The sequence below is a fragment of the Meles meles genome, chromosome 21, assembly GCF_922984935.1.
Source record: "Meles meles chromosome 21, mMelMel3.1 paternal haplotype, whole genome shotgun sequence".
NCBI lineage: Eukaryota > Metazoa > Chordata > Mammalia > Carnivora > Mustelidae > Meles > Meles meles.
Genome location: NC_060086.1, coordinates 40090063 through 40212794, shown reverse-complemented (window position 1 = coordinate 40212794; position 122732 = coordinate 40090063). Strand labels below are relative to the sequence as shown.

The window sequence follows — 122732 nt, the reverse complement described above, 5'->3', positions numbered from 1 at the left end:
CCAGCCTTTCCTTCTCATTCTTGATTCTCCAGGCCCATGGGCTAAGTCTTGGACCTACCAATTGCAGTTATACTCCAGATCTAAAAACACGGAAACATTAAAGGTTTTTCCTTTTTTGTTGTTTGAAATAAGTTTGGAACGAGCTTGTTTGAAACAGGATATTAACTGTAAAGGCGGGCCACGTGGGCACTTAAAAATCATCCAGTGGCCACATTTTAAAAAGTAAAGAAAAGCAAATGAAATTAATTTTTTTTTAAAAGTAGGCTCCACACCCAGCATGGAGCCCAACTCACAACCCTGAGGTCAAGGCCTGAGCTGAAATCGTGAGTCAGATGCCTTATCGAGTGAGTCACCCAGGCACCCAGGCGAAATGAATTTTAATGATCGATCTTACTTGAACCAGTGGATCCAAAACATTTCAACATGGAATCAGTAGAAAATGATTAACTTTGTAACTTTTTAAAAAAAAGATTTTATTTATTTATTGGCCAGAGAAAGAGAGAGAGAGCGCGCGAGAGCAGGCAGGCAGAGTTGGAGCAGAGGCAGAGGGAGAAGCAGGCTCCCCGCCAAGCAAGGAGCCCGATGTGGGACTCAATCACAGGACGCTGGGATCGTGACCTGAGCCCAAGGCAGCCGCTTAACCAACTGAGCCACCCAGGCATCCCACTTTGTAACTTTTTTTTTTTAAAGATTTTATTATTTTATTTATTTGACAGAGAGGGAGATTACAAGTAGGCAGAGAGGCAGGCAGAGAGAGAGGAGGAAGCAGGCTCGGAGCCCGACGTGGGGCTCGATCTCAGGACCCTGAGATCATGACTTGAGCCGAAGGCAGCGGCTTAATCCACTGAGCCACCCAGGCGCCCCCACTTTGTAACTTTTTAAATATCAGTTTTCTCAAATGAAGTCTTTGAAATGTGGCATTTTATACTCGAGGTGCATTTCAACACAGGCTAGGCTCAACAATCACATGTTGCTGCTGTTTGTACTCTGAGGACTTAGAGCCCTTCTTTGGCTTGTTCAGTGTGAACGCTTATGTTTCCCTGCAGAAATTTTTAGAAAACATTTATGCCTTTATTTTAGAGAGAACACAGGTAGGGGTAGGGGCAGAGGGAGAGGAGGAGAGAGAGAGATAATGAGAGAGAGAGAGAGCGAGAGTGAGAAAGAAGCAGACTCCCCAGTGAGTGGAGAGTCCTACCTACGGCTCGGCTCGATTCCACGACCCGGAGATCACAACCTCAGCCCAAACCAAGAGCTGGATGCTCAACCAACTCAGCCTCCCAGGTGCGCCCCCTGCAGAAATTTTTTAATGTTGGTTTACTGGGTCCCGTCCTGAACCTTGCTGGATGGTTACACGCACGTGCGCCATATTGTCTTTCTAAAATCCATAAAGTTCTGAATGCAGAAACATATCTGGCTCCCAGGGCTTCAGTTAACAGATTATAGATCTGTAAAAAAAAAAATAATAAAAATACTGCCACCAAAACTTTCATCTTGACGGTCCTTGTGGGCATGCTGTAGGTCAACCATTTAACTTCGTTCTTGGCCCTCCCTCCCCCACCCCTGCCAGCCTTTTTATACATTTTTTCCCGAACATTTAAGAATGACAGCTTTATTGAGATATAATTCACATACCATAAAATTTGCCCTTTTAAAGCGTACAATTCAGCAGTGTCTTTTAAAGTCGATTCACAAGGTTGCTCAACTACCACGACTATCTGATTCTGAAACATTTTCGTTTCCCCCAAAAGAAACCCGTCCCCATTACCAGTCACTCCCCATTCCCACCTCTGCCTCCTCAACTGCCCAGCCCCCAGAAATCATGAATCTACTTTCAATGTTATGGATTTGCCCATTCTGGACATTTCATAAAATTGGGGGAACTCTTCAGTATGTGACCTTTCGTGCCTGACTGCCTTCCTTCAGCGTGACGTTTTCCAGGTTCATCCATGTTGTAGCGTGAATCAGGACTTGATTCCTTTTTATGGCTGAATAACATCCCACTGTGTGGCTAGATCCCATTATATCCTAGCCATTCAACTGTTGATGGACATAGGAGTTATTTCCACCTTTCTGCTACTGTGAATAATGCTGAAATAAACATCTGCTTACAAGTTTTTGTTTCAAAACCTGTCTTCAGTTTCCTTGGCCATATACCTATGAGGCAGGTGTTGGATCCTGTGGTGAGTCCATGTTTAACTTATTGAGGAACCACCAAAATATTTTCCACAGGGGCTGCATCATCTTACATTCTACCAGTGATGTATGAGGGTTCCTCATGCATACGTTTTTGTGTGGTGAACCCATGACATTTTATCTTATTTTTTTTAAAGATTTTATTCATTTATTTGACAGAGAGACAGAGATCACAAGCAGGCAGAGAGGCAGGCAGAGAGAGAGAGGGGAAGCAGGCTCCCTGCCAAGCCGAGACCCTGATGTGGGGCTCGATCCCGGACCCTGAGATCACGACCTGAGCCGAAGGCAGAGGCTTAACCCACTGAGCCACCCAGGCGCCCCACACCATGACATTTTAATATTGCCGTTATACCATATATTTGTTTGTGTACTGTGTCTATATCTGTGCTTTACATATAGGGGGAGTTAAGTTTTTTTTTTCCTTCCCACAACCATTTTTTTATTCCCTTGGGTGTGCCATTGAGAATGAATGTTCTAGGAGAAGCTCGTCACTATCGTCACGTCACTTCACTTAATCCTTACAACAGCCTCTGAAGTGGGTCCTATTCTTTTTTAAAATATTTTATTTATTTACTTGAGAGAAAACAAGGGAGAGAGAGAGCACAGAGGGAGGGGGAGAGGAAGTACCAGATTCCCTGCTGATCAGGGAGCCCAATGTGGGACTTGGTCCCAGGATCCTTGATCATGACGTGAGCCAAAGGCAGTTGTTTCACCGACTGAGCCACCCAGGCACCCAAGTGGGTCCTATTCTTGTTCCCTTTTGTAACTTAAAATCTGAGGCTCTAGGGGACAAGGTAAGTGATTTCTTGTGACCTACTGTCTCACAGCTAGTACGAGGTGGTGCAGGAATTCCAAGCCTGAGTCCACAACTTAAGAATCAGGTGATCCTGCTGGGGTTCAATCTCCAGTCTCTAAAGGGGAAACAAACCCTCCTGACCTTTGGAAGGACTGAATTTCATATGTGATGTATAACAAATGGACAGGCAGGACAAGCAGAGCTGGCTGAGCTCTGAAACACCTCTGACTAGTGATGCATCTTGTTCCTTTCTCTCTACAGAAGCAATCCTGACTCCTTTGCCAGCCAGGGTTTCATCTTCTGGAGCATGGCATTTACTCCTGGTTTGTCATAACAATGGGACCTGGTCCTTATCCTCTTAGATCATCAGGGCAGAAGGGCTCCATCTCCCCACCCTGAGGTCATGACCTCACCCGAAATCAAGAGTCCACCCTTAAGGGCCTGGACTAAGTCATCCAAGTGCCCCCAAAGGGTAGTTTTGATTTTATATAAATGGAACTGGCCAATATGAATTTTTTTTTTAAAAGATTTTATTTATTTATTTGACAGAGATCACAGGTAGGCGGAGAGGGAGGCAGAGAGAGGAAGGGAAGCAGTCTCCCTGCCGAGCAGAGAGCCCGATGCAGGGCTCGATCCCAGGATCCTGAGATCATGACCTGAGCCAAAGGCAGAGGCTTTAACCCACTGAGCCACCCTGGCGCCCCTGCTTCACTGTATTTGAAATTATCTTTGAATTTTGAGAAAAATCGTTCCTAGATCGTTAGAAGGATCTTTACCATGGCATCACCAATTTTTGGCCAGCGGTGGCTCCTTCGAAGTTCCGTGGGCCTCAGCTTAGGGAGCCACCGCCTCACCTCCTTTCTCTCCGCCCATCTCCGAGAGGCTGTGTCTGAGGCTGCGCACTGCGTCGCTGGCGCGGGGAGGGCGGTCACGTGACTGCTGTCGGCCCGCCAAGATGGCGGCTTCCTGTGTGGCCCTGCTGGCGGTGGCCACGTCTCTGCTGCTACTGCTGCTGGTTTCGTGGAAGCGCTGGCGTCAGGGGCGCGCGAAATGGCACGTGATCATTGTGGTGCTGGGGGACGTGGGCCGCAGTCCTCGCATGCAGTACCACGCGCTGTCGTTTGCCAAGAGCGGCTTCTCCGTGACCCTTCTGGGCTTTTGCAGTGAGTGCCCGGGGGACTGGGAGGGAGGCAGCACTCTCAGAACTGGGGCGGGGACGCCCCTTCCTCCCTCCTCCCTCGGGCAGCTGTCTGAAATTGGATGTCCTCGTAGTAGCCCAGACGGTCAGGTTTCTGCCCAGCCTTTGCTGGATGGGTATCTAGGAACAGCCAGCGTTAATGGAGTGCCTGCCATATGTCAGGACTGTGTTGAGTTAAGTGAACTCATTGCATAGTCTCACATCATCTTCCTAGTGAATGGAAAGACGGATTGGAACCCAGGTGTGTGTGGCTCCAGGGCCAGTGACCATAACCATACTTCCTTGTGGCTACTTTGTCAGGCTGTGTCTCAGAGGACTTGTCTCCTCTTCATTCCACAGCCTCAGTGGAGAGTTCTGCAGGCAGGAGACGTTGCATTTGTGCTGCATGTCCAGCTTTTACTCTCAGTATGCGGAAGCAGGATGACATCTTTAGAGGGTACCTCAGTCGTGTATAGGGAAAAGAGGGAGTAGCACTGGTTGCCTCTGGCCCTGTTTTGAAGGTGTCATCAGAAAGTGGAGTGGAGTGGAACTTCCTAAGGGTCTGCCTGTCGTGGGATAATTCCACCATCCAGGAAGCTATAGATCCTCTGGAGTACCTACTATGTGCCAGGCATTGTGTTAAGTAAATAAAAGTGGGTAAGATTCAGGCCCTCCCTCTGTGGGGAGAGTCTGGACAGGAAGTGACCTCATGCCCTATTCTGCCTATGGAGGAACAAAGAGAAAAGTCTTATTTTCCAAAACATTCTTCACTATTCGGCCTGGGCTGCTGGATCATCTGACTTTATATTGCCCTGTCCACCACATTAAAGGGGACATTTTTTTCAGACTCCAGACCCTACGATGAGCTCTTGCAGAACAACAGAATTCAGATTGTGAGTTTGACAGAACTTCAGAAACTTCCAGGTAGGATGCAGTGAACTCCAAATTCCTCTGTGTCTGTGTCTGTGTTGGGCGGCTGGGGGGATCTACACATTGCCAAGAATTCCTTCGGGAGTAACAACTGTTTTTTGACTTGTAGTTGGGCCCTACATTTTCCAGTATGGAGTCAAAGTTGTATTTCAGTCTGTTCACTTGCTGTGGAAGTTGATATGCAGGGAGCCAGCAGCCTACATCTTTCTCCAGGTAAACATCAGCCTTGTGTCGTCCTATGAGAACCACTGTTAAGCTTCCTTTACTTCCCAGCCTTTTATAATGTGCAAATTATGGAGCCCCTGGTTGGCTTAGTCGTTTGAGCATTTGCCTTCAGCTCAGGCCATGATCTCAGGGTCCTGGGATTGAGCCTCATATGGGGCTCCCTGCTCAGCGGGGAGCCTGCTTCTCCCTGTCCCTTTGCCACTTTCCCTGCTTGTGTGTGCACTTCTTTTTTTTTTTTTTTTTTTAAGATTTTATTTATTTATTTGACAGAGATCACAAGCAGGCAGAGAGGCAGGCATAGAAAAAGGGGGAAGTAGGCTCCCCGCTAAGCAGAGAGCCTGATGTGGGACTCGATCCCAGGACCCTGAGGTCATGACTTGAGTCAAAGGCAGAGGCTCAACCCAGTGAGTCACCCAGGTGCCCTTGTGTGTGCACTTTTTGTCTCTCTCTCTTTCTCTGTCAGATAAATAAAATTATTGGAAAATATGAAATGCAAATTGGTGAGTAAATTGCATATTTGTGCATGTATAGACTTATAAAAACATGAGTAGGAGCTTACCGTGTGTGTCCATTGTATTAATGGTACTCATTCATTCTGTTACTCTGTCATTATAGAGAGAGTCTTAGACTGTGCTTATTACATATCTATATGTCTGTATTAATTCATCCAGTTCCTCACAATTCTAATAAGTAGGGTCTTGTATGACCTATGTTTTAGAGATGAAGAAACTTAGGTCTAGAGAGGTTCTGTAAATAGCCCCGTTATCACACATCTAGGAAATACTGGAGTAAAGATTTGCACCAAGTAGTTGGTCTGGTTCTGGAATTAGGCTCTCAGACTCTTCCATTCACTGCTTTTTAACATACTAAAACACCTTCTTTTAATTAGCTGCGCTGGATTCCAGTATATGATATGCTCTTAACATACTTATTTCATTTTAACAGACATTCAGATACTTCTAGATTTTTTACTTTTACAAATAGCACAGCGGGTGCCTGGGTGGCTCAGTGGGTTAAGCCGCTGCCTTCGGCTCAGGTCATGATCTCAGGGTCCTGGGATCGAGTCCCGCATCGGGCTCTCTGCTCGGCGGGGAGCCTGCTTCCCTCTCTCTCTCTCTCTCTGCCTGCCTCTCTATCTACTTGTGATCTCTCTCTGTCAAATAAATAAATAAAATCTTAAAAAAAAAAAAAAACAAAACAAATAGCACAGCAAAGAGCATGAGTGACCATATGTTTTTTGCAGTTTCTTCGTGGGGTAAATTCGTGTGCTTAATCAGAGTTCATGCTCTTTTTAAACTTTTTTTCCTTTTTCCTTTTTTTTTTTTGGCTTCATGCACAACATGGGGCTTGAACTCGCAACCCTGAGATTAAGAGTCACATGCTCTGGGGTGCCTGGGTGGCTCAGTCAGTTAAGTGTATGACTTTTGCTCAGGTCATGATCTTGGGGTTGTAGGATTGAGCCCCGTGTTGGGCTCCCTGCTCAGTGGGGAGAGCAGAGCCCCTCTCCCTCTGCCCCTCCTTCCCACTTGAACTCTCTCTCTCTCTGTCTCTCAGATAAATAATAAAGTCTTTAAAAAAAAAAAAGAAACGTCACATGCTCTGTTGACATAGCAGTCAGGCACTCCAGAGTTCATGCACTTTTAAAATGTTGTGGTGTGTTACTAGATAGTCCTAGAATAAGGTTGGGCCAGTTTATCCCCCATCCAGTGGGGATGCCTCTTCTCCCATGTCCTCCCCACCCCTATCTATTGTTAGGTGTCTTAGAGGTCACATTCTGCTAGGTGAAAAATGCACCTCTTTGGCCATTTTTTATCTCCTTAATTATTGGTGGCCTTGGACTTTCAGGATGGTCAATTTTATTTCCTTTGGAGTTTTTTTTTTTAAAGATTTTTATTTATTTATTTGACAGAGAGATCACAAGTAGGCAGAGAGACAGGCAGAGAGAGAGGGGGAAGCAGGCTCCCTGCCGAGCAGAGAGCTCAACATGGACCCCGAGATTGTGACCCGAGCCGAAGGCAGAGGCTAAACCCACTGAGCCACCCAGGCGCCCTTCCTTTATGAGTTTTTATACCTTTTTTGGTGAGGAAGAGGGTCTTTCTTCTGCTTATTAATTACCAAGAGCTTTGTAAAGATCATCGACTCTTTGCCATGTGTGTTGCCACTGTTTTCAGTCAGTTTATTGTTGACCGTGGTCTGGGTTTCCTTCTCTTCATTCAAGTATCTCTTTCCCAGAACCCCCCGGGCTTACCTGCCATCGCTGTCTGCTGGTTTGTGGGCTGCCTCTGTGGGAGCAAGCTCGTCATCGACTGGCACAACTATGGCTACTCCATTATGGGTCTGGTGCATGGCCCCAGTCACCGCCTTGTCCTGCTGGCCAAGTGGTGAGTATCTGGGAAGAGGGTACAGACACCTTCCCTGAACCGGGTAGGAAGAAGGGCCAGTGCAGAGACTTGGTAAAGCCGGTCCCTCATGTGCGCTATGGACTAAGGGCAAGGCTGGGGAATTAGGCTGACTTTGGTTACAAGTAATAGAGACGGGCCTAAGCCAAGGCAGACTTTTGTTGGTCCTGAAACTGCAAAGTGCAGAGACATGGCTGACTTCGACTCAAAAAGTGTCATCAGGACCCGCTTATTTCTCCACACTCCCTCCTGGAGGTGTTTCTCGTGTGCTGGGAGCTCGCCTGGCACTCGTCCCCACCCTGACAGGCTCAGTAGAGAAAGGGAACCTTTCTGATTGTCAGCCTCTGACATCCCACTGGGGTGGGGGAACTGCAGTACCCCGATGCCTCAGGCTTAGGGGAAGTGCTCCACTCAGACCTGGGGTCCCAGGTGCCCCCAGATTAGGTCCCCAAATAAAAACTGGGAGTGCTGTTGGGGGATGGGGACACAGGCCACAGTCCGCTGCAACCAGTGAGACAGCGAGAAAGAAGGGCCTGCGGGAGCAGATTGGATGCAGAGCAGGAAGAGTCCTGCTCTGAGCCCGAGTGGGCAGTATCTGACCCTGATGGGTCATTCACCGAGGGTCCTAATAGCTGTGGCAGCAGCAGCAGCAAGTGATCGTGTAGTACTTGCTGCATGCCGGGCTCTTCATCCCATTCAGTCTACGCTGCCCCTGGTGGGGATGTCCTCTGGTCACTCTCCTTTTACAAGCCAGGAAACCAAGGTCTAGCACCACTTTGCTGCTTGCCGCACAGGTAATAAGTGTGAGGACCACAGTTCAGTCCCAAGCTGTCCAGCTCTCTTGCCTTCTCCGCATCCTGAGTGAGGAATGGGCTGTGGTACACCAGTGGCATTCAGCAACCTTGAGTGCTTCCTCTCCTTTCTGGTCCTCTTTCATTTCTGCCGCGGGATCAGGGCTCAGGTCTCCACTGGGGGCTAATCTGCTGCTAACACCTCTCTCAGATTTTTAAAACCATCCCTTAGTCCCTTGGTAACCCCCAAGCCCTGCCCCACAGCCTCTGCAGCAAGAGTACAGTGTGGGTATGATTTAATAATGAAGCCTTTATTACATTTCTTCCTTTGGTGGCAGGAGAGCCTGGATTTTCCCTTCTGTAGAGATAAGGTTTCTTTCTTTCTTTTTTTTTTTTTTTTTAAAGGTTTTATTTATTTGACACAGAGAGAGATAGCAGGAGAGGGAACACAAGCAGGGGGAGTGGGAGAGGGAGAAGCAGGCTTCCTGCTGAGCAGGGAGCCTGATGTGGGGCTCCATCCCAGGGCCCTGGGATCATGACCTGTGCCGAAGGCAGATGCTTAACTACTAAGCCGCCCAGGCGCCCTGAGATAATGTTTCTAACTGTATTTAAGCTGCAAAGCGATATGACTTAAAGGTGTAAAAGAAATAGTACAGGGGTGCCTGGGTGGCTCAGTGGGTTAAGCCTCTGCCTTCGGCTCAGGTCATGATCCCAGGGTCCTGGGATCGAGCCCTGCATCAGGCTTTCTGCTCGGCAGGGAGTCTGCTGCCTCCTCTCTCTCTCACTCTGCCTGCCTCTCTGCCTACTTGTGATCTCTGTCTGTCAAATAAATAAATAAAATCTTAAAAAAAAAAAAAAAAGAAATAGTACAGACGGAACTCAGCGCAGTCTCTGGGGAGGCACCTCACCGGCAACTCGATTTGGGAACCCCCCAGCCCTGCGCTCTTGTGTATAGCACGTATCAAGTCATGTGGGGGGGGGTGGCGGTAGTGGTGGGCCCCAGGCTCCTGGCTGAATGGGGATCCATCTTTTCAGGTACGAGAAGCTCTGCGGGCGCCTGTCCCACCTGAACCTGTGTGTGACCAACTCGATGCGGGAAGATCTGGCGGAGAACTGGGGCATCACGTAGGGGCCTGGGGAGGCGAGGGGTCCCAGGCATGGTTGGTCCCAGCCGCAGCGCCTGCTGTGTCATGCTGGCGAGGCAGCCGCAAACGCCCAGGGGTCTGGGGAGATGATTACTGGTTTTGGGAAGCGGAAGGGGGGAGGAGACCAGACTGCCCATGCAGTTTTGGTCTTAGAACACCTCTCTGAGCTTCCCAAGTAATTCTGAAGCTTCTTAATGTGCTTGTCCAAGACTTGGATCCTCTGAATGCCCTTATTTTTTGGATCCCCCTGAATCTTGTAAGCCTTAGCCCTTTCTCTGGCTCTCTCTAGCCGCCAGTGATCTCATTGCAGAGCTGTGACCGTCTATGACAAGCCAGCATCTTTCTTTAAAGAGACACCCTTGGACCTGCAACACCAGCTGTTTATGAAGCTGGGGGGCACCTACTCTGCATTTAAGGCCCGGTAGGTGTCCCGTCTTCAGTCTTTATCTGTCTTCTCTTGTGCTTCCTGCTGTCCCACCTGTCCCCCACCTCCTCATAGCTGTCCTGTCTCTCCCCTAACCCTGACTCCTTACTGCTGCTGTGGCCTCTGTCGTCTCTGGCTGCAGACCTGGAAGTCCCCGAATCCAGGGGTTGGCAGACTGTGACCATAGGCCTGCCGCCTCTTTTGGTAAATAAAGTTTTATGGCCCTACAGTACACTCACCCAGTAATGCACCGTGCATGGCCGCTTTTGTTCAGCAACAGTAGAGCTGAGTTTTGCAGCAGAGACTGGAGGGCAGTGCTTGACATGGCCGCATCCTGACCGTTGGGAGTCTGCGGGCCTCACTCCTCACTCTGGCAGGAGATCACCGTCCTGGGGCCCGGGGCCTTGCTCTGTGACATCTCATGGGCTCTGTTTCTGTTCCTTCAGCTCCAAACCCCTGGACCCAGCAACAGAGAGGTCGGCCTTCACAGAATGGGACTCTCAGAGTGGGGTGGTGACGCATCTTCGTGGGCGGCCGGCCCTGTTGATCAGCAGCACCAGCTGGACAGGTCTAGGACCCCTTCAGGCACTCGGGGCTTGTATGAGCGCCTGGCCGAGCCTGCGCCCCATGTATATTTGAGGACACTAGGGACCCGATGAGAAGGGGGGTGGTCTTGAGCTGGGATGGGAGGCATCTAGAAATAAGCCAGTGACACTTAGGTCTCTTTTCTTATAGAGGATGAAGACTTCTCCATCTTGCTGGCGGCATTAGAAAGTAGGTGTGTGGCTGTGAGCAGGAGCTTGTCAGGGGCTGTTGAGCCGTGAGGTGCTCACCTGGCCTTGCATGGTGTCTCCTGCAGCATGTTCCTGCCCCCAGGGCCACTGAGTGGGTCAGCCTAAGGACATGGGTGGTGGAGGTGGTGACTCTTGAGTCCCCATTTGGGTCACTGAGTAACCAGGCCCTAGATCTGAAATGCCACCTCTGGGAGAGTGATCTTGTGGTTGGGAGAGCTCCCTCCCCTGCACCGTCCCGTCCCCCAGCCTGCACTCACCTGATTGGATAGTAATCCAGGTTATCATTTTATTTTTTTAAACACAGAGTTTGAACAGCTGATCCTAGATGGAGAGAGCCTTCCTTCTCTGGTCTGTGTGATAACAGGTATTTCCAGGGACCATCCATGTTCCCATATGAAATGGGGTGGTTGCAGGGAGGGTGTGCAGAAGGCATCTGCCTTTATTGGGTGCCTTCCTCACACGAGGCATGTGGTATTGGTTGTCTTGTCAGTCCTGACCACAACTCTCTGATGTAGAGTTTTCTATACTAGCTTGATAGAGGAGGAAACTGAGGCTCAGAGGAGCCTGATGGCAGGATTGTGGCTTCTGGTTGAATCTTGGATAGCATGGCCTCATAGATACTGAGTTTTACTTGTGTGCAGCGGTTTCCAGGCATTTTTTCTTTTTTTTTAAATGAAAGAGTCCACTTTAAAGAGCTCAACATTAAATTACTTCCTGAGTAGGCCAGCGGGGAGAGAGAGAAGCAGAGAGCTATGGTTGGAGCAGAGTCCTGGCGAGCTGCCCCACCTTGTATACTTGTCTCCTCCTGGCCAGAGTTCCCAGGGGCAGCTAGGAGCCCACTGTATACACTGTGCCACCTGGGTCATCAGGGAAGACATAGACCAGTCTGGGTGAGAAGTTGTATCCAGTAGGCACTCTGGTGCCTGGCCAGAGTTTATCCTGGCCACCTTCCCAGCCTGAGGCCCTCTTAATGCAGGTTGCTTGGCGGGAAGGACTGTGGCTTCAGCGGTCAGGGTGCATTCCTCTTGGCGGTCTGGAAGGGGCCAAATGGGGACCTGATCACATCTTCAGAGTGTGGGCCTCACACTCACACCTCTGCAGGGTTCTAAGGCTTGAGGCCATGGGATGGGGCCAGTGCAATGACTGAGATCTTCTTTGCAAGGCAAAGGGCCCCTGAAGGAGTATTACAGCGGCCTCATCAGCCAGAAGTGTTTCCAGCACATCCAGGTCTGTACGCCGTGGCTGGAGGCTGAGGACTATCCCCTGCTTCTAGGTAAGCGCATCTGGCCAGCAGCCTACAGGGAGAGCGCTGGGGTTTGAAAGGGAATATTCTAGGACACGGTGGGGACAGAGTTTTTCTGGAAAGGGTCAGATAGTGAATGTCTCATTTGCTTCTATTGCACAGTCTTTGTTTTGTAATCCTTTAAAAATTAAAAGCCATTCTTAGCTCCAGGGCCATAGACACACAGGCCTCAGGCTGGATTGGGCCCTGCTTAGGGGCTGCGTGGGGCTGGGAGATGCCACCTGCCAGGAACCTGTCAGAGGAGCTCTTGGCTATCCTCCAGGAGATCAGGCTGCTTCCTGATGTGCTGGCTTCTCCCACCTGCGGGGCCCTAGATCTGTTTATCAGGGTTCTGTCTTCTCAACCTCCAAGCCCTCCATTCAGTCCTGCTCTTCCATCTGGGCAGAAGGGCTGGGCCCGGCCTTGGGTTGGTGTTCCCCGTTCCCCAAGTCTGGGAGGGCAGTGGCTTGGGAGATGCAGAAATAATGTGTTAAGCACCACTGACCTCCCCTAGGTCCCTCCATCCTCCTCCCTCTTCCTTTCTCCAGGAGGGGGTGCTGGCCTCGTGCTGACATGTCTCGAAGGCCTCATCTTATAGCAGTGTCGAGTGGAAAGCCTTTAGTTGGCAGGAGTTCCCAGGCAGTATTTAGTGATGCGAACTTGTTTATTTGGCTTTATTTCCACAGTGACAGCTGGTTTTCTGTTGGGTCTGCTATGGTTTTTCCCCCCCTAATATTGTGGTAAAACATACAGTAAAAATTTGCTATTTCAACTGTTTTTCCATTTTTAAGTATACGTACAACTCGTAGCATTATGTACGTACAAAGTGTTGTACATTCGTCACCCCTGTCTATTTCCAAAACATTTTCATCACCCCAAGCAGAAATTCTGAACCCCTTAAACAATAACTGCTACCGGTTCTTTCACAATTCATCGTGGTTAAGTAGACAAAGGGAGTCTGTTCGACTGAAACTACCCGTGATGAGCAGGTCATTTTCAAACAGGGCCGAGTGGCCGGGAATGGCTGTTGGGGAGCACTGGTATGTGTCTGCCCTTCTCCAGGCTGCTTGGCCAACACAGCCAGTTGTATGTGGGGCTGGGGGCATTGTTCCCCTGCTTTCCATTCTGTACCCTGAGGTGACGATCCACAGTCCTTTCAGGATTTGTGTTCTAGCATGGGCCTGCGCTCTGACTGCCCCCCTCGCCCCAACCCTGCAGGCTCGGCAGACCTGGGAGTGTGCCTGCACAAGTCCTCCAGCGGCCTGGACCTGCCCATGAAGGTGGTGGACATGTTCGGGTGCTGTCTGCCCGTGTGCGCCGTGAACTTCCAGTGGTAGGGGCAGAAACCGGATGTTCATGGTGTTAGGTTCTCAGATCAGCTTGGTGGGGGGGGATTGTCAGTGAGGTCAGAATTGCTCAAGGAATTCTCTGGGAAAATCATGCAGCATTGCCACGTGGTCCTTGGGAGGAGGGCCCATGGGCTTTCTGTGGGTGGGCTGTACGCTATTGAAGGAGTGAGCTTCCCCTTAGAGCTGATCTTGAATAAAAAATATGAGTCTTAAATATTCCATTTAGGGAGCCTGTGCTCATGGATGGAGTGGTGGATAGAATTGCCCGCACAGCTGACATGGTTTTATTTCTGTGTCCCTTTTGTCTGGGCTCACAGAGTTGAATTGGAATCAGTTAAATGAGTGTGATTCTGTCTCCACTGTTCCTGGCAAAGATGGGTGTTTGGAGAGGGCGGTGTTAGGAGAGGTTCTAGAAATAGTAGCCGCACCACTGGCTCAGGAGCCAGCCTCGGAATGGGAAATACAGGATGTTCGACCCTGAGCTCTGGACACATTGGGATTAACTCCCTGTTGACCCAGAAAAGTCATCCTTAATGTGCCAAGTCTCCCTCTAGTGCGGTTGCCTTTTACCTTGTTTCTCTGCTGTGCAATTAAGAAAAAAAAAAATGGAGAGCTCATTTGAGCACGTTCTCAGAGAAAAGAGCCTGTAGCAGTAAAGGTCAAAGTATGTGCTCACTGTTCCTCCTTCTTGGAATCAGTTTGGATTTTTAATGTGTATCTGTCCCTCGAGGCCTTTTTTTCCTATTCAGATGCCAAATCTAAGCACAGACTCGACTGACCGTGGGAGGGGTGGGGTGGGAGTCCGGGTGGGCACCGCAGGCACCGTGGGGATTTTCCAGGCAGCTCGCAGGTCTGTGATTCTCTCTGCAGCTTACACGAGCTTGTGAAACATGGGGAAAACGGCCTGGTCTTCGAGGACTCTGAGGAGCTGGCAGCCCAGCTGCAGGTAGCCGCGTCTGCCCCCACGCCAGGCTGAGCTCTGCCCTGATCCTTTGCTCCTGGGTCTGGGTGACAGCTGAGGCAGGGAGCAGTGGTCTCAGAGGCTGGGCCTCCGTGCGCTCCGTGTGGGTGCGGCCCTGACTGCCCTCTGGGTTTGTGGAGCTTGTACCACCCGGTGATGCTGGAGCTGGTGGACCGTGTGCTCTGTCTAGGGAGTGAGCAGCTAGGGAGTTGAGTGAAGGGAGCTTCATGAAGCAGTTTTGCAGGGGTGGGAGTCTTCAAAGGGTGCTCACACTTATTACAAAAGATGGGTTCATCATTCTTGGCAGTTGAGACCAGGGACAGCAAACTTTCTGGAAGGGCCCAGATAGAAAATGTTTTTGCTTTGCCGTAGTCTCAGAAGTCCTCAACTCTGCTGTAACATGAAAGCAGCCCCAGTCTGTGAGTGGGGGCTCACAGGGATGGGGCTGTGTTCCAGTAAAACTACTTGCAGAGACAGGTGGGGGCCGAAGTTGGTCCCTGGGCTTACTTTGCAAACACCTGATGTAGTTTAGCAACATGTAGTTTAGCTGGAAAGAACACAGATACCGAGTTCTAGCAGGTGGGCTGGACAGTGGTGGGTGCTGTGGGTGGACAGAACAGCAGTGGCCAAGGGCTGTCGCAGGGCATGGTGTGTGGGTGGCGTGGATGGAAAACGCTGCAGTCCGGGCCACACTGTCAAGGAGGAGCAGAGTAGGGGACGGAGCATGGCTGGGACCGGAGGGGTCTCCTATGCCCCATGAGGAACGGGCTTGCTGGGTCTGGGATACCGGGGTCAGAGCTGTGTCAAGCTTAGCCAAGGTTGCTGTGGAAGCTGGGCCAGAGCGGGAGCGCTGGGGGCTCCAGGACACTGGTGGTGGTTCTTGAAGTGCAGTGACAGAGGGTTTCGGTAGGATCACTGGTCTGGCAGCCTGTGTTTGGAGGGGGACAGGAGTCTAGGCTGCTGGGCAGGAGGGACAGCTCTAGGGTGGGACCTGGGACCGGTGGGAAGCAGTGATGAGGTTAAGTTCTGGTCGTTATTCTTCTAGATGCTTTTCTCAAAGTTCCCTGATCCTGCTGGCAAACTAAACCAGTTCCGGAAGAACCTCCAGGAGTCAGAGCAGCTTCGTTGGGATGAGAGCTGGAAGCAGACGGTGCTGCCTTTGCTTATGGACCGGTGACCGCTTGAGCCAAAGACTGAGTGCTCCTGAGTGTGGCCCAGTTCCTCTTAGCCCTGGGCAAACGCTTTAGAACAGCGCCTCCCCATGGACAGCAGCTGGAAGGACGGCTGTGGAGTGAAATTTTTTAATGACCTGGAGTTTGTGGACCAGGAAGCTGGTTCAGCCTGGTTTCCTCCCTGGAGGCTCTGAATCTGAGACTCATGACCGAGTGTTTCTTTCTCCCCACTGTATTACTTTCCTGTTATTTGCGTGTGGTATCTTCAACATCTCTTAGACCTGTTTTTGTCTTACGGTGTCTGCCTCTCCCAGCATCTGCCCCATTGTGTCCCTAGTATTTCATTCCTGCTGTAAGGACAGGTACCACGGCCTGCTGCACTGTAACGTGTACAATGGGTTCAAAGCAGCCTGGCTTCGTGAGGGACGTGGGTGCAGGCTTGGGGGTGGGATGGGGAGACGTACTTGATAACATGTTTTTATTTGCATAAATGAAATGCTTATTTCTGAGCAAAAATTTTCATTTTTGATTTATAGAGATTTACTTAAGAACTAGAACTAGTGACAGAAAGAGGCACCCACTTGAATAGTTTATATTTTATTAGAACACAGTTTGCAGTCCTGATTCTGAATTTTAACATTCTTCAAGCATTCAAGTCCAGTGAAAATTTTATCTGCTTTGCCACATGGAAATTCTTTCCAGGATGGTGATTTAATTTTCATGTTAATCTTTAAAAACGTTTGTAAACCTATAGCATTAGTTTCAAAATTTTCATGTCTGAGTGCTCTTCGTAGGGAAACAGCTTCTGGTCGTGATGAGGCACTGCTTCCCATGGGATCCCAGCCCGGCCTGGAAATACAACATGTGTCTCAGGATGGTGGGGTCTGGGAACATGACACCACCTATACAATGTGGGGCTGCAGGACAGGCTGGGGGGTATATACAAACCACAGACTTCTGGGCCCCATCCAGACACCTAGAATCAGCCTTCAGGGATAGGACCAAGAATTGAGTTTTTAAATGTTGCATGGCAGCCACATTTGCCGCCCCTGCCTTCTGGGCCATGCCTTCCCTAGAAGGTCACAGACTGGTCTGGGTTTCCTGACCACTCAGCCTGGTGCCTATTAGCAGAGGCTAGAGATGCGCCAGAAGGGCTCACATCTTTCTCTTAAGCACAGATGTCTGAAGAGCCCTTGGCAAGGATCATTTTGTTATCAGTTTTTTATGAATGAAAATAATTATAAAAATGAAATATTAAAAGTACACAAGTGTCACGGTTCTTGGGTTCATGAGTTCAAGTGCCACACCGGGCCTAGAGCTTATTTGAAAAAAAATAATACGTGTGTGTGTATGTGTGTCTATAATCCTGCCACCAAAGTATAACAACTGTTAATTGGTGTATGTTCTTTCAGATTTTTCCCTGTATACATACGAACATGGAGATGATGATTTTTAAAAATAGAAATGGACTTGGGGGGCGCCTGGGTGGCTCAGTGGGTTAAAGCCTCTGCCTTCAGTTCAGGTCATGATCCCAGGGTCCTGGGATCGAGTCCCGCATCTTGCTCTCTGCTCAGCAGGGAGACTGCTTCCCTTCCTCTCTCTCTGCCTGCCTCTCTGCCTACTTGTGATTTCTGTCTGTCAAATAAATAAAATCTTAAAAAAAAAAAAAGAAATGGACTTGGGCACCTGGGTCGCTCAGTTGGTTGTGTCCCTCTCTTGATTTCAGCTCAGGTCATGCTCTCAGGGTTGTGAGACCAAGCTGCACGTTGAGCTCTCCACTGGGCATGGAGCCTGCTTAAGATTCTCCCTCTCAAAAACAAAAACAAAAAAACAAAAGAAAAAAAAAAGGGTTCTCCTTCCTCTCTCTTAAAAAAAATGGGCTTATATATATATGGTGTTTGGTACTTTGCTTTCTTCACTTAAACTATAGTATAGAGATCTTTCATATAGTATCTGAAGGAGGACTTCATTCTTTTTCAAAGCTACACGGCACTCTGTCCATGGGACGCGGGCACATGTGGGGGGTGTTTTCCTGTAGAGGCAGCTGTTGTGGGGCTGTGCTGGGGAGGGGCGGGTTGGGGCACCCGTGGTATCGCACCGCAGCCAGGCTGTGTGAGGAAAGCCCCGGTTGGGCCTGGCACGTGACAGGGATTGCAGGACAGTGGCTGGTGGTTGTGCGGTGGGAGTGGAGGGCGGGAGTCGGCTGCCTGGCCCCACTCTGGAGCTCAGGCAGTCACTAGCCCCCGTGCGCCCCAGAGTTTCCATGGGTGAGGCTGGAGGATGATGGCATACCGCTGGTGCTGGGGGGCTGACATTCAGGTCCGAGGACAGTGCCTGGCCGCAACAGGGCCAGTTTGGGGTGTAAACGGCAGAGGCCCCCCTCCTCCAGAGTCCTTCCTGCTTTTCTTCCATTTACTGGGTACTTAATACAGTGATGGCAGCAGCTACCATGTTCCCAAGATCCCCGATGCCAGGCCCTGTGTCACCTCCCAGGCAGATGTTGCTACCACACAGATGAAGACAGGGAGGTGAGTGGTGGCCCAGGTTCACCAGGCACGGTTCCAGAGCCTGCACCGCACTGCTGTGTGGCCAGAACTCATCTACCCTGACACCCACTGGCATTCACCATCCTCTCTTCTCCGTTCCACAGACCAGGAAATGGGCCTGAAGACCCTTGAAACCTCTAAACACATAGTAGGACTGCTGGTCTGACCTCTAGGACTGCTGCCTAAACTGCCTCTTCCCCTTTAGAGCAGAGCTCCCCGGCCCTGCTTCCTCTGCTGACCAGGCCTCCTCCACCGAGCGCCCAGGGGTGGGGTAGTGGGTCGATGGCCCGGCCTGTCTGTTTGTTTTCCGGGCCCCATTCTTTTACTCTGCTGTTTCTGCCTCGCTGGAGTCCTGTGTGGGGACCCAGGCGGCTTCTTAGAGACAGCAGCCCCTCCCAGGGCCCAGGGCTCACCCAGCTCGCTCGTGAACAGCTGGCAGGTCTCTGGGTTGCGGATGGTGAAGGCAATGTAGGCCTCAGGAGCCTGCTGGTTCTTCAGGCAAGCAGAGAGCCTCTGTAGGACTCTGACCAGGGAGAGGACAGTTTCTGGGCAATACAGCACATCTGTAATGAAAAACCTCAGGTTACTGAAAGGGGCTCACTCTAGGATTCAGGAGCCAGAAAAGAGGGTGCCTGGCTGTGCTGACATCAGCAGCAGGGCTGGGGCCTGGAAACCAGCAGCTTTATTAGAATCATGACACTGGACCAAAGATGACATCGTTAAAAAGGAAAACCCTTCGGAGAGAAAAAAAGCTGCTGAAAAACCCTGCATGAAATGGAAAATATCCAGGACTCACTGGTGTTCCTTTAAAAAAAAATCAGTTCTTTGTTTATGGTCTATTTAGAAGTTGCTTAATGAAATACCCCCCAAGCAGCTCTCTGTCTCAGACTTCTTGTTTGCAGGGGCCTGCTGTTTTGTTGGCTGCACTGGGGGGCGGGGGTAAACTCACTCCCTGTCGGCACCCTTACTTGGGAAGGTGCTGCTCAGGCTCTGTGTTCTGACCACTGTGGGCCTGGATGTCTCAGGGCTGTAGGGCAGGATCAGAGCCACAGCACCGTCAGCTGGACTGGGGACTGGGTGAATTCAGCGGAGGACAAGGGGGCTGTTGGCCAAACACCCCTTGTGTCAAGGACCCTGTCCTACTCCTGAAGTGGCTGGGCCCTACCTTCCCCCTCTCATCCCCTCAGAGATGAGATGTGGGGCTTGTCTCTGAAAGACATGGGGGCCTGATCTGGGACAGAGACGTGCAGGCAGAGCCCTTGGGGTCAGATATGCAAATATAAGGCAACAGAGCTGTGTAGAGATAGAAGCAAGCGCTTACCAGGGTGGGGCACTCAGAGCTCGTTCCCTGACTCTGAAACCACTGTGGTTTGACCCTAGGTCTGCCCCAGGGCTGGGTGTCTGTGACATGTATAGGAATCAGACATGGTCCTGGGAGAATCACGCTTGTCCCTTGCAGCCCTGAAAAGATAGGGCTGCTCTGGCCATTTCATTCAGATTCTAGGGAGGGACATAAAAATCTCTCTGCTCAGCTGCAGCCTGGCTAATAGGTCAGATGGCTTTGGTGCCCTGGGGCCTGTGCATTCCATCTCAGGCTTTGCTGAGAAAAACTGGGTTCATTTATCTGAAGGAACCATTTTAACAGGAGTACATGTGGCCACTGTGTCAAGTGGGAGGACTGTGGCTTTAGGGCATCCAAGAGCCATGCCCTGTAGTTTGATGTCTCCCTGAAGGCCCACAGTGGCACTTGTACAAGTCTCATCATTTCTCTGCCTGGCAGGGTACACTGTCCCCTTCCCAGAGCTGAGAGCTGGGTAGAGCCGCTCCAGTTGCCGCGGGGCAGGAAGCAGTACCTGCTGCTATGATTACGTCTGGCTGGAAGGCAGCGAGCTCGGGAGCCGTCACAACGTCCCAGTCCAAATGGGCCACCGTCACCCTCGGGCTCTCTGAGTTGTAGGCATTATGTCCTGGGTGCCTTGCAGGGTCAGTGGTATCTGGTTCCAATGAGAGGCCATTGAGAAGGATGTTTCCTCGGAGCTGCTCAAGGACACAGGTGTGACAGTCGCTGAAGATGTACGTGCTGGGACAGCATGTCTTGCAAATGGCGAGGCCCGTGAGGCCAGCTCCACTGCCGAGCTCTAAGACAATCCTGGGTGGGAGAAGGGGGCCTGTGTCTGAGACTGTGTTGAGAAAACTGGCCTTCCTGCCCTGCCCTGCACCCCGAGGTCACCTGTGAGCAAAGGCAGCTGGGTTCTCTATGGCCCATTCTGCAAGGTAGAGTGCGGCGTCCCACGTGACCAGGCCGGTGGTGCCATGGGAAATGATGGCTGTGCTCTCAGAGAGTGTGACTGAGTCTCCGGAAGGCTGGGCCGAGACAGGGAAAGGATTAATCCAGCTATCGGGAGACAAGGAGCTGATTTTAAAAAGAAAAACATCACAAAAGGTGCATGGCTAGATAAGACTGTGGAACATTCTGCCACAGAATACTACACAGCAGTGGAAAGGAACAGGTTATCACTGTACATGCCACCTGCGTGGGTCTCGCGGACGTTAATGTGCACAAAGAAAGCCAGTCTCAGAACGCCACACATTGTGGGATTCCATCCATCTCACCTTCTCAGAATGACAGGACTGTGGAGAGGGAGAACAGATCAGTGGCTGCCAGGGTGGGGTTGGTGGGGACTGGGGACAGGGGAGGCCCAAAGGAGCTCTTTGTGGTGACAGTAGGTCGGTATCTTGATAGTAGTGCTGCCCACACGGACCTGCATGTGTGGTAAATGAGGTACACCTACACATGATGGTGTGTACGTCAGGGTCCCGGGAGTGAAGCCGTATAAGTTAGGGCCCGTGTTTCCAACGGGGGAATCTGGGGAAAGGGCACCTCTCTGTACCGTTTTTGCAATGTCTATGAATCTTTAATTAACAACAACAACAACAAAAAGTCACAACTCTCTGGCATCATGAGCTACATGTGAAAAGTCTTAGTGTGTGGGGCCTTCCTCAATTCAAACCGCCATCTGGGGCTTGGGAATTCTCCAGCCCTTGAACTTTTCTGTCACCTTCAAAGCAAGTGCTTCCTGGAACATGCAGTCCTGAAATGTGTTCTCCAAAGTGGGGCATCTGAGCGTGGCACTTCCGACACACAGTCACCTGGGGCGGTTTCTGGCTATCTCTGAGCTCACAAACTCGTATAGGAGACTCTGGTCTCTGGAGTACCATGAGCAGTTATTTGTTCATTCATCCATCCGTGCATTTTTCCTGAGCATCTGTTATGGTGCTAGGGATTCACATGTGACAAGATGAAGTCATTCCCTGTTCTTAGGGAACTTCCATGCCAATGGGGGTTAAAACCATAATAAACAAAGTAATTTCTCAGGTTTCAGTGCTATGAAGAAGACAAAAAGGACTACATGATAACAGAGATTGGGGGAGGGGTCTATTTCAGATAGATTGGTCAGAAACAGCCTCTTTGAGGATGTGTCATGTGACCTGGGATGTGAGTATAAAGGAGAAGTGAGGCATGTGAGATTCTAGGAGGAGAGCATTCCAGACAGAGGAGGTGCAAAGGCCCTGAGGCAGCATTTCAGCTGGCGAGTTCAAGGAAGGCAAAGAAGCCAGGGGTCTGGAGCAGAGGGAGAGCAGGAGGAACTAGATGAGGAGGAAGGCTGCAGCAGGGCATGCAGGGCTTGGCAGGCCATGTGAGAAACTAGGATTTGAGTCTGAGTATGAAGGGCAGCTGCTGGCAGGCTCTGGGTGGTCGAGTGACATGCTCTGATTTACCCCTTAAATCAAGGGGAACACTCTGAGGGTTCTGGGAGTGTGGTTCTGAGTCTTCCTGAATCCCCACATACAAACAGAGTAGTGAGATATAGACAACATTCAACAAAATTAGGTGAAGCCAAAATATCAACAAGTGGGGGCAAACCACCAACAGACATAAGACACGTGTGTGTGTGTGTGTGAGCAATGGGGCGCACAACAGGCCTGAGGACCGAAGCCCAGTAGCCAAGTGCTCACTGGAAATGCAGGTGCCAGCTGTGAACCACAGCCCACGGAGAAGAGAACTTGCTGCTCTAGTCATCGGGGTATGAGGGACTGGGGGCGAGGCCTAATGGCAACTACAAACACTGAGAAATGTGTGAGAAGAACAGAAAACACTTCAGACACCAAGGTACATGAGAAGAAGACGAGAAAGAAAACAAAACATAAAAACAGATCGGTCCATTAGAGAAATGGAAGGTGAAAGTAATGAAATTTTAAACATCGAAAAGAAATTAAGAAAGAGATCATCAGGGGCTGAATGTGCCCTCCTCACAAACTCCTCACAAACTCCTATGTTAAAGTCCTAATTCCCAGCACTTTGGGACTGGTACCTTATTTGGAGACAGGGTCTTTTCAGAGAGGATTCTCTCTCTGAAGTTAAGATGAGGTCATTAGGTGAGCCCTAACCCAAAAAGACTGGTGTCCCTGTAAGAAGATACTAGCACACAGAAGGCATAGAGGGAAGACGGTGAGAAGATGGCCGTCGGCAGGCTGAGGAGAGAGGCTGGCAGTACATCCTTCCTCATGGCCCACGGCCCTCAGAGGAACCAACCCCGCCAATAACTTGATCTTGGACTTCTGGCCTCCTGAACGGTGAGACGATACATTTCTGTTGCTTAAGATACCCATTTTTAGGTACTTTGTCACGAAAATGAAAGCAAAGAACACATACTAAAATTTTTAATTCCAGAAAACATTCCTAAAAAAAAACAAAAGATAAACACTGAAGGAGTGCACAACGCATCCAAGATCATGGAGCAGAACAACCAACCTCAAGATATAGTCTACTAAAATTCTGGACTTTAAAGGGAAAAGTCCTTTGGCCATTTAAGAGTGAAGGGCATGGGGCATACACAGGAAAGAATATTAGGTTATTACCAGGTTATTACCACAGCAACACTTCATACCAAGGACGATGGAGGAACATATTTAAGAAACTTAAGAAGAGAGAAAAGAGCACATTTTGAGCTTCACTAAGGACACAGTTTGCAATGGGCTGTATTCTTTCTGGGTATGGTAAGAAACCAATTCACTGTGTTGGCAAAGAAAGAATCAAGTCCGTATCCTGCCTCTCCTCTATGGGCTCTATCAGTGGGTGACCAAACAGTGGCTAAAGGGAGACACCTCGTAAAACTTCTCTACCAATGAATGAAAACAAAGTGACCGGGGGCGCCTGGGTGGCTCAGTGGTTTAAGCCGCTGCCTTCGGCTCAGGTCATGATCTCAGGGTCCTGGGATCGAGTCCCATATCCTCGGGCTCTCCGCTCGGCAGGGAGCCTGCTTCCCTCTCACTCTCTCTGCCTGCCTCTCTGCCTACTTGTGATCTCTCTCTGTCAAATAAATAAATAAAATCTTAAAAAAAAAAAAAGAAAAGAAAACAAAGTGACGGAATTAGAAAACCACCCTTTCATATTCTCCAATGAATTAAAGAATAAGCTTTGAGCATTCATAACTGCTATCATAACGGATACGATGTGTGTCTCCTAGAGCCCCATGTTGTGTTCTTGCCAAAGGGGTCAAGCAGATGTAAGTCTGACAGGGCCTCCGAAACCAGCCAATTAGTGGGAAACAGTGGACGAAAGAACCAGCCGAACAGCACCTCGCACAGGTGAGTAAATCCAGCCTGTGGAAAGCAAAACAGACACTGCCAGGGTAGAAACAGCTGGAGGGGGACCTGCCCCTGAAGGGAGACTTCAAACTAGACCGAGCTGATGGGCAAGAGTAAAGACTGGTGTCCAGAGGTGCACGTGAGTGGGAGGAAACCACAGAGTGACTGCTCCAAAGGCGCTGGTGGTCACTTTGCAGCGACGGAGGGCTTGCGGGCTGGCTGCCAAAGTTCTGTCCCTTGACTAGAGTAGTGGTCACCATGGTGGCTGCCTTGCAACAATTCGGTAAGCTGTACATTTATTTTATGTGGTTTCCTACATCTGTGTTTTATTTTATAATAAAAGGCCCAAAACAAAACCCAAGACCCCTCTAACTGTTGTGTGCAGAACGGACTTCTGTGGGCCAAGAAGGTGGAACACCAGTCCAAGGGCTGCGGTATTTGCCAGGCCAGCGAGGATGGTGCCGGTGGGCAGCGGAGAGAGACTGCTCTCCTGTGACACCATCAAGTGTTTACTGAGGACTGAGCACCAGGTCTCTACTATTCAATTATGTAATTCAATAATTCAACTTAACCCCCAGCCACCCCATAAAATAGGTACTATTGTGTACTGAAATGCTTGGTTTGCTGATGGGGAAAACAAGGCTCAGGGTGCTTAACTGACCTCCTCTAAGACCTCAGAGCTGACAGGTCAGGATCTGCACCCACTTGACGCTGATTGGAGTCTGAACTTCGACTCCGTGTGCAGCAGTGGATGTGTGGACCATGCGGGAGGGAGCCCGTCTCCTACCAGCAGATAGCTCCGGTGGGCCTGGGTGGGCTCCTCGGCCGTCAGGACCTCTGCCAGCGCCTCGTACAGCTCGTCCAAAGGCTCCGTGTGGACAGCCTCGTGCTGGGGGTAGGCAGAGCAAGAGCTTCAGGCAAGAGGTTAAGCTGACCCTCATGAATCAAACAAAGGTTCCATGAGTTTGCTTTTTTGTTGTTTTTGTTCTCTGACTGGATTTTTACCAAATTTGGATGGGAGGTTTGGGATGGATTAACTTAACACAAGCCACCTGGCATGTGAAAAGTTCATGGGGTGGGGGAGCTGGACGGAATCTCAGGTATGGAGAGGGTGAGGGTGAGGTGTAGTCTAGGGCAGCAGAGGCGGGACTGCATGAGATACTATGTGACGGGGACAGAGAGCTCTGCCCTTCCATCCTAATGTTGTGGATGGATCAAACAACTGGTGCTTTTTTTTTTTTTTTTAAAGATTTTATTTATTTATTTGACAGAGAGAGATCACAAGTAGGCAGAGAGGCAAGCAGAGAGAGTGAGAGGGAAGCAGGCTCCCTGCTGAGCAGAGAGCCTGATGCGGGACTTGATCCCAGGACCCTGAGATCATGACCTGAGCCGAAGGCAGTGGCCTAAACCACTGAGCCACCCAGGCGCCCCACAACTGGTGCTTTTAAGTGAGCCTGGGCAAAAGCCACAAAGACGGGCACTCTACGTGGTGTGGCTGGCTTCATCAACGGGCAAGCCTCTGTCGTGCACCTCACAGGGGCAGCAGCGGGACGGCCATGCTTCGGGTGGTTCTGGGGAGACCTGCGGGCCACAACTAGATGCGCATGTTGGCAAGAATCAGGTGGAGAGGCAACGGAGAAGCCAGGATTGTTTCATGTGCTAAGCTTGGGTGAGACATGGCCCATGCATTCAGTGGCTGAAGATAGCAGGTCTGATGCTGATCACTAAGGAATCACCTCTCCGAGGTCCAGTCTAACGTGAAACCCAGCAGCTTTGGGCTCATTTTACATCCTGTAGGGGCGCCTGGGTGGCTCAGCTGTTAAGGGTCTGCCTTCGGCTTAGGTCATGATCCCAGAGTCCTGGGATGGCGTCCCACATCGGGCTCCCTCCTTGGTGGGGAGCCTGCTTCTCCCTCTCCTACTCCCCCGCTTATGTTCCCTTTTTCTCTGTGTCTCTCTCTGTCAAATAAATAAAACAAACAAACAAACAAATAAATAAATAAATAATTATAAAATACATCCTGTATCAGTCAGGAAAAGAGCCCACATCAGGTAGTTCATTGGGGAGAAGAGGGTATTGCAAGACCTAAAACACCCAATAGAGGGCAGTGTGGCAACCCAGATCTCGGCAACAGCAGGAATAGGTCAAGAACCTGTGGGCTGGCAGCCTCGGGGAGAAAGGAGTGGGGAGCTGGGACCACAGAGGAAATGAAGCTGCTGCTGGAGACCTCTTGAAGCAGAGGCAGAGATACCCTGGCCTCTCTTCCTCCTGCCCCCCAAAGCCTCTGACAGGTAAACCCAGCTAGGAACAGTTACACAGGGAGCCCCTCTGACATACTGGGATTTGCAGAGCAGGCAAAGGGCATGAGTTCCAACAGGCAGAGCCAGGCAGAGTCCACTTCTGGAGAGTCAGCCAAGTCCCAGGTGCTGTCTGGCTACCAGACAGTGCCCATCACTGACCTTTCTGATGAGCTCCGAGAGAAAGCACCGGGCATACTTCACTGACGGCGGATGCTTCACACACAGAGGATGCTTCACAGTCTGTGACAAAGGACACAACGTGAGTTGCTAGACAGACCCCGTTGTAAGTCTCCCACGAGCTTCAAGTGAATACAGGGCAACCCCCATTACTCAAGCCCTCAGAAAAGATGTGTACAGACACAAGGGTCTGGGTTCAGGTGACCCTCATGAATCTGAAACAGTAAGTCTTCACATACAATTCCCTTTCCAAAAAAATGTCTCCACTACAGTGGTGTAGGCTGACAGAACATTCTGGGCAGAACATGGAGCACATGGACCTAAGCAAACACCCTGCTACAGACCGTTATGTTTGTGTCCCCCCCAGTTCATAGTTTGAAGTCTAAATCCCAATGTGATGGTATTAGAAGGCAGGGCCTTCGGGAGAGATTAAGTCATGAAGGTGAGGCTCCCATGAATGGGATTAATGCCCTTATCAGAGATCCCAGAGAGTTCCCTTGGCCCTTCCACAGTGAGGACTCAGCTGTCTATGAATGAAGAAGTGGGTTCCCCACCAGACACCAAGTCTTCGGGCACCTTGATTTTGGCCTTCCCAGTCTCTAGAACCATGAGAAACAAACTGCTCTTGTTTACAAGTCACCCAGTCAGTGGTGTTCTCTTACAGCAGCTTGAATGGTCTGTGCCACCCCTGCCAGCACAGGCAGCGTGAATTAGTTTTTAGTGGGGACGATTGTGGGACTGTCCGGCTCTGTGGAAAAGGTGAGAGCCCAAACAGCGGGAACAGGCAGACAGGGCACCTGCTCTCCTGGAGCTAACATGGCAGGCTGCGGATGAGTGCTATGATGGCTGGGACAGAGGAAGATGGGGACTCTGCCTGGGGTGTGGTAGAGGGGAAGGGGGCTCTCAGGGAGGACACTTCAGCTGATGTCTAGAGAAGCAAAGAGTGCGAGGAACGAGTTCCAGGCAGAGGGGATAGTTTGTGGAGGCTCTGAGGCAGGCATGACCTGGCATTTTGGGAAGGAGGGCAGAGCAACAGGGGCAGGGAGAGTAAGGCCAGGTCACGTGGAGACACATGATTTTACTCATGGGCAACAAAATACTCACACGACCCTTCAGGGGCTTTCTGGTTGGCTGGTGTTAGGTTTTAGCCTCAGGGTGAAAATCAAGAGTGGGCTGCCCCACAAGGACCTCAGAATCTCTGAGTTGACAGTCCTGAACGACGGGGTTGCTCTCAAGCCTCCCCTAGCCATGGCAACATCTTCCCCACACGGTGGTTGGACAATCTTGGTTCACCCTCCACACAGGAATTCTTAACCCAGGCTTCTTGGATGGGTTTGGTGGTTGGAGGAGTGTCTCTCCCTCCCAGGAATTGTACATAAAATGGTCCTATTTTTTATGGGGGTGAGATTAGAACAGGAGAGTCCATAGCTTTGGGTTTTCAGAAGGGTTCATGATCCTTAAGAGAGTTCATAGCCAGGGGCGCCTGGGTGGCTCAGTTGGTTGAGCGACTGCCTTCGGCTTGGGTCATGATCCGGGAGTCCTGGGATCGAGTCCTGCATTGGGCTCCCTGCTCCATGGGGAGTCTGCTCCCTCTGACCTTCTCTCCTCTCATGCTCTGTCTCACTGTCTCTCTCTCAAATAAATAAATAAAATCTTAAAAAAAATAGAGAGTTCATAGCCAGAACGCAGTGTGATCTCGCCTTGATCCACATGGCTAGGGTCAGGGTGAGGCAAGGCCAGCAGAGCGGCGGTCTTACCTGTACCCTCGCCCAGAGGTACCTCAGAATCCAAACCCTACCTCGGAAAAGCAGAGCATAGCTACATCTAGAAGAGACGTGAGTGGGCAAGACTTGCCTCCTTATGTTTTCCTTAAATGTAAATGCAAAGAAGAAAGTCTGAGCAGCTACCAATGCTAGAAGATCTTCCCAGAGCTGTCATCTTGGTTTTCATTGTGGATGATTTCTAAAACAACTCCCAAATTCCCCCCTCTCATGCAGATTTTCATATATTCTAATGTCTTCATCTAGGAAAACAACAGAGCCAGAGCTGCCTGAGGCGCCGCCGCCGAAATGCAGTGTCTTTCTTTTGAAAGGATACAAGTGCGTCCACTGTGTTTCTGTCACGTCTTCATGGGCAAGTCAGGAGGCTGGTGATTCTGAGTCTTACCTTTTGCAAAATATTCAGCAGCAGCTCAGGACCTGATGAGTCCCTTAATTTCTCTTCTAGGCTCTATTCAGAGAGAGAGTGGAGGGGAAAGAGAGAAATCTCAAGGGCATTTTCACAGGAACATTAAACATGCAATAGGACATGTTAGCAAAGTGCTAAGTGATCTTTCCCCAGGGACCTGGGGCCAGTTGGAAGTGAAAGCCACAGACTGGCTGAAAGCCTGAACTTGAGAAGTCCTGGGTTACACCTGGATGAGTCAAAGAAAAAACATCAGAAGACAGACTCTTTGGGTCTGCATTAGCCCTGGCCGCTTAGGCTCTCTTAGGTCACAGAGCCGCTCCGTGGATGACATGGCCAACCGGGACTTACAGGAGGAGCAATGACATTGATACCTGATGGGCTCACCTTGGACTTGACATCTGAGTTACAATGGCCAGTTTATGCTATCCTCTCTGACAGGGAATTCCAGCCCAGCAGTGCGGTCATGTTCTAGAAGCAGACAGACTGTTCCTGGCTGGTATGTGACATCAGGCAAATCACTTCCTTTCTCCAGAGTGAGTTAGGCTCTAAAAGGCCTATACGCCTGGCCCTTGCCCCTCTCTGACTTTGTCTGCCACCAGCCCTGGCCTCCTTGCCATTCTTCAAGTGCAGCAGCCTGTTCTCACCGGCAGCACCTTCCCACAGCGGGCTGCTTTTACTGTTCAGGTTCTGGCTCAAATGGCACCTCTTGGGAGAGGCCTTCCTGACTCCCCCTACTTTGATGATACATTTCCCTGTCTTATTGACTTTACAGCCACTGTCATCTCCTGGTGTCTTCTTGCTTTTTCATTTACTTGTTTATTCTTTGGCTCTCCCATCCAAGCAGGGCCTCATCTGTAATATGAGGTTCAGCATCTGTAATATGCTGGTTCTTGGTGCCTGGCTCACGGAAGGCATTCAGTAAATATTTGGTGGTGGAATAAAAATATTAGCTAACACCGACCTCACCAAGACCTGGGCATTGACTCAGGTGCTTCAATTTCCTGTAATTCTGACACCAACACCATCATTGTATCTCCCACTTAATAAGAAAACTAAGGTATGGGTGCCTGGGTGGCTCAGTGGGTTAAGCTGCTGCCTTCGGCTCAGGTCATGATCTCAGGGTCCTGGGATCGAGTCCCGCATCGGGCTCTCTGCTCAGCAGGGAGCCTGCTTTCCTCTCTCTCTCTCTCTGCCTGCCTCTCCATCTACTTGTGATCTCTGTCAAATAGATAAATAAAATCTTTAAAAAAAAAACAAAAAACAAAAAAAACCCCCAAAAAACTAAGGTATAGGAGAGATGCAGTCACTTGCCCAAGGTCACACAGCTTGTATGAGGTTTGGGCCGGATTCAAAACAGGCAGGCTGGAACCCAGGCCTGAGCTCCCCACTACTGCACTCTGGTTCTTTACTAATCAAGCAATCTTTCTGGTCAAATGTGAGTGGTAGTAATAGTACCCACTGAATGACTGCTGTGGGCCAGTCTAAGTAAGCATTTATCATGGGCCTGATTCAGAGTAAGCTCTCATTTCCTGTGAATAATTATAGTTGATAATGAATTCGGACCCACAGATGCTGTAATGAAGGTTCATTTTGGGTTAAAAAAATGAACATACTCCTTTCAAATCTGAAAGATCTCTCAGAATGCTAAATGGGTTAGGTCAATGAGACACAAATGACTAACCATCACCCCTTGAGATGGGGCAGACTTGGGGGAGGAATATGTACCCAATCTGAGTCATCCCAGTGAGCTCATCGCACATGAATTATGAAGGAGGCAGTATCATTAGAGCCCCTGCATTGGCAGAAGGAAGCTGTTGCCATGGTCATTTCCATGTGCAAGAAGGGCAGGTCTCCAGAGCAGGGGAGGTGAGACTTCTTCCGTCTCTCTTCTGGCCTGTTTTGAAACACCCCCCACCCCCCTTCCATCACAAGCATAAGAGCCTCAAACTGCCTCTGCGAGGGTTTTGTCCATTGCTGATGGTACAGATGAGAACACGGAGTCCTGGCAAGGGCGGGAGGTGTGGCGTCTGTGACTGGGTCATGGCGCTCATTACAACGGGTCTCCCGGTATCCTGAGGACGGTGACTGTTTAAATGGGCAGCAGCCATGGCTAGAATAACAACTGGCTAAACAAAAAAAAGGAATGAAATTTATCGTGAATCGTCCGACCTAACCCCAGAGTGACACAGGGAGGTGGGAGGAAACCCCGCACTTCCTGAATTCGTGGACTCTGTGCAAAGGCAGTCAAGGGCGGGAAAGGCCAGGGAAGAGGGAGTAGAAGGCAGAGTGCAGGCTGGGCCCCCCAAACTCGCGCAGGTGTGTCTCCTGCTGCCCACCGCCAGCCCGCGCCCCCCGGCGGACCCTGGGGGACAAGAACCGGACGCGCGGCCGGGTCCAGAGAGGGAGCCGAGAACATCACGTGGCGGGGGGAACGGGTCCGGCGCCGGAGCCCGCCCAGACCTCACCCCTCCATGGCCGCCCCTCGCCCTCCTTCCGCGCGCCCCACCGCCCACCTGCCAGGGGAAGGAGCGCAGTGTGCGCGCTGCCAGGAAGCGGCGCTCGAAACTCGGCAGCAGCCGCGCGGCCTCAGCGCTCTCCTCCGGCGCCATGGCGGGGCGGGGCGGGTCCGCGGCGTTGCCCGGGAGACAGGACGGCAGAGGGGCGGGACTGAGGCGTTGCGCGTGGGCCGGGGGCGGGGCCAGTTGCCGCCGGGAGTATGGGCGGTGCGGAGGCGGGGCCAGGGTTGGCTCGGGGCGGGGCCTGAGGCTTGAGGGGAGGAGTCAGGGCTTTGGCGCCAAGAGAGGGCAGGCGGGAGGCGACGGCTCTCAGGTAGCTTCCAGTCAGGGGAAGGGCAAGGTAGCATTCTCGCTGTTGCCGCGCCTTCACGAGGGTCTTTTCGGCTGAGTGGACGACGCGTAGCCCTCTCCCAGTTGCGCTCCTGCGAGCGAAGGAGCCTGACGGCCCACACGTTCCAAGGCTGCCTCCTCAGGCCCGTGGTTGGTGGTCTCAGGCCTTCCCCGCCCCTTCAAGACGAGGCGCGGGTTTGCCGCTCCGGGTGGGTAGGTGGCGCGGCTAATGGGCGAGGGAACGTAGGTTCTCAGACCTGACCCACCAGGGCGCCGCAAGGTGAGTGGAGGGCTGTGAGGTGCGCCCCTCTGCCAGAATCTTAAACCTACCCCTGGAAGCCGTGCGGGGTTTAGTCCTCTCCGCGGTCCGCGTGCTCTCCACAGCGCGGTGCCCTGTTGCGGCGGCGGCGACCTCGAACGGCCCCCGTGGTGGGAGCCATGCGCTGAGGTGCTCTCCAGGGTCGGGAGGGCGCGAGGAGCTTGGCAGGGTCAGCCTGAGGTCACGTCCTCTCCATGACCTCCTCAACACCAGGCAGGACCCCCCCCCCCCCCACTCCTCCGGCCTTGGGGTCTGCCCCTAACCCCATCCAGCAGTCTTGTCTTCACCGGGCACTAATTAAGCACCTACTGTGTACCCAGTGCTGTCAGGGGATGCGACCGTGAGGAAAACCAGGAGTGGTCCCTGGGTTCAGGGGCTCAGGAGCACGCGCGGAAGTAGGCACCGCAGTCAGTACCACACAAATGCGTGTGGACGGGCTTGGCAATACCTGTCGTGCAGGTGAGCTCCCGGAAGTAGGAGGACCTAGAGTAGAAGTTTGACTCTGTAGGGAAGGGAATGTGAAAGGAGCGTAAGAGAGCTGCTGGGGATGGTGGGGATGGGGAAGAAAAAAAAAATTATTTCCGTTAGGCATTATTGTGGCTGGAGTGAAAGGCAGGGTAGACAGCAGCCCACGGGTGCCGCCTGCCGAGTCTGAGCTGTGTTCAAAGTCTAGCACGTTCACTTTAGCGCGTCTCTCACAAAACTCCATTTGGAAGAGTCCAGAGCTAATTTGTTAAATATACTTGCAGGAGGTAGAGGAGGGGGCAGGTTAAATCTTATTACCCCTTTCAGATGAAAAACACTGAGCCCCGCTCAGCTATGAGAACAAGAGAGGAGAATTAATTCTAATTGAATGCATTTATTCTCCTATCTGTTGTTCTAACACCAGCACCCAGTGAGCACAGGATCTGACATAAGAGTGATGTCTTTTATTCCCTTGACACTGTTGATTTTTTTTTTTTTTTTAGAGATTTTATTTATTTATTTGACAGAGAGAGAAAGATTCCAAGTAGGCAGAGAGGCAGGCAGAGAGAGGGGGGTGGGAAGCAGGCTCCCGGCTGAGCAGAGAGCCCGATGCGGTGCTCCACCCCAGAACCCCGAGATCATGACCCGAGCTGAAGACACAGGCTTTAACCCACTGAGCCACCCAGGCACCCAACACTGTTGATTTAAATAAAGAGGGTGGACTGTGATTATTGCTGTCTTTACCCAGAATTAATGGTTTCTGGGACTGATGTTGCAGAAATCCTCTCAGTCACAATATCCTGAGGTAGAATCGCCTGAAATATGACAATGTCTCAACCAGGGCTGAGGTCTTGGTCCTAAGGGAATGATGCTTCAGAACTGGGACAGGTGGATTGGTTCACTTCTGCTCTTTCGATCAGCTCTCTGCCTGTAGTAGACAATGAAAACCAATGGAAAGGGTCAAACTCATAAATACTAGGCTTGTTTTGTTAACACATACAAGTCACTATTAATTGCCTTTCTTCTGAGGAGCAAAAGGGCATGTACAGTCAATGCCATAATAAGTAATACTGTATGATGTTATTCTAAGATATTAATAAATCTAGGCTGGTTCAGCCTTTCCTGATGCCATAGATGGGAGGTAGATTGGGAGAGGATCCCAAGTGAACCATAGCAGTGGCTTGCACACAGAAGAAGCCTTTATTTTGGTGTGTGGGCTCTTGGGAGGGACAAATGTCATAAAGTTACAAATTTCAGATCTGAATCTAGAAGAATCAAGGCACTGAAGTCATTTTCAACATCCCAGGGACCGCATAGGTGTGTGTTCAGGTATAAGTGAAGATTAGGATTGCCGTTTAACACAAAAACTAAAAATTCTAGGGAGTGTTTATATGAAGAGAAGCTTTAGGACACATCCCACGGTCCTGCCAGCATCGAGGGGATATGCAGACGCACATGCTATATTACAGATTTGGCTTCTGGATTTGAGGTTTTTAATTATAAGGATTTGAGGCTTTTAATAACAACAATAACAACAACATCAACAACCACAACCGTCTAATACATTTTAGCTGTATGGAATGGTTGCTTTTTAGAAATTATGCTGTGGGCATGGCAGTTTAATCAGTACCTTGAAGTTTTTCCTTTATCTCTCCTATAGCTAATGGTTTCTGTAGAAAAGGACCAATTGATTTCTTTTTAAAATGTTGCTTCAGGGTGTAGAGACCTTTATAGGTCATGTTTCACCTTATAGGAAATTTTTATAGTTCAAATATAAATTACGTTAAATGTAGGCTTTGTAATGGAGTTAAGGTTAAGTAAAGTTCTGACTTTCCTTAGGTTGTTTATAGTGTTCAGGAGGCTCCCTCTCTATTGACGTAAGAGCTATGTCAAAGCAGAAGAATAGTCAGGGTTGGGTATAATAAGGAATGTAGGCGGCTCAGTCTAATGATGTAATTATTGAGATATAGAAAGAGGTGCATCAGGGCTCTATAATGCTTTGGTTGGGGGCAGAACCAGTGTTACAAGTTGGATTGTGTTCCTCCACTCCCCCAGAAAGTATGTTGGAAGCCCTAATCCTTGGTACTTAGGACCTTATGGTACTAGTGACCTTATTTGGAAATAGAGTCTGCAGATATAATTAAAATGAGGTCATCCTGGCTATAGAGGGCCCTAAATATCATGACTGGTGTCCATATAAGAGAAGAGAACACCATGTAAAGACAGACACAGGGAGAAGATGGCCATGTGGTGATGGAGGCAGAGACTGGAATGATGTATCTCTAAACCAAGGAATACCAAGGATTGCCAGCAACCACCAAAAGCTAGAAGAGGCAAGGAAGGATTCTCCCCTATATGTTTTAGAGGGAGCCTGGCCCTGCTGATACCTTGATTTTGGCCCTTTACCCTCCAAGTCTGTGAGACAATATCTGTTGTTTTAAGGCAGCTAGTTTGGGGTAATTTGTTATGGCAGTTGTGGAAAACTAATACAACTGGTATGTCATTTGGGAGGTCCAGTACAAAGTGAAAATGCAGGGTCCTTGTTAAAAAAATCAAGAATTCTGAAATGGGACAGTAGATTATTAAACCAGGTTGGGGGCTCTTCTGAGCCTTGGACCTTGAGTAATCGCTCAGGTCGCAAATCATAAACCTGGCCTTGGTTGCTGGATTCTCAAAGTGCTGGATCCCCTTTGGCATGCAGGAAGTGGTTGAAGTGGATTATTACAATGTGCCCTGATTAACCACAGGAAACCCAAAGAACACTCACTTCTTTTTCCGACGAATGGCTGTATATGTCACACTAGCAACAAACAGAACTGCAAGAATTCCTGTGACAATCGCGAGACCAAGAACTGCCTTTTGGAGAGCCATTGTCTTCTGTGTCTCCGCTCCTGATAAAATATCAAATGGTTTTTAATTGTCTGATTTTTTTTTTTAAAGATTTTACTTATTTATTTGACAGAGAGAGAGACAGATCACAGGTAGGCAGGGAGGCAGACAGAGAGAGGAGGAAGCAGGATCTCCGAGGAGCAGAGAGCCAGATGTGGGGCTCGATCCCAGGACCCTGGGATCATGACCTGAGCCGAAGGTAGAGGCTTTAACCCACTGAGCCACCCAGGCACCCCTAACTGTCTGATTATTAAGACGCTGTTCTGGCTGCTCTTGGATCCCTGGGTAGTTTTCCATCCAGGCTCTGGTGAATATTAATTATGGAAATGAAATGTACATTTAACCCAAGAAAGTGCTCACTGTAAAGAAACCTTGTAGGGCAAGTCGTTGAAAGCTGATTTACTAAATGACCTATTCACCAAATGACCCATTTTCCTAATGACCACTTTGCCAAGTGACCAATTTGCTAAAAGCCAGTTTCCTGAGAATCAGTTGGTGGGACATTTTGCTTATCAATAGCCGACAATAGCCAAAGACCTTACTGCAGGCTCCTAATGGGCATGAGACAGGGGCCGATCTGAGCCACCAAGGCACCCCTAATTGAGCATAGTTGTTTTAAGTATAATAAATCACGGATGGGTCACCTGGGTGGCTCAGTGGGTTAAAGCCTCTGCCTTCAGCTCGGGTCATGATCCTGGGATCCTGGGATCGAGCCCCGCATCGGGCTCTCTGCTTGGCAGGGAGCCTGCTTCCCTCTCTCTCCGCCTGCCTCTCTGCCTACTTGTGATCTCTGTCTGCCAAGTAAATAAATAAAATCTTTAAAGAAAAAAAAAATCACTGGGCAGCGTCTGAGTTTCTCTCTGCAGAAGAAAAGCTGGTCAATGTTTGCAAACAACTGAATTCTCAGAGATGATTCCATTCTTCCTTTATATCGTTCAGATTTAAGATTTTGAAGTCTTAAGAACTTGCAACCTTATTTACAGGAACCACCTCCTTCCCCGTTTTTTCAGCAGTGAGTGGAATGGTAAGGCTTCATTCCTCTCCTGTGAGCAGCTTTCTTTCAGGCACCAGCAAGGACTGAGTTGCTGAATGAGGGCTACTTTTCTGTATCTAGAAGGGGCATCAGAGTACAGACTGCATGCGATTTCTGAGGACAAGGATTATTGCTTGACGTTTTCTATGCAGAGGCTTCCTTTTGCCCCAAAGGCATTATGTGAAATGCCACCAACATGTGGAGGGAGTCCCTACTTCCTCCTCTATCTGTTTAGAGCTGCAGCTGTCTTGCATTGGGGGCACTGAAGCTTTCAGGGGAACAGGATTATTGGGCTTGATTCTACCACCAACCCCCCCCCCCCCCCACCTTTTGATTCTTTTCTCAGGATCTGTCCTGAGACACACTGTCAATTTTCTGTTGGTTGTTTTTGTATCTCACCTGGCTGCTGGTCATATGAGTCCACAAGCATTTCCTGGGTGATGGCCAAGGAGCCATTGTGGGGTTCAGGGGTAACCCCCAGAAGCTTACACATGAGTGGGTAGATGTGGATGCTGTCAAAAGGCTCAGCTACGTGATTCTTCTTGAAATCTGGCCCAAAAGCTCTGAATATGGTCTTCATGTCCATGTGGACATTATCAAAGCCATGATCTCCCTTGTTGAAATATATTATAAGTTGCTGAAAAGTAATAACAAAAAAGCCATTTTAGATTCCAATCCCCTGAAAGAAAACTGTCCTTATGCCATGCATGTCAGATCCATGAAATCTTTGAAAATTTAAATGACAAGGAAGGACACTGCTCTGCAGTGCCAAAGAAAAGAGGAAGAAATGAAAGATCTTTAAGAAAGAGAATAAAGAAAGCATACCCATTAGACACAGCAAGAAGATAATACTGACAATAATAATAATAATAAGCTCAAACACAGTATCTCCGGTGATGGCCTCATGTGTTTTGCAAGCTCCTCAATCCTGAAGAGAGAAGAGTAACACCTACTTCACTGTGCACACCAAAGCAGGCAGGCGGATGGGGGTCTGAGAAGTGTATTCAGTGAGAGGCACTGAGATTCAAAGAATTTTCTGCCTAACGGTCAGTTCAGAATGTTCCCTATTCCCTCAAACTGGTTGGTTCTGTTGGGGATGTGACTATTGCATTAAATCCCTTCACCTCACTCTCAGCTTGTTATATCACGAACCAGGCTTACAAAGAGGCCAGTGACTATAGAATCTCTTCTTGGCAAGACCTTAGCTTTGGGCACATATTGTCAGTGTTCTGGGCCGTGTGAGAGATTGCAAAATACCAATAAATTGTTGCATTTTATTGTGACCATTTCCACCAATATTAAACATTAACCTTATGAGTTTTCTCATACCTGTTATACTCTGAATTTGTAGCAATATGGTAGTATACAGGTTGCAGACATGATTATAATGTTTAACTCCTGTCCGTATCCTAGGACAAGCATTCTCCAAGCTATACCTGGGATGATCTTCTGTCATGTGATGTTTAAATATCACCTAAACTTTGTTCTGCCATGAATTATTAGTTGGTAGTTTACAAAAACCAGACCACCTCACTTATGTCTCACAATTAGCCTTGATTTTGGTATTTTCTTCTTTAGATTTGCTTATTTTTCATAACAGCTTTGTTGAGATATGATTTGTATACCATATGTACAATTTGAAGATTTTAAAATTTTTCTCAGAGGTGTGGAACTGTCACCACAATCAATTTTGGAACACTCATCACCCCAAAAAGAAACTCTGTACCCTTCAGCAGTCACTCCCCATTTTCTCCTGACATCTCCCCCCTATTCTAGACAACCACCAATTTGTGAACTCTCTCTATTTATTTGCCTATTCTAAACATTTCATTTAAATAGAATCATACAGTATGTAGTCCTTTGTATCTAATTTCTTTCCTTCGTCATAGTATTCTCACAGTTCATTCAAGTTATAACATGTATCAGTACTTTGTTCCTTTTAATGGCAACATAATATTCCATTGTATGGATATACCATATTTCGTTTATCTACTTATCAACTGATGGGCAATTGGGTTGTTTTCACTTCTTGATCATTACGAATGATGCTGCTATGAGCATTTCTGTATCATTTTGTGAACAGGGTTGCTAATTATTTTCATTATTATTTTTGATATGTGCAAAGGGGAACCAGCAGGTGGGTTTTTGGGTGGATCTACTGGTGGTCTGTGAATAATCAAGCACACAGGCTTGGGTTCAAACTTCAGCCTTATACTTTTAATCCCAAATCACTTCTCTCTAGCTTTGGTTTATTCTTCATTAAAATGGGGGAGATAAGAGTATCTTTAGGGGCTTGGAAAACAAAAATGAAATAATTCATGTTAAAATTTTAATACAGCGCTGAACAGCTTTAATACAGCTTCTTGGTCAGGGAGGGATGTTTGTCATTATTACAAGTGGTAACATGGGACAGGGTTGGGTGGGATGTGGGGTTGGGGATGCAGAACACTTAGGAAACAGTGGATTATAACTTATATTTTCATTTTTTTTCAGACCTGTTTCTCTCTAGAGACTGTCTCCAAGACCCAAGATGACTTTATTCATTTTAGAATCAACTCACCCCATTGATGTTATAACCAGAGTCAGCATACATCACGATTGGCAGGACCCGCTGGTGTTTAGCAAAATGGAAGCGTTCTGGGAATTCCTCCTTCTTGTACACATTGAGGTGAGGGTGTGCATTCTTCAGCGCTTGGTAAACGGCTTCCTCTTGCCCTGGTTTGGGCAGGAGCATCCCAAAGCCACCATAGTCCACGATATCAAACTTGACTAAGTCCCTGAACTTGATATAGTTAGTCAAGAGGATCTCAGTGACGTTGGGCTGCTTTTTTACTGTGGTCATGCCGTGGTCTGATGTAATGATGACATTGAGGTTCTTGGTCAAGCTGTGCCTCTCAATGGCTTCCACCAGGTACCCGATGGTTCTGTCGATTTGCTGAATAATCACCCTTCTGTTCTCTGTCTCAGGCCCGAATTTGTGTCCCACGTTATCTGGCTCTCCATAGTACAGAGTCACAAAGTCAAAATCTTCCTTAGTGAACCAGTTCATGACAATGTCGATGTTCTCCCTCCACTCTGTCTCGTTGCTGTCTGGGTGAGTGTAAGACTCTACCAGGGACCGCTGGACAGCCTCTCCTTTGTACTTCGCCCCTCCTCCAGGATAGTGGAATGATGCTGTCTTCCTCCCCTGCAAGGATAAGAAGAAAATTCTATCAGGACTGTTTCTCATATCTTTTTCATAACAAGTAAAGCCTGGCTTGTTGATATCCCTGCCCTAGTCCAGAGACATAGAGAACATGCAAGCCTTGGAATCAGATGGCGTTGGACTTCATTCCTGGCTTTACCAGGATCTCATCAAATCTATAACACCATTGCAAGCCATGCTATTCTTTTATGTGCTACTAGAAAAAAAGTACTGCCAGTTAGATCATGATGCAAGATGCAAGATGCAAGATCATGATGTAAGATGCACTCCAACTTCAGAGATGGCAAAATGAAAAGAAGTTCCTTGGAATGGAGGAAAAATGGTACATTCTGTATTGGTGATGGTGAGTGAGTTCTTTAATCTCTTATACTTCGTGTTTCCACAGGTGAAATGCCAAAAAGTTGATGTTATTTTTGTGAGGATTAAGTCAGCTAACTTTAAGATAAAATGGTAGGGATTGTGTTTTGGCATGTGGTAGGCACTTTTCTTTGCCTCCAGGTATAGCAAACCACCGCACAGCCTTCCCCGATGTGTGTAGTGAACACTTAGTATGTTTGCCAGCCCAGCACCCACTCCCCCTCCAATGGTTCGTAGAATCCTGACTTCCCCTAGAGACTCCGCCCTTGCTTCATGGCTGATTTGGGATGTGTTGTTTCCACATCAGACTCCAGAGGTGGGATTTGGTTTGGCCTGGACAATCAAGAGGACACTACTTCCACTAGCCACAGCAGTCGGTTCAGACTTGGGCCCATGTCCCAGTCAGAGCCAAAGAGATTTGATCTTGGGACTTCTGAGGAGGAGGAGTAAGGGCTAGAGGAAAGCTTTGGACCAGAAATCAGGTTGTTTTGACAACACACATGATTTCAAAGTAATGAAAATATTCTTGCGTGATCCTCCAAGCAGAAAGGTGGCTGTTGACAAAGTTTGGTAAAATCGTTAGGAAAAAAAAGAATTTTATGTTTGCTCACCAATGAATTAACAATGAGATGGGCACATCCCACTAAGTCCTGTTGTTGTAAAGCAGCTCATTGACCAAGACATGGCACATAGTAGGGGCTCAGTGGATTTTGGTTTAATGAATGAATGTCCTACTTATTTGGGGAGCAAGTGCTTTCCTTTGTCTCAGTAAAGCTATTAGCTTGAAGGCTGTACTGTGACACTTCCTCTACCCCCCAATATTTGGATGTTCTGAAAAACACAAAAGTTCATTGATTTTAGTAGAACCAAGGGTGATGGTGTTGTCACTATATTGATTTGGTATGGAGCATAAATGACCAGGAAAATTTTTGGGATAATGCCACCTTGGTTGTGGCTTTTGGTTGACAAATGAGCAGAAAATTATATCCACAAGTAATGACAAAACTTACAATGTACTGTTTGAGAGAGAGAAGCAGGAAAGCAATTTGGAAGTTGTGAGGGATGCTGTTGGTTTTCTACCCAGATCCCCTTGTTGGGCCAGTGCACTCACATTCACTTCAGCTGTTCCATGTTCTGGAAAATTACCTTCGGCTAAGTGGCCAAGTCTTGCTTCACCTGGTAAGGTGTTCCATACTGCTTCTTCACTCCCAGCTGCCTACGGCCAGTGATTGACTGACAGGAGGACCAAAGACCAGCTTCCTTGCCTCAGGATGGGATAGCATGGGGGTGCAATTCATGCTCCAGAGCTCTGTGGGATTAGGTCTCTAACTGCAACCACAGCTCCCTTCTCTTCTTTCAAATCCTGCCCTGTCAGTTTCCTCACTCCCATCTCCTGAGAACTCTCCCTTAATGCCTTATATTCACCAAATCCCTGCCTCAGTCTCTGCTTTTGGGAAGCTTGAAACAAGATAGAAAAAATTTTAAAAGATTTTTATTTAGTTATTAGAGAGAGAGTGTGAGCACAAGGAAGCAGTGGGGCAGAGGAAGAGGGGGAAACCAACTTACCGTTGAGCAGGGAGTCTGATATGGACCTCAATCCCAGGACCCTGGGATCATAATGGAGCTGAAGGCAGACGCTCAACTGATGGAGCCGCTGCACCCCAAGAAAGAAGTTGTTTGTTTTTTCTTTTTTTTTAAACATTTTATTTATTTATTTGACAGAGAAAAACACAGCAGGAGAGAAAACATAAGCAGGGGGAGTGAGGGAAGGAGAAGCAGGCTTCCCGCTGAGCAGGGAGCCTGATGTGGGGCTTGATCCCAGGATCCTGGGATCATGACCTGAGCCAAAGGTAGATGCTTAATGACTGAGCCACCCAGGTACCCCAAGTTTTTTTTTTTTTTTTAAGATTTTATTTATTTATTTGACAGAGAGAGATCACAAGTAGGCAGAGAGGCAGGCAGAGAGAGTGAGAGGGAAGCAGGCTCCCTTCAGAGCAGAGAGCCTGATGTGGGACTCGATCCAAAGACCCTGAGATCATGACCCGAGCCAAAGGCAGCGGCTTAAACCACTGAGCCACCCAGGCGCCCTCCCCCAAGTTTTAATACTAAATACTTTTCAAGGCTCCAGAAGCTCTGCTATCCATTGCTATAGGTGAAACATTGTACTCTCTGGCCTCCAGCATTCATTTTCTATCATTTGATTTAATTTTATTTTCTTTAAAGTACTTTACCCAATCTGAAATTATCTTAATGTGTTTCTTGTTTACTGTCTATTTCCCTCCCTTAGAATGTGAGTTCCATGAGATCAGGGGCCATGTTGATTTTATTGACCACTCTTTTTCTGGGATGTAGAACAGGCCTGGCTCAGAGTAGGTAGTAATTGTTGGTTAAGTGGATTTTGAATGAATACATGAATCACATCTCTTTTTGTGGGTGCAAAACCCATCCTATTCTCACTCCTGATTAACTTATGTAAAGAGTTACAGAAGCTCTTTCTTTTTTGGGTTCTAGCATCTTATTTGTAATCTCTTCAGGCAACACATTTTCATTTTTGATAATAGAATTTTTATGGTTGCTTTAACTTGCAAATCCTCTAATATTTATTTATTACATTTCTGATTGGCATTACTCATAATTCTCAGTTTTTAACGGTGGTACTTTGTTTAACTTAATATAAATTGACTTTGCTCTGAAGTATGGAATTGACTGAAAGGATAAAACTTTCAACATTTTGTAGAACATAGTTTGACTGGCTATTTTATTATCTAGAATAAACTGACATTGGCATTATGAGGGACTTAGGCAGCTCTGCATATCCAGTTGACTTCTTGATGTTTGCGTATTAAATCTCAGATGTTCCTAACTTGAAATTGTTTTCTTGTGCTGTGTTCTTAACACACACCTTCTTTTTCTTTTTCTTTTTTTAAAGATTTTATTTATTTATTTGAGAGACGGAGAGAATGAGAGAGAGAGGGAGCATAAGAAAGGGGAGGGTCAGAGGGAGAAGCAGACTCCCTGCTGAGTAGGAAGCCCTATGTGGGACTGGATCCTGGGACTCCAGGATCCTGAGCTGAAGGGAGTCGCTTAACCAACTGAGCCTCCCAGGCGTCCTCAGCACACACCTTCTTTAAAGATATCTCAAGCTGTAGTCTTAGGAAACTGTGATTTTTTTTTTTTTTTTACTTTGCCCACTAGGGATTTTAAGAGTTAAACTGTTTCATGAAAGAAGCTCCAGAAAGAAATGTATATTTGAGTGTGTGTGTACACGACTCTATTTATTTGGGACCCGGGATAATCAAAAGTGCTATTTTCAACAAATACTTCTGAGAAATAATCTGAGCATTTAATTGGATGCAAAAGAGTGGGTATTTACTATTCTACCCTTTAATTAGCATAATCAGTGTTTCCAGTAGCAATAGCAATTGGAAAATCGCTGGTTTTATTAGGTTCATTATTCTCCCTTAGTGTAGTGTTGCATCAATGTGGCTATTACTCTTAAGTTGCTTTTTAAAACAAGAGTTGGTACTTCCTATAGGCAAAATCCTTTGGTTTTGTACAGAGTCCACCAAACTCCTCAGAACTAATTAGAACAGAAGTTTCAGTTTGGTTTTGCGTTTTGTCTTGTTTCTTCCTTTAGGACAGAGTGAATAGTCACAAGGTACATGTGTTTTAGGAAGACTCCTGAACATTTTATCACGGTTGTGCTTTGGAGGGAAGTATGTACGGTTTAGGGAAAGGAGTTCCTCCTTCTAGGAACTGATTGGGTGGAAAGACATGGACTCTATGTATGTGGAATTCAGAAGTCAAGGTTGATCTGAGTTGTTTTCATTGCTTTTCTGGGCTCTAGAGGAGTCACTGAGCAGAAGGAGCCAGATGGCCAAGATTCTATTTTCTCCCCCTCCCACACCCTTTCACAGGTCAGATCATTATTCTTAGAACATTTATGATGCATAATAAAGACATGGTTTGGGCCAATATTGGAATGAATTATCTTGTTATTAATGCTCTAGGCAGAAGCAGCTGGCACCATCCTGCTCACAGCTCTTCCAAGTTTGGAAGCTATTGTCTATGAGACTTGGCTTACAGTGAAAATCATAGCTGCCCTCCCCACCTTCTCTCCAAATACCCTCCTGGTTGCAGCCTACCATGGTCCTGATACAGACTTCTGGAAGCCATGGGGATATCACTCAGACTATCCCCTGCCATTTCACTCCTTACTACGCTCTATAGCTCCTCCACAGAAAGGAGATAACATGCTCCTAGGTTTTTATGGTTTTCCTGGGTCTTAATGTCATGGCTGCCTGCCTGTCTCTGAGGATTAGGACTTCTGAACTTGGAGAACCACTTTAGCCATTAATTATATTCAGTTATCAGGCATACTCATTTAAAATCTGAGCTTGATTTGAATAGACCCTCTCCGTTCATATCCTGACCATTACTGAAGTCCTGCTGGAATGTGGATATGTTCTTGGACTATGAATAATGGACTCAAAGGTGGCCAGGAATCCCATCTTGTAGGCATCATCCACAGTGCATGTCAGTTCTTATGTATCTTGTTAGACTCTGGCAACATTAATGTCATGGAAGGAAAACATTTTAGTCCTATTAAAGGTGAATGCATCAATCTCCAATCAATGCATTAAATGCATCAATCTCCACAAAGCCCACCTGGAGAAGGATGGATTTTCCCAGTGACGGTTAGAGATTAGGCCACTCCATTATAGTTCTGCCTGGTAATACAGATGGACCCCTGAATGTCATTTAGGGCCAGTTGGTATGCCGTTACTGTGGGGCTGACCTAGGGCCACAGGTTTGCTCTGATTGCAGCAGCTTTCCTGCCAACTCCTCAGCAGCTGGCCAGTGGCCCTGTCCCATGGCAGGAGATGCCAGTGGTAGAATGAGATATACCAGCTTGATTTTCACTTGCCAAACCCATGGCGTGTTGTCTGTCAATCGTCTGGCCCTGCACCAGATCCTGTTTTTGCACAACCACTTATGAATTCAGCAAAGAGGAAGAACACTCTGATTATGAATTGAGCAGAAGGAAACAAAGTCCTGAAAATAAATGGCAACGAGACAAGAACCATGAATAAGAAAAACTACAGGAAAGAATGCTACCAGAAACCTCATGCCAATGAACAAATAATGTAGCAAGAGACTAGAAAGGCCCTGGGTTTTGAACACTAAATTAATGAAGACTGCCCAGACCTCCCTAGGAGCAAGACAAATAGGTGATTCACTATAAAATCCATGGCTAAATGTTTCAGCCAAGGAAGTAATACTATGTTATAGTTAAGAGTTAAGAGTTGCTGAACCCTGAGTGAGTTAAAATCTTAGCTTTGCCACTTGCTAGCTTTGTAACTTTAGAAGTTACAAAAAAGTTTGCTCACCTGTTAAGTGGGCATGATCGTAACACCAGTTAAGAACTGTTGTAAATTAATAAATGTAAATCACTTAAATCAGTACTAGGCACATAGAAGGTGTTATTTTCTTGAGGGGGCAGAATTTATTTGCATGGTTTCTGCCTTAAAGTGAAAAAATGTGACAGAAGTAGAAGGAATCTAGAGCATAACAGTTAAGGGAAAAATGAAGCTCAGATAGGGGTGCCTGGGTGGCTCAGTGGGTTAAAGCCTCTGCCTTCAGCTCGGGTCATGATCCCAGGATCCTGGGTTTGAGCCCCGCATCGGGCTCTCTGCTTGGCAGGGAGCCTGCTCCCTCCTCTCTCTGTCTGCCTCTCTGCCTCTCTGCCTGCTTGTGATCTCTGTCTGTCAAATAAATAAATTAAAAAAAAAAAAATGAAGCTCAGATAGTCGCTGACAACCCCCTTTGATTCATTTAGAGCTATGCTGTCCAGTATGGTAGTCCTTAACCACATGTGGTATTTAGATTTAAATTGAAATTAATAAAAATTAAATGCAATTAAAAATTTGTTTCCTCAGTCTCTCTAGTCACATTTCAAGGGCTCAATAACCACGTGTGGCTAGTGGCTTCCATGTTCGACAGTGCACAGTTGAACATGTCTATTATCAAAGGAAGTTCCATTGGATAGTTCTGGCTTAGAGCTGTAGTGGCCAGCTGAAGTGCTAAAATGATTCAGCCTTCTTTAATGACTATGAATTTTTGAACATTTAGTTTTCAGCATGTTACATGCATTACCTCAGTTAACCTTCCTAATGGGCTTAAGAAGCAGGGACTCTGACAATCTTCATTTTATGGGTGGGGCAACTCAAGTGCAGGAAGGAGGGTTTTGCCCAAGGACACGCAGCTGGAGAAAGGTGGAGCTGGCCAGATCCTGCTCCAGGAGTCCAAGTCCACAGCCTGCCTTCTGAGCCGCAGCCGCACCACCTTGCAGCAGGACACACTCAGTATGCTGGAGCACAGAGATGAAGCTCCAGTGCAAGGGGATCTTTGGAGCAAAGGCTGGTGTCTTGGGGAGAGAGATTCTACTCTGAAGCGATGACTGCAGAAGCTGTTCAAGAAAATACGAAGCCAACAGCAGTTTTGGGGCTGGGACTTAAACATGCAGCTCTGATTTCTGCCTTTTTGAAGCAATAGTAAATGGCCACTGGAATCCTTTAAAGTGAATTTTCTCAGAGCTTTTCATGGTCTAAAGAGTCATTAAATGGTCAGCTTCATTCTTAAGGGCTTTTATGCTTAAGTCTGAGGCAAGTTGTATAAATAGGTATTTATGAAAGGGCTGCTGAGTTCAGACCCTATGGTGAGCCTTGGAGGTACAATCATGATTCAGCCAGACTCTGCCCTCATAGAGCCTCATCTATTGATAATGGTTAAATGTATATTTCATTTAATACTTACATCAAGTCTATTAAATAAGCACATCATCATTATTCCCATTACACATTTAGGGAAATATGTTCAGAGAAGTTAAGTCACTTTCAAGGTGACAGCTTCCAACCCTCATCCCCCATGCTTAGGAATGAGAGGCAATATCCCTGGAAGCCAGCCCAGGGTTTCTGATAATACCTGTCTCTGGGCTGTGATCCAGAGGGGGAGAACACCATTGTCCCACCACTCAGTCTTGTTCTGTGTAGTTTTGAAGGAGTACTTCCATTGTGTCTCTGTATTAAACATCATGTTGTGAATGACTCCGTGATCTTCAATCCAGCGACCTTGGGAATGAAAGAGGGAAGGTACTGATAAGTTCTGTGAATGGATACTGCCGGGGCTATCAAAGTGATCTTAAGACCTCTCTCAATACCCTTCTGGTCAGCCTACTTCTTCGGGGGATTTTTGCTCAGGGTGGCTACCCTGGGGCTTCTGACTTGGTTTTCTGGAGGTGCAAATGTTGGTGGGCCTACAGGAAGGGCTAATTGTATCTCACAACTGCCAGATTGGATCTGTTCCTAGAACAGATCTCACAGTCCTGGAGGAAGCTGGGATTGGCTGTGGAACCTGATATGGGAGGGAAGGCAGGGCAAGGGGAGGCCAGGTTACTTGGGTTGTTCTGTATCTAGAAGGTAAGAGCCTAGAATTTGGATATTTCCTGTGGGATGATTTTCCTTATCTTCTACTTGTGACTATCTGATTCAATATTGAATATCCAGTGGACCTAATTCTTGGCAAACATCCCAGAGTTTTTCCTAGGACTCCCATACTGTTTGAGGAAAACAATGGAATCAGGAAGGATTTCTAGACATAAATGGCTATAGATTTACTTCTCTCTACTTAGGGAAAGCAGATGTTGGAGAATGTGATTAAGCTAGATTATTCTTGAAAGCATAAGAATTGAACCAATATAGAAAAAACCTGTGGTCTTAAATTGTACCAGGGAAAAGAGGAGTGTGTGTTGGGGGACAGTCTAAAGAGTGAACCAAAAGATCAAGGGGACAGCTGAGTACACTTCCTTACCTGCTGGGACAGAATCCTCTGGGTGACCCTGCTGATTATAATAAGATAGTGATGATTTCTCCTATTTCCAAGTTAAATCAATGCAGGACATTCTGTGACTAGAACTTGATGGTCACGGGAACCAAGAAGGGAAAGCTCTCCACTAGCTCAGACTCATTGCCAGGCTGATGGTGGGTAAAGTCTCCCTAGGATGGCCAAGGCTTTCAGGTGGGAAGAAGCATTTTTTTTTTTTTTTATAATAGGTGAAATTCACATAGCATAAAATTCACCATTAACATTTTACTTTATTTTTTAAAAGATTTTATTTATTTATTTGACAGAGAGAGAGATCACAAGTAGGCAGAGAGGCAGGCAGAGAGAGAGAGGAGGAAGCAGGCTCCCTGCGGAGCAGAGAGCCTGATGCAGGGCTCGATTCCAAGACCCCGGGATCATGACCTGAGCTGAAGGCAGAGGCTTTAACCCACTGAGCCACCCAGGCAGCCTCCATTAACATTTTATTTATTTATTTATATTTTTAATTTTTTTTTAGAGATTTTATTTATTTATTTGGCAGACAGAGATTACAAGTAGGCAGAGAGTCAGGCAGAGAGTGAAAGGGGAAAGCAGGCTCCCTGCTGAGCAGAGAGCCCGATATGGGGCTCGATCCCAGGACCCTGGGATCATGACCTGAGCTGAAGGCAGAGGCTTTAACCCACTGAGCCACCCAGGCACCCCTAGATTAACATTTTAAAGTATACAATTCGTAGCATTTAGTATAGTCACAATGTTGTGCAATAATCACCTCTTTCTAGTTCCAGGGCATGTTCATCACCCAAAAGGAGACTGTACCCAAGCAGTCAGTCCCCTGTCTCCTACTAGCCTCTAATCTTCTTTCTGTCTCTATAGTTTTACCTGTTCTGGACATCTCATAGAAATGAAATCTCACAATATGTGACCTTTTGTGTCTGGTTTCTTTTACTTACCTTTATGTTTTCCAGGTTCATCCATGTTGTAGCATATTTCCTTGTTATAGTGTCTGAGCTTTCTCATGGCTGATCCATGCCATATCATAGTGGGTGAAATGGAAGCACAGAGATAATTCACCCAGGGGTAGCTTGCTTTTGCCTTGGTTTTGTTTTGTTTTTTTTTTTGCCTGCGAATCCTGGATTCTGTTCTTTGTGACTCTTCCTGCCTAGTAAAGAGCAAATCACCCTGGAATTTACAAACACCTGGCACTTCACCTATTCTAGTATTTATCCATGGTGTTTTATATCACCAACATTAGAATCAACTGAACTGCTTGTTAAAAAAGCACAAATTCCTGGGGAGCCTGAGTGACTCAGTTGGTTAGGTGTCTGCCTTCGGTTCAGGTCATGATCTCAGAGTCCTAGGATTGAGCCCTAAGTTGAGTGGGGCTCCCTGCTCAGCAGGGAGTCTGCTTCTCCCTCTGCCCTCCCCCTCTGTTCATGCCTGCACTTCCTCTCCCTCTCTCTCTTTCTCTCTCTCAAAAACAAAGCAAAACAAAAAGCAACCAAACAAACCCTCACAAATTCCCTGGTCTCCACTCTAGCCCTTGCTGAATTCACACCTCTTGATTGGGGTCTGGGAGCCTACATTTCATAAGCTCTCCAGGTGGTTCCAGTGCCCCCTGACATACCCCACTGACATGTCAGAACCATTGTTTTAGGAACTGTTAGTCATTCACACATGCATGTGGATTATTTCTAGCAGATTGCCCATTACTCCAAAATCTGGGGGGACAGTAGTTCGCCTGAGGGACCAAAGGGAGGGCAGGCAGCTGTCAAAACCTGGAGTACTCCAGTATCTTGGAGAAGCAAAGCCACTGGGAGGATTTGGAGGAGGGACTGGAGGAAGCAGAGGATGCCATGAACACAGAAACTCCCCCCTCCTGGACCTTAATGATTCTGGCTTCCAGGTTCTGAGATCCAGAGGTCAGTTATAATATCAGTGAAGTAGACTAGCTTGGCAACCAATCACAGAATCCATTTTCCGCTCAAAGAGATGTTACCCAAGGTTTCAAATACCTAACCCAAAATGAGTTCAGGGGGCATGACCCTTCTATTCGGTGGCATGGTTAGTCCCAGTAATTTCACAAAGGAAACTGTCTCCATGGTGTTTGGGTTATTTTCACCCTGACACTTAAAGGCATGTTCTAAATCCAACCAACAGCTGGGGACCACTAATGACCCAGCAGAAATTTCCACTGCCCCTTTGGTTCCTTCTTCCTGTTGCTCTAGGCTGTTTAACCTGGTTAAGGACCAGTTCTGGAATGTGGGTAGAATTAAGACAGAAGAGGGAAAAGCTAAGAAATGAACAGCTTCAGGGAGTGGCGATCAGTTTTACTAAAATTGTATTTTCAACTCTGAAGACAATCAGTTACCAGGCTCGAAAGCTGCATGAAGGCAACACTGTTGACCATGCCTGGGGTTCCAGTAGCTGCAAAGGAACTGGTTTCACTTGGGTCAGATGACATAGTCCTTACTACAGTACAGTGCTGCAGATGGGGGACTGCTCTCAGAGGTGGGACATCTGGGTTTGGTTTTGGCTCTTGTAAGCATTTGCTCTCTCCCTGGGACTTAGTTTTCCCCCTGTAAAATGAGAGAATTAATGATTTCCAAGGGCCTTTCTGGCTTTATACATTCTGAGAGTCTGTCATCCTCATCATTTCAATGTCTGCGATGTGGAAGTTAAAAAGGAAGTAGGATAAGCTCTCCTAGAGAACGTGATTCCTGCTGCTTGCTAATTATGCTTTAATCGGGGTACAATGCCTACTCCCACACTATGCCATTTATGGCAAAGTGTGGGTAAATTCACCCAACTGAGCCTTTCAGGTGTGGGAACCAACCCAGCTAGATTTGACTCCCTTTTCTTGATTCTCAGAGACTGACATTTTTTTATTTCCCAAATACTTGCAGGGTGAATTTAGGAAACCATCAAGTCTAGTGTTGGAACCAAATCCTCTTTCTCAAACGTTTGAGCCAAGTATTATCCTTGATGTCCCAGGACATTTACAGCCTAGGGGAGAGGGGAGAGAGAGTTAAAAAAAAAGAGAGCATGTTCTGGAGTGCCTGCAATGCTAACAGGCACCTTCTCTTAGGATTCCCCTAGATATATATAGGCCTTGCTGAGAGGCAGGTCTAGGCACCATATTTGTACCATGTGGCATCTCCTCCCCACATTCAGCTGGTTGGTGAGAAACCCAGTTCTCTATCTCAAGATTTAAACCAAGAGATGAAGTGACTAGTCATCTGGTGGTGGGCTCTGAGAAGCCTACCATGATGGGCCATGAGCAGAAAGAGAAAGCTGGTTGTGAGCGAGTGAAACAGAGAAAGGAGAGTTCCTAGGGCTGACTGGAAGGACACTGGGCTTCTGAGAGCCAGAAACATAAGGTCTGGTTTCTCTAACTCCATAACTCTAACTCCGTTTGCCATTGTCTCTCATTTGGTTCCCTTGCTTGACTTTGCCTGGTAGAGCCTTACAGGGCAGTCCTTTCCCTTGAGCTAGTGTGAAAAGATTTCTGTGTTTTATGGCTGTTATTTCCTGACATAGCTGGTGATGAGTGCTCCAATGCTGAATAAAGTGCAGTGAGAACACACAGAAAAGAGGGGATCAGGGAAGGCTTCACAGAGGAGGTGACACTGGAGCCTCGTAGAAGGCAACATGGGCTGGAATTGTGTGGGTGCACTTATACAACAGATTGTTTTCGATAAATACACTACAGTACTGTTAGTGTATTTCCTCTTAAGATTTTCTTAGTAACATTTTCTTTCGTCTAGCTTACTTTATTGTAAGAATATAAAATATAGTATATAAAATATGTGTTAATTGTCCATGTTATTGGTAAGGCTTCTGGTCAGTGGTAGGCTATCAGTAGTTAAATTTTGGGGAGTCAAAAGTTATACATGGATTCGACTGTGTTACCACCACTAACCCCCATATTGTTCAAATGTCACCTGTACCTGCCATGATTTTATTTTTAAGATTTTTTTTTAAAGATTTATTTATTTATTTATTTGTCAAAGAGAGAGAGAGCACAGCAGACAGAGTGGCAGGCAGAGGCAGAGGGAGAAGCAGGCTCCCTGCCGAGCAAGGAGCCCGAGGTGGGACTCGATCCCAGGACGCTGGGATCATGACCTGAGCCGAAGGCAGCCACTTAACCAACTGAGCCACCCAGGCGTCCCCCTGCCACGATTTTTAACTATTAAAACTAAGCAGTTCACTGCTTGGGTAGAAGTAGATAGAGGTTGTCTTATAATACCCTGCTCCAGTTGTATCCATTGTCCGTTACACCGCTGAAAGGATTATGTAGCCTGAGATTGCTTAGTGCTTTTTTGTTAATGACCTAAACTTCTCCCGTGATACACACTTGGAAATAAGTGAACAATATTGTTCAGTTATGTTGTTGTGGACAGATGACCAGTTTGGCCATTGTTAGATGTCTTGAGAGATAGTTCCAAGGTTTGAACTAAAATAGGGTTTGGCATCTACCCAGTAAGACTGCTGAAGATCTTTCCTTTTTTGATTCTGATGATGAAAAAAATGGCTGAGAATGGCGCATGACTTGGTTTTTCTCATCATCTCAGTCCTGGATTCTTGGCCAAGAAGCCCTCCTCTAGAACTTGCAAAATTTTCAGTTTTTGCCACTGTTCTGGGCTATTCCTTGGCTTGTGATAGATGAAAATGACTCCTTTTATTCCCTTATCCTAAGGTCATGACTGACCTGACTTAGACGGTAGACCTAGATTAGACCTGTCTAGATGCAAACCTTCATGGGCATTCAGATCATATGAGAAATGGATGCCTGTGCAGCATTGCTGTGGGCAGTCAGGGAGTGTCATTGGAATTGGGCACACATGGCACTCATGCCATTCCATCCTGCTTATACTTTCCACTTAGCATCCATCTCATTTCCTCTTGAATTTCAGATGATTGCCTACAAATATGTTTTTTCCATTAGTTTACAAGCTTCCAAAGAGTAAGGTTATGGCTCATTTATTCTGGTATCTCCCTGGCACAAAGCATAGGAATTTACCCTTACTAGACATTCAACAAATGTTTGTTGAATTTAATTGAACAAACTCCCTATTACCTCTGCCCCAGTTCAGGTATGATCTGAGCAAGTAGGAGACAGAACCTGATTTAGTCTGAAGTCATTTTTGGGAAAAAAGATATTTTAGTGGGATTAAAAGAAACCATGCCATAACTTAATAACTTAATAAGGGCATTCTTCCCCCTCTCTTCCAAACATTTGCTCTGTTCCTAATTTTCAGATGTAACAGTGTATATTTACAGGTAGTCCACTTGGGTAGATATATACTTTAATGCATCTATTTATTTAACAATAATTTGAGGAACTGCTGTGTGTTATTCACTAATTCCTTTAAATTAATCTACCATATAAACTATAAGCATATCTTCATTTTCCTTCTGATTTGTGATTCATTAATTTCACATTCCCAAAACCAAAGAAGAAAATAGCTTGTTAACCAGCTAGTATGAAATCGGTGAGGAAGAACAGTTGCCAAATCAAGTCAACCAACCACCTTAAATCAATCCAATGTTTCATTCTTGAGCTGACAAGCTCATTGAGAACCACAGCCAAGACACTAATGGGAAACAGCCCCCACCGAAGCTCAAAACCACACTTACTCAAGTTTACACACCCAGAGTGCCACCCATTGATAATCCACTGGACCCCTAACAAAAGTACTTGAAATGAGGACAGGTGAGCCAATCAAAATTTAAAACCTTACCAATTCCAGGCATAGAATTGGCTTGTCTCCAACACTAGCACTCATGATGGCAGCCCTTTTTTGGATGGAGAACATTAAACCCTAGCATATGCCCATTTTACTAAACTGCTCTTGCTCATGTGTACGTGCCAATAAAAAATGCTGCTGTTGCTTCTTTTTGACATTGCTTTTTAATTATGGCTATCCATACATCATTTTATCCTTGAACAAGACTGGAGAATGGCCCTAAGGCAGAGGCATGATTCTGTAGGAACTAGGCCAACAGAGAGTGGGCTTTCACACTCTCCACCTCTTCCTTTAATCTGCTGTCAAAAACAGAAACTTTATCTCTTTGAGGAGCTTGAATCCATGGGCGGCACTTAAGTTCCATCCGGGAACTCTTTTAACACACAGTTCTACCCTTGTCCTGCCTTACTGACCATTGTCACAGAAATGGAATCTGTCCCCTGCATTTTTTTCCTCACTTCGTTTTCTCCTCTTACTGCTATAGTGGGCTGAATGATTCCCCCCCCCCCAACAAATTATATGTCCATATTCTTATTCTCAGAACCTGTGAATGTTGCTTTATTTGGAAACTAGGTCTTCATGGATGTAGTTAAGGATCTTGACATGAAGAGATCATCCTGAAAATCATTACATGAAGAGATTATCCATGTTGGCTCTAACCCCCTTTATAAGAGGCAGAAGAGGAGAGGACACAGAGAGAAAAGGAGGAAGCAGCATGACCATGGAGGCAGATACTGGAATGGTGCAGCCACAAATCAGGGAATGCTGGCAGCTACCAGAGGCCGAAGAGGCAAGGGAAGATTCTCCCCTAGAACCTGTGGATGGAGCATGACCTTTGGTCTTCTAGCTTCTAGACTTTCTGTTGTTTTAAGCCACCCAGCTTATTGCACTTTGTTACAGCAGCAATGGGAAACTAAAATACCCATGCTGTCAGTTTCAAGTGTTCCAGCTTCTCTTACTCAAGGCCTTGGGATTTGGAGCAGTCATTTTTTTCTCAGTTGCTGTGGTGTCTGGGCTGACACTTTCTCCTTTGTAATCCATAGTCCTGAAACATCAGCATCTGATTTTTCTACATGTTGGAAATTAGCATCATGATAAGTTAGGAAATAATCCTAGTTTTCCAGCCTTCGTTTTTTTCAATTATTTTCATGACTTCCATTTTTCCCCTCTTGTGGAAATGACTGATGTTGGAAGCACATCTTTTTTGTCTCCATCCGTGAGTTTCTTTGCTTTGTTCATCTGTGTTTTGGGGGGAACTGTTTTGGGACTTATAGGAATTTTTCAGTGGAGAGTTATTTCTGGGGAAGCAAGATGGGAGCTGATTAAGGTTTATAGCATCTTCTAACTAGGTTTCCAACGACATCTACTGGGCTTGTATTGTTACCAGCAGCAGGAATTTAATTTCCTTTACCTACCTCTTTTACCTCTTTCAAACTCTGTGTTTTTTACTGGTTAGAGTCACATGGGTGACCTTTGGCTCTCTGATTATAACATGTGATTTGTATATTATACATCTAGTCCAAGGTTTCTTAACTAGGGAGTGATTTTGCCCCCCAAGGAACATTTGGCTATGTCTGGAGACACTTGGTTGTCACAACCGAGGAAGGGATGCGGTTGGCATCTAGTGAGCAGAGGCCAAGAATGCTGCTAAACACTCTATAAAGCATAGGACATCCCCCATAAGACAAAGAATGATTTGGCCCAAAATGTCAGTGGTGAGACATTGAGAACCCTACCCTAGTCTTAAAGATCATCTAAGTACATTTGGCCATGCTTCCTTTGCTCCTGTCTTAGGTAGAAGGAGAGTCATGGATTCATAATGGGTTTTAACATCTATGAGGAATTTTTACCTCTTACAAATTGATTTTGGGATAGAATATAAGCAACTTATCATTTGTATAAATTGTGCCTTGTGCACCTTCAGGGGATACTACCCACATAGCATTCATGAAAATAACTTCCCTAGAATTGTGCTGTATACAGTCTATAGAGTTACAAAATGATGGCTCTAGTTTTGGGGTTGCCCTGGTGGGGTTCTGGAATTAGGAGAGACTTAATTTCTGCCGGGTAGGGAAATTGATCCTATCACTGAGTACCCTTTCAAGAAGGGAGAAAATGTTGAGCAGAGAGGACCTCACTTTTATTATTCTCAACCACCCTCCAATTACCAGAGTCCCCTTTTCACCTCTGATCTATATCTATTTGACTAGATTTAAGATTGTCAAATTATAATATCACAGCTTACATTTTCCATAGCCTTTTTCTGAATCATGGTGGTGATAGCTTCTTATTGTCAGTAGATTCCTTGGGGGAGAAAAATATATGCTGCTGCCATAAGACTTCCTATCCACCCACCACTTCCTTGGCGGGATTTCCTTAGTTTCAGCAGCATAAGTTATTCTCACTGGTCCTCAATCACTTTGCAATAAAAACTGAGATTGCAGAAATGTTCACTGTCATTACCAGTGATGGAGCAGTAAGTACAGGCTTTTGGAGAGAGAGAAGGAATCTGGTGATTTAAACTAGCAGAATGAGCCGCTAACCCTCAGAGAATGGCTTTTCATTTTGGTGAGATCTGAAGGGAATTGGGACAGTTCAGGGAGAGTGGGGGGGGGCATGCTGGGAGGTGGCTGTTTGCACGTGTGGTTACTGAATCCACAGGGAGCCCATGCCCTATGAGCCGCCCCACAGGTGAAGGTGTGATTTGTTGGGACGGAGTACTGGACTGCTGGACTGCACACCCTCATCCCTGCACACCCTCATTCCATCAGGCTGAGGAACCAGGGATAACACATGGGTGTTGTTCTAAGCCGTTAAGTTTGTGGTAATTGGTTCTGCAACCATAGAACACTAATACTTCATTCTATTTTAAGAAACTTCCAGGAGCTGTGGCCAAGCCCCTGTGTGTGTGTGTGTGTGTGTATGTTGGGGGTGGGGATGATGAAGCCAGGTGGGAAGAAGAAAACATCTTTTCTTATCTTTTAATGACTCATTTCATGGGGGAGCGAAGGAAGTTGATTAATATGCAGGCCTGCCCAGTGCCCACTGTTGGGGAGCTGGAGGGGAAATGTTTCCCCCAGAGCCAGGGCTTGCTTTGCACTTGGGAGCTTTGATCCTAGATAGGTGCCCCACTTCCACCTCTTGCAGGTGGTGCTGCGAGGGCTGATACTTGGAGGAAAAATGCACATTCTTTCAAAGATTGTCCCACATGGAGAATTGATAAGGTAGGACATTTAAGAAATCCTTCCTCCCTGAGTTTTTTGCTGAAGACTTTTGTCCTCTCTGCTTAAAGGAGAGAATGCCAGGGAAGAAAGCATGGACTGTGGGTATTTCTCCTAAGCTCTGTCCCATAGAGGAGCTGGGGCGCAGAAAAAGTTTTTGGGGGGACACAGCTGAGTGAGAACACATTTGCCTGTCGGATTCCCTGAGCTGTCAGAGAAAGGAAACAAAAAGGCAGAAGGATCCAGAAGAAAGGGCTCTTCATCTTTCTCCCCGGCAGAGCCACAGAGAACAGGAAACAAACCCCCAAAAGATCTGTGGGATCTGTTGGATCTGGGAACATCGGGGACCTGAGCCTATGTCATGGGCCAAGCCCTGTTAAGTGGCAAGACCTTGGAAACACTTAAGTGTAGTTGCCCACTGTACCAGCTTACAGTCCCAAATGGGATGCTCAAACAATTGTTGAATGAAGGAATGAGTATGTTGGAAACCCTTTAAAAAAACTCTTCAGGAAGACTTTCTTTACCAGCATCAGGGAAAACTGATGAGGGCCATGTGACCTGGGCTCTGGGGTGGGGGCTGAGATATCCACACACCTGACAGCACCCAGCCATGAGGAGGTCCTGCTGCCCAGATGAAGGCAGCAGATGCTGTAGGAGGCCCAGAGTTCTGACCCTGGGCAGCTAAGTCAGTTGTCTTAGGGAGGCTTGCTCATGGATCCTTGTGCCTGGGACATGGCTTTTCCTGGCCTTGATCCTTGCCTGAGACCACCTGGCCCCTGCCCCTTGATCTCTGTCTAGGAAGCTCAGAGGAGTGGCCACATGGCTTCTCGGACCTGAGTCTGCGTTGGAGCTGTGTGTCGTATTGCAGCTGAGATGTGAAGCAGTGTGGCAGGTTCCTCCTCATCACCTCTCTTTCCTGCTAAACTGCCTGGAGGTGTTCGTAAGAATACCAATTAATTAGTTGTTGAGCTAAGAGAGCCCCCTTTATCATATTTTGTGTCAGGCCTATACCACGGAATCTGATGAGGTCTTTGGGTGCTGGCAGCATGAATTTTATCCATTATTTTTTCTATTATGGATGATTCTTTCCCACACTGGAGTCATACAAAGGTCTGCTTGAGCCCAGCTCATGAAGACAAATGCTGGGGATTTTATTGGGACTGGGGTGGTCTCTTGTTTCATTAACAGTATACTCAAGATATATACTTGTTTTCCTGGAAGCTGTGAAGATGGGCAATATTCAGAGGGGTTTGGAATGATTACATAATTATAATCAAAGACACTGGTGGGTCATAGTCATGCTGGAGGGCAGGGATTGAGAAATTCAGTGTCTGTAACAATCCAGAGGTTGGTAAGAATCTTACTTCTGTCCCAGAAAAGATTTGTATGTCTTAGAACCTCAGTGTAACTGTCCTGACTTCAAATCACGATTATAAGAATTGAAGGATTTGATGATGATGGTACCTGCTTAGCATTTTCATAAGCCAGGTATTAGGTTCCACCATTCAAGGCAGGGGTTTTCAGCTGGAGGCCAGTTTGCCCCCTGAGCAGACATTGGGTGATGTCTGGAGACATTTTTGGTTGTCACATTGGGAAGAGGGGATGCTTACAGGCTAGGGATGAGCTTGGCATTCCACAGTGCACATGATATTCCCCCTACCCCACGAGAGAAACATCTGGTCCCAAATGTCAATAGTGCTGGGGTTGAAAACCTTTTCTAAAGTTGAAGCAGGGTGAATGTTCACCTGCTCAATAAATGGCAAGTCTGCTTATAAATAGAGGGTTCAAAGAACATGTTCTTTCCACAGTGGGCGAATTAAAAAGGTTGTTTGGTGTATAGCATTTTGTTATTTGTAGGTAATACATTTCACATGGTCCAAGATCTAAAAAGTACACAGGGGTTACAGTTCAAAGTCTCCCACCCCCTGCTCTTCCTGGAGGAACCAGTATATCCAGTTTCTTGTTTATTTATCCAGAGGTCCTATACATCTCTAAGTAATTGTATGCACATATGTGTACATTTATATTATATGAACACATAAACACACACATTCTTTGCCTCCTGCTTTTGTCACTTAATCCATTTTGGAGATAGCTTCCTATCAGGGCACAAAGAACTACCTCATTTTCCCTTTTAAAGGTAACAGATTTTGCCATTCCATGGATGTCTGGTATTTTATTTAGCCATTCGCTTATGGGTGGCTAGCTAGCTTGTTTCTATTTTTGCTGTGGTTACGAATGCCAATGCGATGAATAACTTCGTATGTACACCATACATCGTTTTCTACCCAGCAGATATTTATCTGTAGGATAAAGTCCTACAAGTGAAATTGCCAAATAAGAAAATTTGTATGTTCCTGATTGTATTGGTTGTTGCCAAATTACCCTGCATTGCAACTGTACCCATTTCCATTCCCCACTGGCAATGAGTGTAGGAGAAGAGTTATAGTGATTTTATAATTTTTAAAATTTGCTCCTACTGTTTATATCTTCTCATTGAAAACCTTCTGGGAATAAATAAAAGGTGGGCATGCCTTATAATATTTTGTGCCCATCATATTCTCAGTGTTCAGGGACCCAGAATCTGCCCATGGGAGATCTTTTAAGTATTACGAAGTTAATGTCACTGGGAAGTAGCACTCACTTTCTCCAGAAAAGGGCTATTTAGTTCCTGTTTCCTGGCACTAATTGTTCCCAAATGACTTGCCTCTCAAAGAGTTTACATATAGGAAAATCTCTCTCAGCAAATATCCCTCTGAGTGGTTGTTCAGCTTTATTTTTTAAGTTTCTGATTCAAGGGCCCCTTTGAGAGTCTGATGGAAGTGATAAAACCCTCTTCTGAAAAACATACCAGCAGTTTTGTCTCATTTCAGAGGCTTCTGGAGCTGCCGTGGACCCCAAGGGAGTGGTCCTCCGGGTAGGGGTGAGGCTCATGCTGTCAGGCACCATTCCCTACCCCATGAGAAGTAGTATCCATGTGGATCCCAGCACTTAGTTCTGGGTGGCTAGGGATACACTCATTCCAGACCTGGCTTCCCTCTTGCCCACTTCTTGGCCAAGTGACTGATGAGTTATTCAGCCTGAACTTTAGTTTTCTCATCTGTGGAATGGGCGCAACACTTGCTTTGCAGTACTTTTGTACTGGAGATACAGAAGCCGAAGCACCTAGCACATGCCCAGCTTCAGACCCATGTTGGAGGAACAGAAACTATTCCTATTTTTACTTTAGTGAAATCCTTTGCATTTTGGCAACTGGGATTCTGGAAGGACCACAATACTTCCTCTCACAGAGACCTTGAACATGCCCTTCCCTCTGCCTGGAATACTTTTCCTTTCTCTTTGTCTCCTGAGGCCTCTTTCAGTTCTCAGTTCAACTGTTCCTTCTCAGCCTTTTCCTGCCTCCAATTTTAAGTCAGTTTCCCTTTCTGTCTTCTGAAGAAACTCTCCTCTTCCTTCTCAATGCCTCTCCTAGTTGTAATGAGATCTGTTAGTGTATTTTCTTGTCTAATGCCTGTCTCCCCCATTTGCACTACATGCTCCAGGTGATCTGTGGAGACTGGTGAGGGCAGAGGCCCTGAGGCAGTTGGGGGCTGGGTAGAGACATAGGCAAATTACCTTTGTGATCTGGAGAGAACCGAGTGAAGGGAAGAGAGATGAGAACGGCCAAAGGAGAGTGGGTCAGGGGCCAGGTCCTGGGACTTTCTGGGCCACAGAAAGATAATTTTGAATTCTCTTCAAAGATCACATTGATGGGGCACCTGGGTGGCTCAGTTGGTTGTGTCTACCTTTAGCTCAGGTCATGATCCTGGGACCCTAAGATCAAGTCCCATGTCAGGCTCCCTGCTGAGCAGGGAGTCTGCTTCTCCGTTTCTCTCTGCCCTTCCACCCCACGCATGCTTTCCCTCTCTCTCTCAAATAAAGAAATATAATCTTTAAAAACAAAAACAAAGGGATGGCTGGGTGGTTCAGTGGGTTGAAGCCTCTGCCTTCAGCTCAGGTCATGATCCCAGAATCCTGGGATGGAGCCCTGTGACGGGCTCTCTGCTCCACGGGGAGCCTGCTTCCCCCTCCCTCTCTCTGCCTGCCTCTCTGCCTACTTGTGATCTCTGTCTGTCAAATAAATAAATAAATAAAATCTTAAAAAAAAAAAAATAACCCAAAACCAAACAAACAAAAAAATCCCCAGAAAAGGCCCATAGAACACTGGTGTTGCTCCAACGCTTCAATAATAAGCCAGGGAGTCATCTAATCTAATCTAGTTTTCTAAAGTTTATTTTTAAATTATTTTTATAAAGTTCTTTTAATGATTTAGTTTTGGGAAAAAACATTAGCCACCGTGGATGGAGGGTGGGTGAGCCTGGGGAGCAGGGAACGGGGGCTGGAGAGGCTGCAGCTATGGTCCTGATTCTCTCTGCAGGCTGGTGCCTTGTAGCCAGCAGGGTTTTAGAAACCATAATATTCTAAGCTAGTGCTTCTTCAGTTGCATGAATTGCCTCAGTCTCCCAAGGGCTGACTGAGATTGGGCTCTGTTTCAGGGAATGACAGATACTGGGGCTTCCACCAGCATTGGTGGACTGGCTACAGATCGAAACTTACCAGAGATGGTGGTGAAGTGGGATGGGGAGGTCATTGTCACAAAGGGTGGCGTGAGGTACTTGGCCTTCACGCCCTCCCGGGCCAGACGGTCCATGTTGGGGGTGTCCACATCCTGGTCATAGTTCCAGCGGAAGCCATCGAAGGAGATCAGCAGCAGCTTGTTGAAGTTCTTCCTCCCGGGGACAGGGTGGCAGCTGGCCCAGCCCAGCAGGACAGACAGCAGCAGTGTGAGGACCCCAAGCCCTGTCATGCCGCGAGCACCACACATCACGGAGTTCATGGGCATGCTCCCATTTTCTCCTTTTTTTTATCTGTGGTTGAACAAAGTCCAAATTGATAATTGTGCCTGAGCTCTGTTGTGGATTAAAACACATGGAGTGTAACAAGATGTCATGTTTTACGTGATGAAAAGTTCTGGAAATGGATGATGGTGATGGCTGCACAACATTGTGAATGCGTTTAATGCTCCTGAACTGTACACTGTAAAATGGTAAAAATGGTAAATTTTATGTTGTGCATATTTCACCATGGTAATAGAAATCAAACCATGTGAAATACTTTGGACTTTTATGTCAATTGCACTATTGTGAAGAATTGAGGAAAAAGACTGGTGTTTTCCTTTGCTCAGTATATTCTGTATTTGTGGGGAGAACAAATTATTGTTTTCATTATGACTCTGAAAGCAGCCACCATGGATTGAGGACCTGAGAGGGCCAGGAACTATATACACATTATCTATTCCATTTAATTTTTTAAAAAATCTAAGGTAGGGTATTGGTTGGAAATTTTCCATAAGAATTTTATTTTATTTTTTATTTTTTTTGCTTTAAATTATTATTTTTAAAATTTATTTATTTTTTTCAGCGTAACAGTATTCATTGTTTTTGCACAACACCCAGTGCTCCATGCAATACGTGCCCTCCCTATTACCCACCACCTGGTTCCCCCAACCTCCCACCCCCGCCCCTTCAAAACCCTCAGGTTGTTTTTCAGAGTCCATAGTCTCTTATGGTTCGCCTCCCCTTCCATTTTTTTTTTTTTTATAAACATATAATGTATTTTTATCCCCAGGGGTACAGGTCTGTGAGTCGCCAGGTTTACACATTTCACAGCACTCACGATAGCACATACCCTCCCCAATGTCCATAACCCCCTCCCCCTCTCCCAACCCCACCTCCCCCCAGCAACCCCCAGTTCTCCATAAGAATTTTAAAAAGTTACTGTGGTTAGATGCACATAAGATAAGATTACCATTTTAACCCTTCACAATGTTGTGCAATTATTACCTCTGTCTAGTTCAGAACTTTTTCATCCCATCAAAAGGAAGCCCTATAACCATTAACAGTCCTTCCCCATCCCTCCCTTACCTAGTCTCTGGTAACCACTAATATGCTTTTTGTCTGCTTGGATTTACCTCCTCTGGACATTTCATATACATGGAATCATAAAGTATGTAGTCTTTTGTGTTTGGCCTCTTTCACCGAGCATAATGTTTTCAAGGTTTATCCGTATTGCGGTATGCATCAACCTTTCATCCTTTTCATGGCTTGTTAATATCGTACTGTGTGGATATGCCACATTTCCTATATCCATTCACCAGCTGATCAATATATTTTTTCCCATATTTTGCCTGTTGCGAATAGAGCTGCTATGAATATTTGTTTGAATACTCTCTGCTTTCCACTTAATCTTTGCAGCATATCTATGAGGTGAACAGCTCAGAGAGGCTATGGAACCACTTCAAGTTCACAGAGCAGAGGTGAACTAGAACTGTAATTTTTACACTTGGCCACATGGTTGCTGGGAGTGGGAGGGGTGTGTTAAATTCCCCAAAGACACAAATTGCTTTGAATACTCTTAAGCATCTGCCCATTCACCCCACACTTTTTGAGCACATACTACGTCCTAGGTGTAAGAGATAGAGAAAGGTTGCCTTTGGGTGGCTCAGAGTCCAGGGGACAGGCAGACAAGTAAAGTGTTCCATGCAATAGAAGGGCCCTGCTAGAGATGTGCATGAGGAGTGATGTGGGAGCAGAGGGAGAGGGTCCCAACCTGGAGAAGCTGGGTAGGGGAGGGTTTTTGGAGGAGGTGGTGCTAGCCTCGAGTTTTGTAGGCTGGGAGGAATTAACCTTTTGGAAGCACTGTCACTCAGCCACTGATCTGGACATGACAACATCTGCCTCTGGCCTCTTCCTGCAGATACATGGATGACATTTACCTTTGCACTTTTAAGAAAGATCTGTACCTTGTATAAAGATGTCATCAATGGACAGGAGTTGAAGGTCTGCTTAGGTAGTCAGGGGAAGTTTTTGGAAGATTTTTGTCCTGACGTAGGTGTACTGAAGGCTGGATACCAGACCCAGGTGGATAACCTATTTTCCCCTTGCTGAAATTGCCTGGAATTCTGTTTCAGGTTTTTGCTGAGGTTGAATCTTTGGGGTGAAGAAGTGGTATGTCAGGGGAGCTCTATTTTTTATCTGTATACCTTGGCTTCTCCTATTAATTAGCGTATGTTTTGCTATTTGAGTGACTTGCATAGAATTTTGTGATGAGTATGCAGCATTGTGGTTGAGTGTGTTTTGAAGCTTTCCAGGTTGAGCATGTTTTGAAGCTTGGGTTCACATCTTGATTCTGCCACTTACTATCTATGACACCTTGGCGTAAGTCCCTTAACCTCTATGTCTCTGTTTTCTCTGCTGTAAAAAGGAATAATGATGTATTTCCTAAGGTTGTAAAACTTTGATGAGATACTGTACATTGATTGGTAGGAATGTTTACTGTTAATGGGATATCCATGTTCTCCCCCTAATTTCCCAGCCCCTTTGTAATTAGAGCCTATGTGCTGTGAGTGGAAGCCACATGTATCACTTTCAGCCTGCATCTGTCTAGGGATGGTATCTAACCATTTCACTCTGTCATCCCCTGCCACCCCATTAACTGGAAGACTTGTGTTAAGATGATAGGCTTTCCATCATTCTGGGTCTCTGAGTGACCATATGGAGCATAGTCTCTAGCCAATCCATGGTAGAATGGAGTGTTGGAAATCAACCTTTGTTGCTGAGCCATTTGGATATTGGGGTTCGTTTATTACTGTGGCATAACCCAGTCTATCCTGGCTAAAGCAGCAGGTAAAGTATTTATGTTGGTCCCTAGCAGTATAAGTGCTTAACAGTTGTTGGTTGCTTGTAGTGTGATGATAAATTGCCCCTGAAAGTTTTGTTATTTGATTTGATGATGCCAATGATACTATTTTGTGCTTGGACAAATTTGACTTGGTATTCCTTGGCATTCCACCATGTGGGAGGGACCGATAATTGAGGGGCAATAAAATATTGTTATCTGTAGTTTGTATCCTTGCATACCCTTGGTGGCTATGAACAATGTATACTACCCTTCAGAAGGCCAGACCTGGAGCAGATTTGCTGTTGATCCCAGAACTGGGACTGTCCAAGGAGAGAATCTTGAGTCCCTGGTGTGTAGATTCTCCAAGGTGACTAGAATACTTGTACTCAGTGATTTGGCCCTTTGAGAATTATATAAAATTATGTAATTATAATCAGGTAGGCCCTTTTGGGGACAATCTATACATATCTCTATATTTTGGAAACACAGAAAAAAATAGCAGTCATGCAACAGTCTGCCACATCCACTGAAACATTCCTGAAGTGCCATATTTGGTGTAATTAGCAGAATTTGGTAGAGGTGGTTGGCTACAGAAAATTCTCATTATGGTCACTGTGATGCTTATGGTCACAGCATTGTAGTGTGCCTTGGTTTCTTTTTGGTAAGTTTTGGTTTGGAAAGCATAAACCCATCATTTGTTTATTAAATATTTATTGAGCACTTTGGATGGAGTGGAGGATGAAATATGGAGGAGAGAGTAAATCTCTTTTGGCCACTGTGTGTTTAAGCTGTCTAGTACTCAGCTGTGGGACATGAGGCTTGAATGTCTCAGTTCCACAAGCATCTTCCAGCCATGCCATCCTGACTGTCATTTTTTCTTGCAAGTGCAGCCATCTCTGGTTCTTAAAGATTTTATTTATTTATTTGAGAGAGAGAGAGAATGAGAGAGAGAGAGTGTGAGAGGGGAAAGGTCAGAGGAAGAAGCAGGCTCCCCCATGAACAGGAAACCTGATGCGGGACTCGATTCTGAGACTCCAGGATCATGACCTGAGCTGAAGGCAGTCGTTTAAGCAACTGAACCACCCAGGTGCCCCCACCCATCTCTGGTTCTTACCTTCTTTTGTGTGGTTCATATATTAGTCATGGGAACTGTTATAGAATTGCAGTGTGTTGTGTCAAACTTAAAGATACCATTAAACTTTGTTAACTTTCAAGAATGCCATTAAACTTTTTGGGGTGTCTGGGTGGCTCAGTTGGTTAATCATCTGACTCTTGATTTTGGCTAAGGTTGTGGTCTTGCAGTTGTGAGATGGAGCCCCATATTGAGCTCCCTGCTGGGTGTGGAGCTTGCTTAAGATTCTCTTCCTCTTCCTCTGTCCCTTCCTCCTCCCTCTCCTAAAAAAAAAAAAAAAAAAGAAAGAAAAGAAAAGAATACCATTAAACTTTTTAGAGAGATCTGTGTATTTAAGACAGTCACTGGAGTGGAGATGAAGAATTCCAAATAGATTTTGCGAATCATCCCAGAATGAGGTAATAGGTAGAACTCTTGGTTGCTCGTGACAAAAAAACCATTTCTTATTAGTCTGGGTAAAAAGAGGGACCATGTTTTAGACTGGTTTTGCCCTGAAGCACACCCTGAAACAAGGATAGGGTTCAGGTAGTTTATTGGGAGGTAATCCCAGGGAGCATCACTAGGGGGGTGGGGAAGTGATTCAAGGAAGGGAAGGAGGCCAACACGGATGTTTCAGTCTTGAGTGTATGGAGTGCTAAGATGATGAGTACTATGGGCTATGGCATGGCATCTGCTACAGGTTTTTTAGGGCATGATTTCCCATGTCACTGAAATCATTCTGCAGAAAGGCAGGGATGCAGCCGGGTTCCACAAGCAGGGACTCACATAACAGCAGATCTCTCTATTTCTGTGTCTACCTTTGTTTGCATATCACCTTAATTTTCTTTCACTCGGGACTGGTTTTCTCCATAAGGTGAGGAATGTGACCACAAAAGCTCCTGTTTTTCCTCATTCCAGAGTTCCTGTCATCACAAAGAATGACTATATTTTCTGGTTCCAGGTAGGGAAATTAATCCAGGGAAAGAACTCTGATTGTCCTATTTAGATCTCTGGACCAATCAGCTGTGACCAGAGGGCAGGGTCATAGACCCTCATGGAAGTCTTCACCAGAGCCACATGGCTGGAGTAGGAAGAGGTACGGATTCAGTAGAAGGGAGGGGTGGTCGGCTGAGAAAACAACAGATGTCTGTGAGGTAAGAATCTAGAATGCATCCTGTTAAGCCTAGTAATTATTGGGACTTAAAGAAACTTTTAAAATATAAAGTTTCCTTTTAGTTCTTTCAGGTTGATTCAGCAGAAAGGAAAAACCTATATGAACTGAACACTTCCTGTGCACAGGTTGTTGCTATGGATTCAAATCCTTATTGATGGATCCAAAGATCAATGAATTCTCAAGTGATGTAAACTCTCTTAGGGACTGCTTATGATGGGCCGAAGTTAAGTAAGAAGAGAATTGGCATGTAGGAATTCTAATTTCTTTCTTCCATTGCTTAGGTCTGGCTGGCAGTTATGCACCTCAAAGGAGGGTTGCCTAAAAAAGGGTGTGTGTATGTGTATGTGTGGTAGGTAGTTTCCAAAGATGAATGCAACATCCCACAAATGCTCTTTTGCAGTGTGATTGGGAAACATTCCATTAAGAAGTGGAGTCATTTCCTTCCTCTTGAACCTGGGCTGGCCTGTGACTTGGTTTGACCAGTAGAATGTGGCTGAGGTGATTGTATCTAACTTTTGGTTCTAGGCCTTGAAAGTCCCTGTAGCTTCCCTTATTTTTGCTTTCTTGGAAGCCCTAGGCTCTCTTGCTCAAGAGGCTATGTGGAGAGGGCCTCTGGAGGATAAGAGGCCATGTAGAGGAAAACTAAGTTCTGTAACCAATAGCCAGCATCATCTGCCAGGCATGTGTGTGAGGCCATTGTCAACCTTCTAGCGCAGCTGGGCCTCCAGCTGCAGGCAGCCACGACAGTGAGCCCAGGTAAAACCAGCAGAGGAAATGACCAGCCAACTCATAGATTCGTGAGAAATAATAAATTGATGTGGTTTAAAGCTACTTAGTTTTGGGTGCAGTAGGACTAGCCCACGAGGGTGTGAGCATATGGGGTCTGCATTTCCCATCTGCTGAAGATCCATAAGTTCACAGAATTCAGTCCAGAGCTGACTTATTTCCTTAATGTCCTCTTTTTTTTTTTTTAAAGATTTTATTTATTTATTTATTTGACAGAGAGAGAGATCACAAGTAGGCAGAGAGGCAGGCAGAGAGAGAGGAGGAAGCAGGCTCCCTGCGGAGCAGAGAACCCGATGCGGGGCTCGATCCCAGGACCCTGAGATCATGACCTGAGCCGAAGGCAGCGGCTTAATCCACTGAGCCACCCAGGCGCCCCTCCTTAATGTCCTCTTGTTTGAAACTTCTATGAAAAATTTTTAGAGACTTAAATTTTTAGAGCAGTTTTAGATTTACAGCAAAATTGAGAAGAAGGTATAGGGATTTCCCACACATTCCCTGCCCCTCCACATGCACAGCCTCCCCCCACCCATCAACATCCCCACCAGAGTGGGATATTTGTTACAATTGATGAACACATCATAGTCACCCAAAGTTCATAGTTTATATTATAGGTCACTCTTGATGTTGTACATTCTGTGGGTTTAGACATCTTCCATGAAATTTTCACAGATTTGGACCATCTCAGGGAAATCTCAAAGCTCTGAAATTATTTTGCACCTTGCGCCTTATGAATTCCTAAGAAGGCTCTGACATAAAAGAAAAATTTTACAAGCGTATTCTTGTGGCTTCATTTCAGCAAGATTCACATCATGTGTTGAAATAAGTGCTAGTGTTATTCTAGATCACGTTCTTGAAGACTCACGTGGCCTTGGGATTAGCAGGTTTCAGACATCTGTGACATACCGGGAAGTGTTGGTTCAACTGGAGTGGACCCTCGTCTCTGGGGACTTATGTACTATTTCTTTAAGAAAATGCTACTGCCTATAAATCCTATAAATCTCCCTAAATCTCCTACAAATCTCCACAAACACAATCCCAGAAACATTGATGAAATACTACTTTAATTGAAGATTGTACTGAAGAACTGCACTTTTGTAAAGCTCCTTGCTATATGGCCACATCACTTTCTCCTTCCTCCCCAAAACTTCTCCTCTCCACTGTCTCTAGCCACAGCCCTTTCTCCAGCCTCATTCCGCCTTTCAAAACACCTTCAGCTTGCATGCTTCCTTTAACAAAATCTCCATCTAAACCTGCATACCCCTGGGGGGCACTGTCCACTTACCACATATGGACATCCACCAACATCATCTTCACTACTCCAGGCAGGCATTCTGGTGTGAATTCTATGCCTGTTGGAGAATTTTTTCTTATACTCAGTCGATCCCTTATCCTGTACCTTCAGTCTTCTGCCCTTTGTTTGACACCGTGGGCCACACTGAGCAAGTTGAATTCCTGTTTCTTGCAGCAGGTGTTTGAATGTGGCCATATTCCACTTATTCTCTTTTCTCCCTTTATCCCTCCCTCTATCACTCCCTTCATTTTCTAGACCTGGGTTGGCCTACCTTTTTTTTTTTTTTAAGATTTTATTTATTTGACAGACAGAGATCACAAGTAGGCAGAGAGGCAGGCAGAGAGAAGAGGATGCAGGCTCCCCGCTGAGCAGAGAGCCCGATGCGGGGCTTGATCCCAGGTCCCTGGGATCATGACCTGAGCCAAAGGCAGAGGCTTTAACCCACTGAGCCACCCAGGCGCCCCTGGGTTGGCATACTTTTTCTGTAATGAGCCAGAGAATAAGTATTTTAGACCTTGCAGGCCTTACAATCTCTGTCACAACTACTTAACTCTGCCACTAGCATAAAAGACATGAAGAACAGCCAGACAGTACATAAATAAATGGATGTGGCTGAGTTCCAATAAAACTTTATTTATAAAAACACACATCAAGTTGGGTTTGGCCCACGAGCCATAGTTCAGTGACCCCTGCAACCATTCTCTTTAACCTGAACATCTCTAAATCTTTTCACCATTGGTTACTTGGTGTGGCTTTGATTTTCTTCCCTATTGTAGTAACTGTTTCCTGAATGCCTGTTAGTTTGTCCTGTCTCTTAAAATATGGCCCCTAGAACAAGATGCATCATTCTGCAAATGCTATAATGTAATACTCTCTCATGCCTCATTCTGAGCAGGACAAAGAGAACTTGGGAACTCCAACCTCATGAACATATGGTGACCTTCTCAGTGAAGGTTGTAAAACTGTTAATCCACAAGGTGGAAGGAAAGAAACTGGAAGCATGCTCTGTCCAGCTTGAATTTAACATTTGATGCACAGAGATCTCTGACTTTTCTGATAGAGATTTAAAGGGGAGACTTGTCCACAGAAAACACCTTCTATGCCCCGATGAGGATCCAGCAGATAATCTTGTGAGCAGAACTCCCTGGGAACTGAGAGGAGGAGAAGAGGTGGTGTTAGGAGAGTGAAAAGGTCAATAATTAAGGCTATGACCGTCTTGGGAGAGGCGAAAGAAGAAAATTAGACTGCCAGGCATGAATAATGAGAAATCTTTGATGGAATTAGCAGTGCAGAACAGATACTAAAGGCTTCTTTATTCCTCTTCTAGTCAAAAGTTTTTGCTTAGACTGGATAGGAGAAGAAGCGAGTATGTTGAGTATCCCCTTTCACTAAATATGGAAGGAGGATTTTGGAAAATGTCTCGGAAGAAAGAGAGACACATAGGTGTTCCTTGGAGGTACACAGAAGCTGAACCCCCTCTTAGCATAATGGAAGGATTGGGAAGTGGGGGATGTCATTCAATCAGGTCTTCACTTGTCCAGCAATATCACCTTTTAAATGTTGGCTGTTCTCGTAACCTAGTCCTGACACACTTCTCTGCTCTCTCTAGACTTGCTCACTAGGTGAGCCCATCTATCCCCATAGCTCTAGCTGACATTTCTGGGCTGATGACTCCCAAATGTCTATCTCGGGCTCAGACTTCTCTTTTGAACACCAGACTTACACGTCCAGTACTTTTTCTTGTTTTTTACACTTGTCAACAAAATTGACATGTCACATTTAACACATTCAAAGCCACCGAAGCCAAACTCTTGCTTTTCATCCTCTTCCCTCCTTGTCCCCAACCCAAGTCTCTCCTATTCTTTAAGTGACACCACCATCTACCCAGCTGCTTATTCTTTTTTAAAGATTTAAAAAATATTTTATTTATTTATTTGATAGACAGAGATCACAAGTAGGCAGAGATGCAGGTCGGCGGGGGGGGGGGGGGACCAGGCTCCCTGCTGAGCAGAGAGCCTGATGCGGTACTCAATCCCAGGACCCCGAGATCATGACCTGAGCCGAAGTCAGAGGCCCAACCCACTGAGCCACCCAGGCGCCCCTACCCAGCTGTTTAAAGCAGTAAGCTAGGCATTGTCCTCTTTTGCCCTTTACCCCCATCATTAAGTTCTGTGATTCTAAACTTTATCTCAGGTTGTCTATTCTCTCCATCTTTATGGTTCCTATCTTAGCTCAGGACAGCACCATATCTCATCTGGGTTATGGCAGCTCCTAACCGGTCTTCCTGCTCTTGCCACAGCCTTCAGCAATCCATTTCCCACCTGGCAGGAACTAAAGTGATCTTAGGACTCCTGCTTTGGCTTCTCATTGAGTGGAGAGTAAAATTGAGTCCTTGAGTCAATTGAGTCAGTCTGTGGGCTCCTGCCCTCTTCTGTACCTCCTACCTGCCTTCCTCCCCTTTGCTTCCTCTTCTCCCATCACCCCAGCCTCCTTTCAGTCTTTGAACCCAGCAAGCCCCTTCCCATCTTAGGACCTGCTCTTCTCTGGGAATGACTTCCCTCAGCTTCTCCCCAAACTAACCTCTTGTCCTTTATGTCTTAGCTTAAATGTTGTCTCCACAGAGAGGTCTTTTCTGACCCCCTTTATGAAGTGGATTTCCTGTTACTCTCCCACCTCATCTTCTTGCTTCTCCCTTTATGGATTTTCCTATTTTCTCATTTTATATATTTATTATTATTATTATGTCTCCCCACTAGCCCATGAGCTCCTCAAGGGCAGGGCCATGCCTAACTTCTTCATCATTGGATGCCAGCACCCAGCACGGTACCCAAAACATGAGGGCTGCTCAGTAAATAAATCCATTTTGGAAAGTTACGTAAACAGAGAGTTACTTCTTTGAACTACACACAAGAAGCTTGAACACTTTGTGCTTTTCTTAGTCAGACATTTTGTGTGCAATTAGGCATACAATAAATGATGACGGGACAACATCTGTGTCTTGCCTGATGTTCATCACCAATCACTACATTAGTCAGTTGTGTCTCTTTTGACAGTTCTGTTTTCAACCTAATGATTTGTTTCTTTTAACTTATGGCTGTTGGCTTTTTTGGGTCTGTTTGCCTGACAGAGTACAGATTATGTTGGTATTTGCTCTTTTATTTATAATGTCATTAACTTAAAAAATGCTTTTGCTTTCAGTAAAAAGCCCTAGTTAGCGAAGTGTATTAGTAAGGATGGTTTGGGTTATGCTGTTGTAACAACAATCCCTAAATCTCAGCTCTGCAGGGCAGCAAGGTTTATTCTTGGTCACGTACATGTCCAATGTGTGTCTGGGCACTGTGGGGTGGTCTCTCTGTTCTAGTCGCTTAGGGATCTAGGCCGAGGAAAACTCCATCTGTATATGTCTGCTTGACAACCATTGTAGGGGGAAGGGAATGTGTGAATCAGAGTCTCTTAATTCTTCCACCTGGCGGTGGCATAAGTTACTTCTTCTCATGTTTCACTGGACAAAATAGATCACATGGTCATGCCTAACTTCCCTGTGCCTGAAACATGACCCAAATAATTGTGAACAGCCTTGTTGACTACTCCCATCAGTTACACAGAAGACCTCATTTAAGTGTACTTATTTGTGATTCCCCTGAAATTGAAATCCATTAGCTTTCAGAAGATATGTGCATTTCCAAGCTGTTATTTGGTACTGTTTGGTTTCAGAATGTCAGACTTAAGACTTTTGTTAGAGGACTGTGTGGTGTGATGGTTAAATGCAGGCCTCTGATGCTAGTTCGCATACGATCAGGTGCCGTTTCTTCTCTTCTCTTCTCTCTCTCTCTCTTTTTTTTTAAGGTTTTACTTATTTATCAGGTGCTGTTTCTACTGCTTCTTGGCTGTGTGATCCCTAGCAACTTTTTTACCTTTTCATGCTTCTGCTTCCTCATGAATAAAATGGAGGAAATAATTAAAATAATTACGATATTATTATTATATACTTTTTATTTAAAATATCTATATAATCTATCCCTATGGGGATAGCTCGGTATTTCAAACATATGGGTTCAGAAATAGTATTTATTATTATTAATTTTGGTAGGTAGTTACTAAATTTTCTCAAAACCAGGAGTTCAATAACTGAATATTTGGTTGAGATCCATCATTGAAGGAAGTGATTTCTGAAGAGCAAGGCTGGGGGAGGGGGCAAAATTTAATGGGTGTTTTAGATTGTGGACTTCAGTTGTATGCGCCTGGGGCTGAGTTCTAGCTTGTGCACCTTTGCTAAGTTCTATCATTTCTGTTCACTGACTTCACTAAATTCTATCGTTTCTGTGGGCCTCAACCTCATCTGTAGCAAATGGAATTAATAGCATCAAATTTTCAGGCTGTGATAAAGATTATTATGTAAGAGAGAATGGAAACTTCCCTCAGTGATCAAAAGTGGTGGCTTACTTCTATATTAATTTTCTATTGCTTTATAACAAATTATTACTGGCTTAAAACACCACCAGTTTATTATTCCATGTTTTCCATGGGTCCTGAGTCTGGTCAGGGTCTCACAAGGCTGCAACCAAGGTGTCAAATGGGGTTGGAGTCTCATCAGAGGCTTGGGGTCTTCATCCAAGCTTATCCAGTTTGTTGGCTGAATTCAATTTCTTGTGGGTGTTGGGCTGAGACCTCAGCTCCTAGATGCTGCCCCTCTCCACAGACAACTCATAGCATGGTTGTCTGCTTCTTCTTGAAGGCCAAAAAAATGAATCTCTCTGAAACGTCACCTTCTTTAAAGGGCTCACATGATTAGGTTAGGCCCACCCAGAATGATTTTCCTTTTGATTAACTCCAGGTCAACTGATTAAGGACCTTAATCACATTTGAAAACCTCTTTGCCTTTTTTGCCTTTCCCGTGTAACTCAATCATACTCATGTAACTCATGTTACATGTAATCCCATGTCACTCACTGTTCACACTCAAGGATGGGGGGTTATAGAGCACATGGACACCAGGGAATGGGGATCTTGGGACCATCTTAGAGTTCTGCCTACCACACTAAACTTCCTCTATGAAGAACAGGTGTTGGAGGGGGAATTATCACAGAGGAGCACATCCAGAGGTCCAGAGAGCCTGATGTTGGGTTCAGATGGAGGAGGCCAGGAGGAAGTGTATAAAACTTTGTCCATTTTTGCTTCTGTTGAGGCTGTGCCTTCCTAAGCCAAGACCAAGTTTAAGACCAGGTTGTTTAGATTTTTCTTCCTTCCTCCCCACGCACGCCTGTACTCTCCCAGATCTCCTGCTCCCAACCAATCCTTCAGCAATGAGGTAGAATCACCAGGTGCCATGATCCGAGATGTAGGTGAGCAATAGGCGGAGTCAGGACAGAGAAATTCCCACAGGACGTCTTCCCCGTGGCTTTGCAGACTGATGGCAAAGGAAAAAAACCTCAAGTGAAAAAAATAACTAGAGAGAAAACGAATTTTAAGTGGTGATGTTTTTTCAAAATCTGCCAGATGTCAGAGGCTCTTTGAAATAAAACAAATGCTGTCTCAGTTCTGCCAAAGGAGGCCTGCAGGAGCCGATGTGCTGTGCCGAGAACCGAACTGCCAGCCACCTGTGCAGGAAAATAGTCTCTTCTTGCTCATGGGGCCATGGGGCACACTTGATAACAAGCAAAATACAAGTCAAGGTCAGCTAGAAACAAAAAGCCACTAGCCCTGAGGTCTTTAAGTTCCCCTCGGCAAAGCCTTGAGCATGGCAGGATCACTCCCTGGGAGCGAGCTAAAAGGGTCATTCTGAGACCTCGTTCAGAAGGCCTGTGACAGATGCCCACAGTTTCCCTAATGGGACTGCAGGGGAGCAAATGAATACCCAGGGAGGTGTTGAGCTGGCCCGAGAGCCCCTTCACTCCCTCTGCAAATCCAGCTCTGTCTGCACTTTGAAATTGCTCTTAGTACTTGTCAACATCTGCCCTACAAAACGGATGGAAATTGCTTCCTTGTACATCACTGCCAAGCAAGATGGAGAAGGACCCTCCTCTGTCAACAAAAAAGGTGGCATGATAGAGTAAGATGGAGTGTCAGTTTGGATTATGAAGGATTCTTAGAATTGATATAATTCCAGAGGGGGAGGGGGAGCCTCAGCCAGCCTGGGTTTGGAATGACATTGATAAAGCTGCTGGTGCTCAGTGGGATACAGATTAGAAGAAGCCTTTGTCCTCGCCTGATGCTAAATGGGCTGCCTGTAAGATGAACTAAAATTCAGAGTTGAAAAACAATTGCAAAAGACCACATATCATTGAGCGTTGTTGATAAATGTTAATGAGACAAGAGCAAGCACTGAGATTGGGCAGTATTGATTAAGAGAGGAAATAAAATGCGCCGAGTGGTTCTTGACAATCTTAGGCAATGACTGCATTTTGTTTAAAGTATCTCTTGCCATAGCATACATCCTTGTAAATCTGGTATGTGATATATGCTGTTGTCTCCTTCCCTTCTTCCCTACTCTTTCTATTTCATTCATTGTTGCTCATTCATTCATTCAACAAATATTTGAGTCCCTATCACATTTCCACACAGCACCAGGTACTAGAGTTACAAAGGTGGGCAAATAGACAGAGTTGTTTCCCTTGGAGTTTACCTACCGTGGTAAGAGGGATGCTTTAAAAGGCAGTTTCAAGGGGGGCAGTGGCTGGGTGGCTTAGTTGGTTAAGCTCATTTTGGCCCTGGTCATGATTTCAGGGATGGGAGATGGAGCCCTGTGTCGGACTTTATGTTCTGAGAGGAGTCTGCTTGAGGATTCTTTCTCTCCCTGTCCCTCTGCCCTTCCCCTCATTCTCTGTCTCTCTCTAAAATAAATAAATAAATATTTCAAAAATTCTGATTTTTGGGCGCCTGGGTGGCTCAGTTGGTTGGGAGACTGCCTTCTGCTCAGGTCATGATCCTGGAGTCCTGGGATCAAGTCCCACATGAGGCTACCAGCTCCATGGGGAGTCTGCTTTTCCCTCTGACCTCTCCTCACTCTCTCATGCTCTCTCTCTTTCTCAAATAAATAAGTAAAATCTTAAAAAAAAAAATTCTGATGTCTAACTTCTACTGAAAGCTCAGAATACGTGGTGCAGTCAGCCAAAGCTGAGGGCTGGCTATTCTCTACATGGGGACTCAGTTTGCCCTTGTCCCCATCTAGTCCCTTGGGCAACTGATTCAACAACCCCAGTTGTCACGGTAATTCTAGTGTTTATGTAGCTTTCCTCCTTGGGGGGGGGGGTGGTATTGAAGGAGCAGGTATGCCCCTCCCACATTTTCTACCTTTCTGTGTTTGCTTTCCTCCATGGCTGCTGTAACAAGGTACCGCAAACCAGGTGGCTTAAGACCACAGAAATTTATTCTCTCAACAGTTCTGGAGACAGAAGTCCAAAATGAAGTTGTCGGCAGGGCACTGCTCCTTTGGAAGGCACTAGAGAAGCCTCCCTCCTGCCTCTCTCCCAGCTTCTGGTGTCCCCCTCAGCGTATAGCTTCACCTCTCCAGCTGCCTCCATCACACGTGGTCTTCTCCCATGCCTCCTTCATGTCTCTGTGTCTGCATCTTCCTCTTCTTCTTCTTGTGAAGACACAAGTCATTGGATTAGCTCTCCCCCGACCCAATCCAGTATGACCTAATCTTAACCTAATGGCATCTACGAAGATCCCATTTCCAAATAAGGTCACATTCACAGCTGAGGGTGGGGGGGATAGAATGGGGGAGTGGAGGGTGGGGCTGGGGCATATCTTTTTAAGGGGACACCACACGGTTAACTCCACTCACTTCTAGCTCCCCATCTCATCCCTCCCCATTCCAACTGCCTACACCCCACCCTCGGAAATTCCACTCTGTCCCCATGCCATTGCCTGATGCTTTTTTTTTTTTTTTAAGAATTTATTTATTTGACACAGAGAGAGAGCACAAGCAGGGGGAGTGGCAGGTAGAGGGAGAGGATGAAGCAGGCTCCCTGGGAGCCTGACGCAGGGCTTGATCCCAGGACCCTGAGATCATGACGTGAGCTGAAGGCAGAGGCTCAACCCACTGAGCCACCCAGGCACCCCTGCTGGATGCTTTTTTAGCATTCTTCCTCCTGGCCCTGCCCCATTCCTACTCTTCTTTTAATCTCAACCCAAGCCTTACCCCGCCCCCCTGCACCCATAAAAGGCCCTTATTTTTTCCCAAATTATACCCCATTCCTTGAAACTGCCTTTTAAAGATTTATTTTATTTATTTTAGAGAGAGAGAGAGAGAAAGAGAGATGGAGAGTGTTGGGGTGGGGGAGGGCCAGAGGCAGAAGGAGAGAATCTCAAGTAGACCCCATTCTGAGCGCAGAGCCTGATGTGGGGTTAATCTCGTAACACTGAGATCACTCCTTGAGCTGAACCCAAAAGTGGATGCTTAACCAACTATACAACCCAGGTGCCCCTAAAAGGAGATTTAAAAAAAAAATGCAGAAAGTCCTCACTTTTGAATATTGGTGACTAATCAATAAAAATTTAAAAATGCTGTGCAGGCAAACCCAAACAGGCCTGCAGCCCTGATTTGGACAGTGTTCTGACTGTCTGAGGCCTCATGGGAGAAGTTTAAAATATGAGAAATCATCTATGTAGTCACACACAATTTTTTTTTTATGGACAGTATAAAATTGACTAATTTCCCATTAACATTGAAAAAATACACTGAAGAAAGACTCTGAGTGTTGTATAAGGAGACCTAGAAAGACTGTCTCAGAGACAGCTGAGGTTTGTAATTGTCCTTCTCCCAAACTTTCTAAGGTCCATGTCCCTACACATAGAGAGGAGTTGAGGCCCTATTCAGAAGACACTGGGGACTTCAGACTTTAATGTGTATGTACAAGTCACATAGGGATCTTTTTTTCTTTTGTAAAGATTTATTTATTTATTTGAGGGGGGAGGGGCAGAGAGAGACTCTTTTTTTTTTTTTTTTTATCATGAAAAAACTGTATTTAGATTTAGCCAGCTGGACTCAGTTTAGATGATCCCAATTTTGTTGGCAACATCCAAAGCATCATAGTCAGGGGCCAGTCGAACGTATGCCTTCTTCTCTCCATCAGGCCTGATTAAGGTGTTGACCTTGGCTACATCAATGTCATAGAGCTTCTTCACAGCCTGTTTGATCTGGTGCTTGTTGGCCTTGACATCCACAATGAACACAAGTGTGTTGTTGTCTTCTATTTTCTTCACGGCTGACTCAGTAGTCAGGGGGAACTTGATTATGGCATAGTGATCAAGCTTGTTTCTCCTGGGGGCGCTCTTTCGAGGGTATTTGGGCTGCCTTCAGAGACGCAGAGTCTTGGGTCATCGGAACGTAGGTGATGTGTGGATCTTCTTTTTTTTTGTGACTGTGGACGCCTTTCAGCACCGCTTTCTTGGCCTTCAAAGCCTTTGCTTTGGCTTTGGCTTTGGGAGGGACAGGGGCTTCCTTCTTAGCTTTCGGCACCATCTTTGTAAAAGGGATTTCCCCAGAGAGAGACTCTTAAAGCAGACTCTGTCCGCACTGAGCATGGATCCTGACACAGGGGTCGATCCCACAGCCCATGAGATCATGACCTGAGTCAAAACCAAGAGTCTGACGCCTAACCAACTAAGCCACCTAGGTGCCCCTAGGGATCTTAATAAAATGCTGATTCTGATTCAGCAGATCTGGGGAGGGGGGCTGAGGTTGGGCATTTTTGACGAGCTACTGAGTTGGTGCCAATGTCAATGCCGACTGGTTTGAGAACCTCACTTTGAGCAATGACGTTTTCAAGGACCTGGGCTACCACTGTGCACATCAGAAGAGAAGTTCCCTAGCTGTGACACTCACTGCCCTTAGCCTATCTCCCCACTATCTGGGGATGGATGGGGACCTAAGTGGGAGAGGTGGGAACCACAGGTACCTTAACCTTTTGGAAGCAGGGAGTAGGGAACATTGCTCAAGGTGCCAGAAAGAAAGGTTTTGGGGAGGTTCCTCATGCTGCCTTTGGCTCAGCGGATGGAGTCGTAAAAGAGCAAGTCTGAAAGTGAGGAAACAAAGGAATTTGGAGAACCAGCTGCCTTCCCTGGACCAAATTCCAAGTTTGGCCTGTTGGAACCCTGTTGTCTCTGTCTCACCCAGGCTTGGAGCATCTGGCCTCTCTTCCCATGCAAACATTTTTCTTTGTACTCTTGGAAGAATTGGACCCATAAATTGAATCCACCTTCAGGCAGTTTAACTTGCATGGCCAGCACTTACTCAGCAGATAACCACCAGCCTCATTAACCTTGGCTCGTTCTCAAGAGGTTTTGGGGGTAGGGGGTGGGGGTGGGGGTGGTGATGGTCACAGAGCTTATGAATTATTCTTTGATAATTCCTGAAATATGTTGGGGGAGCAGAGTCCTTTATTTTGTTGAGTAAATATAGTTGGTATTCCCAATTTGTTGTATTGTTGATGTATGCATACATGTGTGTTGTGTGAGTGTTGATGTGCATGCACTCATTTAAAAATTTATTTATTTGTTTGTTTGTTTATTTGTTTATATTATGTTAGTCACCCCACAGTACTTCATTGGTTTTGATGTAGTGTTCCATGATTCATTGTTTGCATATTAATACTCAGTGTTCATTGCAATACGTGCCCTCCTTAATACCCATCACTGGGCTAACCCGTTTGAAATGCTGAATCGTGACTTCTTCCTGGAGGTGTCTCTTATCCACCTGGTATTGCCAGGAGATCTGAAAAACCAGTGCCCTGGGTTCTGTGAACAACATGTTTCTCAAAATGTGGTCCTTTGCCCGTCTTTGTGTAATCACCTGAAGAGCTCACTAATACGTAGAATCCTGGGTCCTACCAGGGACCTGCTATTAGACTCCCAGGAATCTACCTTTTCATGAACCTACCCCAGTGACCATGATGCACAAGAATATGGAGAATCACTGCCAAAGATGAGACTTAGAAGGTTCTTTGTGCATGTCAGCTGGGTCTTTCCACTTATCTTTGGGTGGTTGTCTTGCTTTGTGATATATTTTATATTACAAAGTATTTGTGTTTCTCAGGGATTACTGTCTGAGTTTTTAAATGATCACTGCGGCCCAGTGTTGTGACATTCGCTGCTCACTTTCATTTCCTCATATTTTGTCAACAGCCCTGGTTATCCTCTGGGGACTCTTGCCTCCTCTACTTTCCCAAGGTCCTACAGCTGCTGGGTAGTGGAGTCAGGATGCAAGCCCGGGCAGCCTGCCTTCAAAGTCTGCGGTCTTATTCACTGTGGCATGTGTAACAGACACTGCAGGGCCCCTGCCTACTCGTTCAGCACTCACATTCCTTTGTATGCAGAGGTTCTTTCTGCACCCCTGTCCTGCTCGGTCAGCCAGTGCACAGGGTAGAGCAGATTACCTGGAAGTTACCGTGCCAAGAGCGGTCCTCAGCCAACCACCGGCAGGGGTTCGTTGTCTGCCTTCCAGCTTCCTGCCCCTTCAGGAGACAGGGTTCAGAGACATGCCGTATATAGTTTCCCTGAATTGCCCAGTGCAGCTGAGCCCCACTTGCCCACAGCAGGGCCTGCTTATCACACTTCTAGTATTGGCTTCTTCCTGTCAGCATCTTATGTCCCCACTCCCCTATCAGGGCTTCTTTTAGGATCACCTTCCATATCAACTATTTGTACCCAGACCCTTATCTCAAGGGGTCTTTCTGCTTCTGGGACATCATGTGCTTAGACTGCCTTGAGCATATTATCTTATTTAATCTTTGCCCCATCCTTGCCTGGTAGGAAACATGATCAGCCCCATTTTACAGGTGAAGAACATGAGGCTTGGAAAATGGAAGACGCTTGGCCAAGCTTAGGAGCTGAGCCAGGACTGGAGTCCAGGTCTGCTGGCACCAGTGTTCAGTTCTAAGTCTGCACTTTGTACTATGGAGCTTGTGGGTAACTGGTGGGTAGTGTGTGGCACATGTTGGATTGGGCTTCCGATCTGTTCTTGCCATGCTTCCCACTCCTAGCTGAGAGGGGGATCATGGTACTTCTCTTTAAATTTACAGTATGGGTTGAGAAGGTGAGAACCTGATCTCAGGTGTGGCTGCCGTACTCCTTGTTGAGCCAGTGTGCCCACCTCAGGCCCGGCTAACTTGTGTACAAGCCTTTTGATAGGGACTTGAACCAAACTTGGCAGAGTGAACTTCAGCCAAGATAGATCCTTTCTTGTGGAGCGCTCCCCAATCCTCGCCGCCCCTGGCCTAAGTAGGCCCCCCCACACCTCCCTCCATGAGCCAACCCCTGGGTCCCAATGAAATGCTTCTGTCAAAACAGACTTTTCCTGGTGGGAAACCCTTCCAGGGTTTTTGTGTTGATCAATTTCAAGCCTGTGATCTTTTTTGCAGCTGCCTGGGTTGTTCCCAAGGTCTGCCTTCATGTTATAATTTTGCACTTGAAGCCTACAGGCTATTCTGACAAGAGTAGAATTTCTGTTTTTAAAAGAATAAATAATAAACTGCTCTGGAATAGTAATAACTTCCAGAGCCTCCTTAGGTCCAGTCTTACTTGTTCTTTTGGTGAATTCATTGAATTCTCAGGCTCCACAGGTGTGAGGAAGTGAAGTCAAACATTCACCCAACAAATATCCATGGAGTGATTAATGCATGGAGGCCTGTGAACGTGTAATGACAAACACCAGGAGGCATATTATGGAAAAGAAATAGTGATATGAGAGAAAATAACAGCGGGCCAAATTTTAAAACCATTATTGGGTTTGTTGTATTGATTATTATAGGATTTGTAGATTTTATAATTAAAACATTATAGATTTTATAATTATTATTTATAGTAAAAATTATAGATTATCTCCATACTTACTTCATATCATAAGTGGGGTTATTCACCAAACTAGCTGTTTTTTTACTTTAGAATATATTATGGACCCCTTTCCAAGAGTGTACATAAGGGCTGCTTCATTTTAAAAAATTTCTTATCAAAGTATAATTGACACACAATGTGAGATTAAAATTGTTGAAGACTGACTCATTAAAAAATTGATTGATAGAGGGTGCCTGGGTGGCTCAGTGGGTTAAAGCCTCTGCCTTCGGCTCAGGTCATGATCCCAGGGTCCTGGGATCGAGCCCCGCATCGGGCTCTCTGCTCAGCAGGGAGCCTGCTTCCCTTCCAATCTCTCTGCCTGCTTCTCTGCCTACTTGTGATCTCCATCTGTCAAATAAATAAATAAAATCTTTAAAAAAATTGATTGATAGAAACTTTCAAACATATACAAAAGTTGTGAGAGTAATAAAATGAATCCCCTTCACCCTGCCTTAACAATGATCAACTTCTAGCCAAACATATTTCATCCAATTGACCCCATCCAATTCCTCCCCTGCCCACATTATTTTGAAGAAAATCCCAAACATTATATCACTGCATTTATAAATTTCTCAGTAGACCACAGTCCTTTTTAACTACTGTATAATATTCCATTGGTAAATATTCCATAGTGTATTTATCCTGTCTTCTATTGTTGGGCATTTCAGCTATGTTTAATCTAGGTAAAGACACATTTTCTAGTTGTAACTGTGGAATTAAATGAAACTTTCCCTCCCCTTCTAGACTTGAGTATAACAAAATTACGTTTCCTGGCTCCCTCCTGCTACTTCCATACCTAATGGGGAGGTAGGAAGGGGTCTCTGAGACAGGCAGTAAGGAGTTTAGTTTGCTGGCCATGGGGTGGGGATGGGGTGGTCATCCTCACAGCCTGAGAGGCTCCACAAAGAGTGTGAGTCAGGCCATCTGGTGAGAGAGACACAGTGGTTTCACCAGTGGGTCTCAGGAGAACACAGAACAGACTCGAGCGAATGCTGTAGTTTCCCAAGGCTTCAACAACAAATCCCCTCAACCTTGGTGGCTTAGAACAACAGAAACTTCTTTCACAGTTCTGGCAGCCAGAAGTCTGAAATCAAGATGCTGGCAGTGTCATACTTCCTGATAAGGCTCAAGGGGAGGATCCTTCCTTGCCTCTTCCAGCTTCTTGTGGCTCCTGGTGTTCTTTGGTTTGTGGCTGCATTTCCACCAGTCTCTGCCTCTGTCTTCACATGGCCTTTTCTCCTGAATATCTGTGTATCTTTTTCTGTCTCTTATAGGGACACTCTCATCAGATTAGGACCTGCCCTAATGACCTCGTCTTACCTTAATTATATTTGCAAAGACCCTATTTCCAAATATGGTCATATTCTAAGGCTTGGCATAGACAGGATTTGTGGGTAGAGAGAGGGATAGGATTTAACTCACTACAGCGAGTGTCCTGGTATACTTGCAGTTGTCCTAGGCAAAAGGCTGGGGCTTTTCTGAGGCTGAATGGGTGTTACTGCAGCAGCCAGGCACTCACAGGCGAGGTGTGGAGCAGTTAGGGAGGTATTCACCAGCAAGCAAGTCTCAGCAGGTGAATGTGAAGGTCCACAAGGAGCCGGGAGGTTGGTCTTTCTGGGCATGGTTCAGCAGCTTCATGATATCAGGGCTCTGGGCTGGTTTTCTGCAATTCTCTTGGGTTTTCTCTCTTGGTTACACGATGGCTTCTGTGAGCCAAGCAAGAAATCTTTAGATCCATCCGAAGGTGTGAAATATATGTGAGGGAGGGAGTGCTGGGGATGGCCAGGTTATGTGTATGTGTGCATGTGTGCGTATGTGTGTGTGTGTGTGTGTGTGTGTGTGTGTGATATGAGGGAGAGAGAGACAGGTTTTCTTATGAAGGAGGAGATATCTTTCCTAGGAGACCTTCCTTTTACATCTCCTTGGTCAAGACTGGGTCACATGGCCACCCTAGCTGCAAGGGAGGGTGGGAAAGCAAGCATCTCTTGTTTGACCTCCGTAGACAGAGGCAAGAGAGAAAGAAAGAACTGTGGAGGGATCTCTACCTATAGACAGAGAACCCTCTCAAATCAGTCGCTTTAGTTATTTTCCTCACACATAGGACAATACTGAAACAAACACGCTTGTCCGTAAATATTTGTACATCCATGATTGTATTTTGGGATTTGAGGTTGCTGTATTCAAATACCCTGTATGTTCCTGTTGGAAGCTTTCTTCAGGCCTGGATCTTATCTTCAAGCCGATCATAGCCCACAGTTTTCAGGGACAACTGAGCAGGAATATGCATTTCTTTTTCTTCCCCTTCAAATTCATTTTCTCAACCCGATGTCCCTTGCCTGTTTTGGCAGTGAGGTTCTCTGATGACTCTGGAGCTGTTGTATACATTATTCATACATCTTTTTATATACCTACTGTGGCACCAGCTGGGGACAGCAAATACTACAAACATGGCACCAATAAAAAAGAATGTGTAATCAGTCTTTAAAAATTCCTTCTTCTCTGCCAAGGGTGGCACGTGAGGGTGGAAAGTGAGCAGCTGGCTGGTCCTGCTAATTTTGAGGAGGCTTTACACTGAAAATGATGGTTGCTTCACCATCAGTCTCTCTCTGACCTCTGGAAGAGGCAGATCCCAGGGGCCTGAGCAGATTTGATGGGGAGAGAGCATATCTAATGCCACAAGTGAGAGGAAAAAGTAAAACATCTTCTTCAGAAGTGGGGGTATCATTACCAGCTTTATGTTTCAGATGCTGACAGAGAGGTGGGGTTTGTTGGTTATTGCTTATTTGTTGTTTTCCTTCCATTTTGTTTTATTGAGATATAATATTTATACATAAAACTGTACTTATCTTAAATTTGCAATTTGATGATTTTTTACACACCTATACACCCTTTGTTGTGGTTCAGTTGTGTCCTCACAAAAGATATGTAGAAGGTCTTAATCCCCAGGACCTCAGAATGTGACTTGATTTGGAAACAAGGTTGTTACAGATGTAATTAGTTAGAATGAGATCATGCTGGATTGGGGTGGGCTCTTAGTCCAATATGACAGGTGTCTTTTTTTAATTAAATTTTTTTAAAAATCTATTTGAGGGGCGTCTGGGTGGCTCAGTCAGTTAAGCGGCTGCCTTCAGCTCAGGTCATGATCTCAGGGTCCTGGGATTGAGCCCTGCGTGGGGCTGGCTTCTTGCTCCGCAGAGAGCTTGCTTTTCCTCCCGCTCCCCCTGATTGTTCTCTCTCTCTCTCTCTTTCTCTCTCTCTCTGTGTCAAATAAATAAATAAAAACTTAAAAAAAATCTATTTGAGAGGCATGCACATTAGCAGGGGTAGAGAGAGAAGCAGACTCCCTACCAAGCAGGGAGTCCGATGTGGGGCTCAATCCCAGAACCCTGGGATCAGGACCTGAGCCAAAGGCAGACACTTAACAAACTAAGCCACCCTGGCGCTCCTCACAGGTGTCTTTATAAGAAGAGGGAACTTTGGACACAGACACACACACAGTGAGAAGGCCACGTGAAGGTGAAGGCACAGATTGAAATGAGCCTCTACAAATGGAGGAAGGCAAGGATTGTGCCAGCCACCAGAAGCTGGGAGATGCTGGGAAGGATTTCTCTCCTAGAGCCATCAGAGAGCATGGCCATGCTGACACATCCATATCATTCTGGCCTCCAGAACTGTGAAACAACAAATTTCTATTGCATTAGGGCCCCCACTTCCTGGTCTTTTGCTATGGAAGCGTAGCAAATGAATATACCCATGTGATCACCACTGAGATGTGGATACAGAACCTATTGAGCACCCAGAAGTTTCCCTTGGGCCCTTCCCAGATTATAATCTCTTTCTCCACCTGAGCTAACCATCCGCTCTGATTTCTATCAGCATTGGTGTGTTTTGCCTATTCTTGAACTTTGTGTAACTGAAATCGTGCAGTAGGAGCTCTTCCATGTCTGGCATCTTTCACTCAGCATCTCTGTGAGATTTCTTCATTGTGTTGTGTTGTGATGATTACCGCTGATTTTTTTCCATAAATGTTTACTCATCGCCTGTGATGTGTTGTAGTAGGCCCTGAGGTTATGAGGACTACAGGGGTTCTCTGTCCAGTTTGGAAGAAAGAATTATAAGAAAGACATGTGTTGATAAGGGTTTGGACTTTGGGAGCCTGCAGAGCAGAGCACAGGGAATTCAGGACAGTCTCCACAAAAGTGGTAAAGTTCATACTGCACATTTTGGGGTGGTAGCCTAGTTTGAGTGGAGGCATGGAGGGGGGTGCAGGGATTTGTGCAGGGATCTGTGAAGAGTCTGGTGTGGCTCAGGAAGAAGACATCACAGGCAAGTGAGAGATCTTTATTGACTAGTGTAGGGATTGGTAAACTACAACCCTTGGGCCAAAACTTGCCCACCACCTGCTTTTGTATATAAAGTTTTATGGAACACAGCCACTCCCTTTCTATTTATTTGTTTATTTATTATTTTATTTTTTCAGTGTTCCAAAATTCACTGTTTTGTTTTTTTTTTTAAATTTTCAGCGTCACAGTATTCATTGTTTTTGCACCACACCCAGTGCTCCATGCAGTACATGCCCTCCCTATTACCCACCACCTGGTTCCCCAACCTCCCTCCCCCCGCCCCTTCAAAACCCTCTGGTTGTTTTTCAGAGTCCATAGTCTCTCATGGTTCATCTCCCCTTCCAATTTCCCTCAACTCCCTTCTCCTCTCCATCTCCCCATGTCCTCCATGTTCTTTGTTATGCTCTGCAAATAAGTGAAACCATATGATACTTGACTCTCTCTGCTTGACTTCTTTCGCTCAGCATAATTTCTTCCAGTCCCATCCATGTTGCTACAAAAGTTGGGTGTTCATCCTTTCTGATGGAGGCATAATACTCCATTGTGTATATGGACCACATCTTCCTTATCCATTCATCCGTCGAAGGGCATCTTTGTTCTTTCCACAGTTTGGCGACCGTGACCATTGCTGCAATAAACATTGGGGTACAGATGGCCCTTCTTTTCACTACATCTGTATCTTTGGGGTAAATACCCAGCAGTGCAATTGCAGGGTCATAGGGAATCTCTATTTTTAATTTCTTGAGGAATCCCCACACTGTTCTCCAAAGTGGCTGCACCAACTTGCATTCCCACCAACAGTGTAAGAGGGTTCCCCTTTCTCCACATCCTCTCCAACACACGTTGTTTCCTGTCTTGCTAATTTTGGCCATTCTAACTGGTGTCAGGTGATATCTCAATGTGGTTTTAATTTGAATCTCCCTGATGGCTAGTGATGATGAACATTTTTTCATGTGTCTGATAGCCACCAAAATTCACTGTTTATGTACGACACCCAGTGCTCCATGCAATCCGTGCCCTCCTGAATACCCACCGCGAGGCTCACCCATCCCCCCACTCCCCTCCCCTCTAAAACCCTCAGTTTATTTCTCAGAGTCCACAGTTTCTCTGGTTCATCTCCCCCTCAGATGGTTCATCTCCCCCTCAGATCCAATTCACTATTCCTTTCCTTCTCCTAATGTCCTCCATGTTATTCCTTATGTTCCACAAGTAAGTGAAACCATATAATTAACTTTCTCTGCTTGACTTAGTTCACTCAGCATAATCTCCAGTCCTGCCCATGTTGATACAAAAGTTGGGTAATCATCCTTTCTGATGGCTGAGTAATATTCCATTGTATATATGGACCACATCTTCTTTATCCATTTGTCTGTTGAAGGGTCTCTGGGCTCTTTCCACAGTTTGGCTATTGTGGACATGGCTGCTATGAACATTGGAGTACATATGGCTCTTTTTTTCACTGCATCTGTATCTTTGGGGTAAACACCCAGTAGTGCAATTGCAGTCATAGGTAGCTGTGTTTTTCATTTTTTGAGGAATCTTCACTCTGTTTTCCAAATTGGCTGCAGCAGCTTGCATTCCCACCAACAGTGTAATCCCATTCTTTTACATATGATGTATGGTTGCTTTGACATTATGACTGCAGCCTTGAGTTATCATGACAGAGGCCATATGGCCCCCCAAACCTAAAGTATTTACTATTTGGCCCTTTAAAAAAAATAGGGGATCCCTGGTCTAGTGTATGCCAGAAGCTGGTCCTAAGTGCTCTTTAGTTATATTTCTGTTCTGTAATTACAGTGACCTTGCAAGAGAGCCATTATTGCCCCTACTTTAAAGATGAGGATCTTTAGGCTCAGAGCGGTAGTCATTTTTCAAGGTTGCAACCGGATATGGAGGAACCGGATATGTCTGAGTTCAAAGGAGCTTCTCCAGAGTAACTGGAATCTCTTCAACAATTAGCAATCGTTGTAGGAGATAGTTTGAGGCCAGATTATGGAGAGTCACTCATGCGTTTTCACTTTTGGGCAATGGGGAGACGGTGAAAGTTCTTAAGAAAGGGAATACTGTGATCAGGCTGGTTTGAAATTATTATATCCAAGTGCTTTGCTGGGTGTGTGGTCTAGAACGCATCAAGCAGGGTTTGTATACCTCCACAAAATTTTTCTCAGGAGGATCATTCACTGTGAGGATCATTCATTCAAAAGTGCTGACCAATATCCTGCATTGCTGTTTTGTCTTTTTGGAGCTGGAATCCCTCTTGACACAGCCCTAAGGGATGGTGAGTAGAGACGAGGGAAGTCTATTAGCCCAGTATGTAGATTAGATCTGAAAGCATGCACATGTCAGTTTCTGTACTATAGGTTTCTACGCATACACGTGACCTCATCTTATCCTTACTACTGTCCAAAAAGCATGTGGTATTATCTGTCTTCCTGTATGGATGGTGAGGTTAAGAGATTTATCCCTTCGCAGGTAGACTAGTGTTTCAGGAGAGGGAAATGGAGAGTGACTTCTATGGGGTTTCTTTTGGGGGTGAAGCAAATGTTCTGGAATTCCAGAACTATTGTAGTGATAGTTGCACAACTTTGTGAATATTCTCCAAAATGCTGAATTGTATACTTTGAAAGGGTGAATTCATGATATGTGAATTATATCTCAGTGGAATGCTACTTTACACCCATGCGGATGGCTATCATAAAAAAGACATATAATACCAGGTGTTGGCGAGGATGTGGAGAAATTGGAACACTCATGCATTGCTGGTGGGAAAGTAAAACAGTGCAGCTGCTATGGAAATCAGTCTGGCAGGTTCTCAAAATGTTTACATAGAGTTACTGTATGACCCAGTAATTCCATTTCTAGTTATATACCTAAGAGAATTGTGCACACAAAAACTTACACACAAATGTTCATAACAAATTTGTTCATAATAGCCAGAAAGTAGAAACACCCCAAAATGTCCATCAACTGATGATCAGATAAATAAAACATGGTCCATTCATACAATGGAATATTATTCTGCTATAAAAAAGACACATGCTGGGGTGACTGGGAAAAAAGAAAAAGGACACATGCTATAATATGCATGAATCTCAAAAATGTGATGTTAAGTGGAAGAAGCCAGAAACAAAAGGCCACATGTTGTATGATTTTATTCATATGAAATGTCCAAAAAAGGCAAATCCATAGAGATAGAAAGTAGATTAGCAGTTGCCTGCAGAGAACGGGACTGGGGAGTGAGTACTAATAGGTATAGTGTTTCTGTTTGGGGTGAATAATGCTAATAATGGTGCTGGTTGCATAACTTTGTGAATATGCTGAAGATTTCTGAACTGTGCACTCTAAGATGTATCAGTCATGTTAGTAACAACAAGAACAAGAGAGACCCTCATCCGCGATGGCACAAGGAGAATTGTCAGGGCCGAGGTTGAACTCAGGTTTTCTATTTCCAGGCCCAAGCCTGGTTCTCATCCTGTCCAGATCCTTATCCCTCCATTTCCATGGATGTCCATGTCATACCAAGAAATCGCAGATTACTAGTTTTATATGCTTTAGAGGGGGAAACACATTATTACAGGAGACGGTAGGGCAGAGTGATTAGATTGGGGAATAGAATCTCTTCTCTGCCACTCATCAGGTGTCTCAGTTTCCTCGTTTGTCAAATGTGGTTGGTAGTACCAGTATGGATCTCATAGGGTTGCTGGGAGGAGTCCATGAATTCATACAAGTGATCCATTTTGAAGTATGTGTGGTTGGTAACAAGTGCTCAGTAAATTTCTCCTGTCTCTTTCTGAGTTGTTGGGGACCTTGATCTGGACCTTAGCTCAAAGTCTTTGCTTGGGCGTGTCTGCAGCTGCCTCATCCTGGTTGTCCAAGAGTTAAGTGGTAAGATTCGGCTGATGATATATGGTCCAGGTACAAAGGTGAGAGGATAGAAAACCTCCGGGAACTGATGATACCAGACCAACCTTTGTTCTTTGAGTCATTACTATTTTCAATTCTCTACAGCCCTGATTTTGAGCGTGATATCAGTAAAGCTTAAAATTATCTGATGGTACAGGGGCCACATAGTAATCATAGAAACTTTAATATTCATATTAGACTTTGAGTGAATATGTATAATCAAAAACTTTTGAATTCTACTTCCCATTCTCTGCTAGGTCTTCTCAAGGCTGAATAGCTTTGAAATGGCCATAAATTTGCATAATGGCTTCCATAAAGCTAATCACTTTAGGTCTGGAAGCATTTTTGCCTGGGGCTGTTATAGTCTTCCACTGTTTCCCTAGCTGACATATATAATCAGAGGAATTGAGGATTCTTTAGGTAGAGTAAGGGATGTTGAAGAGTCTAGCTGTGACTTACTTGGAGCATGGAAGGACAGACCAAGCTCCAGGTTAAGTGGCATTAGAACTTGTTTTTCCTGCCATTTAAGGGCATGTTGTAGGAGAGGCAGCATCCAGAGGAGACCAGAGAAGGTCTATAATAGGGGCTTATGTATTATTTGGTTAGAAGTTATTTCTTTAAATCAGTCTTGAAAGGGGGCCACTGGCTAACTCCTTGTGAGTTGGTGAATGCCAGAATGCCATATAGCTAATGGAAATCTGGTTAAAATTTTCCTTTCACTTTTGTCTCTCCTTCTCAAGGTACTCCGGTCTCTCAGGAGCCCCAACCACTGGGTAGTGATCCCTTTGTTTCCATGCTTCTTGAATTTGTATGTTTTAAATCTGAACCTTGAAAATAGTGATCCCTTTGTTTCCATGCTTCTTGAATTTGTATGTTTTAAATCTGAACCTTGAAAATCTATATTTCATGGTAATGGAGAGAGGTTTACTTTGAAATTTTATTGTTTCACTAGCCAATAAATTCAAATGGTACAAAATTCAAAAAGTACAAAGGGGTTGCTGTAGGCTGAATATTTGTGTTCCTCCCCCCCATTCACATGTTGAATCCTAACCCCTAATGTGATGGTATTGGGAGGTAGTTGCCTTTGGGAGGTGATTAGCTTATGGGGGTGGAGCCCTTATGAATGGGATTAGTGCTTTTCTGAAAGAGACCCCAGAAAGCTCCCTTACCCTTTCTGCCACGGACACAGAGAGAAGATGGCCATTTATGAACCAAGAGACACTGAATCTGCCAGCCCCTTGACCTTGGACTTTCCAGCTGACCGAACTGTGAGAAATAAATTTCTATTGTTTATAAGCCACACAGTCTATGGTACTTTGTTATAGCAGCCTGAATGGACTAAGGCATTGAAATTCAGCCTTCCATGCCTCTGCTCCTGCTACCAGTTCTCCCCCCGCCCCACAGGTAACCAGTGTTATCAGTTTCTGGTTTCCTTCCACATTAATCTCTATCATCTACATCTATACCTATACCTACTCATCTCCTAGAAATGATAGCTTGCTGTAAATACTATTTTGCACCTTTTCCCCTTCAAATTATGTGTTGGTTTCCTATTGTTGCTATAACAAGTTGCCACAAATTTAGTGCTTAAAACAATACAGATTTATTTTTGCATAGTCTGGAGGCCAGAAATTCCAAATGGGTCTCAATGGGCTAAAATAAAGTTGTTTCCTTGCCTTCTTTTTTTTTTTTTTTTTTAAGCTTCTAAGGCCTGCCTGCATTCCTTGGCTCATGGCCCCTTCTTCCATCTTTGAAGCCAGCAGCATAATATCTTCAAATCCCTCTCTGACTCGGATCCTCCTTCTCCCGTATTGTAAGGACTCCTGTGATTGCACTGGACTCATCTGTATAATCCAGAATAGTGTACCTACCTCAGATTCCTTATCTTAATCACATCTGTAAAACCCTTTTTGCCATGTAAGGTAACATATTCATAGGTTCTGGGATAAGAATGTGTACTTCTTTGGGGACCATTATTCCACCCATCACAATAGATCTTGGAGATTGTCCCATGTTAGGGCATAGAGTGTTCTTTCCCTTTTATCAGCCTCACAGACACTCTTCCATTGTTTGGATATGCCGTAATTTCCTTGATCAATTCACTCTTGATGAACACTTAGCTTGTTTCTAGCCTCTTGTTACTCTGACCAGTGCTACAGGGAATAACACTCTGTCTGATGTCTTTGCTAGTATATCTGATGAATTTCAAGAAGTGGAATTGCTGAGTTAAAGATATGAACCTCTCTAATTTTATTAGATATTGCCAAATTGCTCTAAGGGTGGTTAAAAATTCATTATAGAAAATTTCAAATATATAAAAGTCGAATAGTTTAGTGCCTACTGTGTATCCATCATCCATTTCAACAATAACAATTATGAACTTACGGCCAATCTTGTTTGATCTCTGTCTCCCATATGCTTCCTCCCCCCAGTGCCTTGGTTATTTTGAAGTAAAATCCAGACATCACATACTCTGAAAAAAAGGTGTAAAAGTTTGAAACATAGTAGGATGTGTTAATGAGATCGTTGTGACAGGACGGAACCAAGAGGGGACTCCTTCCCAGATGTTACATTCAGAACACTTGTGTTCCTGGGAGAGTGACCCTCCACCTGGGAGACCTCCGTCTGCCATCTGCCACCATTATCGCTGTTGTTGTGGAGATAGTGGCTGGCTGACCCACCCCACCCTCTGAGATGGTTTGGTTTCACCCAGAGGATGATCTCAGAAATCAGCTTTGCACTGCAGGTTTGTGCAGATGATGTTCTGGAAGGTTGAGTGGCTGGGAATGAGCTGACTCAGCTAGCTGCTTTGGAACTCCCATACTGAGCAAGTGCCCTGGAGCTATAAAAAAGTACTTTTTGACCTGCCATATCTGCACATTATCAGCAAGTGAGAGCCTTTTCTGTAACAATACCAGAACTTTGATATCTTGCTTTATCAAATTTTCGTACCATTTTTCCCAAGAATAATAAAAAAGGATCCAAGCCGGGATAGGCTTTTGGGGAGACTGGCTTTCTGTGGGGAAGGGGTGGTTTTCTCCACCCCTGATATCTTGACAGAAGACAAACTCTTTTTTAGCAAATTCGGGGGCATAGTGTTTATGACATTGTGACCAGGGTGGTGAATTATCCTCCCTTCAGCATCACGAGAGCCAGCTCCTGAGTTTTGGCAGCCTTTTAGGTCACTGAATCTAATGGAATATCCCAAAGGAGCAGGCAAGGTGATATTGTGCCCCATTTCAAGATAGAGAAAAAGAAGGCACAGAAATCCGAAAGGATATAGGAAAAAAGTCTCTCCTTTGATTTACATCACCCTGCCCATCCTCCCAGTGAACCAGCAATTCCCAAGGGCTTCTCCCTACCTCCACAGCTACGACCCTGCTCTAGGCCTACCTCATCCCTCCTCCAAGTTATTATAGCAACTTCTGACTGGGCCTTCTGCTTCCGTCCTCCCTCATCTTCAGCAGCTAGGATGTGTCCCTCCTGTGCTCACAAGACCTCCAGTGATGCCATCTCATTGGGCCAAAGCAAAAGTCTCCCACCTCCTGCTGCTCTACCCTCCCTTCCCCGTTCCTGGTGATTCCTGCAACAAACAAAACCTCAGCACACTCAGTTTGCTGTTCTTCCCCTTGGAATACTCTTCCCATAGGAGAACTGAAGGGTTTGACCCTGGTCTTCAGGGTCATCCTTAATTTAGTGGAAGCTTTCCCTGGCTGTACAGCCAAGGCTGCAATGTACCCCTGACACTTTTTATTCCTTTTCTTGCTTTACTTTCCTCTTCAGCACTTAAAACTAAGTATATATAATGTATATGCTACACATATAATATCAATATATAGTTACATGCACATATTTTTATATTATTATATATTAGTTAGCTATGACTGTATAGTAATACATTCATTCCATCCATGATAAGTTAACATGTTACTGTATTAACTTATTTACTGTCTATCTGTCTTAACTAGACTGTAGGTCCTATGAAACCCATGAATTTTGTCTCTCTTGCTCACTGCTATAGCCTCAGTGCCTGAAGTGGATACCTGGTGCATAAAATGTGCTCAGTAACCATTTCTTGAGTGATAACTGCATGAAGGAGCTTTGGTTACAGCACCTACATATTGGAGTGGAGAAGGCCAACAATTATCCTGAGAGCAGTAGCTTAGGCAACTTATTTTTGTTCATCTGATTCTTTTAAAAAAGAGTATCACAGAGTAGTAGTATCACATAGTTTAGAGGGAATTTTGTTTCCTTGATGAACATGATTTTCCTGGTTGTTACATCCAAGGCACTGTCAGTGGCCTCAGCCTTAAACTTTTTACTCCCACCCCTTCAGCCTTAGGCAGCATGGGGAGGGTTTCGCTACCTCCTGCCTGGTCCTGAACTGGGCACCATGACTGTAAGGAAAGCTCCATCAGAAATTCAACTGGCTCCAAAAAGATAGAAAGAAAAAAAGTGTGAGGGAGTGAATGATCAGTTTTAAGCTAGAATTATAAAACCTGCATAGAAATATTCTAATTCAGGTTGAAATTTGTGATGAAGTTTCGTGTTTCCTATGTGGGAAGGGAGAGTGCTCTACCACCTGGGCCTTTCTGGTGCCCAAGATGAATCCAGAAACGTCCCAGGGTCATTCCCAGAGTGCTGAAAGATTTGCTACAAGGTAGGGGCTACGGCATGCTCTCCCCAAATCAGGACGGGGCAGGAGTAGGTCAAGGAGTGTAAAGATGCTAGCACTCAAGGGCACATGGGTGCATATTGGCAGCCCTCAGCAGGGCAAGCAGGCTGCTGACCTGCTCCTTCCAGAGCCATGTTTTATCTCCCTCCCATCCACTGTTAAATCTGTGGTTGTAACATCAACCATGGAGTTCACAAATGTACTTCAAACCAGATACTCTAGAATTAAACTTCACTGTGGAATTACACTCTTGGCCAGATGTAGGACTTCTGGGCGCCGGGTGTACCTGCTGCAGGGTGAATAGGGCCACATAAGATGTCGTCTTGGGAGCCCCTCCTTGCGGTTGCTTTCAGATGAATTCTGTCACATTTCCAGCTGGGTCTGCTTCAAAGTCACTTCGGACGTTGTCCCAAAAGAGCTTTAGGTATTTCTCTAAGTTCGTTTTTCTTGTAATTTATTAATTTCCTTTTAAATTATGTAATATTTCAAACATACAGAAAAGATAAGGAAATACAATACAATAGACCCCCCACTAACAACATAAATTTGCAATATTTTCTTTAGATCTTTGCTTCTTAAGAAATGACATCACAGATATAGCTAAACCACCCCCCCATCTCACTTCCCTCCTTCCCAGAGGAAACCACCTTCCAAAGTTCTTTCCTGCACATGCTTTCCCAAGTACATGTTTGTCGCATAGGACTGACCTGCATGGTGGCTCCTAGAAAGGGCCTTGTCTATCTGGGACACATGAGCAAGGACCAAGGGATAGATGCAGGAGCAAGTTGTACTTTGCTGCTTGGTGTTTTCTAAGACAAATAGCCTGAGGAGCTAAAGAGAGATAAATATACAGTCTGGTCTCACCAGTTTCTTTTACACATGTGTGTACATTACCTTACGCTCTCCTCACTGCATTTTCTTCCTCTTGATTGCAACCTGCTGCCAAAAGTTACAATAAGGGGTGCCTGGGTGGCTCAGTGGTTAAGCCGCTGCCTTCTGCTCAGGTCATGATCTCAGGGTCCTGGGATCCAGCCCCGCGTCGGGCTCTCTGTTCAGCAGGGAGCCTGCTTCCTTCCCCTCTCTCTGCCTGCCTCTCTGCCTACTTGTGATCTCTCTCTCTCTGTCAAATAAATAAATAAATAAATCTTTAAAAAAAAAAAGTTACAATAAAATGGAAGTATTGAGATGGCTCAGTGATTGACTTTTAGTTTCTGTCTGGATGCTTTGCATAGCAAAAGAGCTGCCCCAGCAATTGTTTGTCTCTGTCGTTGTACAAGTTTGCAAGTTTGTATACACTTATCCCCTGTCTTGTCTCCTCTAACCGCCAATAACACATAGTTGTTCCTTTCATGGTTGTGCTGCAGCAGCAAATTCAGCTCAGTGTTTAGTTCTCTGGAAGAGGTATGTTCTTATCAATTACAGGTTCCAAGAAAAGTAGGTGTGTAATGAGCAACCATTACCCCTAGAATAACATGATGAAAGCAAAAGTCAGGTAGCTGAACAAATTCACACAAAAAGAGGTATGTATATAAATTTCTATTGTGATTTTCCCTTTAACTCATGGATTATACATAGGGATATTTTTAATTTTCCAAGTATGTGCTTATGTTTAGCTATCCTTTGCTGTCAGTTTTTAATTTTGCTGCATTATGGTCAGAAAACGTGGCCTGTAAAACAGTTATGTAGTGGATTTCGTTCTGACTTCTTCTTTTTTTTTTTTTTTTAAGAATTTATTTATTTATTTGACTCGAGAGCAAGACCAGAAGTAGGCAGAGTGGCCAGCCGGGGGAGAGGGAGAAGCAGGTTCCCTGCTCAGCAGGGAGCCAGAGGCGGAACTCGATCCCAGGACTCTGTGATCATGACCTGAGCCGAAGCCAGACGCTTAATGTCTGAGCCACCCAGGCGCCCTCTTGTGGCTTCTCTTATGGCCTCATATGTGGTCAACTTCTCAAAAATATGTCATATATACTTCAAAGGCATGTGAATGTTCTGTCTTTTTAGGAGAGAGTTTTAATTTTAATTTCTTAGTTATTATTTTTATTTTTTAAAAAAGATTTTATTTATTTATTCGACAGGGAGAGACACAGCGAGAGAGGGAACACAAGCAGGGGGAGTGGGAGGGGGAGAAGCAGGTTTCCCGCTGAGCAGGGAGCCCTACGCAGGACTGGATCCCAGGACACTGGGATCATGACCTGAGCTGAAGGCAGATGCTTAACGACTGAGCCACCTAGGAGCCCGTAGAGTTTTAATTTTTGAATACATAATCAAGGTAAGCAGTGTAATTGAAGTCTCCTTTCTTTCTTTGTCTGCTAGGTCTCTCAGAACCTTATACGTCAGTCAGGGTAACATTGGACAATGTTGGTTTGGCAAATAAGCCCCGAAATCTCAGAGCTTTCACACAACAATCATTTATTTGTCACCCATGTCACAGTCCAGTGCAAGTCAGTGTTTCAGAGATCTTGGAGGTTTCTTCTATTTTGTAATTTTGCCATCTCAGAGTTTTTCCACTTAGAGACATGTGTAAAGGGAGGAAGCATGGAGAACCCACACTTGCTTTTAATTATCTGGGACCAGAAGTGACATGTGGCTTCTCACATTCCTATTGGTGGAAATGCAGTCACATGGTCCCAAACATAACCACAAGGGAGGCTGGGAAATGTCAGAGGAACAGTATGGTGGACATGGTTTTGTGTCTGGCACACAGAAAGTGTGGTAAACATATTAAAAGATTTTATTTATTTACTTGAGAGAGAGAGCGCGCGCAGAAGTGAGAGAACATAGGCAGGGAGAGCAGCAGAGGGAGAGGGAGAAGGATACTCCCCTGTGAGCAGGGATCGTGGTGTGGGGCTTGATCTCATGACCCTTAGATCATGACCTGTGCCAAAGGCAGCCGCTTAACCAACTGAGCAACACAGGTGCCCCAACAGTTCTTTCTTTTCTTGGGGATTTGTCTGTCTTCCCATATAACTTTCACAGGTTTTGCTTAGGTAGTTCCAGGCTATGTTGTTTGGTGTATGCAGCTGGATGATTATTGGATCTTCTTGGCAAAGTAGTCAAGATCCCTACTAGTGTGAATGAAAAGTATTTTATAGAGAGATGGGGTCATGGAATGGTAGCACTTTCGGGGGGCCTCGAAGACCCTCCTACTCCTCCATTTTGCAGATAAGAACAACTGAGTTCTGGACAGGGAAGTCATTCATCTCGCTAATTAGTGGAAGAATTGAGACCAACACTGTAATAGTTTTGCTTTCTGCCATCATGTTGTTTTTCTTCTGTCTTTGCTCTACTGATTTCTTCAGTTTCCCCCTACGAACCTCCTATTGTTAAGTTCATAAAGATAGTGATTAATTTGTGCTTCTCAAATAGTCCTTTCTGGCTGGCATTGGGACCAAGAAATCTCAGTGGATAAAAAACATCAAGTAGTAGCACTTCTGTGAATGGTTCCCAAATTAGTCCCTTTACTTTTTTTTTTTTTCCTATGAAGCACAGTTGCAGGAAACACACTTAACCTGAGATGAAGTACATATTAGAGAAAGGTTCTCTCCATAGCATTATCTATTACTCTAATGAGCATGAGAAAGGGGAGAGGGGACGCTCCCTCTCTAGCTATTATTACCTCCACTATAGAGTTGACATACACAAGCTCATTATTGCGTTATGTTTTATTCAACAAAATAACTTTAATGTTGTAGCTTAAATTGAATTCGCTAAAACATCTTCATCTCTAGCATAATGTGCCTCAAGTGTCTTCTTGGTGCCTGCGTTTTCTCCAGAATTATAGTGCTGAAGCTATGGAAATGGCGAAATTATATGCAATCTGCAAAACAATGTGGCTATAACGTGGTAATTGGCCTTCCACATAATTAAAGGAACATTTCTTCATCAGAGCTGTTCCATCAGAGACCCAAAGGCTATCGTTGTACAAATCATCCACTTAGGAAAACCTTTATTCCCAGTAGCCTATAAAAATCTGGTTATGCAAACAGATTTGCTTATTCAGTAACATTAATGGCGCCTCACAGTTAAAAAATAATCAAGGTGATTGACCTATAATCTGCCTCCTTCGTGACTGAGTGTCATTTTTATTTTGACGGTCGGGAGCTTTTCGACTCTGGGAAAATTATTCACTGCTGGCATCAAGACCCAGGGAAGGGAATCTCAAAAACCAACAACCTGTGTATTCCCAGCCTGTTAATCAATAGAAAATCACTTCAGCTGGATTAGGGTCTTGTACCTGGCAGAAAGGCTTGTACAGACAATGGAATTGGATTCTTACACTTGATGTGACACCCTCTTGAGTCAGATCAGATTCTTGTTTGGTAGACACTAGCTGGAAAATTGCTTCAAGGTCTGTGCAATAGCCAAACTCCTGCTTTTTTTTTTATTTATTTAAAAAAATGTTTTTAAGCAGCATTATATGTTTTGAGACCTTTCCAGCAGTTATTTTGAATATGATCTTAAATACAGTCCTGAATAACTCATAGTGAGGAAACCCTCAATCTGTGTTTTTTGGAAAGATGTCTGATTTTTAAAAAAAATTTTCAAGTTTTTAATTTTATTTTTTAAAAAATTTTAAAAGATTTTTACTTATTTATTTATTTGACACAGAGCGAGGGAGAGATCACAAGTAGGCAGAATAGCAGGCAGAGAGAGAGGGGGAAGCAGGCTCCCTGCCGAGCAGAGAGCCCAATGCGGGGCTCAATCCCAGGACCCTGAGATTATGACCTAAGCCAAAGACAGAGGCTCAACCCACTGAGCCACTCAGGTGCCCCTTCAAGTTTTTTATTTTGTAAGTAATCTCTACACCCAATATGGGGCTCAGACTCAATTCCGAGATCAAGACTGAGCCAGCCAGATGCCTCTGCTTGGTTGGTTTTAATCATGAGTCTCTCCCCTTCATCTGTCCCGTAGGTTCTATGCTTATTCCTCTTCACCTTCTTCGGAGGGATCACCTACTCTAAAATCCCTTCAGTCTTTATTTACCTTCCAGAATTCTATGTGTGGCTCTGCTCTGGCATATCTGGCTGTACACTGGGTATTCATCTCCACTTGGATGTCCCTCTTACACTGACCTCAGTTTATCTCTCTTCCCCTAACTTCCTCTTTTGCCTGTGTTCCACTGCTCCAACTCATTCCACCATCCATAAAACTTCCACAAAAACTTAGAGGCCATCTTGCATTCTTTCCCACTCCTCTATCAAGTGAATCCATCCTCTCCTCTCCAACTATATCACCACAGGCTTGGTCCAGTCAACACCTTGTCTTACTTGATTCTTGTAGCCTCTCACCTGATCTCCTTTCCTCCCATCCCTCTTCCATCCAGACTTCTTTTTTCATAGCTCAAAGGATCGTTACCCTCTGCTTAAGTACATCTCTTGGCTCCCTTTGCCCACAAGATAAACACGACTGGCAAGAGCTGTTATGATTTGGCTCCAACTTCTATATTCTTAGCTTTTACTCTTAAAATTATATGAACTTTTTTAACTTCTCAGTCTTTGCTTGTGTTTGTCCCTATGCTTGGAACAATCTTCCACTGTCCTTCTTATTATTCACTTGGAAAACTCTTACTACCTTTTCATCTTCAGCTTAGGGTCGTCTGATGGGAGAAATATTTCTGACCACCTGATACTAGATTAGGTGCCCCTAGCATGTGCTCCCACTTCCCCATGTGAATTCTTTATTTTTTTTTAAGATTTTAAAAATTTATTTGTTGACAGAGAGAGAGAGAGAGAGAGATCACAAGTAGGCAGAGAGGCAGGCAGAGAGAGTGGGGGAAGCAGGCTCCCTGCTGAGCAGAGAGCCCGATGCAGGGCTTGATCCCAGGACCCTGAGATCATGACCTGAGCTGAAGGCAGAGGCTTAACCCACAAGCCACTCAGGTGCACGGCCCCCCTGCCATGTGAATTCTTACCATATCGTTTTGTACTCTGAGTTGCAAATGATTTTTTTTTAATTGTTTATTTCTCTCATCATAAGCAGGACTCATGGAGGAAAGGACCCATGGTCGTTCACTGTTGTACTCCCAGTGCCTGACATTGTACTAAAAGCTTGTGTTTTTTCTCACATGCCATGAAGTCTGCTGTAGGGTAGTACACACAAGTTCAGACGTTGTGGAGTGTCCTTCTAGAATCCGTTCTGAGTTGACTTGGAGAAAATCCAGAAAGTTCTTCCCAAAATGTGAAAGGGAAAATTAGCTTAAACTTGAAGTTCTTCAAATTCAGGCTGAATTGGAATCCCCTAGGAAGCTTGTTACAAATGTTGACTCCGGGGGCCTTCTTTTAAAGAGTCAATGAGTTGCTTCATCTTCAAAATATATTGGGGATCCAGCCCCCTCTTCAATACCAGCCTGGACTGAGCCATTACTGACTCCCACCTGGATCACAGCTCTATTTCCTTGCTGGTCTCCTTGCTTCTGCCTTTGCTCTCCCAGAGTCTGTTCTCCACAGAGTAGCTGGAATGATTCTTTTAAAACAGGAGTCATGTCATATTAATCCTCTGTTCCAAACCCTCTGGCGCTTCCCGTCTCACTCAGGGTTGAAGCTGTAGTCCTGGCTATGACCTACACAGCCTTGTATGACTTGGCCCCTAATTGCTTCCTCTCCATTCTCATCTGCTACCACTCTTACCGTCAATCCCTCTGCTCCAGCAACAGGGCCCTCTTCTCTGTTCCATGATTATCCTGGGCCTGCTCCTGCCTCAGAGCCTTTGTACTTGCTGTGCTCTGCATGGAATTCTGTTTCCCAGACATCCGCATGACTCACTCCATCTCTCCCTTCAGCTCTCTATTCACATGTCACCTTTCAGTGAGCTTTGCCTGGTCTTCCTGTCTAAAATTGTGATACCCATACTTCCTCCAATAATCCCTATCCTCCTCCCTGCTTTGTTTCCCCTTCACTTTCATCTCTAATGCATAAACATTTAAAGCATTTATCTTACTTACTTTCCTTTCCTCCCACTAGAATGTCAACACTACGAAAGCAGAATTTTTGTCTTTTTTTGCTCATTGCTGTGTCTTCAGCACCCAGAACAGTGCTTGGCATGTAGTAAGCTACTGTTAGTATTTGTTAAATGAATGATGAAACTCAGAAAGCTGCACTTTTAATTGTGGTAAAATGCACATAATGTAAAATTTACCTTTATAACCATTTGAAAGTGCAGAGTTCAGTGGTATTTGATGCATTCATAATGTTGTGCAGTCATCACCACTATCTGGTTTCAGAGGTTTTCCATTCCCCTAAAAAGGAACCCCACACTCATTTCTTGGCATTAACCACCTGGCATTCACTAATCTGCTTTTTGTTCCTATGGATTTGCCTATTCTGGACAATTCGTATTGATGGAATCATATAACGTGTGGCCTCTTTTGTTGATTTCTTTCACTTCGCAAAATGTTTTTAAGGTTCATCCATATATATGAATCTTCATTTTTTTTTTTTAAAAGATTTTATTTATTTGACAGAGAGAAATCACAGAGAGGCAGGCAGAGAGAGAGGCAGGCAGAGAGAGAGGAAGGGAAGCAGGCTCTCCGCCGAGCAGAGAGCCCGATGCGGGACTCGATCCCAGGACCCTGAGATCATGACCTGAGCCGAAGGCAGCGGCTTAACCCACTGAGCCACCCAGGTGCCCCTATGAATCTTCATTTTTTAAAAAAGATTTTATATTATTTATTTGAAGGTGAGAAAGAGGGAGAAGGATCGCGAGAAGTGGGAGGGGCAGAGGGAAAAACAGACTCTCCACTGAGCAGAGAGCCTGCAACCAGGCTGGATCCCAGGCCTCTGGGATCTTGACCTGAGCCTAAGGCAGACATTAACCCATTGAGCCACCCAGGCACTCTGGAACCTGAATTTTTAAGAAGCCTCTCTCCTAGGGGTTCTGATGCAAATAGTCTGAGTACCTCATCATGGGCTCCACTCCTCCCACTGCCTTACAGGTGCCCTGAGAACAAGATTGCCAGTTTAGGCATACCAGATTCTCTTCTGCTTTTAGGCTGTTGCTCCCTCAAGTTGCCTTTTTATCTGAATCCTTGGGTTTCTGTACACATGGTTTGTCTTTGGAGGAAAGGCCATGCTGCTTCTCAGGGACAGGCTATGACTCTCCCCACCCCTTCACCTGTTTTTATGTTCTCACCTGCTTTATTTCTCCTTTAAGGCCATCAACTTCTATTTCTTCCCTTCCCCCCCAACATGGAGAGGGTGACTTCTGTGTATATCCGGGAGCAGAATGGTTTCAAACAGAGGCTTCAGAAGAATGATTCTAATCCTGGCTCACTAGCTATGTGACTTTGGATTAGTTACTCTACCTTTCTGAGATCTGTTTCTGCTTCTATAAAGTGGGCATTGCAAGGGTATCCACCTTGTAGGGCTCCCAGGAGGATGAAATGAACTAGTGCTCAGCTTAGATTTCAACCTTAGGTAATGTTAATCATAAACGTCATTGTTAGACCCAAGTCCACAGCATCACTCTTGCTGATTCCCTGGGAAATCAGTTTCTAAGTTTCCAACAACCAAAGCAGATTATAAACAATGGTTTAGCCCACAGTTTGGGAGAAAATCGGAGTCTCCAGGCGGAGACTCTAGGATGCTCAATGGAAATCCACCCTGAAACCTTCTTTCTCACCGAAGTTTAACATTACCTGGAGGCTTGTGAGCTGGGGTTGGTGACCATCTAGTCAACTGGATAACAATGTCATTGACGGATGGCACCTCAGAGCACAAATTAACTGAAAGAGAAGCTCACCTCCCTGGGGAAAATGCCCAGTCTAGCAGCAACACTGGGATGGGGGGCTTTTCCTGGGGGCTCTCATAGGTGCAAACAGCTGGAAGGTTTTGCTTTTTGAGCTAAGCAGAACCATGTTCCTCACTGCATATTGCCACTCTGCAGCAAATGTTTATTCCTGTTACATTGATTAAAAGTGCTTACGGAAGAGGTTTGAGGGGAGTGGTGACAGCGTGAATTACGGCTCTGCCGGCTGCCAGTGGAGCCGGCCACTCTGCACGGTGGCTATGCAAGGGTGTTTTAAAAAGTGGCTGGGCCTGCTAGGAGTGACTGAGTGTAAATGTTGCTGCCACATCTTGTAGCCTGATTGGGGCTATGTTTGCAGAGCCCTGGACCAGGGTGCTTGTTCAGACTCCTCTGGTGAATTCCATTTGTCTCTTTACCCCATCTCTCTATCCAGAAGTGCTTTAAGCAGCAGAATTACCCACTACCCCCAGTCTCTCCTTCCAAAAAGGCCTCTCAGCCGTGGGTAGGAGGAAATCCTTGATGAAACCAATTTACAGGACTGTTTGGAGGACTCTAGCTAGCCCCTGAGGTGTTTGCATTTTTAAATTGGTTACTAGTTATCTCAAATGAGTTTCTAATTAGTAGAGCTTCAGGCATTGTAAGGAAATGAAGTGAAAATATGTAAATATTGTGGGGGAAGACTCCCTTCCTCATGCCTGCCCCATGAGTAGTTTTACTTTTTCTAGCTTCTTTTCTGAGTGTAGTGATTTTCTGAACTCTTAGTTGGGGTCCCCTGGGGTGGGTTGTTGGGGGTAGGGGGTTATATTAACATTTGTAAGTTAGGACAGCCTGGTGACGTCATGCAATATGCTGTTGGCTGTGGCAGATTGTATTCTCTGAAGATGGCCATGATTCTCTCCCATATTATGGATTCTTCTAGAAACCTGTCTTACCCCACAGAGGGGAGTACAATTCCCCTCTCTTTGAATCTGTTTCCACAAATAGGTTGCGGTGGCAGTGCCTCTCTGACTTTGGATGAGTTTAAAAAAGGCTCTCCAGCTTCCTCCTGGTTCTGTTCACATGCTTACTCCTGGAACCCACCCAGCCACCATGCTGCCAGAAAGCCCAGGGAGTCCATGGCAAGGCCCACGTGGAGGAACTGATGCTTCATGCCCACAGCTCTGGTTGAGCTCTCAGAGGACAGTGTCATCAACTCTCCAGCCATGGATTGAGCTATTTGAGAGTCATCCCTCCGACCTCACCCAAGAAACCCCAGCTGACAGCATGAAGAGTAGAAATGAGCCTTTCCTGTAGAGCCTTGTACAAATCACAGATTTGTTAGCAGAACAAATGATGTATTTTTTTAAGCCGTTAAATTTTGGGGTGGTTTGTTATGCAACAAGAGATAATCAGAACATCTACTTTGCATGAGGTCCCTGCTCAGGAAATTAAGAGGACTCTGGAGTCAAAATGCCTGGGTTCGAATCCCCTTTTTATCCTATATCCTCTTGGCGACTTACAGCAAATTCCTTATTCTCCTTGTTTCTCAGATTCTTACCTACAAAATAGGGATGATGACAGCATCTACTTCGTGCATGTCAGGAAGGTTAAATTTCAACAACAACAACAACAACAACAACTTGAATAGGTGATTCTATCCCATGAATGTGAATTCCTTCACAAATATTTTTGGTATTAGATGCCAGGGCATGATAGGGACTGGGAGAGAGCCGTGAGAAAAATAGCTCTGGTTCCTCCCTTCTGGAGCTTATAGTCTAGTGGGGCACATGGATGTTAAATAAAGTGAACATATGATGACCGAATTATGATAGCTTTCTTGGGGAAATGACATTTAGGCTGAGACTTGGATGAACAGTGGGCATTAGCCAGAAGGCAAGCCCAGGGAAAGTGTATGCAAAGATCCTGAGGTATAAAAGAGGGGACCCCATATTTGGGCCTCACTCAATATATCATTATAGTATAACTTTCCTCCAAACATCTGTAAGTGCTTCTTTCTGACAAGCATCTAAATAGTTTCTGGCTCCTTTTTATAGAATTGTAGGTATGCCCACAGTTTGAAATATCCTCAGGGCTGCTGGCTCTGAAAACAAAACACAATGAACACAATGAAGTGTATATCAGTTAGGATTCTTGGCTGCAAACAGCAGCAAATAACCCTGTTTATGAAACAAAAAGGGAGTTCACTGCAAGGTTCTTGGGGGCTTGAAGAATCCATAGGCAACTGTAGGACCAGGTTTGGGGAATAGGCAAAAATGTATGTGTGTGTGTGTTGGGGGGATGGGAGAGGCTTGGTTGGGGTGGGGGTTGGAGTGTGGGGGGGGCAGCAGTGGTTGGAGCCAGCCAGCTGGAGCTATCTGTTGGGATAGAACTTATTCCTGTCTTTGCAAGTCTTTTTCAAGATTTAAAGCCCTGGTTTGGGAAGGGGTTTGGCAGTAGGAAATAGGTTTGGGATTTAACCCCTGCCAAAGCTGTGTATAATGAGGATTTCTCTCTAAAAACAGGTCAGGATGCTAATGGGGGTAACAGCCATAGACTGACAAGTGTCCACTATCACATCTTTCTTGGAATGTGTTTAATGGAGAATGAGAGTGTAGCCGTCTTCCCTGACTACCCTGGCTTCCTTGAGAGAAAGAGTGACTCCAGAATTCATTTCTGTCTTTTCTCCACCTTCTTTTCCTGATGGGTGGCACCATCAGGTCTGAGAACTTTGACCAGGAAGTAAGCGGCAGCCTTGTTGCAAGGCAGTGATGCTACACAAAGATGTTCTCACATGACATCACTGCTTTGGACTCCTTCCTAATTCACTTGTGGCTTTTATAGCTTTGGTTTGCTGACATGAGTGTACAGCATTTGTCATTTATGAGACTTGGTTCAGCTTCAGGGCTGGTCTTCCTTATTTTTCCTCTGTCCTGTCCTTTCATTTTATTGCATATAAACCCAAGCATTCTCTCCTTTGTGCCCAGTGCACAGACCTTTACTCTGAACTTAAGATGGAAAACTGTGACCCTTTGTCAATATGTGAGTGAGGTATTCTGGACCTCCCTGGGGTGGGCTGATGGGAAAGGAAGGGCATGGAGAATGAGCAGAGTGGGATTGGAAAAACCAAGTTAGCTTTAATGAGGGGATAGTGAACCCCACATTCTCAATTACTGTGTATAGAAAGGCGTGGAGAATGTAAGATGGCTTTGGGCTGGTGATGCTGTCCAAGGCTGTCAAGTCATGGGGTGAGGCCAGCAGCCATAATTTTGAACCAGTGTGGATGCTTGATCCAATTTTGGTGGTGTGAGAATTGGGGAAAAGGTGCCATCCAGTCCTTGAAGGTGTGGTTGAGGGCAATAGAGTCCAGTCTTTTGGTGGGGGAAGATGGGAGAGTCTGCAGAAGTACTCTCTGGCATTGTGGCTTGGAGTTGGAAAGAACTCATTTGGACTAGCTATGCCATGACTCATAAAAGTGTCTTAATTCTCTGAATCTTATAGCCTCTTCTGTAATATGGAAATAAAAATGAAATCCATACCTCAAAGGGCTATTGGAATAATTAATTTATAATACCTGGTAAGCTCTTGTCATAGTTCCTGGCACCTAGGAAGTGCTCAAAACATGTCAGCTATTGTTAACAAAGACTGGGGAGACTGTGGCTTGTTAGGCATTCAGGTGGATCCCCCAGCCTTATCTCAGCACCATGCAAATCGTTCTACAGCAGCAAGGTGGCTTTCAGGAACAGCAGATACACCCAACTTTGCTTACCCAAATGGGGTTTACATCTTCGAAACCTGTGCGACCTTAGAGGATGCCTGCAGCCATGACCTCATCTCATTCTCCTTAGAACCCCCCACCTGTTCTCTAAACCCTCCCTCCCCTGGAATCCTCAGATCCTTTCCTTCTGCCTAGATTCTTTGGATACCCACATTGCTTCTCTGCCTCCCAGGATGCTCCTTCTCTTTAGGTAGCCCACTGTCTAATGGTAGTCATCAAGTGCCATCCCCATGTCCCAGACCCCTAATCCCCGGAAGTCCAAGGAGAGTGATTAGGTGCCTCTGATTGCCTGTTTTCCTGGGGAGGAGTTGGTTTACAGATAGGGGTGGAGTCTTCTGCAATGCTTGCAACTGAGGAGGACAGAGGGGCAGGAACCAACAGCCTTTGCTTTTGGCTGGTGATATTGTTGTGGCTTTGGGATTCTGTCAGCTAAACTGGATGTCAACGGTCAGATAAAATATGAGATTATTGACTTCAGTAAAGGCCAGATGAGTACTTGTCTTTGTCTCTTCTTAGGATATTGCAGGGTTCTGCATCTAACTCATTGAAGCAGAAAAGGGAAAGTATTGGTTGACATAACCAGACCATGGAACAACTCTTCCTTGCCCATTTCCTCCCCCTTTCTCACCTCTGTATCTTGGTTTCTTTCCTTCTCCTATAGATGGAATTTTTGTATATGGTAGGGATCTTGGCAGAAGTGCCTTGGCCATTCATCCTACGCCTTTGTTGCCAGGAAGAAAACTGACTTCCCTTTATCAGCTCCAATGTGAAAACTTCCAGAAAGGGTTTGTAATGGACCCCACCTTGGCCACTTGTCAACCTGTAGAGCAGGGGTTTGTGATACTATGCTTGGTCCAACTTGAGTCCAGGGGTAGCAGAAGAAAGTTTGGGGAGACATAGAGAAGGCCATCAGGAGAAATCACTGTGAATTGAGTCTACCATAATGGATGACTCTGACAAAGCTATTTTCAGTGCACTGTTTTCTTAGCCACTTCAACTCCTCTTTGGAATAAGGCAGAGCACTGATACATTTATCAGTAAAATATATGATTTTGTTATGGCAGAAATGAATATGAAGTTAAAACAAAGAAACCCACAAGAAGCTACCAGTAACCAGGAAATAACAGATAAATCAGTTCTGCCTTATTGTTCTTATTATTTGTAGTTCTGAAGGTGTGAGTGAATATGAAATCAGGGTGAGTTCTTAGGTTCTCAGTCTGGGGACAGCATGAAAATGGAAACCTAATACATCAAATTACCATGGGAGCATCTTCACAAACCGTGACTATGCAGAGGACATGGGCTGTAAGGCCAGATGAGGAAATGATTCCAAGACTTGGGAAGCTCTGAAGACCAAATGAGACAGCTTCTATGGGATGCCCCAAGCACAGTCAAAATATTACATCTGAGGTTCCTGTGTAGAAATATTTTTGAAATACATTTTTTTCTCTTGCCTATATAATTCTACACTGCCCTCGAGGGTAGCCTCCATGGCTTTTAGCTTAATAATATACAAGGTGGGTAGTGTTTACAGAGAGATGAGGTAGCTATGGAGGCAGTGCCACACTTTTAATTAACTATTGATTTGTAGGATTTGTGTATTGAGGTTAATCAGGTACAACAAGAACAGATAACTTTACTTGGCTTCCTTTAAACTCAAGTATATAAATCTGGTGTGGGGTGACTGTATATTAGAAATGGAACTCTTTTTTTTTTTTTTTTTTTTTGTCTAAAAGTAATCAATGCAGCCTCGAAGCTGAGAATAAGAAACACAATTCAACCTTCTTCTATTTGTGAGAATCTGTGTTTTATTTTCTTCTTGGGTTATGGAGCAAAGGGGATATATTTCTCTTTCTTGGGTTTGGAAAAACCTCACTACATATGGTGAGCAATAGCCCTTACTATGGAAGGGACCAATGCAGTCTTTTCCCAACAAGAAGTCACCTTGTATTCCCAGAGATAGTTGGAGCTAAAGTACATGGATTTTTCAGGGGAAAAAAAAAAAAGTATCATTGAGCTTCCTACTAACTCAGGAGTATCTGCAGGTTAACTTTGAAGGTCTAGTGACAAGGCTGAGAAAAATACACCAAGTAAAATTTCAAACTTACTGAAGGATTACTGTTTCTTGATGCAAAAGATGTATAAAGCCATGATTGTGTTTGTCGTCAGTGTGGGATCCAAGTGTGAATTTTAGCTGCATGGTTCTTTATCTGGCAGCCTCCCAAGAGATCCTGGAGCTCACATCTTTCTTTTTTAAGTCAAAACCAACTAATAAACAAGCAGTTCACCTAGCTGTCCTTTTGGAATTTGGGAAAGGCTGTAGTTCTTCAAGCCTGGGTAGAGAAAAGCTAAGGGGAGGAAACTCAAAATATCAAATATATGTATGAGTATATATATATATAGATAGATAGATTTTTTTTCTTTGTCAGTCCCCTAGAAGTTTTTGGGTCCTAGAGCATCAGTGTTTGCCACCTTAGAATCCTTTGTGATTTCCTGGATTCTTCAGATGTGCTTGTTGACCACTGTGTACAAAGGATAGATCTACACCTCTTCCTTCTGTGAACCATTCCTTCCCACTTTCAGAGCAATCTTGTTTAGTTCATACAGTTCAGGGTATTCTTGTGACTCAAGCTGGTCTAATCAGAGGGCTTGATCCTGCTGGCTATTGATTGGTTCTAAGTGGGCTTATTGTAATAATGGGGCCAATCATGGTTTTTCACAAGTCTTCTCTTAGAGGTTTGGGGAAAGATGCCTTTTTTTGGTAAGTTGGCCCTGAGAGCTGTGTGTAGAACATAGACTGGGGGCTGTGACCTGACATCTTGTGTCCGCCCGGGTCAAGCTTATCTGATAATAAAGCAGAGCTGAGCTGAGGGATAACAAGGGAGACATACCCAGAGCCCTGTGATATTATTTGAACTTGGATTCAGCTGAGCCTGAAGCTAGGACCATCCTTCAAACTTCCTGGGTACATAAATCAATATCATTTTAATATAAGCTAGTTTGCATTGTATCTTTACTATTTGCTAGTCAAAGAGTCTTAATGAATGTATTGGCTGAGTCTGGAAAGTTATACATGTGCTATTCCATCTGACAAAGGAGGGTGGTTTCAATAGGTAAGGCAAAAACATGGTGCTGAGTTGTTTTTATTAGAAAAAGAATATGCAATAGCCCCACTTGGAACGTTTTTCACCCCTTCGCCGAGATGGGGGTCTATGTTGCAACCCTCGAACATGGACATATAAGTATGCTGGGAGTGGCACGTTGTCACTTCTGAGACTAGGTCATAAAAAGTGATACAGCTTTCTCCTCCTCCTTGCTACTGGGACCCTTGATCATGGAACATAGCCTCTATGTCATGAGGAAGCCCAGGCAGCTCATGGAGAGGACAACACGGAAAGGAACTGAAACATAGCTTTGTTTGAGCTCCCAGCCAATAGCTAGCACTGATTTGTCATCCATGTGAATGAACCATCTTGAAAGTAAATTCTCTGTTAACCAGGTTGAGGTTTATGGAGCAGAGATTAGTTGCTGCTGAGCATTGCCAAGACCACAGATTTGTGAGCAAAATAAATTGTTGTTGTTGTTTTAAGTCACCAAGTTTTGCTCTGATATGTAATCATAGGTGATGGATACTGGCCCTCAAGGAAAAGTGGGGTGACCATACCAAGAGAAAGGAGAGCGGGTGCTTGGTGGGCAGTATCATCAGATGTCACCACAATGCCGCCACTTGGCTACCGGCTTGGCTACTCACTCCATAGCCTGTGCGCGTCCTGGTATATTAGGTTGCTTGTACATGTTTACTCACCGAATCCGGGATTGAGAGAAATAAATGATATGCCTTGAAGTTTAAAAAGAGAGAAACTAGAACAAACGAAAGGAAGTTTTTTTGTTTTATTTTGTTTTGTTTTTTTTAACCCAGTGGATGATAAACTAAGAGAACTTTGTTAGTCTAAGGGATAATATTGGTTGAAAATAATAAACAGTTCTCTGGTAGACATTAGGCTTGACTGCCCAACATCCATTATGTCCCATTTGACCAAAAGCCAGGGGCCGGCAAACTCTTTGTAAAGGGCCAGATAGTGACTATTTTAGTCTTTACGGATTATATGGTCTCTGTAGCAACTACTCAACTGTGCCATTGTAGGAGGAAAGTAGCCATGAGCAATATATGAATGAATGGGCATATCTGTGTTCCAATAAAACTTTATTAACAAAACCAGATGGTGTGCCAGATTTGACCTGTGGACTATAGTTTGCTGACTCTTGAGTTAGGCCAATTGGTACATTACTCTGTCATTACTCTGGTGACTATTATCTGTCTGGTTAGTGTGTCCTAAAGTTCACCTGACTGTGCTGAAGAGAATTTACATTTCATGCATAGGAGAGAAGGGTTTTCCTCAATCTTCCTGAATGTGAAAGTGGAGCATGGAGCCCCAAATGCCATCACAGCCATCTGGTGATCAGCAGAGGAACCAGCCTCAGGATGCAGTGCAGACTGAGGTTGGTAGAAGAGAGAGATGGAAAGAGACTGGAATCTTGATGGAATTACCCAAATGTATAAGGCACCTGGGCCCTGCCCTGCCTCTGACCTGCCTCTTGTGTGAGGGAATAATAAGTTTCCTTTTTGGGTGAACCAGGTTGAGTCCAGATTTTCTGTTACTTGTCTCCAAGAGCATCCAAACCCATACAGAGTTCAAATAGATTTGGTTGAATCTGTGGATTATCTGTCGCTGAGTCAAACCAAGTAGCTTGGGGAACCCAGTCTGACACTTTTGAGGGTGCAATAGTGAGGGGAAGCCATACATCCTTCAAACCACCCCCAAACGGAACTGTTTGCCAGGGTCAAAATGCCTACTATGTGAAAAATGTGCTTGGAGCAGAAGAATGTGAATTTGGAACACATGAGTGTTGTCACGAGGCCGCTGACTGGTCTTTTGAATAAATTCGAAAGTAATTTATAATTGTCATGGATCCATTGATTTAAGATGAAATGTTTTCTCAAAGAAAAAAAAACAAGAGGGTTTCGACCAATGGCTTTAGGTTGAAGGCAGGGGGTAAGACGAGGGGTGAGAGAATGGTACACGTAGCCGAGCCTCTTTTGTCTCCAACACTGATTCCACCCATCTCCCTCAGGTTCTTGCCCCATGGGTTTCCATGGGTTTCTATGGGGTTTGGGAAACTAGAACATTTTAAAAACTTTTTTGTGTGTGGTAAAATACATATAACCTAAGCCATACCATTTTAGCCATTTTAAAGTATACAGTTCGGCGACATTAAGTTTATTCACACTGTTGTGCAAGCATCACCACCACCTGTCTCGGGGACTTTTCCCCCTTATCAGACTGAAACTCTTTGCCCATTAAACACTAACTCTCATTCTTCCCCATCCCAGCCGCTATTCTCCTGTCTCTGTGAACTTGACGGTGACAGGTGCCTCACATACATGGATTTTTGTACTATTTGCCTTCTTGAATCTGGCTTATTTCACTAAGCATAGCCTACAGGGTTCATCCATGTTGTTGTAGTATGCATCAGAACTACTTTGTTAGGACTAAAAAGGTGTTACATTGTATGCGTTTACTCCATTTATCTTTTTCTTTTATTTATTTATTTTTTGGAAAACGGCACATTTTTAAGAAGCGTTAGCTAAATGTCGAATTTGGAAAGAGAGAGCCACGATAAGATATTAGAGTGCGCCTAGAAAAAAGAGGCAGTTCACACCCCTAGCCTCTGCCTGATGTCAGCACTTTTGGCTGTTTTAGTTTCTTCTTATCTGTTACCAGAATTGCCCTTGAAAGTGCTCTGATCTCCAGTGTGTCTCTGGTGCTGAGACCCTGTTACGAGGCAGAGTGGATAAGAGTGTAGGTTATTATTTCCTAGCCATGGGACCTTAGGTTCTCAGCCTGTTTTATCATCTGTAAAATGTGCATAATGAGTATGGGGTGTGTGTGTGTGTGTGTGTGTGTGTGTGTGTGTGTGTGTGTGTGTTTAGAAGCAGGAAGGAAGTCCTGCTCTTTATAACATTCTGCAACATTTTTCATAAACAATATGTCTTGGAGATATTTCCACATCAATGCATAAAGTTTGCTCCATTTTTTAGTAGCTGCATATATTCTGCTCTATGACTGTGCCATAAATTCATTTAGGCAATCTTCCATGCATGGACATGTAGGTTGTTTCCAGTTGTTTGCTTTTCCAAATGATGTTGCAGTGAATTTCCTTGCATACCATCTTGACTCACTCATGTGAGCACATCTCTAGGATCAATCCCTAGAAGTGAGATTCCTGGGGCAGAGGGTATGAGCATTTAACATTTTGAAATATATTACCAAATTAGACAGTTTAATTTGCAAGTGTGTCTTATTAGGAGAAAATCTGTTAGATTAAGTCCACCCTGTAAATGTTATATTTGAGTAGTTCATTTATTAAATTGATTTGTGTTCTGCCTCTTCCCCAAAAGGGCTCAAGGAAGCTTATGGCAAGAGGCTAGTCAAATAAGGCTGAAATAATAAACTCGCAGAGAAGAGCCAGTATGGTAACAGTAATAGCTAAGACTAATTTTGAGCACTTCTTGCATGCCAGGCACTGTTCCAACTGCTTTATGTGTTCCAAGTGCTTTGTGTGATCTCTTCAAAACCTCACAGTCTCATTAGGAAGGGATTATTAACACTCTCATTTTACAGGTGGGAAAACTGAGGCACACAGGGGCTAGATAACTTGTTCAGTGTCACACAGAAAATGGCGGAGCTGGGATTTGAACTCTGGCAGTCTGTCTTCAAAGTCTGCCCTCTTAGCCATTATGTTGCCCTACCTTCTCAAATTAGGAGTTTGAGAAAGGAAGGAGGAAGCTGGATAAGAGTTATCATTACTGCTGTGACTCATTCATCCAACCATCAGTTTATTCATGCGCTCGTTCAACAAATAATTTTACCAAAGGCAGCTCTTTGCCAAGAGTGCTGGGCATACCAGTGAATGCAAGAATATGTGGTTCTTACCTCTGCTTGATTATAAAGGTCAAACCGCTTCCTGAGAGGCATTCCGATTGGCAGGTTCACTTGAGAGTGAGAACCCTCTGAACCTCTGCATCCTCCGCCTCAGGATCACTGCCTTGGTCCCCCTCTTGCCCCATCAGCTTGATCCCTTGGACTGATTTTGTAGCTCATCAGGATCCTCTGGGAGGAGTAGGGAGTGCAGATTTGCTGGCAGCCCTGTAAGCCTCATTCCCTGAGCCCCGAATGCTATTGCATCATTATTGCTGAAATGTGGTGGCCTCAGGTCCCAAAGGGAGAGAGGGTAACCCTAGGTTTCTCTGTTTTTTTGTTTGTTTGTTTTAAGATTTATTTTATTTATTTTAGAGAGAGCAGGAGGGGCAAGGGGAGAAGGAGAGAGAATCTTAAGCAGACTCTGCAAGCTGGAGACGGGGCTGGATCTTACCACCCTGAGATCACAACCTGAGCTGAAACCAAGAGTTGGACACTTAACCAGCTGTGGCACCCAGGCACCCCCAGGTTTCTGTATTCTGTCTTCTAGTAGAAACCGTGCTGGCCACATGGGCTCTCACTTTTGTTGGACACCTGATTGGCTTGGATAAATCACCGGAGGTTGGATAAATCAAGATGTCCAGTCTTAGTTTTTCCACCTGTAAAATCATAAAAACCAGTGCCATTTCTGCCTTGTCTTTTTAAACTATGTGTGATACATCACTGTATGTTATATGACAAATAAAATTTCCATTCATTTAACAAGTTTTTTTTTTAGTACCCAAGTGTGCCAGGCACTGAACTTGGGCCCTGAGCTGTCATGAACAGAATGTCCACGCTCTATGTTCTTGGAGTACAGAGGCTTGGCTGAGGGGTGGGCGGAGAAGGGAGACAAACATGAATCAAACAGTCACAGTGCAAATAGGAAATATTTATGGAGTACTTGCTGTATGCCAGGCACATTTCTTCTTTTTTTTTTTTTTTAGATTTTTATTTATTTATTTGATAGACAGAGATTGCAACTAGTCAGAGAGGCAGGCAGGGAGAGAGAGGAGGAAGCAGGCTCCCTGCTGAGCAGAGAGCCCGATGTGGGGCTTGATCCCAAGACCCTGGGATCATGACCTGAGCTGAAGGCAGAGGCCCTAACCCACTGAGCCACCCAGGCGCCCCGCCAGGCACATTTCTAAGTACCTTATGAATGTTGTTCAGTTAATCTTTATAGCAGCTGTAAGAGGTGGGCACTTTTATAGCCCTCACATTATGGGTGAGGAAACTGAGGCACAGAGTGATTAAGTAACTTGCCCCAAATCAACATATAATGAGAGAAGTGAGGATTAATTCACAGATTCCAAACCTGTATCCATAAACAAGACACAGTCTTGCTGCTATGCTATGGAGATGCTATGATACAGAGAAATAAAAGAACAGGATGGTCCATGAGAGAATAATAGTTAAGATCTAATTTATACCGGGGTGTTTGGGGGAAGACCCCAAGGAGGAAATGGCATTGGAGAGAGATATGGAGATACGCAGCCAGCTTTGCAGAACTGGATGTGTGTAGGGAATTGGAAGGAGGCAGCTGGAAGAGCACGTGCAAAGGTTCTGAGGTAGGCAAGAATTTGGGGGGCATTTGCAGAATAGAAACGTGGTTACTGGGAGTTGTTGAACTGGAGGTGCCTTTGAGACTCAGTACAGTGCCTGGCACATTGGCAGAACTCAATGGATATTAGCACTTCCTGTGTCCTTTTGAGTGATGTGAAATTGGAGGAACCAGGGAAATAGGATTTCAGGGAAGGCTTGCTTCCTCAAGCCTCTAGGTGAACACAGCAGGTAGCATCTCAAGGCATTCGCATTAGGAGCAGATAAATTCCATTTAGTCACTTCTGTCTTCCTTCTGCAAGGGTGGGTCCTGCAGGGGACCCCTTTGCTGGAGAATCCTGGGAGGGCTTCAGGTCTCTACCTTTTAAGGAATCCTCCTTTGTCAAATTCACTGTGCATGTTTCTTTTCTTTTTTCCTTTTTTTTTTTTTTCCCATCAGCCCGGGAATGAGAAAAAGTCAGCTCCAACCTGCTTTCAAAGCTGAGCAAATAAAGCTCTTTTACAATTGGTTCCATTGTAGAGAAAGCATTAGACTGATTTATTCAAATCAATTCCGGGTAAAAGCCATAAAAGAGAGCTTAAGAATGAGTTCTGTTTCCCCAGGAAACCCAGCTGATGGATTAACACCTGAAAGGGGACAGATGTGTGACTGGCTTCAGAGGGAACTTGGGCGGGGGGGCATTTTGCACTCTGGACAGACTCAGTTGAGTATTTTCCTGGGGGACTGTAGTCAGACATGACCCCCAATCGTTGCTGGGGACGCCCTGCTCCTTAAGCTCTTGGGTACAGAGATTTTTTTTTTTTGGCTCTGGAAGGGAAGGGGGCTTTGTTATGAAGCAGCTTTTGGGAACATCAGCTGCTATAATTGGAAGAATCATAAAATCATCAGATAACTTGGTCAAAGCCCGTCCTTTTTTGCAGCTGGAGAGAGGGTGGCGCGGAGGGAGACTAAGACCCAGAGAACGGAAGCAAGTTATTAAGAATTCAAATTCAAGTCTCCCAACTCCCTTGTCCAGTGCTGTTTGCATCTCAGCATCAATGACTTGCCTTAAAATATGCATGCTGACAGTGAGGTCTATCACTTATCCAACTCAAAACACGCTTTGATTTAGTCACTTTCCTTTTTCTTGGAACTCCATACACACAGCGAAGGACTCATCAGCATTGTCTTCATGAAATTTTTTTGTCACGATCGGAAGATAGGGGAAAAATAATCTCTAGGCTTGCTGAACTCTAAGTCATTGAACTTGTCTGCATTGGACTAGTTTTTGCTTTAAATCTAGTTCCTCTTTACTTCTTTATGTTCATGCTGTGCCTGTCATTTACTGACTGTGTGACTCTGATGAAGTTACTCGGTGTCTCTGAGGCTCAGGGTTCTCATCTCTATAATGGGAATCATGCCTACCTCATAGAATTGTCGTGATTGGATGGCATGATGCATATAAAGCAATTGGCAGTGCCTGGCTATATAAATTGCTAAAAAATGTTAGCTCTTTTAAAATTATTTGCACAGGGTAATGAACCTCTTCCCAGCTGTATAACATCTGCTGGTTTTTTGTTTTGTTTTGTTTTTCCTTTCCTCTCAGACTGATCTGGCCTCCATCCCATCCTATTGCTAGGGTTATTCACAGACACTGTACTTTTTTCCTAACCCTCCCTGCCTCCCCTATGGCATATATGTACACACAAAACCTGTTACAACACAGTTGGGTATACACAACACAGACTCTCCTTTCTTAGTACCAACTAAGAGATGGTAGCAAGTATGGGTGGTGAGAAAGAATCCGAATCTTTACTTCTTAGCTCATTTATTCCCCCAGTATTTTTCCCTGGTCTGGACTAAGATTAAAGTGTCCTATTTGGAGTTTTAGTGCATCCTGGGATGGGTAAGTGCAGTGTGGACCTCAGTATTTAACCCTCTTGATCCCTTGTCCCTTCTAGAGGGCTCAGTGCCCAAATCAGTTAGATGTCAGAGCTGAGACAACGTATCTCCAGGTGGTGCTTGTGCCTGGGACCTGGACAAGCTGTGTTTTCTCCACCAGCTGGATTGTGTCCCTGTATCTGTCATAGAAACTTCTCTCCTTGGGCACAACTTTGACATCATCACAGGTGTGCTTGAACAGTGTTAGGTAGAAGGGTAGAGAAGGAAAGGGAAAGGGGGTTGAGAGATGGAGGGAAGGAAGAGTAGAGAAAAGAGGAGCAAGAGGAAGTGAGAGGAAGGGATGGGGAGAGAGTGAGAGTCAGAAATCCAGTCATCCATTGGTCTGAAGGAAAAAGGGATCTTTGTTCTTGCCGTGGTGCTGAAGTACGAACGAGTCCTTCTGTGAGGGATTTGAAATCGGTGACCCAGCCAGTGAGGAAAGGGGTATGTGGCTCTGGTTACTGGGGATTATGTGTTGACAAACTAGGATGAAGAGAGGAAATAGTAATGTGTGTGGGTGGGGGGCGGCGGAGAGAGAGAGAATGGTATATAGACAGGAAAATGTTGTTTGCATACCAATAGCTGTGGAATGCCTCCTACCTAGCTGAGGGGTCAAATGCCATAGGTCCATGATGGGGAAACAACACACACCTTTTTTTGCAAGCATTTCCATTCACTTCCCCAGGATCCTTAAGAGTGTGTGTGTGTGTGTGTGTGTGTATACATGTATGTAAGAACAGAGGTGATTATTTCTGATGGATTCTACTCAGCATTAGAGGCACCGCTTGGAAAATAATCTTACTCATGCCCATAGAACAGTACGGCAATAGTGCTGGGACACAAACACAGGTGGCTTTGCCCACTGGGACTTTTGCTGAGGGTTGGCAGCTCTGTGGAAGGAAAGATGAGAAACACTTCTGTTCTGTCTCACGAGTATTTGACTCTTAGTCAGCCCAAGGGATGGGGGAATTTCTTACTCTATTTGGATAATCAGGGGCATCTCCCAACCCATGTGGTTACTGATTGGTTTTCTCTGGTATAATCTTCTGAGGTAATCAGGGACTTGCTGTTTACCTTCTGTGCCTCGAAGGGACTTTCCAGGGACCTCATAGCCCTCCACCAAGCCCAGGGCTTTCCATGCAGGAAGGTAAGATGTTGTTGGTCCCGGAGCTGCATCATGGCTTAAAGCTCAGGCTCAGGAGACAGACATACCTGGGTTCAAATCTTATTTCCTTCAATTAGTGTGGTCTTGGGTGGGCTTTCCTCACCTTTTGTTTTGTTATGAATATGGGTAGGGAGGCTTCTGGGTGGTTAGTGGTGGTTGAACATAAGAGAAAATTAAGGATGAGGCTCTTGCTAATGTTAACCCTGGAATTACTGCAGGACACATTGTTGTCTTTGCTGGTCCTAAGCAGTCCAATAAGTCTGATCTTTTAGTGATTGCCAGAAAGTTCTAGGAGGTGATGTCACTGAGAAGTTAAGAGCATGGGCTCAAGGCAGACAATTGAAGTACAAGTACCAACTCCATTTCTTTCTAATTGGGTGACCTTGGGTTGGTTGTGTAACTTCTCAAAACTTTAGCTTCTTCATCTTTAAAATGGGGACAGTAATGGTAAGGATCTACAATGCGGATTTACTTAGCTAACATACATAAAGTGTTTAGAACAGTGCCTGATGCCTAGTAAGTAAGCACTCAAAAACACCAGCCCTTGTTATTTTGCTAATATTACTATGGCTCTTATCGTCTGGATAGCTTATAGAAGTAACTTGTGTTCTCTGTCCTCAGTCTTCTTATCTGAAAAGCAAGGCTGCTGCTAATAATTACTTCATATAGTTAGTATGAGAAAGAAATGAGATGCTTTACATGAAATGCCTTATAGGATAGAGGCATCCAAATAAGGACATTTACCCCTTTCTCCTTTTCTTGGTCATATTTAAGATCAAACCATCTTAACTATCAGAGCAAATGCACAGTTTGGTGGTTCTTGCCTCTTTTGGGGATCATGGAACCATTTGTAAATTTGAATACAGAATTATATCTTTCTCTCAGAAAAATGGAAATACTGCACCTGTAATTTTGAGCTCTTATGGGTTTTTATCCCATTGCCCACAAAAACTCCTCTTAATCTCCCCTTCACACAATGAATGTCAGAGAATTTTCTGGGAAAAAAAGGTGACACACAAAAATGAGACCTTAAGCATCAAGCTCTGGTGATTGTGAGATGTCGAGAGTCCGAGGGCTCTAGACTTGACTGGGGGGTCTGTCCAGAAACTTCTGAGCTTGGGAGGCCTACCTACTCCAGGACTCATTGTATGCGCTCCCTTCAGGGCCCTGTGGCCTTGTTTGGTCAGTCTCATGGCTCAAGATGATGGTGTTGGGAGTGGGGGTCCTGCCTTCCTCCTCTCCCAGTGCTATCTCTTGTGCACACGGGCTATGTGGGCCCTGTCTGCAATGCTGTCTTCTCTAAACTCTGGCAATTTATGGTGCAGTTGTACCAAGGAGAAGGCAGGGATTTGTCTTTGTTCTAAGTGTTATGTGTATATTTAAAATCTCTTGCAATAATTGGCACTTCATGGCAGAAACAAGGGGACACAGTGCATACGCATTTTTAAAATTTTTTTAAAAAAGATTTTATTTATTTATTTGACAGACAGAGATCACAAGCAGGCAGAGAGTCAGGCAGAGAGAGAGGAGGAAGCAGGCTCCCCACCGGGCAGAGAGCTTGATGTGGGGCTTGATCCCAGGACCCTGGGATCATGACCCAAACTGAAGGCAGAGGCTTTAACCCACTGAGCCACCCAGGCATCCTGTGTGCACCCATTTAGTATGAACAAGAGGAGGGGAGATTTGGATAATCAAGACAAATATTCATATGCCCAAGATGCCTCAAGGAAGTGCTGGCAGGAATGATTTAGATAAACACTGATGTCTGATGTTTATACTCTTGTTCTGGCAGATGCCTTTTCACCAGTGTGGTTCAGAACTGAGGAAAGAAAAATTTGGTTGCTGGGGAGTCCTGGAGACACCCTCAGAAGCCCTGTTTGTGGATTGTTTAAGTAGACGAAGAACTGTATTGCAATGATCCTTGGGAGGAGGAGAAAAAACCCACAAGAGATGGGCAAAAAGTCACGTTTTGGAATCTGGTGACTTGTTGGAATATCATTTGCATCTTGATAATATAAAAAGAACTTGTAAAAGTAAGAATAAACCACCAGCAGGGTTATATCCTCACAGTGGGGCAGATGCAGAGCTTGTTAATGGCCCTGGTTGCTCTGGGTCCCTGTGTAACTTACAGCTACAAGACACGCAGATACTCACACGTACCAAATGAAGTTGAAGTTGAGACACTATAAGCAAGGATCCTTGGCCACCTGAGAGTACAGTCTGGGAAGAGAAAGCCATCCTGTCCCTAGTGATCCTGATGAGAAGTAAGATAGCATTTGTGGGATTCTCAGCAGTTGTGCAAAGCAGCACAAATCTTGACTCTTTGGTTTAGTACATTGGGAATCATGACTGACCCTGGGGGTCATGGCTGATAGCCAGTGGTTATACTGTAAGTGGTGTGTAGGTGGCACAAGGAGTTACATGGCTTGTGGTGCAGTTGCCTGAAAAAGTTAAAGGTTTGGAGGGGTCAGTACTTCCTGCTGGGGTTTCTCATTGGCAAGGAAGCAGCAATATCTTGGAACCAGGGATCTGCCCCTATGGGGGTTCAGTGCCTGGATAGCTTAGATGAGTGAGCGCTTAGGTGATGCTTGTTTCACCTTGATAGAGTCCTGGCCCCCAAGGTGGGCATTAGTGGGAAGATGGTGGTCCTAACAACTGAATTCCTCCCTACACCTCCCAAATGGTTAGAAGTTTACAGGAGGGATTTTAGTAGGGTAGCTATAGGGTTTACATTCTTAATGCCCTAATTCATGACCAGTTTAAGATGTCAGGCTCTGAGTTTCTTTGGCCAACATGGCTCAAGCGTAGGGGATGGCTGTCCCCCTGCCCCCTGGCTCTTGTCTTTGACTCCCTGACTCTGGCTGTCAGTCTCATTCTTATTCAGTGTGATCAATGTGATCATTGATCAATGATCAATGATCTCAACAACCATCAATCTCCTCAACCATCAAGTATGAAGCCTTAGGACGCTCCAACTTCAGGGCCAGACTTGCCTTCCCTATAACAACAGCAAATGAGTTAATGGTAGTTAAAAGTAGACACACTTTCTTTTCTTTAAAAAATTTTTAAAATTTAAGTTGACATATAATGTTACATTAGTTTCAGGTGATACACTTTCATTTCGAGCCCTTATTATGTGTCATGCTAAGAGCTTTGTAGGCACAATTTTGTTCAATTCACCTTAATCCCCATGAGGTACTGTTATGCCCATTTTACAGATGAGGAAACTGAAGCTCCCAAAGGTTAGTTTCCCTGCATAAGGTTATGCAGCTAAGAGTGAGACCAGAATCCCAATTGAACTCTGTCCCCAGAGCCCAGCTGAGCTAACTTACCCTTAAACCCCACTGTGGAAAGGTGAGAATCTGAACATCTTTGAGGCCCACCAAAGGACCTTCTCCATCACCACCCTGCTTACCTTTGTCTGGCTGGAGCTGGCTGACTGCAGCAGGCTTAGGTTCTATAGCCAGTGTTGTTGGGGCCTTTGCCCTTATCTCTTGCCCTCACCACTTCTATGCATGCTGACTTGCCTTTGCCTGAGGCCAGCCACTTTCCCAGGTGAGTGTAAATGAACTTACCTGTGTTCTGGCCTTTGCCTCACTCACATTGATCATCATCAGATCTAGTCAAGTTGCTGGAAAGTTCAAGTGTGGTCCCTGGGAGATCTAGCCCCACTGGCTTGGTGAACGCATGACCTTTCTTTTGATGTCAGGCCCCGTAACCTTTTGATTGTCCTTAATTTGTCGGCCTAGTTTCAAATGGTTCAGAAAATGGGATTGACACTATCACCTGAGCGCAAGCTGGAAGTGTAGAGACCGGAGTCGTGAATTATACCTTCTTCCTGGAAATGCCAGACTGCTTTGTGGTTAAGCGCACAGTCTTTCAGCTGGACATCCTAGGTTTAAATCCCAGATCTATCGTGGCATAATAACCACAGAATAGGTTTGGAGTCCCACTGGGCTCCCTGTGAGACAGTAGAGTTAAAACTCCATTGGTCATCTGACCTACATAAGCCTTACTCTGGTGGACCCCACTGATGTTTTGGTCTCCTGGGATTAGTATTGTTTTAGAGCCACTGTCTAGTGATCCTGTAAATGTCTGATTTTTTTCTTTTCCCCATGCAGTCATTCTGGGAAAAGGCCATAGTTACCTTTGGGGAAGGCTGGGAAAAATATTAACATTATACAATTTTTGGCAGTGTACCAAGATACGTCCTCAAAGGGACCCTGCCTCCCTGCATTTGTAAACTGGCTCAAGTCTGGGAACTGATTGAGGGAG

At 45.4% G+C, this 122732-nt stretch overlaps 4 protein-coding genes across 7 annotated transcripts in view; 1 reads left to right on the top strand and 3 right to left on the bottom strand.

Moving 5' to 3' along the window:
• C21H16orf89 (chromosome 21 C16orf89 homolog) overlaps nucleotides 1-4 on the bottom strand; it is a 14450-nt gene extending 14446 nt beyond the window's left edge. For all 4 annotated transcript variants that reach the window (XM_045993483.1, XM_045993484.1, XM_045993486.1 and 1 more), the window contains exon 1: nucleotides 1-4. This exon is cut by the window's left edge and continues 65 nt beyond it. The gene's annotated coding sequence lies outside the window, so the exon portion shown is untranslated.
• A 3937-nt stretch (nucleotides 5-3941) lies between these two features.
• Nucleotides 3942-15923, top strand: ALG1 (ALG1 chitobiosyldiphosphodolichol beta-mannosyltransferase). Its single transcript, XM_045993197.1, has 13 exons — nucleotides 3942-4152; nucleotides 5013-5090; nucleotides 5206-5309; nucleotides 7554-7702; nucleotides 9547-9636; nucleotides 9967-10077; nucleotides 10527-10648; nucleotides 10816-10854; nucleotides 11179-11238; nucleotides 12037-12147; nucleotides 13375-13489; nucleotides 14376-14451; nucleotides 15512-15923. The coding sequence occupies exons 1-13, from the start codon at nucleotides 3945-3947 to the stop codon at nucleotides 15641-15643; spliced, it is 1395 nt and encodes a 464-aa protein (XP_045849153.1). The 5' UTR covers nucleotides 3942-3944; the 3' UTR covers nucleotides 15644-15923.
• A 145-nt stretch (nucleotides 15924-16068) lies between these two features.
• EEF2KMT (eukaryotic elongation factor 2 lysine methyltransferase) lies at nucleotides 16069-31230 on the bottom strand. The gene is made up of 8 exons (XM_045993198.1): nucleotides 31011-31230; nucleotides 28477-28539; nucleotides 26293-26373; nucleotides 24621-24722; nucleotides 20415-20548; nucleotides 20038-20333; nucleotides 18598-18747; nucleotides 16069-16487 (listed from the first exon to the last, which is right to left on the bottom strand). The coding sequence occupies exons 1-8, from the start codon at nucleotides 31104-31106 to the stop codon at nucleotides 16387-16389; spliced, it is 1023 nt and encodes a 340-aa protein (XP_045849154.1). The 5' UTR covers nucleotides 31107-31230; the 3' UTR covers nucleotides 16069-16386.
• Nucleotides 31231-32501: 1271 nt separating this feature from the next.
• LOC123933719 (ectonucleotide pyrophosphatase/phosphodiesterase family member 7-like) lies at nucleotides 32502-61348 on the bottom strand. The gene is made up of 6 exons (XM_045993196.1): nucleotides 61057-61348; nucleotides 46596-46741; nucleotides 38610-39236; nucleotides 36449-36686; nucleotides 34895-35018; nucleotides 32502-33055 (listed from the first exon to the last, which is right to left on the bottom strand). The coding sequence occupies exons 1-6, from the start codon at nucleotides 61340-61342 to the stop codon at nucleotides 33001-33003; spliced, it is 1476 nt and encodes a 491-aa protein (XP_045849152.1). The 5' UTR covers nucleotides 61343-61348; the 3' UTR covers nucleotides 32502-33000.
• Between the last annotated feature and the right edge of the window lie 61384 nt (nucleotides 61349-122732).

Excerpts from the sequence above, each read along its gene's own strand:
- LOC123933719 (XM_045993196.1), bottom strand. The coding sequence starts at position 61,342 with ATGCCCATGAACTCCGTGATGTGTGGTGCTCGCGGCATGACAGGGCTT. Across the intron at positions 46,742-61,056 it reads CCACTTCACCACCATCTCTG|GTCGCTGGATTGAAGATCAC; the intron begins GTAAGTTTCGAT and ends TTCATTCCCAAG. Across the intron at positions 35,019-36,448 it reads CTCATATGACCAGCAGCCAG|GAGCGGAGACACAGAAGACA; the intron begins GTGAGATACAAA and ends ATATTTTATCAG.
- EEF2KMT (XM_045993198.1), bottom strand. The coding sequence starts at position 31,106 with ATGGCGCCGGAGGAGAGCGCTGAGGCCGCGCGGCTGCTGCCGAGTTTC. Across the intron at positions 28,540-31,010 it reads TGCGCTCCTTCCCCTGGCAG|AGCCTAGAAGAGAAATTAAG; the intron begins GTGGGCGGTGGG and ends CTCTCTGAATAG. Across the intron at positions 20,334-20,414 it reads CCAGCTGCCTTTGCTCACAG|GATTGTCTTAGAGCTCGGCA; the intron begins GTGACCTCGGGG and ends TCTCCCACCCAG.
- ALG1 (XM_045993197.1), top strand. The coding sequence starts at position 3,945 with ATGGCGGCTTCCTGTGTGGCCCTGCTGGCGGTGGCCACGTCTCTGCTG. Across the intron at positions 9,637-9,966 it reads GCGGAGAACTGGGGCATCAC|AGCTGTGACCGTCTATGACA; the intron begins GTAGGGGCCTGG and ends ATCTCATTGCAG. Across the intron at positions 14,452-15,511 it reads AGCTGGCAGCCCAGCTGCAG|ATGCTTTTCTCAAAGTTCCC; the intron begins GTAGCCGCGTCT and ends TTATTCTTCTAG.